The sequence below is a fragment of the Chrysemys picta genome, chromosome 2, assembly GCF_011386835.1.
Source record: "Chrysemys picta bellii isolate R12L10 chromosome 2, ASM1138683v2, whole genome shotgun sequence".
In the NCBI taxonomy this organism is placed as follows: Eukaryota; Metazoa; Chordata; order Testudines; family Emydidae; genus Chrysemys; species Chrysemys picta.
Window position 1 is genome coordinate 116,559,989 of NC_088792.1, and position 144,179 is coordinate 116,704,167.

Here is a 144,179-nt window from a genome sequence, read left to right on the forward strand (position 1 = left end):
GTGTGTCATCACAGAGGGGTCCCATTGGCGGCACAGAGGTGCCAGTAATGGGCCTAAATACTTCTGCCCTGGGGTTTAGAGCTGAGGAGGGGATCTCTCTCTTGGTTCAGCTGATTGAGACTGAAATCTTGTCTCCATTCCAGGATACACCATGGTTGAGTCTTCCTCCTCAGACTCACTCTCAGATGTGCTGAATAGGGGTAGGTTAGCTGCAGGGGGCCCGTTGTCCATGTTGGATGGCAGCTTTGCTCTGGCACTTTTGGTCCTGCCCGGTTGTCCTGTCATGGTCCATCTCATAAGGGGTGCCTACCAATTCCCCCCCAGGGAGCAAAAGGTTTCTATGCACCGTCTTTATTTGCCCTGGACCCACTTCAGGTTTGATCTTGTAGATTGGCAGATCTCCCAGCTTTTCCATCACCAGGTAAGGTACTGCCCTCCACCTGTCAGCTATCTTGTGTTTGCCAGCAATACCCAAATTTCACAGCAGGATTCTGTCCCCCGGCTGGAACTCCTGCAAATGCACCCTAGCATCATATTGATGTTTGTTGCGGTCTGAGTTCTTCCGAGCTGCAGACATAGCTAAGTGATAAGCATCCCACAGCTTTTCTCTTAGTCGGGATACATATTGCTGATGAGTTTCAAAGCTATCTCCATCCTCTGATACACCAAAGCACAAGTCTATGGATAATCTTGGTTCTCGCCCAAACATCAAGAGATATGGGGTGACTCCCATAGCATCGTTCTTTGTGGCGTTGTAGGCATGCACCAGAAATGTGAGATACTGGCTCCAGGTTGCCTTCTGCTCTGGTCGCAACATCCCCAACATATCTAACAGGGTTTGATTGAACCTCTCTGGTTGAGGATCATCTTGCGGGTGATAAGGCGCTGCCTTAGACTTTTTAATTCCTGCTATCTGTTAAGGGGCTTATTCCTTCACCCTCTCACTTCCCTGGTCCTTCTCGCATGAACAGAGAGCAACAATATCCGAAGTCTGAAGGTGCAAACAATTTGATGTTTATTGGGGTGAAGTTCCAGCAAGCATGATTCCAGTTTCCTTCCTCAGTGTCCCCCTTCCCAGCTCTGACACCATAGAGCCTGGCCTGTGTCCCTGTTCCCATTCCCCCCCTTAGCGAAACATGATTCCAATTCTCCCACCCCCATTCCCTGTTCCCATTCCCTACTTACTTCCTGATTGACTGCAGACTACATAGTAAAACTTGAGTTCTGCTTAGCTATACCTTAACCATCATTTTACTGAAATTTAACTAACCAATCCTAACGTATTGTAACATGATTATTTAACAAATTATATCCCACCACCTTAATTGGTTTACACTCAACAAAATTAATTATACAGCAGACTGAAACAATCCCAGAACCAGACAGAGATTATACAGACAAACAATAGGGAAGTGGAGACTACAGTGATGGGACAATACAGAAATGAGGATTTCACATCCCAGCTATTGATAAGTGAGTTCTTGGCAGACAGGATGCTATCAAACTAAGTTTCCTTTTACATCTTCTTCTAGGCTCTTCCCTTTCTCTGGAGGTGATAGGGATATCAGGACAGGATTCCTTATATTCCTAACAGCCCAATAGCACCTTATTTCAATGTGACTAGTTTGGAATGTGAGGAAGTGACCATACACTTCCCAGTTTATGGTTGCCTCTGCTGCTTAGCCAAAGGCCTTACTTAGCCTAAGATAGGGTTACCATTCGTCCGGATTTACCCGGACATGTCCTCCTTTTTGTTCTAAAAATACCGTCCGGGGGGAATTTGTAAAGCACTCAAAATGTCCGGGATTTCCCCCCTCCCCCGGCAGAGCAGAGCGAGCAGCTGGGAGGGCTGCAGGAAAGTCCTGGGCTGGACTCCGGAGCAGCTATAGAGGAGCCGGATCCGCCCTGCATTCTGAGCCGGCAGCTCTCCCCTGCAGCCCGGTCCAGCAGCACTGTGCAGGGCCAGGGACCGGGTTTTGTTGTGCTGGGGAGCGCAGCCACGTGTCTGGCTTGGCTCGCACAGAGCCCAACACCCTGTTCTGAGCAGCAGGGTAAGGGGGCCAGGGGGCAGGAGAAGGGGCAGGGAGGTTCTGGAGGGGGCAGTCAAGAAACGGGGGGGGGCTTTTTGGGGGGAGTGGAGAAAGTTTTGGGCAGTCAGGGTACAGGTAGGGGGTAGGGTCCTGGGGGGAAGTTGGGGGGGGTCTTAGGAGGGGGCAGTTAGGGGACAAGGAACAGGGAGTCTTAGGTAGGGGGTGGGGTTCTGGAGGGCAGTTAGGAGCAGGGGTCCCAGGAGGGGGCAGTCAGGGGACAAGGAGCGGGGGGGTGGGGGGCTGGGAGTTCTGGGGGGGAGCTGTCAGGGGGCAGGAGTGGGGAGAGGGATCGGAGCAGTCAGGGGACAGGGAGCAGAGGGGTTTAGATGGGTTGCGAGTTCTGGGGGGGGCTGTCAGGGGGTGGGGAGTGGTTGGATGGGGTGTGGGAGTCCCAGGGGTCTGTCTGGGGGTGGGGGTGGGGGTGTGGATAAGGGTTGGGGCAGTCAGGGGACAAGAGGCAGGGAGGCTTAGATAGGGAGTGGAGTCCTGGGGGGCAGTTAGGGGCAGGGGTCCCAGGAGGGGGCAGTCAGGGGACAAGGAACGGGGGGAGGGTTGGGGGTTCTGGGGGGGCGGGAAGTGGGAGGGACAGGGGCGGGGCTAGGGCGGGGCTCCTCCCGTCCTCTTTTTTGCTTGCTGAAATATGGTAACCCTACCTAAGAACAGGGCCTCAGACTGTCACAGTAAGAGAAGGCCCTGACACAGACAGACAGTGATTTTGATTCTTTCTTTTATACCTCTATAACTAGCTTAGTGATAAGAATACACCTAAATTCTTAAAGTATAGGCCTTTGCAGACAGGCCTGAATATCTATATCCTAACACCATCCTCAGCACCTCCTTCAGAAGGTGATTCTCAAAGTCCCGCCCCTGGTCAGAGTGTATCTGAGCCGGGAATCCATAAACTGAGAAATATTTCTCCCACAATACCCGAGCAACGGTGGTGGCCTTCTGATCATGTGTGGGATATGCCTGCGCATACCGCATAAAATGGTCAGTCACTACTAGAATGTTCCCGACATTCCTCGTCTACTTCTAAAGACAAGAAATCAATGCATACCAGCTCCAAAGGTTTGTTGCTGGTGATGTTCTTCAGATATGCAGCCCTCGTGGGCAGAGTTTTCCTCTGAACACATCGAGTGCATGTCTCATTTCCTGCGAACATCTTCAGCCATCCAGGGCCAATAGAACCTACTATGAATAAGTTCCAGGGTCCTATCCATCTCTAGATGTCCAAAGTCATCATGCAGGGCCCTCATGGCCAGGGCTCTGAACTCTTTTGGCAGCACTAGTTGTGCTTGTTGCTTTTGTAAAGGGTCCGTGGTCACTCAGTGTAGCACTCCCTGAATCAGTTTTAGTTTGGTCCATTCTCTCAATAGTATTTTACCCTCAGGGTTAGGTGGGACAACCGCAGCTGGACTTTGCCCCTCCCTTTTGGCAAGGGCAACGCATGGGCCTGGCATGCTTACAGATCTATAAACTATAAATGCCACTAATAAAAAGTAAAACTCACGAAATGTCCAGTGGATTCTATGAGATTAGGTGCAGTGCGACCACATGACCCCCTGCACCCAAACTCCTTCCCAGAGCTTGCACCCCTCACTCCAGCACCCCACACCCCTGCCCCAGGCTCAGCCCGGAGCCCCCTCCCACACTCCAGACCCCCGGCCACAGCTGAGAGCCTGCACCCCACACCCCTGCCCCAGGCTCAGCCCAGAGCCCCCTCCCACACTCCAAACCCCCTGGCCCCAGCCCAGAGCCTGCACCCCCTCCTGCACCCCAACCCCCAGTCCGGTGAAAGTGAATGAGGGTGGGTGAGAGCGAGTGACCAAGGGAGAAGAGAAATGGAGTGAGCAGGGTGGGGCCTTGGGGAAGGGACAGGGTAGATCCTGGATTGATCTTAAATTCAAAAAGTGATCTTGTGCATAAAATGGTTGGAGACCACTGCCATACAGGCTCGTGCATTTACGCTCCAGAGGTCCCAGGTTCAATCCTGCCAATTGGGTCTGTCGGGGTTACACGTGCAAATTCTGCACATGCAGATTTGACTTCAATGTCTACCTTCTCATTCCGAAGGCATAAACAAGTATTTGAATATCAAAATTACATCACTAGTGCACAGAATTGTACCTGTAGCTGACTGCAGACTCAAATTTGGGAGTCCATTTTTGAAAATCTGACTCACAAGGGATATAAGTACATCCATGCACTAGGCGTTTCTCATAACTAGCACTAGCAAGAATGCAGAAGGCCAGTTCTCTGCAGTTTTTATTATCTTAAGCTATATCTTTTTTGCATTATTCTTATTCTCTTCCCCTCCCCACCCCGATATGAAGAGATGGTATCCAAGAGGCTTTAACATGTCTGTGCAGGGCTGTCCCTAGACATTGTGGTGCCCTACACAGCCGGGGAGGCTGGCATCCCCAGGCCTCGGTGGGGTGGGGGTGGGGGGGTGCACCCCAGGTCTGTGGAAGGCAGGAGCAGGCTTGGGGCAGAGCGGGGAAACCGCCCTCCTGCACAAGCCAGCAGAGTGGGTTGGAGCCGGGTCACTCCACTTCCTGCCGCCTGGTGATTGCAGGACAGGCCCAACCCCGCATTCATGGGGCAGCGGGAAGTGGAGTGACCCGGCTCCAGCCCTCTCTGCTCTGCTGCCCTGGCTCCCAGCCTTGGGGGGCAGATTTGAACGGATAACCTGTAGAGGTGACAACTTACTGTATTGAGCAGCTACATTAAAATATTACTTAAACAGCCCCCCCCCCCAAGCACTCAATGGTGGTGCAGCTGGGAGCCGGTGTAGTAAACTGCTACCTGATGTAGCAAATGCCTACAGGTAGCAGTTTCTTGCACTATAGTGTATGCCATTACTATGGAGAGCACTTTAATACACTACACCAGCGGAGCGGGGCAGGCTGGGGCCGGGTCGCTCCACTTCCCACCGCCCGGTGAGTGCAGGGTGGCCAGACCCCTGCTGCAGTCCCCTGAGACGTAGCTCAGGAGAAGGGGTGGAGTGGGAGTGGGGGCGGAGGCAGAGCAGGGGTGGGAAAAGGCGGGGTGGAGCAGAGGCGGGGGGCTTTGGGGAAGGAGTGGAGTGGGGGCAGGGCTGGGACAGGGCAGGGGTGGGAAGAGGCAGGGAGGCGGCAGAACAGGGGCGGGAGCTTTGGGGAAGAGGCGGGGCGGGGGTAGCTTTCTTGGCCAGCTCAGCCGACCGGAGGATCAGGCTGGCCGCTGGAGCAGCACACATATGCATAGGGCACCAGGAAATTTGGAGCAAGTTGGTGACCCAAATTTCCTGGTGCCCTACGCAGCTGCATAGTTTGCTAATGGGTAAGGATGGCCCTGTGCCTGTGTATGCCTGGCATTCTGCAACTGTGTCAGAGCTTGTTTCCATGATCTGCAATGCTTCCATTAGTCCATACCTTCAAGTACCTCCCTAAGTCATATTTCTTCCAAAAGGTCCTAAGCCAGTAAAGTACTTCAGTAATACTATGTACTCAAGTGCTGGGCTCTGGATCAAAGCCTGAGTACTCAGTGCCTTGCAGGATCATGCCCAATAGATCTGAGTGAGCAGGTTTTTCTTTAGCAGTACACTGCATCTCAGGAAAGACATAAAGTGCCTTTTAGAGGGGATTGTTAATAGAGATGGACCTTTGTCTGGTAGATACCTGTAGTTTTTGGAGCTACAGGGCCAGGGTTCTTGTTGCACATCCCCAGCTTGTGGGGAGCATGGTAGTAGACTCTTCACAGATGTAATGGAAACTTGCTTGGAACTTTAAAGTTGATTTTAATCCCCTGCTGTAATTCCAGAAAAGAAAAATAATGTGTATTAAGTCTAATCAACAACTAGACTGGGGTTTTGAACTTTGAGACTTTAAAATGGCTTCTTACAATTTTTTTTTTAAGTGGCTCATTTTTCCGTGTGTCCCTCTTTCAGCTCTGCAAAGTCATATTATATCACAACATTCAAACCAAGGAAGAGTTTGGCATTCATTGTCAAGGCCAGGAATACTAAAGCATTTCAGAGATTAACACCACTTGAATACTAGATATGAGTTTCTGTGACTAGAGTCAAAGGAAAAAAAATCCAAGAATATTTTAACTGATCATCAAGCTGCCCCAGGCTACTTTTCAGAAGTGAAAGGCAATCTGGTAAAGTGACTCATCCTGCTCGTGCCCATTATGTGAGGGGATATAGGCACAGGTTCCATTTCCAGAGAGGGTAACAGTCAAGTGCCTTTGCCAGAGGCATTACAGGAAGTTTGTAGCATTGACATCACTGGGACCAGGAGTGCACCCATTGTACTTTGCCAACTGTAAAGTCAGACAAATAATGCTAGCCCAGCTTTATAAAGTGCTTCAAGGGCCAGAATGGAAAATGTTACATCCCGGCAAAGAATTTCCATTAGCCACAGTTTTAATGGGGGGGGGGGCAGATTAAACAGAGAGAAATTAAGTGACTTGACCGGGAATCAGTACTGTAAGGAATCAGATCCAAGTAAGGAGAAGCCCAAACAGACTAATAAAACCAATATGCTGTCTTTAAGAAACCCTTGGGGGAAGCAGAAGTCTTAAACGTTCATAAGGCCTTACCTTAGGGCCCTGGTTCAGAGCTCCCAACTTTAAAATCAACAGCTAAAGTCTCTGGGTCTAATCAGGCTACTGGAACCCAAGAGAGACAAGAGCCCACCACCTGTCTGGTTTCTAGCCCACTCTCTCCTGTTCAGTTTCCTTTTCTTGTTTAAATAGCCCAGCCCCCAGGGTTGGGCAAGGGGCTTCCTTGATTACATCCAGGCTGCTTTGTTGTAGACTCCAGCCAGTCCCTTAAAGGGGTAGTACACTCCTTCCTTCACAAGCACAAAAGTTGCTTTGAACATGAAGTCAAGATTCCTCTGACACATCAGGTGTAAAGCTGGCATGTCCACTCCTCTCCCCACCTCCACATAAAGGACATGGAGGAAATGCCCATGGGGCCCATGCCCAGGGCCCTGGTCAGTTGGGGGGCCCCAGAAAAATGGGCACCACAGCAGAAATCCACTGCAGGGTGGCGGAAACCCAAAGCCTGGCAGAAGCTGTGGAACAGGCAGGGGAAGCCCCAGCTTTCCAACCCTGGTGCCCAGCAGAAGTGCTGGGCAGGTGGGGCAGGGGAAGCCCCAGTGCCCCGACCCCAGTCCCTGGCAGAAGCACGAGGTGGTGGAGGAAGTCCCAGGACCTGACCCCCTGCTGTGGCCCCAGGACTGGAGGAGCTCTTGCTCCCCACTGTGGCCCCATGGCTGTGGCAGGGGGACAGAGTTTCTCTGGTCTTGGGGTGCGGTGGGGGGGCAGAAAGGAGTGAACAGGGGGGTGGGACTGCAGTGGGGGGGGCAGAATGGGGCAGGACCATGGGCAAAACTGGGGCAGGGGCCATGAGGGAAGGGGTGGAATGGGGTGGGGCTGTGGGTGGAACAGGGGTGGGGCCTCAGGCAGACGGAGTGGAATGGGAGGACAGTAGACGTAAAGGTTGGGGTGGGGTCACGGTTCTGGAGCCGAGGGCCCCCACTTTTTCTGGCCTTAGGGTTTCCAGGTGTCCAGTTTTCGACTGGAACACCCTGTCGAAAAGGGACCCTGGTGGCTCTCAGCACTGCTGACCAGGCCATTAAAAGTCTGGTTGGCGGCAAAGCAGGCTAAGGCAGGCTTCCTGCCTGCCCTGGTTCCGTGCAGCTCCCGGTAGTGGCTGACTTGTCCCTGCAGCCCCTAGGCGGAGGAGTGATCAAGGAAGCTCCATGCGCTGCCCCCGCCCCACCCCAGAGCCCACAATCCCAGCAGGAGCCGGCACCTCTGCCCACACTCCAACCTCCTGCCCCAGCCCTAAGCCCACTCCCGCATTCTGAACTCCTCAGCTACAGTCCGGAGTCCCCTTCTGCACCCAAATCCCTCATCCCTGGCCCCATCCCAGAGCCCACACCCCCAGCTGGAGTTGGCACCCCGTCCAGCACCCCAAACCCCTGCCCCAACCCAGTAAAAGTGTGTGAGGGTGGGAGAGAGTGAGCAACGGAGGGAGGGGGGGATGGAGTGGGAGGCGGGGCCTTGGATAAGGGGCGGGTCAGGGGGCAGGGCAAGGGTGTTCGGTTTTGTGCAATCAGAAAGTTAGCAACTCTATCTGGCCCATGGCCCCAGGAGACCTCAATCTGCCTCTGCAGGGAGGTGAAGTGCCAGGGAGAGGAGTACATGAAACTCCACATGATCTCTGCTGGACCACTGTGGCTAGCACAACATAGATGAGCCCTTAAGCTAGTCTAGGACGGGGGACAGAAATGTGGCTTAGAGCACTCACTGCAGCTGCGGAGCGGCTCTCCATCTTTACCTACACATGAAAAAGAAAGTTAAAGGGCCTATTGCCCAAAAGTGAGAAATTCCAAAATCAGAAAGTGTAATTTCACTGAAACCAGCACCAACCAACCAAAAAGACCAGGAGGCTGCTGAACATCAACAGTGTTCTTCCCATGCTGAAATATGGATTTCCTTATATTTGAAAAGAAAAAGGGATGAAGGCCTGGCTTCATTAAAATCAATGGGAGTTTTACCATTGGCTTCAGTGAAGCCAGGATTTCACCCAAGGTGTTTGCATATTATATGGGCAATATAAGATTATAAATGTACTTTAATATTTATTTTGTTGCTTTTAGTTGCTTGAGTTTTTATTAGGGCTGTCAAGCAATTCAAAAAATTAATCGTGATTAATCATGAGATTAAAAAATCTAATCACGATTAATCATGTGATTAACCGCACTGTTAAACAATAATAGAATACCATTTATTTAAATACTTTTGGATGTTTTCTATATTTTCAAATATGTTGATTTCAATTACAACACAGACTACAAAGTGTACCGTGCTCACTGTATATTATTATTTTTTATTACAAATATTTGCAGTATAAAAAAGATAAATAAAAGACATAGTATTTCAATTCACCTTGTACAAGTACTGCGGTGCAATCGCTTTATCATGAAAGCGCAATTTACAAATGTAGAATTATTATTATTATATAACTCCCTTCAGCTGAGTGAGCCCTTGTTTGCAAGGGAGGGTGGATTTTACCCTCCCTTGCAGCTTCAGCATGTGGCAGGGGAGGAGAGGCTGGTGCAGGGAGGCTGTGCTCGCCAGGCCCGTTCTCAGTGTTTCTCACTTTTTGTGCTGGTGGCCCCTTTTGCACTTAAAAAAAAAAGTGACTTCCCTGTTAGAAAAACTTGTGACCAACCCCTTTAGTCTGGGGGGGGGGCGAAAATCGGAGATTCAGCCCCACTCAGTGTTGGGGGGCTTCAGGGCTCGGGCCGTGGAGCTGTGGGCTGGGACTTCAGTCCCCAGCCACCGATGCCTCCCTCCCCACCCAGAGGTATGCAATTAACGCATTAAAAAAAATAACGCGTTAATTTTGTTTTCAGGTCATCGCAGGCATTCACTGCGATTGACAGCCCTAGTTTTTATTAATGATATCTTTGATAAGTAGCACATTGTTGTCACTCAGAATCATAGACATGTAGGGCTGCAAGGGACCTCGGGAGGTCACCTAGTCCAGCCCCCAGTGCTGAGGCAGGACCAAGTAAACCTAGACCATCCCTGACAGGTATTTATTGAACCTGTTGTTAAAAACCACCAATGATGGGGATTCCACAACCTCCCTTGGAAGCCTGTTCTAGAGCTTAACTACCCTGATAGTTAGACAGTTTTTCCTAATAATTAACCTCAATCTCTCTTGCTGCAGATTAAACCCATTTCTTCTTGCTCTACTTTCAATAAACATGGAGAACAATTGATCACCACCCTCTTTATAATAGCCCTTAACACATTGGAAGACTGTTGTCAGGTCCCCTCTCAGTCCTCTTTTCTCAAGACAACACACCCAGTTTTTTTAACCTTTCCAGAGAAGTTTAGAAGGTTTTCTAAACCTTTTATCATTTTAGTTGTTCTCCTCTGGACTCTCTCCAATTTGTTCACATTTTTCCTCAAGTGCGGTGCCCAGAACTGGACACAGTACTCCAGCTGGGGCCTCACCAGTGCTAACTTAGAGCAGAACAATTTCCTCCTGTGTCTTACATATGACATTCCTGCTAATACAGGCCAGAGTGTTATTAGCTTTTTTTGCAACTGCATCACATTATTGACTCTCATTCTATTTCTGATCCACTATAACTCCAAGTCCTTTTCTATAGTACTACTGCCTAATCAGTTTTCCCCATTTCACATTTGTAAAATATTTCAGATTGGGGATAGAAATTAATGATCACTTTATCATACTTTAATTTTAAAGAAACCATAGAGGAGGCTAGTAGATGTAGAAAGAGTGTCAGCACAGCCTTCAGGAAAGTGCAAAAACTGTCCCCAAGTTTAAGTGGCTTTCACATGCCCAGCTTTTCTCAAACTGAATAGACAATTTTTAGAGATGTGACTCAGTTAATTTTCATGCATTTGATCAAGAGGTTTGAGCAGAATCAGATACATTATACCTGCCTACATAACAGTAGCCACAATCTTCTCACCAGTAGTGTATGCAAAGTATACACTTTAAAATAACCAGAACAATGAAGCTGTGTTTCAGTAAATTACTTTTAATGCTGGAATGTTCTTGTAAATATTTATCAGAGATGGACTTGCTACAAAAACCAGTTTTTCCACTGTAGCACGATTACACCAAATTCATATAGTTTATTGCCAAAGTTCTCATCATAATGTGCTTTTGAAACATTTTTATAAAGGCATTTTAATTGAGCAAATTTACAGTTTAAAAATATAAGAAGGAAGCTAACACTGTTTGGAAAGTGCACACGGAATCTCCAAACAGAAGCTGTCCAGAGAATGACATTTTAAGGCACATTATTTTCCAACTTGTATTACATAAAATGATTAGATCATACATTTGTAAAATAGCATTTCATACAAGTATCTTCACAGCTCAGAGAGACAGAATACATCTTAATGCAGACTACACTCTTCCTATTTTTTTAACATTAGTAGGTTAATGGTTAATAGTGCAGCATAATAAACATAAAAAAATCCTCTCTGGAGCGCAATTTGTAGAAAAGATATCAAATATTTATGGATTCTATCTTTGTACAAAAAAGGAGGACATAGATACACACTCAATAAATAGCATCCGTGGAATTCCTCACAGACTACAAAATATATTTCTTTCTATGAGAGAACACATTCATAAGGGCCAGATTCTCAGCTGGTGTAGACCAGCAGCAGCTCCACTATGAGCTATGAGGATTTACCAGCTGAAAAGCTGGTCCTTACTGCCTGATTCTTCACTGCTTTGCCCTTTGGGAAGTCACTATGACCATACAAAATCCATCCCGGCTAGACAAGGTGCAAGGAATCAGACCTATTATTTATACTTTATGGTTTAAATATTTGCTTGAATTGTGAAGGTTACATTATGAAATTAAAGTGAAAAGAGCTAGGAAAATACAACTCATAATGCATAGAGCCACATCTGCAGCTGGTATACATTTGTGTAGCTGCATTGAAGTTAATGGCACTACACCAATTTATATCTGCTGAGGATCTTGCTCAATATCTGCACCAAATGGATATATTTTGCAACTCAAAAGTGCACAAGAAAGGTATGGAGCTGAAATGAGGCAGACTATAGACTCTTTGGGCCTATTTCTCCTCTCGTTTATATTGGTGTAAATCAGGAGTAAATCCATGGAAGTCAATGAAGTTACAGTAGAGTAAGGCCTGGTCTACACTTGAAAGTTTTTTCTGCATAGCAATGTCCATTAGGCATGTGAAAAAAATCTGTGTACACACAGTTACATCTGCAAAAAAAAAGCCCTGTTTTTGTAGCTTATTTTGTTCAGGGAACTCATATAAGCTGTTTGTCTGTACAGCTATAGCTATACCGGCCAACCTTCGTTAGTACACACAAGGAGAATTAGATCATTTTTGTATAAATGCCTTTCTGTGACTTCTGTTGATAAAATTCTGTTAACGTTTGTTTGTTTTTTAATATCACAGCAAACTATATTGGGGCTACAGCCTGCAACACACACCAAAGGTTACAAACTCCTATTTTTTTCAGTTACTGTTGCATTTGCATAGATGGTTTTGTTTACCCATCCTAACCGTGTGCTATATCAATTTGCTAGAACAGTATGTGACCACATGAATTTATAAGCCTACATATTCAAAAGTCCCCACACTTGCATAAGCACCAACAGGCAAATCAGGGTTTGCAGGTATGTGCTGACGTTTGCATGTGTACAGATTGTTTGTGAGCACTTTTGAATCTGTAAAAAGCAACAGAGGGTCCTGTGGCACCTTTAAGACTAACAGATGTATTGGAGCATAAGCTTTCGTGGGTGAATGCCCACTTCATCAGATGCCACAGATTCAGATTCTGTTACAGATTCAGACTAACACGGCTATCCCTCTGATACTTGACACCATGCAAGGCACTGCATTTAGCCGTATGGAAAAAAGTATTTCTGATGAAATGGGCATTCACCCACGAAAGCTTATGCTCCAATACTTCTGTTAGTCTTAAAGGTGCCACAGGACCCTCTGTTGCTTTTTATAGATTCAGACTAACACGGCTACCCCTCTGATATTTGAAAATGTAGCTTATAGTCCAGGCCTCCTTACAGTGTCAACGTGTGATGCTCCATTCCTTACTGCTACAACATAGCAAGGAAATTTGCACAAAAGTAATAGGCAAAGGATATTTTTCATAGAAACCAGATTCTGGAAATGGAATCTGACCTAGTATGTTGTTCATGCTTAGGCATTATGCTGGGATACGATAGAACAATTGCTGCCTTTCTGGGACTATGAAAAATACCCTAAAAATGTTGGGCCAGATTCACCAGAATGCCTTGGCTGCTTTGTGCCATTCCAGCAATGCAAACAGCCACCATCCTCGCTGACCGGGCCAGTTAGGTTACTCTTGCATCAGCAGAGCAGTGATAAGCAGCCAGAGCATATCGGTGAATGTGGCTCAAAAACATTCTGAATAAAGAACTGATTCTCCATTGCCTAGCATCTTGTGTAGTCACTTACACCTGGGCCCAATAGGTATAAAATGCTATGAAATCAAAATTCTCCACTTGATTAACTGGGGATAAGATTTTGTGGGTGTAATTGATTATTCTAGGTGCAAGGCATTGGAGAATCTGGCCCAAAGTGTTTTTCTCCTGCTGTATAATGGGTCAGTCTAACTGTGGCTTTCAAAAAGGATCCACATGTCTCATCATGGGGATGAGTAAAATTCCAGTAATCACTCCTATTAATAATACCCAGAACTATGGTTACAAAATATTTTCCCTGCACCAAAACAATAATAAAAATACATAACAATTTACTCAGTTCACAAAAAATTACATTGACATCAAATCATACATCTAGGTCCTAGACTTGCTATGGTTTCTAAGGACTTTATTCCAAGCAACATGTTATTCCCCTGGCTAGGTGGTCAATGTTGGGCTACAGGAGGACTGAAAGAAAGCAGAGAATTACTTGATGGTTTGTGTATAATGAGTTGGTAATTTGAATCCAGTCCCCATGGAGTAGGTTATTTATCTACCTAGTTTTCCATATAATGTCCATCCTCATGGTATCTGAGCATCACCACTAGCACAACTGTCATGCTTAGCTAAGAGGCCATAGACAGAAAAAAGGTACAGGGCCAGCATCTCTGCAAGCGGCCATTGATTTTATTTTTTGGGTGTCCAGTGTGTCTAAAGTTGGACACCCAAGCATGGAGGCACCCAGAATTAAAAGCCACTTTTGAAAAACTGGGCCATAGAATCTGAAGTAACATCTGAGTTCTAGCTATAGGGTTAAAACTTTAAAAAGTGCCTAAGTGATTTAGGAGACTAAGTCCCATTTTTATGACTGAATTATGCAGGTAGGGCCAGATTTTTAAAATAATTTAGGTGCCTAAAGATGCAGATAGATGCCTACTAGGATTTTTAAAAGCACCTGTGTGGCTAACTTGACTTCATGGGACTATGACTATTTACACCGGCTGAGAATCTGCCTCAAAGTCTCGGGATTGGGGCTATACTGAATATAATGTCACCACAGAGGAACCAATTGTATATGAAGCTGCTAAACTAAGCCTGGAGCCACCTGACATGCAGTGTTAGTTCAAGTCTTGCCTGGAAATATAAAGTCCTTAGAGCCTTTCACTTGTACTTCATTTTCATACAGGGACTAATACAACTTTCACTGGCTTCACTGTGGGTTGGATTAGGTTTGTAAGGAGAGGAGATCTGGTAGAATCTCAATGATCATCATTTAGCATAAAAATGGAAAATAAAAACTCAAATTCCGAACATCTACAAATATATACATACAGTATAGCCAAAGTGTCGGTATACAGTACTTAGAAATAGCAACATCCTGAGTCATCATGGCACCTAAGCAATGTGTCAAAGGACACAGAAGATGACAGTATTTGAGAAAATCACTGTTCCAAAAAAATATCCAGAGAGGGTTACGTATAAATAGGAAGATTTAACAGATATTTTGGAAGACACCTAAGTAGCCAAATAAATCACCTATGTCTTCACTTTTGTGTGACTGAGGCTATTTGAACAAGAGCAGCTTAATTAAGAATATAAATGAGATGTTTAGGACCATGTAAATTAGAATTCTATTCTATCTCTGTACATTCTTTAATTCCCAGCACCACTTAAAACAGATAACAAGATAACAAGGGTGAAATCCTGGCCCCATTGAACTCCACAGAAAAATTTCCATTCACTTCAGTGGGACCAAGATTTCATCCCAAGAATTTACAATAGAGAATCAAAATTCCACAATTAAATTAGCTTTTCGCAATGATACAAAAATTCAACAGTAGGACAATATTTCTTCTTCAGCTTTCACATTTAATAAAGAGGCACTAATCTATTTCAACCAGAATAGATTTAGCAAGCAAGAGATTTAACTATTGGCCTCATATATAAGAATTTCACGCAGCATGAATACTGATCTGCATTATTAATGTTACAGATGCAATGTATTGCCTTAATGATGTTTTATGGAAATATATGGCATAATAAAACTATTTTTAATTTGAAAAGCAACATCAAACAGTTTCCCTTTTGAAAAGATTCTCATTATAGCCACAGAATTTATCTTTGTAACAGTCTAGATGAAACAAGGAAGCATAGTTATCAATTTGATTCAACCACATAAGTCCCTTTAATGTGAATGAGGAATTACTGGTGTATGTCCAGCGGAAAAGTAGACCCCAGTGTTTTCTTTCTTGAAACGGTACTAGAAAAAGGCTCAATGCTTTGAGTTTCTCTCACTCTCTCTCTCTTTTTCCAAAGACTTTGTCCATTTTCGCTACATTTGTCTTCTCTTACGTAAGTCAAGGTTCAAAGCTGCGTTTCTTCTTGTTCCAGAGAATGTGGAGGGATGTGACAAGATGACGGAAGAGATGCTAACTTTTGAAGTTTGGGATGTTGCAAAGGTTTTGGTCTATGAAAAGAGCGTCGACTTTGTACACGCCTGGCTGCAGCAGATCTATAGTGGGCTTGTGGGTTAAGCAGCGTTTTCTTCTCTTGGTTCTCCTTAGGGTTAGATTCCTCTAGCCTCTCTTGCATATCTACAGAATTGTCTTGTTGTGAATTCACTGGCTCATAACTAGTTTCAGAACAATATCCTGAATTGACAGGTGGTTTGTTATTCGTATCTGAGACTGCTTTCCAATAGACTTCTGTTAGGTTTGGGTCATAAGAAGTCATGTGCTCTGAGATAGTAGAAAGAGTTGTATTTCCTCGGTTTTCCAGTGAAGAACAGCTTTGTGCCCAGGGCCTTTGAAGGCCAGATGGAATGAAGTGGAGGGGTTTCTCTGAAACAGAAGCATTTTGTTTTGCTTGGTCAGGTTTCCAAGGCAGCAGTTTCTCATTTGAGAAAGCGTATCCTGTCACTGCAGCACTATGGCTCGTGTCACCTACATTGGTAAAATTAAACACAGAAGTATGTAAACATTGATTTCTTGCACAAGCTTGATTTTCATTTGAAATATTGGTTTCAGATCAATCCCTTTGTGGTTGCTATTCTGCTGAAGGTCATGTATCTTTAGGAAGGTAAATCTGTTCTCAGAGCCAGTGGGTTAAACTCTGCCCTAACTCCCACCCTCTACAACCCTAGTGAAGCTAATGGAATTGCCCAGGGTGGAAGTCAAGAACAAATTTAGCCCAGTGTTTGTCAAGTACATCAGCCTGTTCCAAATTCTTAGCAGACAGTGCCATCCTGTGGCCATTTAAATGTATTTATTTGTATAAGCAATTTTGCCTTGGAGTATTGAATTGTAAGGGTCAGCTAAGGGATTCTTAAGAATTTGGGTTCCAATGCTACTTTTACATTGGAATGTTTTACAGTATAAGATGCATTTAAAGGGATCATTGCAAGGTCTTTACAATAAAGCTGAGGCTGCTTGGACCTTACTCTTTTTTAAACTTGTTTTAACCCGTATGACAAGTTACTTTTATCCAGCAAACTCACTCCCAATTTTAACCTTGAGGGAAACCACAGTCAAAGCGCAGTGACTGTAAATATACCCCACAAATTTATCTGCACAGGAAGCTGTTATGTACCATTGTATTATTCTATATATAGAATAAACGCAGTAACAATCAAGGCAATAGAATGGAATAAAGGACAAAGGTTAATAGAAGTTTAGCAAGTCATAAGAAACAGAAGTCAATATTGTGCAATATAGTAAATATTTCCAGTTAAAAAGAAAGTTTCAGATACTTTCAATGTGAACAAGTGATGTTAGTGTCAGAGATATGTTTAAATTCTGGGATAGCATTTATTATATGTTTAATCCACACAGTAGTTCCAGTACTATTTCATTCATCTAGCAGTAATTCCAAATGGCTATTTTTTTAAATAAGATTTATAATTGCAAATTGACTAAACACAATCTAAGACCAAAAGACAGCTCAACTCCACTCCACTGGTGAAAATGACACATCATACTTCTCTACCTGGAACTAGCTAAAGGCATCACAGCTCCTCATAAGATATGAGCCATGATAAAAGGGAAATATAACTTTCTCTTTTTATTCCATTTCAGATGACTACGAAACTCCATTGCGGTCAGATTTCTGCACTGCTCAGAGTCTAGGAAAATTTACGTTCTGTGTTTCCTTTGAACTCAGGTGGCTAACAATCACTTCAAAAGGCATGAAGCTAGAGTAAATGCACGTCAGTCAGGCTCTAAATATGTACATACATTTTTCAGGACAATATTAATAGGAGGGTGTTTCCTGCTCATTTGAAACAGCCATACCCTGAGCTGAATAAACCCTCAGCACTTTATTCGAATATGGTTCTCTCCTTCTCAACTGGAAGCACCCTCAAGTTATCTAAATAATTCAGTTGCTGGTGCAGAGATGACGCTAGGCATTGTCTTTGTAGTTAATTATTCCACCATAGATCATGCACTTGTTTATTGTGCTTTGTTGCTAAATCTCTGCATTGCCCTAGGTTTTGTGTTATAATGACTGAATCGTGACCTGAGCCATCTCATTTACAGCAATGTCTGTGCCAGTTATAGAAATATCTCAAACTGTGGGCTGATTTTCTGTTGGGGGACTAAAGTGAGACTAAAATATTCATTTCATATGTGACTGAATTCAGATTTGAACTGATAACCTATAGAGGTGACAACTTACTGTATTGAGCAACTACATTAAAATATTACTTAAAGTTTAAAAATAAGGTAAAGCTTTCCATAAATACCCAACTTAAAATTCAACTCAGAACCAAAAGGATGTATTCTTCACACAATTCACAGTCAACCTGTGGAACTCATTGCCAGGGGATGTTGTGAAAGCCAAAACTATAACTGGGTTCAAAAAATAATTAAGTAAGTTCATGGAGGATTGGTCCATCACTGGCTATTAGCTAAGATGGTTAGGGATGCAACCCCATGCTCTGAGTTTCCATAGCCTCTGACTGCCAGAAGCTGGGAGTGGACAACAGGGGATGGATCAGTCAATAACTGCCTGTTCTGTTCATTCCCTCTGAAACACTTGGCATTGGCCACTGTCCGAAGAGAGGATATTGGGCAAGGTGGACCATTGATACGACCCAATATGGCCATTCTTATGGAGAAATGAATGTCGGTGCTCTAATAAAAATCTGGGGTCTAACTTCCCCAAGGTGTTGCCCTTATGTAGTCATCTCCACCTATACAAAGTAGATGCAATGTTTATAGCAAGCTGTACCTGATTTTTAAACTTTATCTTAAGTAATATATTGCTGTGGCTATTAGTATTATTTATTAGTTGTGGCTAAATGCTCCATCCTCATTAGGCTAGGCACTGTACAAACACATAACAAAGACAACGCCTGCTTGAAGTTACTGGGGACAACAGTTTATCACTTTAGGAGATATTAGGTTAAATCTGAATTCAGTCTCATGTGAAGTGACTTCAGCGGGAGTTTCATCCCTGTAGCAGAGGGCAGAATTGGTCCCACAATATAAATAGTTTGATTAAGCTATACAACAGAGTAAAACCAGGAAAAACAAATAGTACATAACCTACAAGTGTGTGAAATGTTTTTGGTTTTACAATAGCACAAGAAATGTTGAAACACAAACAAAGGTCTGGTGTAGACCAGACAGCTGTGATGATTTACACCAGCAAGGGGTCTGGCCCTAAATATTTAAAGATAAGCAACTTTCATTAAAAATACCAGTTTCAAACTGGAGCCGAATAGCAGATGTTCAGATGCAGAAAAATCAGGGAAGAGAAAGATACTTGAAAAAGACAAAAAGAGATAAGGAAAGCTGTCAGGAGGCCAGAGCAGACAGAGAGATTGATTAAAAATAAAAATGAAGGTCAATTTTAAAATATTACATATGTGTTGTTTCTGGGAGGAAAGCTCTGGGTCGCTCCTCTGGCCCATCTGCTAGCAAAAAGGAATCTACAGACTTATTGCTGAGGCGAAACGGGGTGAGCCGTCTGAAGTTGTTTGGAGAATACGGTAACTGTACTCGGGCCCTTTGTGATGGTACTACAGAATCTTCATCAGATAACCATGGCGGGAACTTCATGTAGATACTTTGATCATCATCAGCTGAAAATGCTGGGTTATCAATTCCTACAAAAGTTTATGAGTGATAAATTCAGTTGGAAAATAAAATAACTGGCAGCAAATAGGATGTTTAGCCCAGGAATATGGCCATAATGAAATAAAACATAAACAAATATCATTTTTCAGCTTTCTGCTCACATGCCGGGTTACTGCTGGTCATTTTGCTATTTTAAAAGTCTCAGCTGATTAAAAAACAAATCAAACAAACCAACAAAAAACCTATCATTGGCAGTTATGGCTGAAGGCTCTGCTGACAGAAAAACCTAAATGCACAGTTTATCCAAACGAACTGATTTGATTTAAATCAATCATACCAAATGTGCTCAGTTCTAGTTTTTTTTAAATGTATCAGTTTAAAAATGAAACATATTTGAAAGATTGATACCAGGGCTAGACTGACCAGCTGTTTTGCATCACCCCAGTAATGCAAAGGAGATTCAAGCCTGGATTAACTAGCCCATTAAGACAGGTTTATGGCTTTTTGGCATCACTACAGAGCACAAAGCAGTCAGCGGATACTGGTGAATTTGGCTCCCCAGTCTCCGACAACTTATAGTGTAAACCCAGATAGTAAGAGGACGGGGGTCAGAGGTTGTTCCTCTGACAACACTGCAAATCAATAATCGCACTGAAGTCAGTGGATTTACAGTCGTGTAAAATGTGTGCAAGAGGAGAAACAGGCCAAAACAGTCAAAAGTACCTTTTTTGTATGTGTGGAAACAGGTAACGAAGCCCTTTTAAAACAAATATCAAATCTGCACGCGGTGAACCATAAAATAATATTTTAAAAATAACAATCTAGATCCAGTTTGAAACCTCATTCTTTTCTGGAGCATTATTAGCCACTTCATATGCACCCTAACACAGTATCCATTGGGGTGTGGTGTATTAGAACAGTTCTATCAGCATGAGTTTGGTTATATTCAAATGAATCCAATAGAAGCATTATACTACATCACACCTTCACATAGCTTGCACCTGCCACGTGTTACAGAAACCAAATTTATACTCGCTCATAAGCCGAATTTTTTTAGTAAAAAAGGGAAGCACCAGAGAAGGGGTTCGGCTTATGAACGGGTATAGAGAGGGAGGGGTGGGACACAGCCCCTCCCCCAACAGAGGGAGCAAGGAGAGGCAGCACAGCCAGTAGAGACAGAAGGGAAGAGGCGGGGCCAGAGTCTCTCTGCTTCTGGCCATGCCGCTCTCCTGCCAGCCTCCAAAGCAGCTGCAGCTCCGGGGCTGGCAGACTGCAGCCGTGCCGCTTGGCCCCGCCCGCCAGAGCAGGCTGTGGCCGTGCTGCCCAGCCCAGCCCGCTGGAACATGCTGCGGCCACGCTGCCCGGTCTGGCCCGCCCGAGCAGGCTGCGGCCGCGCTGCCCAGCCTGCTGGAGCAGCTCCAGCCAGGCCAGAGACATCCTCCCCTGGCCCTCTCCAGATAAGGTGGGAAGGGATGGGATGGGGAGAGTGTGGGGGTCCCAGGCTAGGGGTGGAGTCATGTGGGGGGTGGTCACAGGGGTTACTCCCCTGACCCCCAGCTTCTCCTCTCCCAAAACATTTCCCCACCAGTTGCTGTCCCGGCCCGTCAGGGTAAGCAACTGGTGCACCGGGACACTTTGTTTACTTAGATTTACCTCCGTGCCTGCGGACGCTCGAGGTAAACAAACCATTTCGGCCTGCCAGCGGCTTATCCTGATGGTCCGGGAGCCAAAGTTTGCTGACCCCTGAATTATAGGGTCGGCTTATGAACGGGTTATAAAAATTTTCCATTTTTACTTATCCATCTTGGGGGGGTTGGCTTATAAACAAACCGGCTTATGATCGAGTATATACGGTACTATGTTGTGAGTCCTACTGGACCGGGACTAGAGAGAGGGAAAATTAACACATTTTAAAACCTTAAACATTACCTAAAATAGCTTCTTCTAGACATAAACATGTCATGGTTTTAAAATCTGATGTCTTTGAACTTTCCAGGACTGGAAGCAAGAGCTGTGTGGCCCACTGGAAAGCTGGGAATCCCCAGTGATGGAAAGATCCTGCTTCTAGCTCTGCAGGGTCACTAGAATGATATTAGAACTTAAACTTACACTGGTCCAGGACTAACTATTGCCCGTTCTGGGCCCCAGGACACCGTAATTTTGGGAAGAGACATTCCACATCAAGAGGAAACGAAGAAAACATATTTGAGTCAAGTTGACGTATATATTCCTGACAAAGCAGAAATCAATTCAAAATGGCTGAACATTGGCTGACTGAAAATCAGGACAACTCTAGAATCATTTTTTCTGTGTCTAGAAGTGATTAGTCATTTCACAGCCAGGGTATGCAGTCATGACCACAACCTTTGTCAATATCATCAGTAGAAAGCTATTAACAAAAAATCTAATAAACTGCTTTGCAATTGAAGAAAATGCTGCATTTATGATCTATTTTCTTACCAGAGGTAGCATCTGTGCAATTCTGCTTGGTGACATTCGCTAAAAAGTCAACTCCTTTGTCCATATGCAGAGATTCATAATTTTCTTCTGGATCAGAAAATTCCACATCTGGAAGAAAATATAAAAAAATCAGTGTGCGCTAGAGATTCCTAAAAGATTTGACCCAAAGTGTTATTTGGTAGCTTCTTGATGCTAGTGTAGCTATCAAAGATTTATATAGTAAATCTTTAATGTAAATCTGGGTAAATGTATGTTTTGAAAGCAATCGTACCTTTATAACTAAATTCTGTACACATCTAATTTAACAGTTTATCAGGTCGCTAATATTTGATTCCTGGTTCACTCCTGCATCAGTATCTTGTGCTGTAATTATGTGAGTTTTTCCAAACTAAAGGGGATTGGGCTAGATGAGTACTTGGATAGGAGGGCTGCAGGAAAAGCTTACAAACTGCAGCAAGTGCTGATTCAGAAGGTGGCACTTTTCCTGCTTACCCAGTGCTGAAAGAAAGCCTGAGCATAGTGACAGGGGTCACTGTGCTGCTAGAGGTGCTCTCTTTCAAATGGGATACAAAATTGAGGTCCTGACAACTTGTGGTAATTAAAGATCCAATTGCATTTTCATAAAGGGATTAACATCGGTGTCCTGGATCGTTTCAAACTTGGTTAATTAATTCCTGCCAATCTACGCTCCCCCCTGTAGTGGCTATGATGTTCTTTCCCACCACTCAACGCAAACCACCATGTAGTGCTGCTGTGTGTGGTTAAACACCTGCTGTGTTTCCCCCCACAGGCAGTTCCATATCAGTGGCCGGTGAAATGATCCCTGTACATTAAATCCCTTATCAACCCCTCTATAGAAAATCCCTTAACACATGAGTGATGGAAGGCCTAATTAGTTAATGTTTGGGAAACACTTTAAGATCAAAGAAGCTATAGAAGTATAATTATTATTCAGCCAGTATATTGCTGCTGGCAGTAAAAATAAATGCTAATAAACTGATAGAGAGCAAATACCTGAGCTCAGAGTTTCTACCTCCCACACCCACGCTATTCCTTTCTGAAAGCTATGGGGAAAATTCTGACACTGCCCCTCCTCCCCCTACTTCCCAGCCCTCTTTAAAATCAGTGGGGTTGCATGGGTAACTGAGGGGAGAATTTAACTCAATGCCTTATAATAACTTGCCATGGCAGGTGGTATCAGACACAACTTATTGTGATTGACTCCAGCAAGTGCAACAGCACCTGCAAAGAGACAGCTGAAACTCAGATCTAAGGATCTTTTTCTTTAAATGCAAAATTAGAAGTGCAGGGTTTTTTCTTTCCTTCTTTTGCTAGGGACACTCCCAAGGCTAGTAGGCCCAAAGCTAGATTTGCTAAGCCAAATTCTGTGCTAGAGTCACTGGGGTTGCATTAGGGTAAAAGTCAGCACAATATTTGGCTATACTGTCTTTCCATTCATGTACATGTTATGCTGTCCTCCTGTTCCAGCCTGCTTGCTCTGCTTTCAGAGAAAGTACCGATATTTACAAGATGCCTGGGCAAGTCATGATGGGCGCATGTACATACCCATGGGATCACAAAGAAAGCCATTATCATAGTTAGCTGTGGCATGTCATGAGTCAGAAGCTGAGATTTTATCTATGTTGTGGCCTTCTTTATGGTGGCCTCCAATTATTTTTAGGATTTCAAGATTAAACATTGGTTTTGTTAATGTTAGTTAGTTATAAAGTATGTTAAATTTCAGCTTGTCACCAAGTTGTCTCTGAAAATATAGTTATTTTTTAAATGTTCACTACTTCCTTCCAAACACATCTGTTTTCAGCACGGAGAGGGGAAAATGTGACATGGGTAGTAGTACATTTGTTAATGTCAACTTAGTTTTTTTTTCCTGCCATGAAATTTCACAAGAACACTCTTCCTCCAACAAAATACAAGCTGATTAAAACAATTGGTTAACTACTGTTGTTTGACAGTGAAATTACCTTTTTCCTTCAAAGTAAAATCTTGCACTGGATTTTCCGAAGGTATTTTTCCATTTGGTATGGCATTACTATTTCTCTGAAAAAGTAAAACATTTCAAGTTACCTCAGACAGTGATAGCTATGCAGTACATTGTAGATACAGAGAGCCTGATTCCCCAGCTTTCTGCCAATCAAATGGAGTTCACCAACATAACACTGGAATAACGTAGTGGTGATCACGCCTAGATATTTTAAGCCTTTATTTTGTCTTTGCATAGAACTCCCATTGATGTTAGTGCAGACACACAACTCTATTAGTGGTATGTGGCCGAGTTTCCTACTCCTTTTGCAATTGGGCAGGTTGGATTTGTCCCTCCTTCCTCCATGCAGGAGAAGCTGGAGTTTCATCTCCTCAAACTATCAGCTCCCCTGAACTCCATGCAACTCCATGGAGACATAGGCGCCAACTTCCCCTCTTTCCCCAGGGTGCTCGACCCCCCCCCCCCCCCTGCGTCCCCCGCCCAGCCCCCACTCTACCCCTTCCATGAGGCCCTGCCCCTTCCCACCCCTTCCCAGCCCCCATTCCAACCCCTTCCCCAAGGTCCCCGCCCCAACTCCGCCCCCTCCCTGACAATATTCCAACTCCTTCCCCAAATCCCCGCCCCAGCCCTGCCTCTTCCCTGCCTCCTCCCCTGAGTGCACCATGCTCCCGCTCCTCCCCCGCCCCATTCCCAGAGCGTGCTATCGCTGCCAAACAGCTGTTTTCAAATATCAGAGGGGTAGCCATGTGGGAAACGCTGGGAGGCAGGCAGAGGAGTGGGAATGCGGCGCGCTCGGGGGAGGAGGCGGGGAAGAGGCAGGGCTGAGGTAGGGGGAAAGGGGAGCTTGGCTGCCGGTGGGTGCAGAGCACCCACTAATTGTGAGCACTTTTGAAAATGTAGCTCATAGTCCAGGCCTCCTTACAGTGCCACAGGACCCTCTGTTGCTTTTTACAGATTCAGACTAACATGGCTACCCCTCTGATATTTGAAAATGTAGCTTATAGTCCAGGCCTCCTTACAGTGTCAACGTGTGATGCTCCATTCCTTACTGCTACAACATAGCAAGGAAATTTGCACAGAAGTAATAGGCTAAGGATGTTTTTCATAGAAACCCATTAATTTTTCCCCGTGGGTGCTCCAGCCCCAGAGCACCCACGGGGTCGGTGCCTATGCAGACACGAGCCATCCCTTCTGGCACTGTGGTTGTTGGACCTGGAATCCCCTCACAACCAAAGGAAGGATCCCACAGTGCAGAGGGAAATGGTGGGTACGTTCCACAAGATTGGTGAGGATATAATGCCACCTTCAGTGCTGCCCCTCGACTCATCCCACATTTTGATCTCTCCCCTGGCTTGGGTCTTGATCGCCAGTACTCCCTCTGAGGAGCTTCCACAGGGAAGAGATTGATGCTGGGAGCCGAAACTACCCTATGCTTCCTCAGGAATGGATCCTCTAGAGTACCGGGCCTTTTGTCTGGGTAAATGGCCCTAAGCGCACGCCCCGTACCCTTTTTTGGCCCCGGTCTCTCTTGTGGCTTTTGTTGAGCTTTTTGGGCTGGTTTATTCCTAGTTTGGTACTCTTGAAAGACTCTAAGCGCTTCCTCATTGTCCGGTGGAAAATCTCCTTGTCTTGTTTTTCGTCTTCATTCTGAATGATCTCGTGCCGACTGTACAGATGTATGTGCTGTAGCCAGGAAGATAAGAGAACATTTATTTATATAGAAATGCAGACTGGGACCCAGCACCAAGGCAACTGCCAAAACCAATTGATTACAAAAAAACAATTAATTACAAGTCAACACACTAATAGGATTCCAGGTAGTTAATTATTTCCTTCTTACCTACAGGTATGGTAATTTGAAAAATATTGATTGAAAGTCATTCAGATTAATCACACTGGCTAGAATAGGTCTGGATTAAACAGCTCAGTCTTCCTAACGTTCACATGCTTCATTTCACCCTCACCCAGCCAGTTAGTTTTCAGACCAGCAACAACCAACCAGCAGAACACATCTGGGGCCCAATTCTGCAATCTTCTCTCACATGAGTAGTGCCATTGAAATCAATGGGACTACTTATATTATACGGACTGCTCACATGATTAAGGGTAGGCAGGATCAGAGCCCATCTTCAGTTAATGATTGATTTTGCAGATTAGTCCTTTTATTTTGAGTTTCCCAATAATTTTCTGCATTTTGTTTCTTCTGGCTGTCAAATGAAAACATGGTAATCGCTGCAACTGTGCTCTCACCTCTTGTCTGGGTTTGTAGAGGTACTGCTGCAGTGTGTGGTGAGTGACTGTATCCTCTGTATCTCGTATGCTTTTTCTCCTCTGCTCTAAGGCTTGCATATCCAGACAAACGGAGCTGGCTTTTTCTCTCCTAAAGCAGAATATTAAAATACATACAACGTTTTTCTAGATCACTAACTGGAGGGAAAAAAGTATGCACTGCAATATATTTAAACTTGAAGATAAGTGTGGATGGGATAAAAACAAGTAAACGTCATCATGGGTCAAGTGTAGTCTAGAGTGAGTGGGCACAAATCTGGGCAGATTCAGCAGTGACATCAATGGTGGTATAATTTGGTCAGGAAAAGCAGATAAATGACAAACCAGTGCAACTTGCAACAATTTAGCATTGATTGATCGTCTGCTTTATCTTATAAACTTATGCCTGTTTGCGTCTTTTCCTGTTACATCTCATCCTTATGCACCTGCAGGATGGAAGGTCTATCAATCTAGCTCAGTGGTTCCCACACAGTGGGGTCCCCAGACCTCTGGTCGGTCCGCTATGGGTTATGCGGGGGTCTGTTCCTTGGGACAGGGCCAGAACCTGCCGGAACAGCATTCTGGCACTTGTCCTCCATGGAAGACACCGTTTTTCTCAGACACTGTGCATGAGAGATCATGCTGGTAGGGGCGTTCTGGTCATACCAGTACTTGCCCATTCAGAAATACACGCTCCCTGTGAGGGTTTAATAGTACTTCTTCTGCCACAGATGTCACGACTCACAACACTCACAAGTAATACCCGCATTTAGGGGAAACAGAAATTCAGATAAAGATACGTGTATAGGGTTTCAGGACGCTACAGTGAAGCTGGGAATTAAGCCCCCGGAATCCTGAGACCACTGAACTAAACTGTGTGTGCGTGCATTTTTGGAGGTGACATAACTAACCGAACTAATAGAGTAATAATGACATGAAACTTATGTATAAACAATGAAAGGGGTCTGGGATATTTAGTCAGATGCCAAAGGGATCCTTGGCAGAAAAAAGTTTGGGAACCGCTGATCTAGGTCATTCATCCCCATGCTATTAGTCACACTCATTTTCTGTACCTGGGAAATACCAAATTCAGCAGTACTTGACCACTTACATCTGTGGTCAGACCAATTTGCATCTTATGAGTAGCAGATGCCACTGTTTATATCACAGTTAAATTTATCCCAATAAATTTTATGTGCCATTTGTTTCTCACAAATGTGTGTATTTTTCTTCCCTAAAGGGTGAAAAGGTGACTTGAGACTAAACCTCTGGAATTTGCCCAGCAGTGAATACTGTAGGCAAGACCCACGTACTCTGCAGAAAGTTGGACCAATATTGTGCTGTATAGCTCTATAGTTTTTGTGGCATGCCTGTGCACCAGATGGGAAATTTGGTGCCAACTCCAGAAATATTCAAATGAGGAGATTTTTTTTAATTAAATAAGCAAAAGGTAATACAATTGCCATCGTCTCTTTTGTGTTGTTTATGTTAGTATTGCACACTTTTTTTTTTTTTACTCTGCCTCTACGTTTTTCATATGCCACAGATATTTGTATTGACAATGCATAACTGCAGGGCAGAAGCTATCAGAGGGGAAGCTGGAGGTTTTGGCAGCTGGCAAGGGGACAGAAGAGGCCAAGTTTTACTATCCTTATTCAGACCAAGTACCCCTCGAGTAGATCCACTGAAATCAGTGGGTCTACTCAAGAAGTAAGGTCCTACTTGTGACAGATTTTGCAGCATCTTTGGGGACCAACGTATTAAATTTATGAAATATTTATGTCTGATTGTGTTCTGCTTCATGGGGGAGAGTTACCACAGCTCCTCCAGGAACTAGAAAACACTATGGGGTGATCACCCTGGGGATTGTAAACAACTCCAGAGAAACACCATCCCCTGGGGTGTTTGCATACACTGGTTCAAACTAGGTTTCCCAGAGACCCAAACAAAGAAAGGGCTTTGGGTATAAAAAGGCTGAGTTTGAACTAACACGGAGCCTTATTTTCATTCAGCAAACGGACACGATCATCTGTCCAGGGGAGGGGTGGGGCAAGCTTACTAGGGCTTTGGCTTACTAGGGTCCATGAGACTGATGGGTGACCTCTGGGAAGCTGTTAGCCTGCATATAGGAACTTCTATTGTTTTGATATGTTTTCCCTGTAATGCTTTTACCCTAACAATAAATGTATTTTGTTTTGTGAAGGCTGGTTGGTCACTGGTATACACAGTTGTAGCCCCTGGAGAAAGGTTAACCACAGGTGCTGGACTCCTGTCAGACCTGCTGGGGAAATCACACTGAAGTGCAGAAGACCATGAGCCTAAACCCCTCATCCAGAGTGAGAGACAAGCAGGTCTCCACCCATGAGATATGACGGCTGGGAGCCTGAAACCTTATGTGGGAGCCGTTGAATAAGAGTATATGTGCGTGTCAAAGATGCAGTTAAACTCTGAAACTGTGACACTGTTCAGTGAGAGTAACGGTGGAAGCATCTGGCCCAAGGTGTGGGAAGCAGTTTGGTATTAAGGGATAAGCACATTAACAGCTAGACACAATTAGCATTTTTTCAATGAAAAGTTTTGAATTGAAACATGGGATTTCAATATCAGTGATTTTTTGTGTGGAAACTTCATTTTCACCACTTTTTCCCCAAAATGAAAATTTTCAACAATTACGAAATTTTGCAAAAATGTCTGTTTTTAAATTGTAGGGAAAATACCACTTCCTCATTTAAAAAGAATCCTCCCCCTCCCCCATACTTTCTTCCACTAACTTTTTTCAGCAAATGTTCGTACCATTTTTCAACCTGCACTATTAGCAGCATGTTTCTGCGGGAGAGCATCCCCTGCCCACATAGCGCTGTCCACACCGGCGCTTTTGTTGGTGAAACTTATGTTTTTTTCACACCCCTGACTGACAAAAGTTTTGCCGACAAAAAGTGCTAGTGTAGACAACGCCTTAGTTTCACCAATAGCCGGCTCTTAAAAATATAGGGCCGGCTTTATTGGTACTTTGCAACTATGCACCCCCCTGCAATTCAAAGCAGCCATACATCTGGTTTAACTGGCAGGTTGTACCCAGTTTACAGCTGCTTTACATAATGGAAGTGGCACAAACTGCTGGAGCATTACCAGGGAATATGTCTCATAATTTAAAAAAAGAAAAAGAAATTTTACAACATTTAAATAATGAATTCTAAACAAGAATTCCATGGTAAAGGGTGGATTCTGTGGCTCTGGCATCATGTAACATACAAGGCTCTGGCTACAGGGAGGGATGCAAAACTGTATGAATGATAAGTCCCTGTTCTTACACACTGGAACTTTCTGAACAATTCACCCTTAGGGATAACATTTTCCTGCTTGGTCTCTGACCAAAGGAGATTTTAGTTTGGAAGGTTTGTGTAAAATCATTTAGCTGCTTCTGATTTCCACAAAGGTGAAAAAATGAGACTTCCCATTTTTTTAAAATACTGCCATTCATTTTTCTGCACATATGTGATACTCTCTATTCCCATTTTTCTGGTTATACGTGTAACTTTATATATTACTGTTCATGTCATAAAATGTATTCCATTAAACTCCCAGGAATGAGATAACCCTGAGGAAGGGTTCTCTTCTTTGAACCTGGTGAAATATGTAATGAGTATAATATGCTACTTTGACAGACTGACAATGTCTTGTAATATCCTGGAAAAACCTTACGGAATTAAGATAAACTTTACTGAATTAGGTTAAACCTTACTGAATTAGGGCTAATACCTTTGTAGGTCCATTGTATTAAAAATGCAATTCTGTATGTGTTATTGTCAAAGTATATGTACTCTCTAGTAGAAGGAGGAACATAGGTGCTGACTCCATGGGTGCTCCATGGCTGGAGCACCCACGGGGAAAAAATCATGGGTGCTGAGCACCCATTGGCAGCTCCCCTATCAGCTCCTCCCCTCCCCCCAGCGCCTCCCACCCATCGGTGGGCCCCGTGGATCAGCGCCTCCCCCTCCCTTCCCACACCTCCTGCCTGCTGCGATCAGCTGTTTCACGGCTTGCAGGAGGTGATGGGGGGGACAGAGGGAGGAGTGAGGATGCAGTGTGCTTGGGGGAGCAGGGCCGGCTTTAGCAAGAGCGGGGCCCGATTCCTGGGGGCGGGGCTTGCAGCAAGCCCCGCCCCCAGGACCCGAGCCGCGCCGCCGGGGGCCGGGGGGGCCCGAGCCGCGCCGCGCCGCCGGGGGGGCCCCGAGCCGAGCCGCACCGCAGGGGGGCCGGGGGGGACCCGAGCCCAGCCGCGCCGCGCCACAGGGGGGCCGGGGGGGACCCGAGCCGAGCCGCGCCGTGCCGCCGGGGGGTCCGGGGGGTCCCGAGCCGCGCCGCGCCGCCGGGGGAGGCCAGGGGGGCCCCGAGCCGCGCCGCCCGAGCCGAGCCGCGCCGCGCTGCCGGGGGGGGCCCCAAGCCGAGCCGCGCCGCCGGGGGGGCCGGGGGGGCCCCGAGCCAAGCCGCGCCGCAGGGGGGGGCCGGGGGGGCCCCGAGCCCAGCCGCGCCGCAGGGGGGCCGGGGGGGACCCGAGCCCAGCCGCGCCGCGCTGCAGGGGGGCCGGGGGGCCCCGAGCCCAGCCGCGCCGCGCCGCAGGGGGGCCGGGGGGCCCCGAGCCGAGCCGCGCTGCAGGGGGGCCGGGGGGCCCCGAGCCGCGCCGCCCGAGCCGAGCCGCGCCGCCGGGGGGGCAGGGGGGCACCCGAGCCCAGCCGCGCCGCGCCGCAGGGGGGCTGGGGGGGACCCGAGCCCAGCCGCGCCACAGGGGGGCCGGGGGGGACCCGAGCCCAGCCGCGCCACGCCACAGGGGGGCCGGGGGGGACCCGAGCCCAGCCGCGCCGCGCCGCAGGGGGGCCCCCGAGCCCAGCCGCGCCGCAGGGGGGCCGGGGGGCCCCGAGCCCAGCCGCGCCGCGCCGCAGGGGGGCCGGGGGGCCCCGAGCCGCACCGTGCCGCAGGGGGGCCGGGGGGCCCCGAGCCGCGCCGCGCCGCACCGCAGGGAGGCCGGGGGGGACCCGAGCCGCGCCGCGGGGGGGGACGGGGGGGCCTGAGCCGCGGGGACCGGGCCGGAGCCGGGCCACGGGGGCCGTGCCGGGGCCTGCGGGAACGGGCCGCGCCTCCCCGGAGCCCTTCTCCCGCCCCCACCCCAGCTTACCTCGTGCTGCCGGCCGGCCCGCCCCTGCTGCTTAGTCTCAGACTTCCCGCGAATCAGAGGAGGGGGCGGGGCGTGCAGGGCAGGGGAGGAGGGGGAAGTGAGCTGGGGGCGGGGTGAACAGCTGCAGCGCGGGGCCCTCTTGGCGCGGGGCCCAATTCAGCCGAATCGGCTGAATCGGCCTAAAGCCGGCCCTGTGGGGGAGGGGGCGGAACTGGGCGGGAAAAGGCAGGGTGAGGGTGGAGCGGGGGTGGGAAGAGGAGGGGCGGAGGTGGGTCTTTGGGACAGAGCCGGGGGTCGAGCACTCCCTGGCACTTTGGAAAGTCGGCACCTGTGAGGAAGATGCTAATGTACTTCCTTTGTTATCAGCCTTTGAAGCCACCTCCTGGAGAGGGGCGTATATACGAGTTCAAACTGGATTCTTCATGAACCAAGAAAGACAAAGAAAGGATTTTTGGATAAACAGTCTGGTTGTAAACTGTCTCAGGGCCTTCTTCCTGATCCAGCAAATGGACAGAACCCCTGGTCCATGGAGAGCCCCAGCCTTTTGGGAAGGAGTTGGAAGGACTAGGCCTGCTGAAGCCCCATAAGACAGGGGGGCTTGTTCTGAGCTGAAGCTGTGGTGAGCTTGTAACCTGCCGGAGTCCATGTTAGGGCTGGGGCGAGCCCTTATTAGCATGCGTGTAGCTTCTTTTATTGTTTTTAATATGTTTTCTCGGTAATGCTTTTTACCTGAAGAATAAAACAGGTTTGCATAGAAAGAACAGTGTGGGGTACCTGTCACTGTTGAAAATCACTCAGTTATCAGTCTCTGAAGAGAAAGCAACCAGGTCAGCATGGGAGCATTTTACGCCCATTTTGTACTGGGGTAAACACCATTTTTTGTATTTAATCATATATAACTCAAAAATGAAACAAAAACAGTCCCTAAAAAAGTTACTTACAGTAAACAGGAGACAGAGGCCTCTACAGTACTTGGTCGAGGAGTGCTGAAGTCCACATTGACCATGTTGTCAGTACTTGAAGAACGAATAAAAGCCAGGGAACCTCTACGCTCTCCCTGTTCACGAAAGAAATAAGGTGCATTACAGCTTAGCGGTAGGGCTTTCAGTCAAAGGGTATATGATGTTAACACAGGTATACCTAGGGCTAAATTGTATAATATAAAAAAACGATGGCATCATTTCTGAAGCTTCTGTAGGCAAATGACCCATAAATACAACTTTCCCCTAGTTCTTTTGTAACAGGAATAAGGTCTTTTATAACTGGAATAAGGTCTCTTTTTTCATGTGGTTTATTTCCCTGGGGCAAAAGTCAACCTTGTACAGGGGGCCAGCCCAAAGCCGCTTCACGTAAGTCACACTCTAAAGGCCCTCAGTGAATTCCCCTTTCCACTATATAAAGGGTTACTTCCAATACTGGGCAACATTTTTCATCTAAGACCTTGCTAGCCACCTGTAAACATCTACTTATCTAGATTCTTATATTGGCACCCATATCTGTGCTAACTGAACACCTTCCAAGATATGGCAGTAATCGTTCTTTCTTCCTTCCCAGAAGGGAGGCAAATGTTTGGTTAGTCATTAAATGTATGCATGCATGCACGAGGAACTAAAGCTAAATTGAAAAGGTGAGCTTTGCTTTCAGTTCTGTGTGGTGATACAAAAGTGAATTCCTGTGAAACTTTTGTCTCCCGTGTTCGCCAGTGCCCCCTGCTACTTGACATTTTCATTGTTCTTGTGGACTGTAGCTAGTGAGTGAAGTCATGCTCCCAGAAGGAGAAAAATTTCTCCGCTGGTGAGGGGCAATCCCACATACGGTTTTGAATTGCAGCACAGAGATCTTGGACTGGACTCTATGTTTTAATGAGCGGTGAACAGAACATCTGTGGAAAAATATTTCCCCCACTGACAGAAGTACATTATTCTTAAGATCAAAGCTAATGTATTGTGATGTTGTAAGCTATAGCTCTGTCATGACCATTTTACATGTCCATGCACAGCAAAGGAATCAAGAAAGCGTATACATGGTTGTAACAGGATGTGCTGAGCCAGAAGCTCACTCAACACCCTGTCACTCATAACCCTGCCAGTTTGTATTAATTGAGCTCTGATTGAAAAACAAGCAGTTGGCAGAGGAGGCCAAATAACTGAGTGGCAATACAGCTGAGAAGCTAATAGGGTGGAAGTATCCCCAGCAGCTAGGCAGACAGGAAGGAAGCCCTGGAGAGAGTAGGGTGCCTGAAGGAAGGAACAAGCAGGCAGGACTGGCTGCGGTTCGTACTACTAGTGTACCCTTCCCCAGAAAGCAAGTGGGGAATCTGGCTATTGATTGTAAATGTAATATATAATAGAGTGGTGGTTAAAAAGACCTGGAGTGGCTATGGTCAGCTACTGAGGCTGGAAAGGACACTTAGGAGACCTGTGACAATGGTGGAGAAAATCTATGTTCCATGCAGTACAATCACCTATGCATAATTTATAGTAATCTGTGTTCTAAGCAATTTAGAACCATTCCATGGCATTAGAAAAATCAATGTGACATCTGAAAATAGAAACACCTACATAAATATTACAGTAAAATGGAAATCAGATATTTAAGGTACCTGAATGTGAGGTTCATAATTATATTACTGCTAGAACTATTACTGATTGAAGCATGAAATGTTTTTAAATGACTCCCATGACACTTAAATGCATGAAATGGGGCTACAGATATTTCTGGTCACAGGTAGAAATGTCCTTCTGTGAACATTCCTCTGCAGTTATACTTCTGGAGGCCTTTCTGTGTGTGATAACTAGAACAAGACACTTTGACCTAAGCTCTCAGTCTAGATGTGGTTCTAGCTATTAGTTGAAGACTGCCTATGTGCCATGGATCAATGAAGCCTTCTTGCTCAATATCCAGACTAACGGGTTAGGCTGGGGAGAATAACAAGGAGATTTTCTGGCCTGCTGGTATCCAGAGATTGGTAGGAATTTGAGAGGCCAGCTGTTCTCAGACTGTGGTGTCTGGAGTCCTTCTTGGTGTTCCGCAGAATTAAACAATTAGAGAACCAACAAATAGGTGGTAGAGCAGGAAGAGTTGGTCCCAGAAAAGACTGTTGTCTTGTGACATGGCTCACAAAATGAAAAAGCTTGGGAACATTCCAAAAGATTTTGGATTTTGCCCATGAGTAACATTGAATTTGCTAGTGCAGCAAAAATGTTTCGTGTTTTGGTGTTAGTTTTTTGGGAGGCTAATGAACCAAAAAACAAAACAAAACAAAACCCCAGCTCTTTATCAAGTTTATAGTTCATTTGGCTACAAAAATAAGCTCCACCTTGAGGCTAGCCCCCAGATGCTCTCAGTCTGCAACTGCCATCTGCACTGCTTACTCTAACTCTAATTTCTGAACAAGCCATCACTGGAAAGCACACTATTGCTTCAGCCACAGCTTGTTTAATTATTCATAGGGAGCCAGATTCTGCCACCTTTACACATGCTGACTAGCACATGCTCACTTGCATAGCTCCCGTGAAACCATGGTACTACTCAACGCATGTGGAAGCAGAAGCCAAACTCCTAAATGATACCTACCAGAACAGAACAGTGACATATACAGGACCCAGTAGTACTGAGGAATTTAGAGGTCATACAATGAACCACAATCACATAAATAGGTAATTACGGGACACAATGCACTTCAAATATTATTTCACCGTAAAAGTAGATTTGCTTTTGATTCAGCTCTCCTAATACATGGAAGTTAAGAAATGCTGCAATATTTAAAACAAAGAAATATGATGTTACAGTGTGTAAGAAAAGATGTTTAAAAGTACCTCAGCCACATAGCTAATAGCATCCTTCAGGTTGAGCTCATGGAAAATATTAAGAATCTGGTCTCTTGATTTTTGAGCAGACCTTCTCATCAGTACTTTACTGAGGATTTTCCGATCAAAATTGGACCACCTAGTGATTTAAACAAACAATTTTAACAGCAGCAATCAATTTAAATGACAGTTCGTATTTTTAGTTTTGCTTGAACAGCTGTTCCTTTGAGTTAAGCATTTTTATACAGTAACTCCTTGCTTAACGTAGTTATGTTCCTGAAAAATGCGACTTTAAGCGAAATGATGTTAAGCTAATCCAATTTCCCCATAATAATTAATGTAAATGGGGGAGGTTCCAGGGAAATTTTTGTCACCAGACAAACGACTGTATACGTTTTAAACAGACAATTTAATACCGTACACAGCAATGATGATTGTGAAGCTTGGTTGAGGTGGTGAAGTCAGAGGGTGGAATATTTCCCAGGGAATGTCTTACTGCTAAATGATGAACTAGAACAGCTGAGCCCTCAAGGGTTAACACATTGTTGTTATTGTAGCCTCACACTCTACAAGGCAGCACAAATGGAGGGAGGGGAGACAGCATGGTAGACAGACACAGAGACACACACCTGTGTGTGAGAGAGATGCCCATTGCCCCTTTAAGTACACTGACCCCACTCTAAGTACATTGCCTTTTTAATTAGATCAGCAAGTTGAGACAGCCGCTGCTGCCAGAAATCTCGCTCCCATGTCCCCCCTGCTGTATGGAGATGGAGTAAGCAGAGGGCAGAAGCAGGGAGGAGGGGGACACTCTGACATTAGCACACCTCCCTCCCCCCCTGCACAGCAAGCAGAAGGCTTCCAGGAGAAGCTCCAAGGCAGAGGGCGGGAGCAGCACAAGGCAGTGGGGGGAGGGACAGCTGAACTGCTGGCAATTGATAGCCTGCTGGGCGACTGCTGCACAGGGAACTTAGGGGAGTGGGGAGCTGATGGGGGGCTGCCAGCCCACCCTGGTTCCAAGCCCCCACCAGCTAGCTCCAAGGGGCTGCTCTTTCTGCAAGGAATGGACAAAGCAGGCAGCTGCCAAACAACGTTATAAGGGAGCATGTTCCCTAATTGATCAGCAACGTAACAACAAAACAACGTTAACCAGGACAACTTTAAGTGAGGAGTTACTGTACACCTTATCGGATAATAAACACAGGGAAATATGTTTTGTTGCTTTATTTCTGTAAATAACAGTTACAGCACATTTGTAAAAGCCTTATATGGAGTTACACAATTCACAACTATCTTTTGAGAAGTGCAGCCACCAGGCACAGCTACTGCAGAACAACAGCAGTAAGAGGTTTGTGATTACAGTATACAAAATGGTTCCAGTTTCAAAATCAATAGGCCATGCCATACACCAGGGAATAATGCCATTTTATTTTTCTACTTCTGACTATTCGATTGTATCTTTAAGAGCCTTTAGGAACCCTCACAGTAAAAGTTAAAAAATCTCTTTCCTTCTACGTAAAAGAGTTTACCTTCAGGAATGGATGATTTTTTTACCCAATGTCTTGTAGGTTGGCCCCACTGAGAAGCCCCTGCATGCCCCAGTGAATTATTCTCAGATATTGAGGTGGTGCCTGTTCTCAGTAACTTTGAGATTGCATTTACTCAGGAGATCTTGGTCACCAAAGTGAACAGTCAGCCAAGTATCTAGGTTAGGTCAGGCCTTTCCTCCTTTTTCAGGGAGGCTCCCCTCCTATGTTGAAGTAGTCAGGCTCTGTCTGGCCTGTGACTTAAAAAAGCCTCAGCTTCATCACCATCACAACCAACACGCCACATCTGAGGAAATGTTCTCTTATTTCCTCATCGTCAGAAATTCATTCCCAATACCCAAACCCAGGACAGGATTCCTGGTTACCCAAGGGAAAATGGCTTCTCTATATGAGATCCCTCATAAAAACGTCATTGTATGAACAAACAGAAATCTCTCTTTACTCTGCTACGCTAAGGAGCGTTACCTATTATCTTAGGTGTACAAATGTCATCTATTATGGTGGAACAAACCATAATAGATGACATTTGTACAGATTCCAGAGTTTCCAGATTCCCTCAGAAGCTGGTTTGGATAACGTTCTGCTCAAACTTCTGGTCTCTCCAAGCTCTCTATTTCAGTCCTACTGCAGCAGTGCTAAACTGAACAGAGGGGAAAGAAAGAGTTTGCTTTAAGCCCATGGCTGAAAGGGTTTCCCATCCTCAAGTAGCACTATAAGAAACTACATTCCCAGGTTTAAATAGTCTTTTTCCTTTTATTCTCCTTCCCTGCTCTAGTTCTCAAAGTCTGCCCATCACCATGGTTTCTGAGCACTTTCATTATAATCCATTATATACAATTGAAATGAAATTGTGAAAATATTTGGAAGCCGACGAACCTATTGTCCAAGGAAGTAACATTTGTGTGTTTCAATTTGGAACAGATTAACATCCTTTCCCATACACACAAATATGGTTCCTAAAGTTGGTATCAGAGGGGCTAAAATTGTGTGTTCAGTTCAAATTCTGTGCAAATGGCCACCTCTCAAATAATTCTACACAGGCATAGATCCCTAGATATGGATGATGATATTAGCAAAGGCCTAATCCAGGCCTTAGTTGTGACACTGAAAAGGTTCCATTGGTGGGAGATGGACAGTCCCCAAAATCCACGGGGGATTATCAACTGGTTAAAGTGTTATAAACTGAAAAGACGTTGGTAACATCCCAGACCTTTCACTTGGACAGCCTCAAAGACTTAAAAGTCATAGTTTACAAAAGGGATTTTCTATCTAAAATAGACAAAATTGGTTCTCCAGGAAATGATTATTGAAGCAGAGGAGGGCAATGGTGTTTAATCTGTGAATTGCCCTTAGAGTCTTTCTCACAATGATGAAATCAATGAAAATAGCCAGTGTAGTTTCATTTTCCAAGATGAATGGAATGCAAAAAAATGTAAACAAACTGGATCAATGTTTAGAAGTATATTAGAATTTAAAAAAATCTTCCTGTTGAACATTCTAAATGGTTACTAACTGCACAGGTAATGCATATTTTTGCAACAATGTGGTTTTTATCTAGTGTGATTAATTCCAGAAATTCAGGGAGTGGGAAGTGAGGGGCGGAGCAGGGGAAAGGGACCAGTGTCACCCAAGCTGTCTCCATTCAGTTATTCCCTAAATACCCATTTCGCTCATCAAACAGATGTAAGCAAAGCTACCACTATGTTAATACATTCCCATTTCCTTAAATATCCCAGATCAGTAAAATAAGGACAGCTAACACCACTTACTTGTCTCGCAGATAATTATGTCCTATTTGTCCAGATATGTCTTCAACAGCAGAAAGAATGTGATCAAAAGCCTACGAAAAGGAACAGAAAATTAATATTGTGTGGAAGTTAAGGGAGTTGCTATAAAATAGCTTAATTCATATGGGGTCAGATTTGTTGTCTATCCAGAACAATGTTATGAATAGAATTACTGCCTGTTTACATGAGTGTGCTGAGATTAGCGTCTCATTTTCCTACGGAGCCAGGCCCTTATTCTCCTCTCATACCAGTTCTATCATAGTGCTATCCACTGACTACTCCTGATTTACCCAAATCTAAATAAGAGGAGAATCAGACCTCATTTTGTTAACACTGACTTTTATTGCTCCTTCATCCTAATCCCACTTTTGCATCTCCTTCCTTTTTGCTGTCAGAAGTGCATGAGCCATTTGTCTCTTCTAAATCAGCTGAAGGTTTCTTTCTTGTTGCTTCTAGCTCCTTGCCATACTCTTTGAGAATGAATATTTCTCTCCATGTAGTGTGAGTACCAATCCTCTTTTATTATGACTGTAAAACACTCAACACCTTGGGTAAATCTTTGTCCTCAGTTGTTCCTTATTTACACTGGTGTAACTCCACTCTGTGGAATTACTCTCACTCAGATTTACACCAGTGTAATTGAGAGCAGAATTTGACTTTACTCTTTCAATCTTTACTCTGAAAAGCTGACTGGTTTATTGGAAATCTACAGCATGACAGGTTTAGATTAGTGCACACTGTGACTGGTGCACTTGATAAGCATTACTACTGAATATAATATATGCATGATGCTCAGTATCACCTCACCAGATATATACAGCAGAGAGTTAGGGATGTACAGAATAAGGTATGATAAGTCAGGTACCTCGTTACCATTGGTTGGGAATGTATACTACACTATCTTGAGGGTGGTGCATTGAGTGCCCTTCCTAGGAGCTCCTGGAGGCATTGTGCTTCCCTGAGACAAAATCCCTACTGGAACTCACACTGTAGTGGAGCAGCATTGCACTCCATCTAAAGAAGGGCTATGGCTAATGCCATAACGTAGCCCTCAACTTGTTACTCACACACCAAAGGTACTTCACAAATACACAGCTGGAAGGTATTATTTTATGTGGCGGGAAACTCTGAAAGAACAAAATATATTGGGTACTTCTGGATGTTTTGTATTCTTTTCCTTCTTTGCCTTTGTTATGAGTGTTTTGTAAGCTTTCCTCTCATCTCTCTTGAAGACAAACACCATCTCAGCTGACAAGCAAGAGTGTGCTCAACATCAGATGTATTCAGCAGCATTGGAACTGGAGTCCACTGAAACTTAAGGATCCAGCAGGGGGCCACAGTGGTATACGCAGGACCAGACTAAGGTTTCCAAAGAGGCAGAGGTGGATGGGACACACCTGTCAGACTTGGCACTCTGTCTAAATGGAAAAATTTAAGGCCACATCAGGAGTTCTTGTTTTCACTAAATTTTTCAGACACAGGTAAGTACTGAGTTTGTGAGTTGAACTGTTAACATGCTTAATTGGTTACCTTTCCCTCGTGTATAACTTATCCACTGTTGCAATGAAAAATTGTTGCGAGTTACTAATTCACACTAGGTAACTTCTAGTTTTAAAACTATCAGAACGATGTAGACTTGACAGCATTCATTATTGGGTTCAATACCAGGGTAACTGGGTGACATTTATGGCCTGTGATATACAGGTCAGATTAGATGATCTAATGGTCCCTTCTGACCTTGAGCGCTATGAAAATATTCAGTACAGGAAGGAGTTATGTAAAAAGTGTATTAGGACCTTCTCCTAAAGGTGAATTTCAAGAGATCTGAAGATGAAGAGTCTTTAAAATTCTAGGACTGCAAAGGTGCAAGACATATGGGGTGTGAACAGCATTCAGTCTTGATTAGAAACCTGTCTGTGCTAATTTGTAAATTAGCACTTACACTGGACTATACACTACTGTTTATGTAATATGCAAGTTATGTGTTCTCATAATTGCTTACCCGGTAATTGTCCCTTAAACAGATAAACCAATATTAAGAGTTTAAGTTTTGTCTTTACAGTAAACTTATTTTCATATGCTTCAATCGACCTGCCCAAAATCAAGCCCCTATGTCCCAACCACTAATTCTTCCAGATGAAGGATAATGGGCACCATTGCCCCACAAGGCTGAGCAGGTTGTCTCCCATCCCCAGAGGGTTTAGGAAGTAAAAAACATAGCCAGTTGGGCATCCCGCCGAGCAATGCGAAGAGTGACCAGGAAACAACTGGGCAAGCCGGTTCATTATTTATAGAGCTGATAGAAATTATTTTGATCTTGAAATTAGTTTTTGTCAAAAGGGGAACTCGTTTCATGAAATTTCTTTCCTGGTTTTTGATCAGCTCTAGTCATTTCTATTGCAATCACAACCCCTCATGATATTGCTATTAAAATCTTACTCTGCCATGGAGTTTCTCATTCAGTTTGGGCTCTCTGTGCTCACTTCTCTTCACTTTTAGCCACTGTACCAAAGGCTTGATTGTCAAACCCTAGATAACAAGACATTAATAAAAATTTTAAAATCATCTTACAAAGAATATAAATCTACTCTCAATCTGTTCTGAAATGCTGACACATTAAGAACATTATAATCTATCTGAGCCAGATGCTTAGCTGGTGTCAATCACCTTAGTTCCACTTAAGTAAATGTTGATTTATTTATCCAAAAATTGTGATTTCATGTAGAATTATGTTTTTCCTATTCCTTTTTTATACCTTTTAAAAACATGCGTCAGAGTGCGTATGGTAAAGCAGTTTAATATTTGTAATTACCAGTAAAAAGACTGTTTCCCTTGGTTATTCAACTGAGGGGAAGGATACCCATTCAAATATTAACCTGAGCGCTATTAATACACTGCAGTTGTTAAGGCTGAACATTTTTTAGCACACAGCAAATTGTATTTTGTCCCCTGTGGTGCCACGTGAAAACATAAAATGGGATCTTTGCTACTAAAATTACAAAGCCAATTATGTTTTTGGCTCACTGAAACAGTACCTCACCTGCAGCTGAGAACTGCTTTAAATGGAGGGGCACGTCCATACCTTTTGGACCTCCTCCTCCTCTTTTTAAGAAGCAGAATCAATTAATTCAATTACCTGGAATATAACGGTAAAGAACACAACAATAATTGTTGTGCTGACAAATAGGTTTTTCTCTTTCACTTTTTTCTCATCCAGAAGTGCAACTAGAGCAAAAGCAACAGCTCCCCGTAGTCCACCATACGACATTACCACTTGGTCTATTATTTCCAGCTGGATCACTCTGTAGTGGTTTAGAACCCATGTCTGTATCACTACACCTATAAAAACAAAAGTCACAGGCTCACTGAAGTGTAACAGAAATGGATTAACCATCTTCCTTTAAAAACAAACTCTCTGTTACATTTATTACTCTCTTCCGTTCAGTAGGTTCTAAGGTCCTGCATCCTTGTGACCATCCCCCCCGCTTCCAACCAAAGGAAATGGATGCAGCTCTCTCCATCAATCAGCATCCCTGCTCTGAGTGTTGGCCAGACGGGTTAATTCAGGAGTGATATCCCTGCAGTGTGGGAACACTGGGTGAAATTCTGGCCCCACTGGGTATAGGGTGACCAGATGTCCCGATTTTGGGGCTTTTTTCTTATATGGGCACCTATCACCCCGCACCCCCTGTCCCGATATTTCACCCTTTCTATCCAGTCCCCCTAACTGGGTATGTCTACACAGCAAAGAAAAACCCGCAGCTGACTCAGGCTCACAGGGCTCGGGCTACGGGGCTGTTTCATTGCTGTGTAGACTTCAGGGCTCTGGCTGGAGCCTGAGCTCTGGGACCCTCCCACCCCTCCCATAACCACTGAAACTCCCAGTGACTTCAGTGGGGCCAAGATTTCAACCTATATCTCTTCAGGTCACCACTGCCACAATCCATAAGGACCCCATTTCACACCCCTTGATGGCAATCCAATGCACTACTATTATATCATCAGGCTGGCCTCCTGGGTGGTGCTACTTGAAACGTAACAGAGGAAGAAGAGTAGAGCAGAATTTCCAGTGCAGTAAGAAATGATTTATGACATTTTACTCTGTTATTTTCAAGAAGACAGTGATGTTATAATGGTGTTGATTTCGGGAGGCAATGTGATACTATTAACATGTCATACTGCAGATTTTTTGACTGCATACCATTGTGTCTCGGGGGCTAAACTGTGGCATTACACCAGCACTCTACATTGGGGTCCTTGTAGAGATGTATCCCTCTGCAAGAGCTTGGGGGGGACTTGCAGATCAAGAAGGTACAATGCCTCATGGAGCTTCCAGCTGTGCAGAGGAAGTGAGTGCTGCATCATCCCATACAGGGGTGCACTCACTGTGTGCTCCCTTCTGTGGTAGGGCAGCAGAGGAAGGCATCCCTCCCCTTCCGTGCACTTCTCCCCAGGAGTAGTCCCTGTGCTCAGGAGTGCAGATTGTGACCCATGCCTGGTGGTGGGAGGGATCTTTGTAAAGAAATTCAGGTCACCACTGCAGTTCCTCCAGGAGAACATGAGCTGTAATTATGTAAGGCCTGACATCACCATATCTCCAGTGTTTTTAATCAACCATCTAGTTTAATTATTTCACTGACACTTACTGTCATTGTTGATATTTTTAAATTTTATTTTGGCTATTGATGATGACTCTTACTGAGAGCCCCTGTGTATATTCCACCAATACAGCAACACCATTAGTTACCCAGGATTACGTCAAAAATGCTAACAGCCAAGGATGTAACGGTTTATTGAAGCGCCACACAACCCCGGTGGTTGCTGGGAGAGGTAGTTAATTAGACTACATCAATTTGCTATGCAGAATGCTATCTGGAAGGACATAGGGTTAGACCCTCCACTCATGCACCAGGAGGCTTCAACCAAAAAGGCAAGAGCAGCCATCTAACTATAGGGTTTTATTTGTATTTCCTTTGAACTCAGGTATTGGAGCCTTCACGAGCCAAGTTTTGTTTAATTCTTTTCTGGGTGTCTGTATGCAAATGTGAGTGTGTACATTCCGCTCAGGGGTGCTTTAGCATACTACATGGGTGTCTTTTTTTGCCACTTAACAAAGCAATGGTTAAATAGTACAGACTTGAATATAAGCTACACCCTAGTAAATTCATATTCATCATTTGGAGTTTGACATATTTGAAAGTGAATCATTTATATAGTGCCAATAAAATGACAGCTAATCCCTGCTACCAAATGGGTGCAGTAGCACTGCCTCTCATTCTTTGTTTCTCACCAGCCATTGGAAATCACTTGCACCGTATACCAGTGAATATGAGCTATAATTGTGTTGGGCGTTACATCACCATGTCTCAAGCTTGAAGCCAAGCATAAAATTAGCTTAATATAATCTCTTAATTATAGAATTAAAAGAGCTAAGGGAAGAGGGAGGAGTAAAGAGATGGTTGACAAAAAATGCAAGTCTTTTGTTTAGGAAGAAGTTCTAAGCATAAAGTCCATTCGATCTACAGATTTGCCAGTGCCAGCAAAATCCAGGAAATTAGTCCTTGGGTGACTCAGGTGTGCTACCTGACACAGCTTATTAAAACTGTCTATGATTTCAGCAAATGATGAAGCTTACTATAGAATCTATTCTCCTACCCACCATTAGTAGTAATAACTTCAACTGAGATTCCTGAGAACTAGGGGTGCATATCAAACAGCACAAGCCCCTAAATGCCATGATCCCGTATAGCATGAAAATACGTTTTGCATCAACATTGCAAAAATTGAATGACAGTTTTTCTTACCAATGACTCTGTACACTGAGATGAAGACCAAAGTCAATAGTATAAAAGCTGTGTTCCATGTCCAGATGTCTGGATTTACAGCTGAAATTCCCAGGAACATGAATATAATAGTCTCAGATCCACTTGCCAACATTTTCATGGTATACCTCACGGTGGTAGAAGACTGATCACAAATATTAGCCTTGACATATTTTTGACAGCAGACACCACAGAAAGTTATCCTGAAAAGAAACCCATCATTTCTTTGAATAATAATATTTGTTGCAACATATTTCTCTCTCTACTTTAGTTGCCAGACAGGGAAAAGAAGCTTCCAATTGTATTCTTGAAATAAATAAATGCATCTAAATGAATACTGTAGAGTTTGAACTATGAAGGAAAATATACCACAAACACCCACCCCCTAAGATAATGTTTAATTAGATCATAAAAAACTCCAGCTTCCTCTGCCTTTCAACTTTCCAGACTATTTCACAGTCAATACTTTAAAGCTTACATTAGATATAAACCTAAGTTGACATTTGCAGTAGGTTTTTCAGATCTTGAAAATACTGGTTATGGTGTTGCTCTGGTTGAGAGCCTGTGAAACAGTAGAGGCTAATAACAACTGAAAGTGAGTAGGCAAAACTGAGATGGACAGTATGCTCAGAACCAACATACAGCAGAGGGGAAAGATCACACTGGGATTCAGTACAGGGCAGGCAAATTTACTCTGCCTATCCTGACACCTAGTTAGCTGATTGCCGGGGAATTGGCCATATGGAAAAAGTTTAAAAGAATAATATAAAATTTGGCAGTTTAAAATCTGTAAGCGGAGAGCGCAGCATGTCAGAGCAATACTCTCCTTTGTCTCATGCTTGAGAAAATGTTTGTGTTAATCACAAATTCTGTGGCAGAATGAAAATTTGAATTTCTATGCAGTTATGATCAAAGCACTAGCATTCATATATGGGACCAACAAATAAGTACATTCTACAATAAGGACCCTCATGCTGCAAAGCGGACCCTGGAAACCTCACTCCTTTTCAAGGCTGTATTTTAGATCTGTAACCCATTGCTTACTTATGATCATGATTTTAAGAACAGGTCCTTGTTTTTTTATGTGTAGTATTCTCTAGTTTTCCTCTGTGATTTAAATCTGACATTTCATTGGCTTTAAAAACCACACTCCATCTCCAGCACTGCCAGAGAGAACAATAAAATAAAAGACTTACGCAAGGATGGCAGAAAGAGAAAGCATTTCTGCTGTGAGGTAGGACAGGTATGAGATCACAAACACAAATCCAGGTTCAATGATTCTGACATGCTTGGTGAAGCGAGTGACCAGCGAGAGCAGGAACGCAAAGACAATGCCAACAAATGTTCCACCCAGGCTCACCACAAAGAAAGACACTGAAACAAGGAAATGCAAATTATACTGATTTAAAAAGAAAATCAATACCTTCTAACTGGCTTAATTATTACTGGCACTCCTATCAAATGGTTAACGATGTTGGGGGATGGTACTAGAACCCCATCTTTCCGAGACATAATTCAGCTTCCTAAAAAAAAACCCCCTAAACACATATTTATCACTTTTGAATGCTTTGTATGTATATGGAATTCTCAACGTTTTCAGGGAAACACAGGGTTTTATTGTTAGAGGTTACCACAGTGAGATTGCTCAAAATCCAAGAGTTTTCCCCAAACAAATTTCCCCCTTACGCCATAAAGACAAATTTTCTCCAGACCACATACAAAATTATATGCCTGGGTCACCATTAACACAGTGGTACATAAAATGATACAGTGTTTCCCTATGCTTAGAATGCAAAAGAACTGCAACATCTTAGACAACATTGCTTGGTAACCATTGTCAAATCCTGATTACTTAAAACAGATGGGGAATATATATCTATATAACCCTTTAACTACAATACTGCGGCTACAAAAGCCCTCCTACTAGAGCAGGGGTTGGCAACCTATGGCATGCATGCCAAAGACGGCATGCAAGCCGATTTTTAATGGCACACTGCTGCCTGCCGGAGCAGCGTGCCATTAAAAATCCTGGCCAACCCTGCCCGGCCCGCTCATCTCCACCCCCCGCGGGGGCAGGGGGCAGAAGCATAGGCGTGTGCATGGGATGTGCCCAGACACACCCTAATGCAGGGCTGGGCAAATGGCCCCATTCTTCCAGCGCAGCATGCCGCCGGCTCCTCCCCCATCTTCCCCCCTCCCCTGGAGCCATGACGCCGCGCGCGCAGCGCTCTGAGGGGCGGGGCTGCCCGCTCCTGTGGGGCAGCATGCCTGGCTGTGCGCGGAGCAGAACATGCTGCTAGGAGCCTCATGATAAGGGGGCCAGGGCCGGGTGGGGGGGTTGGATAAGGGGTGGGGGCAGTCAGGGGACAGGGAGCAGGGGGGGTTGGATGGGGGTGGGATCCCAGGCGGGGTGATTAGGTGCAGGGGTCTCTGGAGGGGGCAGTCAGGAAGCAGGGGGGGTTGGATGGGGCATGGGAGTCCCGGGGTCTGCAGAGAAGATGCGGGGGCAGGGCCTTGGGGAAGGGGGGCTGGGTGGAATAGGGGCACAGACACCCCAGTCCCCTGCCCTGACCCCCCCTCACACACACCCAGCCCTCTGCCCTGAGCCCTGACCCCCCCGCACATACACCCAGCCCTTTGCCCTGACCCCCGCCACACACACACCCAGCCCTCTGCCCTGAGCCCCGCAGCCCCGCACACCCCCAGATCTGTGCCCTGAGCCCCGCAGCCCCCCCCCCGGCCCGTGCCCTGAGCCCTGTGCCCCGCACCCCCCCCAGACCCTTGCCCTGTACCCCCCTCATACACACCCAGCCCTCTGCTTGACTCCTTCACCCCCCCCCCCATGACCCCAGCCCTGACTCTGGCACCCTCACACATACCCAGTCCCCCCTGCCCTGACACCTGCACCCCCCTCACATGCCCCCAGCCCTCTGCCCTGACTCTTGCACCCCCCCACATACCTAGCCCCCCCACAACCCATACACCCCCCCACATCCTGACTCTTGCACCCCCCACATCCCCACCCCCACCCTGAGCACCAAATGGGAACTCCTGCACACACACACCCCATATTCTCACCTTCACCCCTCGCACCAAATGAGAGCTGCCCAGGTAAGTGCCCCACACCCTAACCTCCTGCCCCAACCCTGAGCCCCCTCCCTCATTTTAGCTCCTGGCCAGACCCTTCACCCCCAGCCCTGTGCTCAGTGCACTCCCACCCTCAGCTCAGTGCAAAGAGAGGAAGAGAATGGGACAGAACGAGGGAGAAGGTAGGTAACCACTGTATGTGGGCAGGGCCGGGACCCCAGACCGGCAACAGGCCAAGCGGGTCTGGCAGCCGGGATCCTGGCTGGCAGGAGCCAGCGGATGGAACCCCTGAGCAGCAGTGGGCTGAGCCGCACAGCCCACTGCTGGTCTGAGGTTCTGGCTGCCAGACCCTTGCCAGCTGGGGTTCCGGCTGCAGGCCCCGCTCAGCCCGCTGCCGGCCTAGGTGAACAGAACCCCAGACCAGCAGCGGGCTGAGTGGGCCAGCGGCGTAAGATCAACATTTTAATTTAATTTTAAATGAAGCTTCTTAAACATTTGGAAAACCTTGTTTATTTTACAATACAACACTAGTTTAGTTATATAATATATAGACTTATAGAGAGAGACCTTCTAAAAAACATTAAAATGTATTACCGGCACACAAAACCTTAAATTAAAGTGAATAAATGAAGACTCGGCACACCACTTCTGAAAGGTTGCCAACCCCATACTAGAGGAAAGGAGTGGGTTAGAGCCAGGGTCGTCCCTAACTATTTGGGTGCCCTATGCCTAGGCCTGCATAGGGCCCCAGGCCTCCCCCCCCCAGGGTCTGGGAGACAGAAGCTGTGGGGGCCACTTTTGGGGGGCCCACAGGCCCAGAGTGGCCCGGAGGATTAGCGGGGGGCTGGAAGCAGCCCACTCCGCATCCTTCACCCCGGCCCCAGCTGTGTCGCTCGGGGGAAGGATCTTGGGGAAAGGGATCCCCCACCAGTCACCAGCAGCGGCGGGAAGCAGAGCAGCCCGGCTCCAACCCGCTCTACTCCACCAGCTCCCAGCCATGGTGCTCTGATTCCCGCTGCCGGTGAGAGCCGGGGGCGATCCTTTCCCCAACCCGAGCGACATGGCTGGGGCCGGGGCAAGGGAAGCGGAGTGGGCTGGGACCGCCTCTCTCCGCTTCCTGCCGCCAGTGAGTGCGGGGAGCGATCCTTCCCCCAACCTCCGCACTCACCGGCAGTGGGAAGCGGAGTGGCATGGCTGGGAGCTGGCAGAGTAGAGTGGGCTGGGGCTGGGTTGCTCCACTTCCCGCCGCTGCCGGTGAGTGCAGGGTCGCTGGGGGAAGAGGTGGAATGGGGGTGGGCCGGGGATGGTTAAGGAGGAAGGGCAGTCAAGGTGTTAGGGCTGCCCCCACTTGCCCTGAGGGGAGTGGCCAACACAGACTGCAGTTTGCCCCAGAGCAAGGGACTAGACTGGTGACTGCAGCAGGCCATCAAGGTGAGTGGCTGAACTATAGACTGCCGGTTCCCCCAAAAGCGGGAGAGACAGTGGAGCGGGGCACAGCGAGCGAGACAGCACCGGAGGAGGGCGCCCTGTGGAAGGACTTGAGCTAATTCCAGAACGGCCAGCAGGAGGTGCTGCACTGGTGGGTCCCACACTGCTACAAAAGGCCATAGGCTGACAGGGTTACAATGATTTATTGTTGCAATCCTGCAGACTTTTATCAACGATTAACGTATAATTAAATTCTACGCACCAATGCCTTTTACGCAGTCCACCCCAGTCACGTTATCAGCTCCCATTGCAACGAAAGAGTCGAACACATTGTACAGCACCTAAAAAGAGAAGTAGCTTCTCTTAGCATTTGTTCCTGAATCAAGCCAATTCAAATCATCACATGTATGGGTCTGGTAAATCCTGAAATTTTGTTAGACTGAGGTAAAAAAAATCCATTTATTTTGAAGCAGCAAACTGTTTAGAGAATACATAATCAAATAGCAAGAGGCCAAAATATGATAAAAATGAAATCTGTAGAATATATCTATCTGAAAAACTGGCTGTTTTGTCTGCCAGTGTGTCCAAGGGTCTTCCATAGAGCCTATCACTGTAGCAGCAAAGTGATTGATGGAAGTTTTTTTAAAGAAGGCATGGATAGTAAAGAAAGATGAAGAAAAGTGAGAATCATGATAAATGGATTATAATTATAATTTTAGCACAGAGGGTGATTTGTGGGTTAAAAAAAATATTTTAGGTTTTCGGCATCCAAAAGGGAGTGGATAGGCAAAATAAAGCACCAAGAAATTAAAAGCAAAATAATTTGATTATCAAATCATCTCTTCGATATAGTGTTTATTTAATTAAAATGTACCCTGGAGCAAAGAGGAGAATTCTACTTTGGTAAGCACCAAATGGGTCTCTGGGCAAAAATTAAACACCGTGCTTTGGAAATTGAGGATAATATTTGGGGAATATTATTGCTACAGGAACAGGGCTAGTGAGGAGATGTTGCAGAAATAACTTGAGTTAGCTAGGCTGTATTATAAGTCTCTTATTCCTCTACATTGTAGTCTTCAGAGATATTTACAGATATCCAACTGCTGACCACAGTATTGCAACCCCAAGTATTCAAAAATCACGAGATTTTTAAAAACAATGCATTTTAAGTTCTGTTTATATGCTTTTTGGTTTCTGGGGCTTTACAAAGCACTGGGGTGACATTTTAAAACTTTTCCCTGAAACCATGAGGTCGAGAAACATTTTAAAAAATGAAAGTTGAGATTCCTTTGGGAGTCTCTGGATTCCCAGAGCTGAGGCTTTAAGAAAAATACCCCACATTGCAAGACTTGCAATAAAATCAGAAGCGCTGGTAACACTGCAACTTTTGTCATCTGATAAATGAATGTCACTGAGAAACAACATTGTCAGTAATGACCGTGGAAGCAATCAGATAAATAGCGATGAAAGTTGGAAAGGCCAAGATGACATAAACAAAGAAGGTATGTGAGAGGTGTACATAGATTAAGAGCATATGCAAAATTGGACAAAATGAATACAAGCAGTTCAAAGAACTAGCAAAGGATATCCCAAAACTTCGGGAAATAAATTTAGTAAAACATGATAGTCATGATGACTAGAAATGGCAAATAAAGTATTTGTACCAGAAACCTCATTTTAAGAGTTATATTTATCCAACCAGAGAATAGGAACATACTATGCGACCTGCATGCCCTCTTTACATTCAGATAATTAATACTTGCAACAAAATGTCTGCAAACAAGGAAGACAAACTAGTAGAACTTGTGTGTGGTAGCTGACACATGAGCAGATAGCCACAGACAATACGCTACTTTATTCCATGGTGGATATATTAGTTCAGAATAAACCCTCCAGAATTGGGGTGATTCTTGGATACGAAATCCTCTTACCACAGTTACAGCATCGTTCAGCAGAGATTCTCCAAAAACGATAATAAACAGAACTTCATTGACATGAACTTCTTCAAACACAGCCAGTACAGCCACAGGGTCCACTGCAGCTATCAGGCTGCCAAACAGAAGGAAGTCCAGCAGCCCAATGTCAAGCTGGCCTAGGAAAACAAAACAAAAACTTACAGATATGTAAAACCACCAGCAAGATGAATCTCCTTATGGTCCTGAAGCAACCAGTCCCAAATTAGTAGCACACTCTTTACATTACAGGCCAAATTCTGCTCTCACTTACTTAGAATCAGTTCAAGGGAGTTACACCTATGTAATTAAGTGCAGAATTTGTCCTCAAAGCACATTTCTGGACTCCTTATTCAGACAAAACTCCCACTGAAGCAAAAGTGAATTTTGTGTGAGTAAGCAGCCCACGGTTGGGCACCCTCAAGAAAATTGATTATGGTATCAGACTAACTCAACATTTATTTCAGTATTTTTGTTCTCATCTAGGAGATTAACTTCATTTAGTTCTTCTATAAAAGCACTTTAATTTCATGCTGAACAAAGGTTCCAGATTGATAGCCCTGGAAGCAGATAGCCTCTGAGTGTATCCACAGTACAGGGAACAGTAATGCAAGCATCTCAAACGGGAAGGTCGGCAGAATATAGGAGATCCTTAGAAATTACAAATACATGCATTTTAAAATGAAATGTTTAAAAATAATTTCCTCCTTCACTTACTTGCCAAGCTGTGAGCCCACAGTTTTATTGATGATGTCACTAGCACTTCATCCATGCAGGGAGCCAAGTCATGTTTGATGACTCACTGTTTAAAAAGCCAAGTCGCCTGCTAGCCTAGAGAGGCTGGAAATGTTGCCCAGGCAGGTGGACTGACAAGCAATTGGTTCCTTCCCTGCAGAGCAAGGAAGACCAAAGGAGCAGAGCAACCCTGGTCCTTCATAGGAGGTAAGGAGGTGGCCAAGAAGCAGAGGAGCCCCCTGAAGTGCTCCTCTTTCTCAAGAGGGGAGGGAGAGGCAGAGTGTGGAGTGGCAGAGCCAACTGCTCTTTGCAGATGGCAGGAGAGGAGCAGGAAAAAAGTGTGGCACACGCACTTTTCCTTAAAGAGGAAGGGAGAGGCGCAGAGAAGCTGACATTCCTACTAAGGGTCTCCTGGCACATCCCAGAACCCTGCAGCTCCAGAGAAGATGTACAAACGGGTATGGAGTCCCATTCATTTATCTGGGGCTCAGAATTCATTAATGGGCAGAGGAAGGCACCTGAATTAATTAATGGGAGTCGGGCAGGGGGCAGTATTTATTAACTACAGGGAGTTCAAACTTCGTGAAGGATGGGGGAAGTAGGGCAGAGCCCAGAATCCATTTATCGAAAGGGATGGTGGAGAGCCCCATTTTATTAATTGGTGTATGTGTGCACCAGAAGTTATTTGCTTGGGTGAGGGGGACAGAACTGACGTATTGATTTGGGAGTAATAGTTTGGTAATGAACATTGAAGAGCTGTGGCCTTGGTGTGGCATTGTTTGTAGCATGGCAGTATGGGCACACTTCCCCCAGGCTCATAGGCTCTCTCCTTCTGGTGAGTATGTGGGGAGGTAACTTTTCAAGTCCAGAGTACTTAGGGATTGGCAGGTAAGTGAACGAGGAACTGACTTTCAAATGTTTGTTATAAAATGCATGGAGCTATTCACCCAGGAGGAGGATCCAAAATTGGAGGCTGGGTAGAGGACCAGACACAACCCACCCCCATCTGGCAGCAGTAAATAAGATGGGAGAGGAATAGACACCATCTCTCCGTCCCATCACCAACAAGCAGGATAATATCATTTTCTGTAAAGCTGACAAGGATTACAGGAACAGAGACATTCCTGGTTTTCAGAACCACATAGCTACTCTATTTATTTATAAAACGGAGACAGTCATCTTCATTCACATTTATATAGAGTGGCGGTGAGCAAGGGCGGGGGGCAGGTCACAGTCAGGTGGGGGGGGGAGGGGGCTTGAGTGATTGGGAAGCAGGGTGGCATCAGTGGCAAAATATTTTCAGGCCTGGCAGAAAATTCTGAAGCTGGCCCTGCACCTGACTCCAAATAAAGATTCCGTAACATTCTTACCCTCCTTGCTGTGTTTAAGGAAGAGATAGTTCAATGGCAATAACTATGGATATCATGACACTGTAAGACAAATGCCTTTAAAATGAATTGGCTCACCTACATCTCTTATCTGTTTTATATGTTACCAATTATGATTGCTGCTACATTCTTTAAGAACTTCCAAAAGCTAGTGAGCAAATACTGATGGGAAGGTTAGGGTACATCTATAAATATTACAAAATAGTGTCAAGAGAGGTGGGATTGCTAAACCTGAGTTTTACTTAGGCTATTAAACCTACCACCCATACCCTCTAATGCAATGCGCTGCCCCTAAAAAATTATAGAACAATTTTCACTCTGGAAGTCACCTGGAAACTAAGACCTTGTCTACATTGCTAAACTTCATAACTGGAATTCATTAAGTGGGAATTCACTGTCCGTGTAGTTCCACCAGTAATAGCAACAGTGTGAGTGCTAGTTTTATGATTGGGGGGGGGAAACAGTCAGCATGACTTGGGATTGGTTTTCCTTTTTTCCCTTGTGAATGTGGAAGGGTGACAGTGAGCACTAGTTTAACATTTAAGTTATGTTTCTTCCAAATATACTTTTAAAGTAGCATTTCCTTTTCATTATTATTATTATTTTGCTCTTCTTGCCTGTTCTATACTTTTCTTCTGCAAATTGTACAAGTTCTAACTAAGGACACTGAATATCATATTTAACAGATATTTCCACTCATTTAAATTGAAATCTATGTAATCCAGTTTAGGTGAACTGCTCTCAGAGTGGGGAATAGATCAGAGTTAATCAATTACTAGTTCCATCTGTCAATGGAGTTGGAAGAAACATATAATCTGTTTGTTGCTTTCATCACAACTGTGTCTTCAATGATATAAATCCATACATTCAGTGATATTAAACTTTCATCTTTGTTTGCCTGAATAATAAAATTTGAAGTAAAAACAAACAAAATAACAATCCCGCAATACTCCCAGGCACCTACTCTCCAGAGGATGACATGAAAGGTAAAATCCCCAAACTGGCTCCAAGAACTAAGAAGAATCCCAGTACCCTTCTTCCCCCAGCAGCCAGAGTGGGAGAGTTGGGTTTCTCTGTAGGTACTGTACCCAGACTTCTCTCCCTTCTTATATATCAGCATGTGGCTATTAGATTTAATCCTTTGGTTAGCTGGTATCATGTAAGCTTTTCAAGTCCTACTTATCTCTGTTTGCAAGTGACATAGTTTGAATCAGGGACAAGCTTCTCTGGCCTTTTCCATAAATGCGATTAGAGCTGAAAAAGGATCTAATAGGTCATAATACATCATCCTGTCAGCTAAATATGGTACATACAGTGTATTATCTAGTTCTTTGTGCAGTCTCCTTTTAAATGTTTTAAGCAATCAGGCTCATCCATTTACAGATGACTGTGATGCATATGCTATTGCAGGCTGTAGGAGTGTCAAACCTATTCAACAGAAGGAGTGAGTCCCATTTTTAACTGTGATTTAAGGGTTGTGGAATACATTTATGACTATACAACCTACCCTCAGTCCACAGTGGAATTCCCATTGCTGTCAATGAGAGTTTGCACAAAGATAAAGGGGAAAATATGGCCTTTATATTGTAACTCGATTTTAGTTATTGAAGCTAGTTAAAATTTTGGAACATATTTGGGGGGAGGGGGTTGGGAGGAAGGATGCCGAAAATGGCCTTTTATTTAAAACAAACTTTTGTCTTAAGTGTTTTCTTTTCCCCAAAATTTTCCATATTTTTAACTGCATTTGCTGAACATTTATCCACATTTTTCATTAACAAAGTCATTTTTATAACATTTTCAAAACAAATTTTGATTAAAAATGTCAGGACTCTTTTTATTTAACTGGTCTGTTACAAGCCCTGCAAAATGGAAATAATTTTGACATTTCAAAATATTTAATGATTTGTAAAAAATTACTTGTTCTAGTTATCAATCGTATTTTTTATTTAGTCATCATCTTATTGTCCCATTCAGCATCACTCATTGGGAAAATATTCTGATAAGTAAGACTACAACCATTTCTGCACGTTTTTTCACTTCCTTACCCATCCTTCTTTTGCTTCCCCCCCCACACACACTTTCTTTGGGTGTCTCTTCTGTTCTTCACTCTGCATTTCCTTCCCTGCAGCAGCTCCCCATTCCCATCTTGGTGTGGACTTAAATCCCAACCCCTTCACCATCCCAGTACCTACAATGAGCACCAATTAAAAATTAATTATGACATTTAAAGTATCATCATTACGCTTTATAGATAGTTACACCTCATTGAGGGTAATAGAGGGCAACAGGGTAGTTCACAGCTCTTGAGTCATTGTTTCAAACTCAGAAAGACAACCCTGCCTGGGTGATGCTCTGATCTCATTGGAATCAAGCACAATCACGAGGGTTTAGAAGCTTTCTTGAAAAAGAGAAAAATAAGCGATGATTCTTTAGCATGTGAACATAGGCCATACAAGACACATAAATATATTAAGTGGGCCAGATCTGACCTATGGGCCAGAGGTCTGACAACACTGCTTGATATATATTCTATTTGTAGGCCTCCAGCCACTAAAGAGTAATCCTATCACAAATAATTACAGGACTGGATCAAGTCACATTCTATCCAGTACAGGTATAAGGTATCTCACATGCTAGCCAGTATGTTACAGCCACCCCCACAGCTATCTTCATGTGCAAAAATAAACCAATTTTGTTTACATGGGAGTGTAAGTCTACTGCAAAACAAGGTAAGGCAATCTCATCCATTTAACTTCACAATAATGCCTTTTTTTAAGCAGCAGCATTAAACCTTAGCACAAACACCCAGAACAATACTAGGCAAGTGAGAAATGGTCATCAGGCTTACAAATCCTAGCAACATGGCTGCCTAGCTTTACTGTAACCTCAGAAGCCAGTGTAAGCCTGTCAGAGTGCTAATCCAAGTTTTCAATAAATACATGGAACCAGATCCTTAGAGGCAACAAATTCCTTCCTTCCAGCTCTCCTTTGCAAGGAACATCTTTTTCTCAGAGGTTGCCAGATCACCATACAGACAATGGAAGTTTTCTTGTGTTCATTTGCCCTCTGCTTATCTCTGCTTCACAAAGTTAAGGCACTGAGGTGAGCAAAAGTACATTCTTCCAAACAATCAAAACTATGAACCTGTTCTTACAGAAGGACTTTCTTGCTGCAGAAAGCTATCACTTTTGGCACTCAGACACCATAGTGATAAGCACTAGAGACACACTAGATTAAATAAAATACAGAGAAATTAGACAAAACAGATCCTGACCAACTTTAAAAGCCTTGAAAGGTACACAGATTTCACATTTGATTAAAAATGGTAAGGCAAATTATATCTGAGCCAAATTAAAAAAACAACTCAAAATCTCAACCCAAAAGATTCAATCAATTGTGCCTATAAACTTAAAAAAAATGTAAACATCTAGCTACATAATTTGTGGTCCTACTCTGTTAGACCTCTAGGTACGATTTTCAAAGCAATGCAGGGAATGAAGCCACATGTTTTCCATTAAATTTAATGGAAAATAAGTAGCTAAATCCCAGGCACTACTTTAAAAATCAGACTCCAAAAATTACTGTTATTTCACCTGTAATGGATGGTGGGAGCAACCTTTGAGGCTATTTCTGACCCTTTATGTTTAATCATGGTCTGTTCCTTCATGGCAGATTTTTCCCTCTCTAGAATCAGAATTCACTTTAGAAGTTATTTAGTGGAGTAACAATATTGGGTCAGATTGCCTCTGTTTGCTCCTCTATGGGTGCATTTGGAAACCACCCGCACTACCCCTTTTGCACCTGAGCAGAAGGCTTCCAGAATCATGGTGCTTGAGTTCCATGAGTAATAGGTACTAGAAAGTCATAGTACAGGTAGATGTGCTACACACCCTGGAAGAGACATATCTGAACAGCAGTGCAGCCACGACTCCATTCCCCCTTGTGGTCTTCTGATTTGCTGGCGTTGAGTTGCTAGTGGTCCAAACCTGGTGCTACTACTACACCTCCCCCAAAAGATGTAACAGCTGTTGCTATGTATGCTTCTCATATCACCTCAGAGACATTACGCATTCATCAGTACTACATAGGCAGAATGCCTTCGTATTACAGGTCTTCAATCTTACTCTAGCACGGTGGTTTTTAGCTTTAAATGTTGAAACAATGACCTATTATATACATACACTTAGAGGGCCCTTGCTTAATTAATACTAGTGCTGAGTGGAGGACAATTCTGTTTCGCAGCAACTTTTGAGATTCGTTCTGCACTGGAACAAAATAAACCTCTTTTGGAATATTTCTGTTAACATAGAATTGTGTCAAAACGTGTGTTTTTTGGCTTGAAACTCGAGCTTTTCAGGTGTGTAGGTAAGTAGGGTGGTGTGTGTCTCCTGCAAGGTTGGAGAATCAGGTTCAAGTCCCTGCTCTGTCCACTCTGAAGTTTCATTTACCTGAAAATGTTCCAACCAGCTCTAGTTAATACTTGGTGTTTTTCTGTGGGAAAGAGTTATCTGTAATGCAACACTAATGTACCAGCCAGTACCCATTTTAATTAGCAATGACTCTTGAGAATCAGACTTACCCATTATTCCACTCAGGTAAACACCATAGAGAGACATGCCTGTTGTGGCAGCATTCCATACAGTCCCGATTACAGCATACAGAAGGATGGTACCAAGATTTCCAAAAAACAATTTGTTTGGCATGAAGTATCCAGCATCTAAGACAATGGGTGGCAACAGGTAGAAGAAAAATACATTTGGTGTAAGGGTGAAGGAGGCAATGTGGTCTGCAGCCCACACGATACCGCCCAGAAAGAGGCCAAGGACAATCAGCAGAGCGCTCTCTGGAACCACGCGGGTGACTTTGTGGGACAAGTGGAAAACTGCAAAGAAAGAGAAAAAATGTGAAAGAATCAAAATGCAAACATAATTTGGTTGATATTACAGCTGTTGTTAGTAGGGCTGGTTCTAGATAAGAAAGTGTTAGATAAGAAAGGAACTGAGAGGAGAGGAGAATGAGACCAGATCTCTGAGCTAGGATGGAACAAGATAAATGGGAGATACTAGAGATGTTTGGCAATGAAGTACTGTTAAGGGAATCTCAGCAATTCATTTTTGCAGGAGTTAATGTGAACCTTTGCTTCAGTTTGGCTTAACAGTGGATGTGCACCCCTGACTCACGGACTACTTGTGATCCTAACCCATGCTGAGTATAGCTGAGCTCATATATAGTTTTGCACTGAAAGACTGAATTTCACTTTCATCTGAAACTCAATCAAAACCACTGAGTTTCTCGTGATGTTAATATCAACCTATAACTCTGCTCAACTAGCACACAACTGGGCCCAAGATTGCTGAAAATTAGTCCAGAAAACAAACAGTCAGGACTCCATGTTTTAAGATGTATTGAAAAATCTTCCCTCATCACCTTGCAGAGGTACACAATGATTAGTGACATGATTGTAACAATGATAGCAGCCAGCCTATACCAGTGCTCCCACCATGGCTAACACCAGTGTAGATGCACTCGCACTAGTATAGGGTTACCATATTTTAATACTCCAAAAAGAGGACACTCCACAGGGCCCTGGCCCCGCCCCAACTCCGCCCCTTCCCCAAAGTCCCTGTCCCAACTCCGCCCCCTCCCCTAAACGCTCCACCCCCCTGCTCCTCCCCCTCCCCTGCTTCCTGCGAATCAAATGTTCACGGGAAGCCTGAAACAGGCAGGCAGCAGGTAAGCTGGGGTGGTGGTGGTGGGTGGCGGTTTCTTGACCCTGGCCAAGAGGCTCTGGCCCCGGCGTCTCCGGCGCGGCTCGGCTCGGGCCCTGGGGCGCCGGCCCGGCCGAGCAGCTCCGGCCCGCCCCAGCCCCGGCGGCTCCGGCCCCGGCCCTAGTGACTCCAGCTTGGCTCGGGCCCTGGGGCACCGGCCCCGGCCCCGGCCCTGGCCGAGCGGTGCCGGCCAGTGGCTGAGCATCCCCAGCCCCCGTCCCAGCGGCTCCAGCCTGGCTCGGCTCGGTCCCCGGTTCTGGTCGAGCGGCTCCGACCCAGCCCCGGCCCTGGCCAAGCAGCGCCGGCCAGCGGCAAGCACCGCTGGTCACAGCGGCTCCGGCCCCAGCGGCTCCAGCCCGGACCCAAGCCCCACGACCCCTCCCTATTTTCCCGGACATATCCGGCTTTTTGGAATTTCCTCCTGGATGGGGATTTGAGGACCAAAAATCCGGACATGTCTGGGAAAATCCGGACGTATGGTAACCCTATACTAGTGTAACAAAAGTTTCCAGGGTAGACCTGTGAAATAGACCAAGTTGTAACATTTTGCTTCTGGCTGTGTGAATGACCCCAAACCAGGTTAAAACTGGATTAAGGTGACAACACTGGGAGGAGGAGGCAAACTGCGTTTAATAAACATTTTGAAACACAGTCAGTTTTGAGGAGCATCTGGGCCATTAATTCTACAGCTGGAAAGTACCTTCCACAACCTGAGTAATCCAATAAAGAAAACCAGTGTCCCTCCCAGTTAGCATCTTCTCTTTGTTATGAAGGCTGCACTGCCTCAGATTGTTTTGGGTCCCTGAAAACCATTGTTCTGTTTACAAACCATGGCATTCAGGTTTTCAAAGGGTTTTTTTTTTTTTTTGGTGGTCATTCCCTCCATTCCTTGCATCTCCAGTCAGTAAATTATCAACCAATTTATCACATTAAGGAGAAAGGATTACAGTCTTTATCCCTGAAAATGAATTTTGCTGAGCCAGACTTACTTGTGTCAGGATTCCCTTTTGCTATGTTTTCAGACAGAGACACGACTGAGAAATGCCCGGAATTAAAAGTATGGAACAAGAATTTTGAAGACGTCTGAAAACCAGATATTGTGAAGTAGCCACTGGACTTCATGCTAAATCCTCACTATGCTATAGAATTCTAACAGGTATAATTAAGGAACAGTTTCCCCCCAATGAACAGAATGTTTTGTATCAGCTGAAACTTTCCTTTGCCTGTGGAAAGGTTTATCTCCAATTGCGCGCAGTTTTTGCTATGAACATTGACCCCCCTCTAAACGTGCGTCCTGGTGGCACATTGCTGCAGTGCCCCATGAGCACAGCAGTGAAAGAATCGGGCTCACGGAGCCATATTTCCCTCCAGGCTCTTAAAATAGTGATTAACTACTAGCCTATACCAGACCTGATTAGATGATTAGAGAAACAGAGTTGTCCTCATGCCTCACGTCACCCTCTAAAGTTTAATCAAGAAATGTCATACCATTTTAATAGCTCGCTATCCTGAAATATGTCCCCCTAACAATGCATCTGGATCTATTGCAACTTGAATTAATGGGAATACACTCATTTCATAGGGCCAGTCTGACAGCTTTACTCACACTGAGTAGCATCTTACCCCAGAAGTAGTCCACTGAAGCCAATGGGAACACTCACTGAATCAGGTGCTATCCACCATGAGTAAAGGTATGAGAATCTAGCTCTTAAACTGAATTAGAGATCCATGTGCTCTGACAACTAGCTTTTGTAAGCTGCAGCTCCTGTCTTTCATTCACCTATGTGATGAACTCCCAGCCAACAATTCTGGACAATAGTTTGCATTTGAATCTACAGGTAGGATGGAATTACAGCAGTTCTGCAGGTGCCAAGGAGGATGGGGTGCAGTTCCCCACAGACAAATAACTCTGTAAAGAATTAATAGTGAAATTTCTGCTTATTCTAATGGTGCACCTGTTGTAGCTATTCTGTAAACAGGTGGCTGGGGATAGCTAGGTAGCAGAGTAGGTTATTTTTTTCACCTCTGCACTCCTGGGTATAAATCTGAATTAGCCTGGTGATTTCAGTACATGGCCACTAGTATTTTTGCCAGTCCAAGACTTTTCAGAGAAGGTTGGACAACATGGTGGTAAAAAGGACAGCAGCCAGCTTATCCCAATACCCCCAGCACTTCTGTCTCTGTCCATGAATTGTGTTAACACCATTATTTCACCATATTCTGGTCTGCTGTGGAGGTTCTCACTCCCTATGTATTCTTGAACCAAAAAATGACCTGCCATCCACATGTACCACAATCCTTTGCAGCAGCCGAGAATTGTGGGATTTGGGTCAAAGGAGAAGCAATGGGTTGGTGTTGAGGGGGATTTCTGCCAGAGGCACTTCCCTCCTTCCTCTTATTTCTCCATCCTCCACCCACACCATGTTCAGCTCCACTTTGAGAGGCTGTGAAGCACAACCTGCTTACGTTGTTGCATGTATGTTATCCCAGGGCAGTGTCACGTTGTGTTAGAATGCGGTTTTGTTTTGTCTGATAATAATCATGTCTTGGATTATAACCTAGGATAGACCAGGCCTAAGTCTTCAGTACACAGAAACCCTTCACACACAATTCAGTTCACACACAAAGCAAACGCTGCAATCACTCAGCAGTAGCTCAACAATTGTGTTCAAGTATTGTGATGGATCGACAGATCTCTGTAGGTTAACTTGTGCTTAGTGTTAACCTCTGTGTTCTGTCACTTTCATGGACACTGTAACTCCGGCCTTGTCTACACTTGGAAAGGTTTGCCAGTAAGCTATACTGGTATAGCTTATACAATTTCCCCAAATAGAATAAGGTACACCAGCAAAAATACTTTTACAGATATTACTGTCTACACTAAGGCTTTTGCCAGAATCACTAAATTGGTTGGGGGAGGAGGGTTTCACACTCCTAGCTGACAGCTATGCTAACAAAACTTGTTAAAGTAAACCAGGCCTCAGTCACCCAAAACTGATGAAAAGTTACTTTTATAGTACACCTCTACCCCAATATAACGCTGTTCTTGGGAATAAAAAAATCTTACCACGTTATAGGTGAAACCACGTTATATTGAACTTGCTTTGAACCACCGGAGTGCGCAGCCCCGCCCCCCCGGAGCACTGCTTTACCGCGTTATATCCGAATTTGTGTTATATCAGGTTGCGTTATATCAGGGTAGAGGTGTATCTTCACATTTTAATATTAACACAAATTATAATCTTCTGTACAGATAATGTTGTATAAAGACTGCTTAAAACAAGTCCTAGTTTCCAGTATACTGTACAAATTGGAAAGGTCTCTCTCTGATGAAAGAAACAAAAATAGTAAATACTAGTTAGCAAATATTCCAAATGTTGCATGGATCTTTAGCCATGAGATTCACAATAAAGCTAATATCCTATGCACATCTTTGCACGTATACCCTTATGATTTTTAGAGAAGAATGAATAGCAACTCTTTAATCTTAGTAAGAAATTAGAAAAATAAATTACATGTAAAGTCACTGGCAGAATATCATAAATGAAACAAATTGTTTTGAAGTACCGCTTTAAATGCTAGCAGTGACCTATGATTTTGTGGAAAACCGATTTGTGTAACCTGGCTTTAGCAAGCTACAGTGCCTCACTGCTTTATCTATTTCTGTTCTCTGTCTTATAGCAATTGCAGAACTGTGTCAGGTTTGATTCTCTTTCTTCCCTCTCAAAGCATTGATCATTCTTAGGCCTTCTCTACATCGTAACTTCTGCCACACTGGGGAACCCAGGCCTGATCTAACTTTAAAATTAAGTTGACATAGATACAGCACTCAGGGGTGTGAAAAATCCACCTCTCTGAGTGCCACAGTTAAGCCAACCTAGTCCCTGCTGTAATTCTGCTAGGTCGACAGAAGAATTCTTCCATCAACCTAGCTGCTGCTGCTCAGGAAAGTAGACTACCTACATCAATGGAAATAACCCCTTTCATCACTGTGCATTCTACACTATGGCACTACAGCAGCAAAGCGGCAGTGCCACTGTAGCAACCATAATGTAAAAATGCCCCCAGTTCCACTATGATAGTGCCCTCTACATGGTGAAACTTGGCACTGAACTATGGGGCACAAAAATGCACATCATATTTTAAGAGTGCAGAGGAAGGGGCTCAAGAACTACAATATTGTAGCCAGGTCCCTAGCCCGGTAGACACCACAGTACACATGGCACTCTTGAGATTTCCTAGAATTTTAATGTTGATAATTTAGGCCCTATCTACATTTGCCTGGGAATGGTATTTGCTGAACTAGTTAAACATCCACTTTTCAACCAGTATGGGCTAAGTCAGCTTAAAGAGGGTTTGACCGGCTAGTGTTTAAACTGTACGTCAATGTGTGTTGAGCATCAGAGAAGAAGGGGCCTTTTAGAAAGAAAAGTCTACTGAGCATCTCACAAAGTAAATGTAGAGTTATTGCTTTCCTTACACCTCCTTTGGGATCTGAGGAAAGGGACTGTGAAATTTAAATTAGTTGACAAAAATCAAACAAACAGTGATAAGTTCTAGGTGGGTCCAGTTTCTCCAGGCTCATAAAGGAAAGTAAAATAATTTGAGAAAGAAGTTCTTAAGGATAATTTGACTAGTTATTTTTAAGCATACTTTAAGAATGCATTATACAGATGGAAACTTGTAAAGGAACTTAACATTTAACAAGCTGTTCACTGCTCTCTAAGATAGTTTGCAACGGTGTTGCAGCAAATCACTCAACAGGCAGATCTTTTGATTCTTTCCATTCACTGACTAAAATGAAAATTTTAAATGTTAACACGCTTTGGTTTAATGATATCTCAGAGGACTAGGTTACATGACAAAATAGCTAAAGAGGAGCTGACATGCAACTCCTGCCCATTTCAATCATTATTCTTCCTTAACATACAAATAAAAGTTTCTTTAAGGATAACCTTCCCAATGTAAGTTTTCATTCATAAATAACCTCTTTATCTAACCGAGCTGTATTTAATGAATACCAATGAATAATGTTTTCACTCATTAAACAAAAAAGTTTGGATGACTTGGTTCTATAATTATATCTATTGATTCTGGCTGAAGCCACTGGCAAAACTTCCATTAATTTCACTGGGTGCAGGGTCAAGCCCTAAATACTCTGAGATTAAGCTTTTCTTCAGATAGCATCTTTTACTTTCCTGGTAAGGCATTGATCAGGAAGTCTTGTATGAAATCCCCTAATATAGCTCAGCAATGCATAAGCTGTTATCTTATATCCATTGTATACAAGTTGGAAAGTTTTATTGATAGAAGTAAGATTTTTCTGTGTATAAAATCAAAAGTGATGTTTCTCCTTTTTTGCCTCTCCTAAAAATAACCGTAACAAGGTTTCCTCACTGCCAAAATACATACTGTAAGTCAAAATATTGCCATTTCACACCCTTTATAGCATCTTTAAAAAAATGTACAGAAAGAAATTCTTCTCCCTTGCACTCTCTTCAGGATGCATGTCATATTCTTTAAATTGTATGCCCTTCAGGACAAGTCCTCTCTTTTCTACATCTGTCCAGCACATAGCACAATGGGGCTCCGTTCCCAACTGGGGCCTCTCGGCCCTATATAAATATTTACCAATAATAATAATTTCAGCCATCTACGAAGGGCACGATGGAAAATATTCTGTTAGCAGTAGAGAGAAACAGACTGGTTTAGGTAAAATAAGAACTACCGGTAACTTAAAACCAAAACCTGGACCCAAATGAAAAATGACAAAGCATTTATTTTCATGTACCTTTCGACAAAAGCAAAAGTGCTGGGAATTGCACAAGAAAGTTGGTGGTTGCAAGATTTTTAGCCCAATTTTTTCAGACCCAGGTTTTAGGTAGTTCACATAAAGTTCGTATTAACATAAAAGGAATTTATGAACATTTTGAGATTCACCCCTTACTAACTGAGAGTGACTCATCTGAATTATTTATTGTATCCGCTGTTCTGTCAATCAGTCTAGAGATTCACTGACTGTGTGCAGTGAGTCTGTCTGTCCTGCTTTGACTTCCTTATTTTTACACAGGAACACAGGAATTACCATACTGGATCAGGCCTATTTAATTGGACATCCTGGGCCTGATCCTCTACTGCCTTGCAGCTTGTGTAATCATTCACAGTTTTGCAAAGTGAGTGCAAAATACTACCCGCATTAGTAATTCTTTACACAGTTGTACATTACTCCACAAGGTACAAGGTAGGGGAGAAATAGACCCTTTCCCTGTAACAGCGTCCAATAGTAGATGCTTCAGAGGAGGTGCAGAGAAATTCCATAAAGAAATATTCTGCCCACAAGCCTTCTTTCTAAATAGTAGTTAGAAGTTAAAAGCTAGTAGTTAGAAGCATTGAGGTTTATATTCTTTTTATTATCTTATCTAATATATTTGTGGCTGTTCTTATTAGCCATATACATCGGAAATCCTTCTTTGAAACCTGCTTAGCTCTTGGCCTCCGTGCTGTTTTGTGGCAGTGTCTTCCACAAATTTCATTTGGTCTTTTTTTTCTTAAAATCAGATTTGTTAATAAATCTCTAATGTACTATGACAGTGTAAATAGGAGCATTTGGTTTACCCTTTCTGTAATGTTCCATATAGCTCTATCATGTCTCCTATTAATCATCTCCTCTCTAAACTTTTCCAATCTTTTCATTCTCTTAAAGAGAGACAATAATCTGCCCATGCCTCTAATATTTTTTTGTTGTCAGACTCTGGAACTCTCAGTTTCTTAAAAATCTTTGAGAGACAGTGACCAAAAATTAACAGTTTTCCAACTCAGGCTGTACCACTGATTTATATAATGCCATTATTATTTTCAGTATTATTTTTGATCCGGTTAATTTTACATGCTAACTCTTTTGTTTGTTTGTTTTTTACCTGCCACTGTTCACTGACCAGATATTTTCATTGAGCTGTCAACATAGGATACTTTTTCCTGAGTCTCTAAAATTAATTTTAGCAATGAGCATTTCAGATTATTTCTTCAAACTTTTCATTTGTCTGAATTTCATCTGCCAGCATGCTGCTCATTCACCCAGCTTTATTAGGTCCCTTTGGAGTTCCTTACAGTCTTCTCTAGTCTTGGCTAATCTAAATAATTGTGTGTCATCTGCAAATTATGTACTTTCCTGCTCACCCTCTTGTTCAGATTATTAAGGAATATTTACTAAACAGCAATAAATCTAGTATCAACCATTTGAAGAAACCCACCATTCACCTGTGCCAGATTGAAAGTTACCCATTTACTCCCACACAGATTTCTGTTTCTCATAAAATTTCAAATCCATGAATGTATTTTACATCTCATCCCGTGGCTAATAACCTCTTATGACAGAATTTTTGAAAGTCCAAATACATTTATATCAGCCAGCGCTTCTTTATCCACTATTCTGTTGACATGCTCATAGAATTATAGTAGATGTGGTTTTCCTTTACAGAAGCCATGCTGGTCTGTCTCTATCGTACCCACTCTCTTTTTTATCCGCATTTCAAATAGTTTACTTGGTACTGAAGTAAGGCTTTCTGGGTAGTTCCCAGAATCACCCCTTAGCACCTGTTTTAGATAGGCATAATATTGGCTGCCCTCCAATCCTTTGGTATAGTAGTCATTTTTAACTGGTAATTTTGTTAGCACCTTCGTAGCTTCAATCTTAAATTCCTTTAGAAGTTTTAGATGTTTATCATTTGGTTCTAAGCATCAGCTACTATTTAGTTTATCAGTTTGTTCCAGCCCTAACTCTTCTGACATCTCTGATTATGCCTTATTTTAAATTCCTGGAAAAAAAGGTACCTACTCAACTTTCTTTGTGGTGAAGATTGATGCAGCTTCTCTACAGTAACGTTATTCTTCATGGCTCCCTTTATTCCCTGGTAGCCCAGCAGATCCAATGATTCTCTCACAGGCTTCCTTCTTCTGACATACTTAAATAATTTCTTATTTGTTTTTTTATCTTCTGAGCTATTTGCTTTCCTAAATCCCTTTTCACTCGTCTCATTTCCCACCCTACATGCAATGCGTCGTGTCCCTTCTATTGACTTCAGTTGGGATGGATCTCCAGTTTTTGAAGATTACCTGTTTGGCTTGATGGAATAACCTCCTGAACTTTCCTATTTAGCCATACTTTGGCCTGGGATCCTCAGAGGTATCCACAGTGATCTGTGGGTTGGTAGTAGGGTCTCCGCCAAGTATGGCATGTAGCCCTTTGTTACAGTGGTAAGTCTGTGGCTTAGCACTGGATCAGCTGTTGGCCTCCCTACCCATCTGATATGCTTGGTGCAGTTCTTTTGCTTTCATACGACACTGCAGCTGGTCCCTGTCATACCCCTTCTCCTGCATCCCCCATGCAATCTGCTCGTAGATGACCTCGTTTCTATGGCTGGTCCGTAGCTGTATTTGCACAGCCTCTTCTCCCCACAGAGCTGGGGGATCCAATATCTGTCTACTCCAAGCTGGAGTGTCTAGCCAGTGTGGGAAGCTACACACAACAATGGAGAGCTGCTAGGTGTGCTCACTTAACTGGAGAATCAGGAAAAAACATTTCAAAAATTTGTGGGGCTTTAAGGGGGGGTGGGGGAGGGCTTCCAGTCTCCATGACCTCCGGGCAGTGGAGTTCACAATTGTGACCAGAGCAATCAGTGTCAGGCATTGTGGGACGGCTGCTGGAGAACTGTTAGAGTTGACTTAAGTAACTCAGTATCAACACTCGTGCTGCACTGACCGCAATATGTAGACCATGACTCAGTGTCTCTGGGGAAGTGGTATTACTGTGTTGCTGTAACAGGGCATTTACATCACTGGGAGACACATGCTCAATAGGGCAACACAAGGCAGCTTATGTTGACCTAATTTTGCAGTGTAGACCAGGCCTTAGAGCAGATATGATTTGTGTTCTATAAATATACCAAGAAGGTAAACAAAAGGGAGGGGAACAGCTATTTAAGCTAACAGACAGTGTTGGCACAAGAACAAATAGGTATAAAATGGCCAGGAATAAATTTTAGGCTAGAAATTAGAAGGTTCTAACCATCAGAGGAGTGAGGTTCTGGAACAGCCTTCCAATAGCAGCAGTGAGGGCAAACAAGCTAACTACTTTTAAAATGATGTTTGATAAGTTTATGAACAGGATTGGATGATGGGGTTGCCTGCCATAACAGGGGACTGGAATCAGTGACCACAAGGTTCCTTCAGCATCATGTCTTACATTCCTGTGGATCTCAGAATTTTCAATTTGCACTTTTGACATTAGGACCTTTCTGACTAGCTCCTTCATTATTTAAAAATCCTTTCTTCTGTAGCTTAATGTCACAGTGCTAGTGTTTGGTGCAGTCCCTCCTCCCAGGATGTCTAATTAATTCTGTTGTGGTTACCATTATAGCTCAACTATAGTTATGCCTTGAACCAACTTATACGCGGTATTCTTAGGACTAAGTCAAGAACAGCTTCTCCTCTTGTGTGCCTTAGAATTAGTTTCAAAAAAGCAAAGATTTAAGGTCTTGAGAAACTGCTTCTATAAATTGTGTCCTCAGGAGACATTCGAGCAGTTTATATGTGGGTAGTTGAAGTTATTATTACTTTATTAGATTTAGTTGCCTCTTTAATCTTTCTCAGCATTGTGCACTCAATATCATTTTTCCTGATCAGGAGGCTGGTAGTATAATCCCACTGGTAGCTTTGGATTCTTATAACTTGTATCTTATGAATTTTTATGAACTGAATCTATATCCAGATTTTACTCTATAGGCCTCTCAATTCAAATTCTTTTTCATTTAGATTCAATGCAATCTTTTGGTGCTACTTCCCCACCTCTATGAACTCATTTGACCTTCCTGTTTGCTTATAGCCAATATCCTTGAAGAAAAATCATGTTGCTGATTCATCCTAATCAATAGTATTTAAGCAATAACTAAACTCCTGCATCAATCAATAGGTTACACTCTTACTAAAAGTAATAAAACATGAAAAGTTTAGATTCGAGTCTCTTTGGGACAGAAATTGTGCTGTCTTATGTTTTTCTACAGCAGCCAATACAATGGGATCCTAATTTTGATTTTGGTCGTTGGATACTACCATAATATAAATTACAATAAATAGTAATACTATCAGTGTTAAATCTTGAGGACCTCTACCTTAGCACTCACGGGGTTTATGGCAGTTAGATATGAAGTCCTTTATAGTAGACTCGTTTATATAAGCTGGTTAGAGTTTGGTTTTATCCAGCTTATCAGGGCTTTATTCTTTGCCACACGCTTTTGATCATGATTTAAAATGCATACAGCATTGTAATGAGCTCATTACATTGAAGATTTGGGTCACTGTTCTCTGTGGGTGACAAATTAACAAAATACATTAGCAATTAAAAATGTGACTAAACATTTTAGGATCAGCAGGTCAAGGTCCCCATTTGATAGGTCTTGAAGGCCATGTGTGCATTTTACCCTCAAGTCAAATGCCAATGGATTGTGTGACCAGGCAACCATTACCCCTAAGAATGTTCAAGGTTATAATGAGGTTTAAGCAGTCTGGGACAGATTCTGTCACTGTTACAGTGAGTAGTTCTTCACTGAACGAGTTGTCCTGTTGTAATGATATACCAGAGTAAAGGCATGTCTACACAACATCGCTACACCAGCACAGCAACGGTGATGCAGTTGTGCTGCTATAGTGCTGTAGTGTAGATGCTGCCTGCATTTGCAGAAGGGTTTTTTCTGTTGCTATAAGTAACCCACCTCTCAAAGAGATGGTAGCTAGAGGTGATGGAAAATTTCTTCTGTCAACCTCACCTCGGCTACACCAGGGGTTAGGTTGACCTAATCAAGGCACTATGGGCACAACATTTTTCACAGCCCTGAGCGATATAGCTAGGTCAGTCTAATTTTTAAGTGTAGACCAGGCTGGCGTATAGCAGAATCTGGCCATCATGGAGCAGACCAGAGGTGTTCAAGAAATAAAGAAAGCAAGAATTTGGAAATGAAAGCAAAACACACATTAGAAACCCCTTGAAAGGTGGCAGAAGATGGGTTACAGGACAGCGGGGGAAACTAGCAACCAGTTATAAGTTCCAAAACAAAGGTGTTAGGAATGTAGCCAAATCTTTTTGCTCAATATATAATATTTGTCCTCAACAATAGTGTTTAAGCAACAACTAGAGAGTTAATATAAGCTTACTGTATTCAGGAAGCTCCTGGAATAAAAAAACTAAAGCTAAATAGCATTATGTGCTACTGCTCCTTTGTGGTGCCAGAGGATAATAAAAGCCTTTGGTTTTATTACAAACCTTTCTAATTAATGTTAAAAGGTCTGCAATAACGATGCATTATTAGTGGTAATAGCATCAGCAGCAAGGCTGTTTTAAACTAAAATGATTGCCTGAGGTCTCCATAAAAATGCATCAGCTGATCTTACAATACAAATTAAAATGGCATTCAGGAACATTAAGACAAAGTGGAATTTATTCTCTGTTAAAGTTATACGTAGCAACCCCTTTGGCTTTAAATTATCATTGGAACTAATTTGCACATTGAGCTGAATCACTTTAAATAGCGAATTTTTAGCTTTATTTTAAATAAACACATTCAACTACATTTAAATAATATTAAAGGGGCCAACTAAAATAAAGAAATGCAAAGAAATTCTGAGTTAACCCACTCCATTCTGCATGCATTTTAGAAAGGTGTCTGACGTCCCACCCCACATATGCTTTAACTTAGAAATGTCCTTGCTTTTGTTCATTTAAATAAGGAATTGCATGGAAACCAGTTACTAGGTCAAGTACAGAAGCAGCTTTTCTAATGTAAAGACACATTGTATAATCTAATAAAGAATCCCAAAAGCCCTACTGCACAGTGCAGAAAATCCTGCCACCCTGGGCACTCCGCATATCACAACTCTGTGCGGAACCTCCCTGTTCTTCCTCAAACCATGGGTCTTGCAGGGCAGCGTGAGGATCTGCTGCTATTCAGGTCCACTGCCCACTGTGAGTGAGGGCGCAGGAGCAGCAGGGGCTACAGAAGCCTAAGGGCTGCAGAAGCCGCCACCAATTGACCCTAATGCTGCTCCAAGGCATGGGATGGGGCAGCATTTCTAGATATTCCAGCCTCAGTGTAACTCTCTGGAGATAAACCCAGCTCCTCTGTTGGTGCTGGGGAAGATTTGGTCAGCCACGAGTACTAGGTTAACGTAATAACTAAAGATTAAGTTATTTAATAATATTAACAGTACTTTAGTTTGCAAATCACCTCAACTCCTGGCAAAAGAGCTCAAGGACCTGCACAGTAATTCATATGAAGGCATGGAAAGCATAATACCAATAAGAGAAAACTGCCTTCTAAACCATGAGCCAAATTCATATACCAGTTTTACAACAGTTTAATTCCATTGACTATAATGGAGTTATTCCTGATTTACAGCCATGATAGTGAAATCAGCATCAGGCTTGTCAAGTTTAGCTGTGGGAGCACAAGAAACCGACCAACATCAAGTGGCTATTGCTCAAAATTAAAAGCAAACCCTTGCATTTTAAAAGAGTTCAGATAACTTTCCCCACAGTTATTCTTTCATTTTCACACATCTCCAGACTTCCTAGATCTGATGTGAAGCAGACACTGCAAGAGCAGTTGTTCCCATGCTATTTCTGACCCAAGCAGAAGAAGAAAATACTGCAAGAAAGCCTGCTCTCATGAGATAACCAACTCAGTTTTGCAGATGCAAGAGGTTTGAAAGGTGTAGCAACAGTTCCGATAAGCATGTAAACTTTTGCGTGCTCTTTCAAGCCAACCCTCTAACTCACCCAAATTATTTTGATTACTCTAATATAAGAGATTTAAAGAAAACTTGTGTGCCTAGTTTCTACCTAAAGTGAGTGCTAGCAAGAATATTACAAGCCTTCAAAATGCTGAGAGACCGTTATAACGAAGGTGTTGCCTGACATGGAGAGGGTCCGATTTTAATCAGATGAATAGGTTTTCAAATGACCATTTCAGAAACCTAAGCTGGTGTTCACACATGGTGTGAAACTGATCTGCTTTTGATGGTTGAGATGAAACTATCTCATTATGTTAAAACTGTTTTAGGCCCCGCACTCCCCTCTACCACATATTGTGCAGAGTGACAAACAAAATACCCCCCAAACACATAAGGCGCAACTCTTTGTAGGCCACTCGTACATGGCTCCAGCGACCATGGAAATCGCTCCATGCAAAGGCTGGTATTTCACAGCTCTGTCAAGAGGTGGGGAACAGGCCTTATTAGGATGGGTAGAAATCCTCCTTGTAGTTAATGCTGGTGGACAGTTCGGTTATTCACCCACTATGCCTTATATCATCTCCTCTTGGAGGGGACAGAGCACAGGCATATGGGAGAAGGGCATTACTTAATAGCAGCATAGCTCCCTTAGCAGCTGCAATGCAAGGGAGGAGGGAGCAGGCCAGCAGCTGAGCAAAGGAGAGGATGATATGCAGCAATGACCTGGAAAACATGGAGCTAGTCTCTGCATACCCTGAAGATCTGCTGCCCTGACTGGCTTTACTGCATCCTCCCTCTTGAAGAAGAGATGCCGCTTGAATGCTGCAAATTCTCATTCAGTGATCTAGTTGCATGTTTTACTTTCCGGCAGGCTGAAGCAGGGCAGTGTGTGGCCCACTTAACATTGCTCTTCTAATTTCTTGTTCCAAATATGTCTGAGACAATGCTATTCTTGAACGCCCTTGAACATTGTTGTTACTTATGGGTGTTCTTATGAAGTAATTTATTAACTTAACTCTTACATCTCCTTCATTGTCTTACACAGAAAGGTGAAGAACACAGAAACAATAACCGGAAGAACAGTAAGTTATGCAATGGCATTATGTTGCAAAATTTGGTACACGCCATAGAAATAGCTATGGGGTCAGAAGGTGGCTATTTACTTTGGCTTGGTCTACACTTCGAAGTTAGGTTGACAAAGCTGCTTCAAACCACACCCCTTCCAACATAGCTATGCTGACTTAATCCCCAGTGTAGACACAGCTATGTCAACGGAAGAATACTTCCATTGACCTTGCTACCGTCACTTGGGGAGGTGGTGATCTTATCCCTATGGAAAAACCCTTTCTCTCAGTGTAGGCTGCAGCTAGACTACAGGTTACACTGACATATATATATATGCAGGTATAATCTCTGTAGTGTAGACACAGCCTTGGAGCTCTGGTACTTATCATTTCCTAGTGTATATATCTGGGAGATGAGAAAGGTTAACTTTGCAAAGTACACAATAGGAAGTAAACAAGGAGATAAAACTTAAGTTTATCTGCCAGCATGAAGAAAAAGAGAAAAACTAACTAAAGCTGGATTTGAAGCTGCTTACAACTCAAACCCTCTAGCTCTGGCTAGTTTCGAGAAAGAGATATCAATTCAGAGTAGGGTAACCATCTGTTTCAGTGAAATGAAAGACAAATCTTATCTTAATTAAGAGACAGCGCCTCACAATGCTTTATGCATGGTACAAAAATCATTACGCAGTACAAAGTCGTACAATATTAGAACATAATGATACTTTGCTGAAATATAGGAAAATTGGATTCTGTATTGATATGGGATGAGGCACATCCCTTAAAATAGAGGGGTTGTGTGTTCAGCCTATTTCAGAGAAATACAGGGATTTCATTTTAACTTATACAAATTAAGATAAAGGATTTTTTTAGTTTGTAGTAGTAAGGATTTGGTATGATCCTTCTACTACAAACAACAACTTGAATTTGCAGAAGTTCTATTACAGAAAGGGGCTGAATCTTCCTTTACTTGCACCAAAATAGCGTTACTCTGCTAACGGCAGCTGACTAACTTACACCAAGGGAAATCAGGAGTGAGAAGAAGACAGGTCTGAAAAGTTTAGAATTGGTCTTAGTTCTAAATTCAGTGCTGTAGCGTTTTCACACACAGGTAAATGCCAAAATGAGTTTTGAAAAATTTGGAAATAATCATAGTCCAAAATAGGAAGACCTCATGATGGCACTCGAGAAAGCATTAAGACTGAGAACACAATTGAAGACAATGCTTTTGAGAGAGGGAAACCACACATTGAGAGGCTCAATGGGTGCTTGTTATAGTGTGTGAATCCAGGCTCAGGCAACATTTATGCTTTGGTACCTAGGCACAGCAGAGGCTCAAAGTTCAGAGGCAGCCTTATCTCAGGTTGTTTTTAATCCTTAGTTCTAAAACACACATAAATAAAAGGAAGCTTCAGGCTTCCGCCAGCTGCTCTGGCATCCTTGTGCCCTCATGATGACACTCCAGAAAGCATTAAGAATGAGAACACACCTGAAGACCATGCTTTTGAGAGAGGGAAACCGCACATTTTATTTTGAAGAAAAGACTGAAGAATTAAAATGGCTTAACTCAGCTCTTATGTGCTCAAAATGAACAGCTTTGGGTCAGAAAGAAAGCTATAGCTTTTCACTTAATTACCTTTTTCTACTGTACAAGAATTCAAGGTATGAAAACAAGGTGTACTTATATTTCTGAAAGGCTTGGGAACACAAGGGTTGCGAGCAGGGTTCATTTATTGTGTAGTAATGAAAACCAAGAGGTATGGCAAACGTGGGCAGCCCTCTTCTAGGACTAATACATGCAAGAACTGAAAAGTAACACCCTCTTCCAGCAGGCCACGGTGTACCCATCTGAACACAGAAGTATAGCATGGTTGAAAGATGATTCACTTAACTGCAGGTAGCATATATTTAACTATTGCCAAGTTCATTTAGATGTCCACTAGCCTGTTTTGGAGTTTGCCATGTTATTTTAAGTATTTTTAATAAAGTATTGGAAAGACTGTAGGCCTTTCTCCAGGTGTCGCTATCATTCCATGTACAGGAAAGCAGTGCGATCAATGCTTTCTAACCAGCCTTTTATACTGTGTCACCAATAGAGCTTCCTGCACACCAGGGAACAAGAATCAGGATCTGTTAAGTGGCAGTGTATCCTATGACCACAAAGACAACTGGGGTGGCTGGCTAGCTGCCACCTTTCTGGTTTTATAGGAAATCTCTCATACTTGTTGTCTTGAAAAGTCTTGGGTTACATAAGGCTATGCCTTTACTTAAATGCTGCAGCTGAGCCACGCCGCTGTAGTGCTTCAGAGCAGACACTTAACTACAGCGACAGGAAGGGTTCTCCTATCACTGTAGTAAATCCACCTCCCCAAGAGGTGGTAGCTAGTTCAACAGAAGAATTTTACCATCAACTTAGAGCTGTCTACATGGGGGTAGGTCTCTCAGGGGTGTGGGTTTTTCTCACCTCCGAGAGACGTCGTTATGCTGATGTAACTTTTCAGAGTAGACCAGCCCTTAGTGTGCTGCATTAAAAGCTTTTTGACAGAATACACAGAGGAAATTAAAACAAATAACCCACTGCAAATTCAGCTCCTGGCAAAAAAGGAGATACCTCAAAGTTGCTCTTGGTGTTGTTTTTGCTCTTGTGATGTGATCTTGCGTGTTCACAAAACTGTACAAAAAGCAATGAGTAATATAATCCCCTAAAATATCAAACTAAAATAAGGCTGCAGGTGATGGTCAGGGAAAGCAGCTTCCTGATTTAAAGCAATCCTTAGCATAGCATTAGAGGGAATGAGAGATGTTGACTGCTTGTGTGGTCCAGTGTCCATCCTGCTGCTGCTGCTGCAGAGGAGAATAGCCCATTGCAGGCAGAGGCAAAATGCCAGGCACACTTTCCTGCTCCTTTCAAAAAGTAGCAGCAAGCACTCCTGGCTAGCACACGTGTCATAGTACAACATAGAAGCTTGGCCACTGTCCATGCCCCTTTGAGGCCAGGGTGTGCAAGTGGGCGTAGAAACTGGCCAGCCTTCTTAACGCCTTACGGTGTACAAGGTAGAAATCCTGCAATGCTGCTGCATGCTAATAATTCATAATTCATAGTTGTATTTACAGATGTCACCCAGAGATTTATGATAAGGTCCCTTTAGTAAACTATAGAAATGTTAATGACTGAGGCCAACATGTACCTCTTCTCTATTAGCAAATTAAGAGCATAAATTAAGAAATACATCTTTTAGTGAAAAAAATGACATGTATTTTCAAGGATCCTGAGTTTAAGGACGTTAGGATTGAAATACTGCTCTCCACTCTCTTTTTCTTCTCTCTGATATACCAATAGAACAATTTTTTTATTGCAGTGTATATGTTTCATCACATTTACAAGAGAACACATCCTTTCCTATAACCCTTCTTTCCCTCTCCCTCCCACCCACCCCACCTTCTTTCCTGTTGATCAATAAATCCAAATGAATGCAACTGGTTTTATTTGATTTTGCAGTATTTGATGCATCTGAAGACCCAGTATTTGAAAGATGGTGCATGTCACTTAAACAGTCATGTCAGTCTATAAATCGATTGGTCAGGTTTTTTATAACACCTGTCATGGTAGTAATGAAGCATTGCATAAATGTACATTGAAATAAACACACATTCTTCATGATCTCTTTCCAAGGGAGCATAGGCGAGCTGTGCACAGAGCATTACAAGCAATAACTTCCCAAAATAAGAGAGAGTGCTACAAATTAGTCCCACTTTTACAAAAACCCATCCCTCACTAATAATCATCTAGCACAGCTAATTTAAACAGATAACCATTGACTAAAAGTCTATACCATACACACCAACCATCGACTTCAACACAATAGCAATTCAGCAGCTAGAAACATCCATTTCCAATTGCTCCACCTGGACAGAGTTAAAAGTTGTATGTTCTGTTGCAAAGTGGAGGGAGGGAAGGAGATGAGGTAATGAGAAGATGAAACCATGGCCATTGGCTGCAAGGATCACCATGACTGTACTGGTGGAGCGTTCATCCAAATAACCCCAAATGACTTTTAAACAATTTTTTGATGAAATTATATTACAAATGGGGAAATTGAGACAGAAGGATGGCGTGCCAAGTCATTCGTCAAGTCAATGGGAGAGTTGGGGCTTACACCCAGCTCTCCTGACTCCCAGTCCCTTAATTTACCATTGTGCTAATTCCTCATAACTAAGGCTTAAGAAATTTACCCAACACTCCTTCCAGAATCACGCATGCCTCTGCTGCTCAGGTATCCATTGCTCCTTCCTGCCACCCATCAGCCCCAGAGATGACACTGGAGCAGTCTCTCTGCTGACTTAGGTCTGGTCACTACACACAGAATGTTAAGTATTCCATGTAAGGGGTATGATTTTTAATGATATAGTTACACAAGTGTGGATGCAGTTATACCAATATAAAATTGCTGTGGATGCAGTTAAACCAGTAGTATCAGTGTAGCTTATTCCCCTTCCCATATAGGAATAGCCAGACTGATACAAAGCACCTTTATACCATCGAACTGTGTCCAAACTAGGGGACTGTACTGCTTTAACTACACTGGTATAGTTAAAGTGAGACAACTTTTCTGCTAAGACAAGGCCTAAGGAAGACAGCACTGCATTGATTTACAGTTGGTTTACATTTGGAAGATTTTCTTCACAAACAATGCAGTGTGGCCAACTCCTCAGATTTTATGTGAGTCTCGTGATGCTTGGTTTCTCAAAGCCCCAGCTTTCAGAGTCAAGTGATTACACAAGAATCTCACTTTTCATTTTTTTTAAATGTGCAATCCAGAAGGTGCAGAGAAAACATGACCAAAGTACAATCTAAAGGCTCAGAAGCTAGCAGGCAAAAAGAACAATCCACCCCTTCAAAAACATTGCTTTAATTATGATTTTGAGGCCTGACTCATGATTTTTGAACACTTGGGGTTGGAATACTGCATAAGGACTAGTGTTTTTTTCCTTTGGTAAATGAATGTGGAATTTGATGGCATTCAAGGAAATATTTCTGGCCCAGTGGATTTTTCAAGCCTTGTTTATAATCATCATAGTGTAACCAACCATCTCTTGTCCACATGGCCTCAAACTGTAATGGCAGCAGTGAATAGAAATTGGATAGCATCAGTAGGTGTGGCAACCCAACAAAACCCTGGAGGATAGCACTGTGGGAACTTCAACTGTTAGACCCACCTACTTCAAAACTGGCTGATGACATTTGCCCTTCAAAAAGTTATCCAGTTTTCCTTCTCCTTGAATGTTTTTTAAATATTCGGGCCTTAATTAAAAATGTTTCCACTTGATGTCTTGCATTCCATCTTAGCTTGTCCTTGAGAGATCACAGTTTCAGTATTTATGACTTTACAATGCGTTTACCTTGCAGACAACTGTAGTATCAAGTCACAGCTTTCACTGGGATGAACATTTTACAAGTAGGACTACAAAGTGATTTGAAATAGTAAAGAAACAGTTTAATAGATAGCCATGGCTTTGCTATTTGTGAAGATCATTTTTACTGAGTCTCCTTTAAGTACAGAGCCTCTTGGTATCTCTAGAAAGAATGAGAGTCCTGATGTAGCACAGTCTTTTGGTACACTGTTTGCTTTCACAACAGCAAAGAGATGGGGAAAAGTCCACAGACCAACACTAGTTCTGCTGTAAGAGGTAAAGGAATACTCAATACTCAAAGAATATTCCTCTGAGAAACTAAAGCCTAGCACTTCAGCATAGGATAGAAAGGAATTTCCAGAGATTACAGAAAAGCGAGGCAATCATTTACCAAGGCACCAGCAGCTCCTATTTCAGTGCAGGTGAAACAATGGTAGAAATAGGAGTAAAGAATGTTAATTTGAATCCAGGCATTCAATTAAATAACTTCTTATAATGAAACCCACTGGCTTTTGTCATTCTTGGTTCCTTTGCAGTTTTGGTGACATGGGTCTAAAGCATCGGATTCAAGGAACAGGAGCTAGGAACTCAAATACCCACTTCCTCTACTAAACAAATCTCAAACATAAATCACAAGATGAACCAACGAAAGAAAAACTCATGGATTCCTGTAACTCCATCTCTCAAAAGCAAGGCTACCAACGTGATATCTGAAGAAAAGTTACTGAAGTTCTGTGGTTTGCAGCACTACCGTGCCAGAGACCTGTGGTCAACTTGTGCATCTGCAGATTACTCTAAATAATAAGTGGCTTCAGTTCTGAAGATGGTAAATTTATGGTTCCAGTAATCCCAGAACTACAGTATTAAAAAAAGGATTCCATTGTTCCACAAAGGACACAAATCACTTTATATACAGGAACCGGAAAGTAACTCATGGCAGAGATTCTGTTTTAGGTATGCATGCTTGAATTGTATTCAGTTCAGAGCAGTCCTTTAAATGCCATTGTTTCCTTATGTAATTCGCACAAGTTACTATTGTGCATCTGCTGTGTTATCTGTTGGATGTAATCTGAATCTTGTAGAGCTACACTGCCTTGATATTCTGCTCCTTACTGTAAATAATTAAGACTTGCAATTTGCAAGGCTGGTGTGTACAGAGGGAGGAGGAAAGGGGGAAAAAGGAAGGAGAATTGTCTTAGTGCATCCTCCTGAATGTATTAAATTAGTCAGATGGAAACAAAATGTGATCACGGGCATCCATTTACAGTATGTAAATTTAACACAGGTCTTGTGTACACAGTTCTTCGAACTGGAAACACTGACCTGTTACTCTAGGGTTCAGAAAGTTTGGTTCAAATACAGAACATGTCATGTCCAACGATAATTCTTTAAATGCCAAAGGTTTATTACATTTAGGCCAAACCAAATACTCTAAATACCAATGCAAATAATTATTACTGTGTACAATGATAAAATAGTACAATAAGCTGTGTGAAACTAGCAGTGACTTACCAAACTGAAGAAAAAAACCTCAAGTTTAAGTATTTCTAGATAACCACATGGCTATTGTTAGAGAGATGATATGGAGGAACCTGCCTGAGCGAAACCTCACTTACGGCCTCATTTACAGCAGGGATGAGCAACCCCAGATCTTGTTAAGGTCAATGGGAGCTGCAGGGACTCGTCACTTTTGGAGGGAAAAATAGACCACCAGATTTGTTCCTCTTTAGCCTCTTCCCAGATTTTAGTGTTGGTTGGGAGATGGAACAATTCAGCCCAACAGGAACAAAGTCACACCCTACCTGCTACAATGCAAAGCATATTCCTTCTTAGCACTTTCATAGAGAGTGCTTTACAAACATGAAACAACCTCTGGGCTAACATAGCTGTAACAAAGTCTATACTGTAGCTTTTCCCCTTGCAGCATCTGGCAGTATCCTCTTCACAGCAGTCTCTCCCCCTTTTTAACTTACACACCCCAAACAATAAAATGGTTCTGCTAATATGTCCTCCTTTTTTATTTTTCAGCATTTCTTCCCGATGATGACACTTCACTGAGAAGGAAGAGAATGGTCATCACAGGTATTCTCTTGTATTTGTTTTTTTTTTCAGTTTACTAAATCACTTTAGTTAACTAATTCACCAGTGTCACTAAAACTAATTGTCTCTATGTGTCTAAATGCCACAATGCCAAGAAGAGAAACTTGGAGTGAAAAGTTTTGTTTTGTTTTGACTATTTACATTGATGGGAGGAGTAATGTCTCCTGTGACCAAGATATTGCCCGGGGGGTTTAAACTGGAGTTAGAGCTGTTGGACTCTTGCATTTTAGAGCTTCTTCCCTAACCCATCTCTTGACATATTTGAAATTCTCCACAGGAACACAGGTGTTAACAGTTTTAACCACTCTGTCTAAGAATACCTTCCTCTGCATTTTTCCCATCACTCACAGTAGGTCTAGACAACATGATAGTAAAAACATCAGTGGCTGGTCCATTTTGCTAGTACTGAAAGAGCTGCAACACACTGGGAGATCTCTCTAAACTCCCACGTGTAGATAGGACCCTAAGTGTTTACAGGACTGGGGCATTAAGTGGGGAAGCTAAGAAGCTGGGGAAATCAAACTTGATAAAGACTTCCTTAATAAATTCCCCTCCCTATTTTTAACAGAATTCTAGACTCCAAAGTTAACTTGGAATTTTTTTACATGCATAATAATTAAAGATGTAGTTTAAGGTCAAATGGGTTCCATTTGCAGAAGCTGGTTGAATTCAGACATGCTTTGCTGGAGACAGAGCTGGCTGACACATCCAAAAAATTAGACGCAGCCAGTTGGGAAGGGCATGGGGCCAGAGCATCTGAGAGATGCATTGATTTGATAACACATCACCCAGGCAGCCTTCTCCAGTGAGCTCCTATGAATGAATCCCCAAGGGAGGGCTGTGGTAGGCCAGGAGGTGAATCCACATCTTGGATGTAGCTACCCCTGTGAATGAACTTTTGCATATGCAGGGACAAATTACGTTTCTAATATAGAGTTAAAATAGCATGTAGATGATGTGATGCTCCTATAGGGACAAGAATGAGGCTTGACCAGAGGTTTACAGTAACTCCTCACTTAATGTCCTCCCACTTAACGTTGTTTCAAAGTTACATCGCTGCTCAATTAGGGAACATGCTCGTTTAAAGTTGCGCAATGCTCCCTTATAACGTCATTTGTCTGCCTGCGCTGTCCACTGCTTGTAAGATTCTGTGGAAGAGCAGCGACTTTACAAGGGAGCATTTCACACGTTCCTCTTCTCCACCTACTCCCCCTCCCTCCCGCGCTTCCCCCACCACCAAACAGCTGTTTGATGCTGCTTAGGAGTTTCTGAGAGGGAGCAGGAGGAGCGGGTAAGCGCTGCATCTCTGCTCCTCCCCCTCCCTCCCAGAAAGTCCTAAGCGCTGCGAAACAGCTGTTTGGTGGCAGGGAAGCACTGGGAGGGAGGGGGAGGAGTGGGGAAGCGCCGTGTCTCCGCTCCTCCCTCTCCCTCCCAGAAAGTGCTAAGCATGAAGCACTGGGAGAGAGGGGGAGAAGCGGGGAAGCGCTGCATCTCTGCTCCTCACCCTCCCTCCCAGAAAGTCCTAAGCGCCGCCAAACAGCTGTTTGGCGGCGCTTAGGACTTTGGGGTGGGGGGGAAGGAGAGGGGATGCGGCGTGCTCTGGAGAGGAGGTGGCGTGGCGGTAGGAAGAGGTGGGCCTGGAGTGGAGCGGGGCCGGGAAGAGGCGGACCTGGAGCATCCCCAGCAAAGTCCGAGCCTGTTCTTCTCCGGGGAAGCTGGCGCTGCTGCTGCAAAGGTGCTTCCTAGCGCCCTTGCCTGCAGTGGGCTGTGCCTGTGTGAGGTAAGCCAGGGGCACTTCCCAGCCACAGTACAGTACAGTACTGTACAGTATTTAACGTCTTTTGTCTTCCCCCAAAAAATATCCTTGAAACCTAACCCCCCGCATTTACATTAAATCTTATGGGAAAATTGGATTCGTTTAACATCGTTTCACTTAAAGTTGCATTTTTCAGGAACATAACCACAATGTTAAGTGAGGAGTTACTGTATATGCTTCCCCCCAACACCCCACAACTCTTTGTAGGGTCTCAGAAAAGACATCCCTAAACAGTCTTTAAAACACTGGTGTTACCTTAGTTAGGTGAAATAATGAACGAAGAACCCATGCTCCCCTCACAAAGACATCTTTTTTCCTTACTCCTCCTCTGCTGATAGGTGCTGAATGTCCCAGGCTCAGTCAGCCGGACGGCCACAGCTGTGACGATGGCTAATGCTGTATCTTGTCCCCAGAGGGAGTCGTTCTTTAATGGCAAAAAGCCTTAGTGTAGATGTGATTACATTGGCTGTCACTGGTATGTAAGAGTGCTGTCACTGGTATGTAGTTTATTTTGCTCAGTGAATCAGTATAAGTATACCAGCAAAAGCACTTTTTTGCTGGTATAAGCTGCATCGATGCTGGGAGCGTTTGCCAACATAGCAATACTGGCAAACCTTTTCTAGTGTAGATCTGGCCTGAGTTGGCCTGCAAATTGCAATATCAATGTGCAAGATTGCAGAGGTGAAAGTGGTAACTTGTCTTGTTTGTGGTTAAGGTAAGCCATGCAATCAACTGCATTGTCATTGGCTATGTCTTCATCACAAAAAAGGTAGGGGGATTTTTACCATGGGATTTTTACTGCAGGATAACGAACATACATTAGCTATTCTGCTGTCAAATTCTAGTGAAGATGAGGCATTGTAGTTTTTACCTTGAAGTAAACCATGGGCAGGAGAATAGTATTGACCTCACCTCGTATGGTAAAAACAACCAAACCTTGTCTCCACTAGGATTTTACTGCAAGATAGCTAATGCACGTTAGTTATCCTGCAGTAAAAACATACCTTTCTTTGGTGGTGATGACATAACAGTCACTGTTAGAGTGACAGCAGAAAAGAAATTGGCAATACAATCTCTGCATTGAAACAAAGAGATTTGCTTCCATTTTTCTCCTGAGCTTATTGTCTTTTCCCTGTACCCACTCCCTTGGATGAATTTTTGGTCTCTTTCCTACTTCTGGCTTTTTTGTAATATTCTTCTCTCCCATTGTGTGACTTCTATTCTCATTCCCTGCCCTTTAAAGGGGTGGGGAAGATTGTGTGCTTATTTTGTTTCTTTATGATATCAAAGAGACCTGGAAGGTGTGTTTTTAAAAAAACCCACACAAACAAAAATGATGCGTGAGGTGGGGGTAGTGAGTGTCCCTTCTTGTCTTTCACTTTAAGCCTGGCCTACGCTTAAACATTTTTCAGACATAACTATGTCAATTAAGGGTATGAAAAAAATTCACACGCCTACTCAGCATAACTCAGAAATCCTAACGTAGAAGCTGTCATGCAGCTAAAAAAGTCCTTGTGCTGATATAAGCTGCATCTCCACTAGGAGGGCTTGCCAGCATAGCTATAATGGCAAACCCTTTCTAGTATAGACGTGGTCTTACTCATGTGTTTAACTTTTCACATGTAAAGAATTTATTGGCCTCCCTGCCTAAGGATATTGATAAGCGAGCCTTTCATGAGAAGAAATAAATCCCATAGGCCAAAGGATAACACCATGTATCCTAGAACAGGTAACAGGAACCTTTTAAAGGAATAGAACCCAATCTAATTAAATTTGATATATGAGATAGCACACTCAGCTGTGTCACATAGTTCCCACCTTACTGTTCCCAGCCACTACCAATCCAAGGAAAAATGTGTGCACGGTGGGAACCAGTGAAGGAGGCCAGACAAGTGCTGACACTGTCCCCATACCTGCAATCATACCAACTTGGGCAGGAGGGAGAAGTATCCTTGATGCAGAAAAAAAGAAAATGGGGAAAGTGGATCCTTCCCCAGAAAACTGAAATACCACATACAATTTTCTGCATTTTTGAAGACTACCCCATTTCAGATAGAAAAACTGTATGCAATGATATGTAAGCTTACTTGGTAATACCCTGAAAGTTCTTCACTAGAGTAACTTATCAGTGGCACATTATGTTCTGCAAACAAATATGAATCACAATAGCCAGGTCCTAAATGCACTCACATACTTGCAGGTCAGATGCACAAAATATATGTAAAGCCAGTGTCATTACTGGTGGGGAAAATAAAACGGATGGTTACTTCCACATGCGAAGGGAGACTTAGCTTACTTGCCCACCTTCCATTCATTAACTTCCAAGAATCCTCCTCCTACAAAATCATGTCATTTGATTGTATTTATATAGAGATACAGAAGGATTTAATCCTCACCATACCTGCAGATCTCATCAGAAGAGTAACTATGGAGTCACTAGCACCACTTTAATAAAATCAAACTTATTGGTGCATATTTTGGAGTAATATTTTGGCATCACATAGCTGATCAAGCAATTTTAAAAATATTTTATGGGACAGATTCTCTGCTGTGCTTTCTACTGGGTACAGCAGATGAGACTGTTAAGGCTCCCCCTTTCTCTGCCCAGCCCCAGCCCCAAACTGGTTACAGCAGCCCCTAGGGACCATCTGCCATCTATGGATTGCTGGAGTATATTTTACTCCAGCCACTTCTACCCACCCCCAAAATGCCTCTCCCATCCCCTGACATGGCCACTGCACCAGGGGCCATAGGGAGGGAGGTATAAGAGCCAGCTCCATGTCTGCTCAAGAATCCACCATTCAGAGGTATCCTCAGCCAGGAGGCTGAGGTTAATCTGTGCTACCTTGGCACTAAGAAAGAAGCAGAGCAAGACAGAAAGTCTGTCTCTTGCATTTTGTCTTCTTCCTTTTTCCTTCTATGCCTACCTGTGGGAGTTCCCCCTTAGTCTTTTTCTCCCGCTCCCCTCCTTAAATCCTGCTCAACAACATTCATTTCCTTTTTACCTCCCTTTTTCCAGCATCCCGTTTAGTCAGGGCTGCAGCTGATCTGACTGAAACAAACTTCACCTTGACTGGTCCGTTAGAATATGTGCTAACTGCTTATGCTAAACAATCTGTGCCACCTTGCATTTAGCTGTCACACTCTTGAGTACGTTTCCCAGACCTTAAGAAGAGCTCTGTGTGGCTCGAAAGCTTGTCTCTCTCACCAGCAGAAATTGGACTAATATTACCTCACCCATCTTGTCTCCTTGAAAAAAAACTACTCCCGTTTGAGCCAGATCAGACACCCTCGCTCTGTCAGCACCAATCAGCAGTGGTCATTTCTGCATTTCACTCATCTGATTGGTGGCTGGTGGGAGCAGCTAAGTCAGCTCAAGACATGCTACTGGTGTTTTACAGTATGCAGTTATTGCTCAGTGCCCCTCCAGAGACCAGCTCAAGTGAAACACAGTTACAAAAATGGGCAGAGAGGAGAAGGGAAGTATCTGGGGTCACTGTCCACCAGCAATGGTCACTGAATCTGTGTAGCAATGAAGAGAGCTCCAATAATTTAAAAACTGAGCCAGATGTAGTTTCTGAATTATTTGCCTCTGCCTTAAAATAATACTGGAACAAATCCAAGGACACCAAAGACTTAATGGACACCATTATGCAGCACAACACTGTCTACTCAGGACTTCATGGTGAAAGCTGAAATAGAACTCATCATGCTTCAAAAGTTCCTTACCACTATGCTAAAGGAGAATCCTCACTAGCTGTTAGCTGTATAGAGCTTATGACATTCAGCTGTACAGCACTGATTCCATTCAGTAGAGAGCAGTGGTACACATACACAGAAGCCAATTCATAACAACACAAACCACAAACCCTAAAATACTTTACAAGGAGAGTATCCCCAAAAGGAGGCTCAAATTGGCAATCAGTGTATTTTCGTAATTTCTTAATTTATCTGCTGCCAGTGGCACTACTCTTTTGCCTATACCCCTTTCTCCAATCACCAATTTTGTTTTTTCAGAGTCAAAAAGTATCCAAGGCTACTGAATAACAGTCACTGTGCAGTTTTTATGTCTCTTCAAATTGACATAACTTGTCAATGAAAGTCAACCAAATCAAAACTCTACATTTTATAGATCATTTAGGTATCTTGTTCATTAGGAGATTATACTTTCCAAGCACATTTTCTTGTTATGTTTCATAACTTTATTCTCACAGAGATCTTAAATTTACACATACACTTTCAGGTAGATAAAGCCCCAAGGTTAAGTTTTGTTTTAAAAAGTTATACTGAAACTGGCATTCATATACGTCATTCATTTTTAAAATATTAATGGAAACAATTTTGTTTGGATTTAAATGCTGTTTGCAACCCAAACATTGCTGCATTGTGAGAATGTGTCCCCAACCAAAAGTAAAAGAGACTAGTCTGTTTACAATTTCCAATCTGAGTGACCTGCAACCTACATTGAAAGTGAACAATGAATTAAATTTGTAAACATATTTAATGTTAATAATCGAAAGTATTATTAATTATTACTATTATTAACACAAGTAAGGAAATTCATCTATAAAATGTGGTGGACTTTCAATCGGCCAATAGCATTTGCATTCGGTTTCTTTTTGGAGGTGAATCATCCCTGTAAGATGTTTAACAATACAGCAAAATTGGAGATCTAGTTTGAGGTACATTCACCTTCACAGATAATAGCATCAAACTATTAACATCAATTTCGGCTAACTAGCAAACAAAGATAAAATTGCTTAGACCTTAGTAATAATAATATGGAAAGATATAAACTCTTGCACTTTTAGAAATGTCACACAGATCAGAAAACAATAGCTCTTGATTAGTTAAAACATACAAATTGACCCATATTCCACATAAACGATTGCACTTTCGCATTCTCCTCCAGGTAACACCACACTGAATTACAATAGCAGAGGACACTAATGCTCCAGATAAGTGGGTTTGCAATATTTGTTTAAAGTTTCATTATACAACATTGCTGCCAGTTATAATAAGAGGTGGAAGGCATATCATAAGCAAGTGCGGTCGTTTTATAGATAACCAAATTTGATTTCCTATTCCGTACTTGGTTTAGTTTTGTAACACTTTCCCCGGGACCAATGACAATAAGACTGCGTTCATAAACCATCAGATACAAACGCTATGGTCCTAGCCAATGAGAATGAACTAGTGAGTTATCCACAGGTACAGCCGAAACCCCACTGCTGAACGCTGTGGATGGCACTGTTCAGAAACGAAGCTGGCAAAGAATACAGTAAAACAGCCCCCCTGGGTATAGAAAAGGGAACAAGGCAGGCGATAACGAGCCTCTTTTACTTAAAGTGGGGCGATCAGACAGGGCAGATGTACATAGAGCTCTGGACTCACCGATTTTGGCCAGACTGGCCACAAGTATCCAGAGCGCAATGATGTAGGGCTCCTGCACATGATGCCATTTGAAAGAGACGATCTGAAAGAAGTGAGGTCCGCTGACCGCTGTATGGTCCCCCGAGCTCTTCTCCTGTGCCAGGGCTGCTGGAAGAACCAGAAGCCTCTCGGCTAAGGGCACCGGTCTCATCTCCAAGCTCATCTGCACAACGCACCGAACTGCCCTGGCTGGGAGCGCCAGGCGCTCTGCAATGCCTTTGCCCCTCGGTCCTTGCCCCTGGCAGGGATGGCTCCGCGCGTGCAGGCGCCGTGATCCCACTGCCCACGAGCGGGCTGCTGCTGCTGCTGCCTCCCTCTGGGGGCCGGCAGGGGTCGGGACTCGCCAAGCGCCGCGCGCGATACACACGGGCAGATGCTGCAGCTCGGGTCCCGCTGCCCGCCGGCAGCTGCCTTTATGGGGCAGTCCCCGAGCCGCCAGAGGCGGAGCTACGCTCCCCTCTCCCGCAGAGGAGGCTGCTGCAGACGGCGGAGCCGGGCCGGAGGGAGTAGCGCCGCCGGGGATCTCTGCGGAGCCAGGACTCTACCCGGGCAGCGCTGAGCACGTGGGGTCTGAGCCTGGGGGCTGCCGGCACCTGCACGCCAGGGATGCAGGCACTGGGGCCTGGGTGGGGTGGGCACCGGGGCTGGGGACCGGGGCGCGCCCGCCCGGAGCGACTGTAACTTGGAGCCGGAGCAGGGGGGGCAAGAGGCCAGGGAGCCCCCGCTCCGGGGACATAATCTTGCCCTCTGAAGAACTTGGGGGATCGTTCCCTAAGGGCCAATCACAGCCCTCAGAGACATCCCTCCCCCCCACACACACCCCACCGCCTGCCGGGGAGGGGCCCCGCTGGCTTCGCTCAGTGACGCCCCGATTCAGCGGGACCAGAATCTGGCTCATTAAAACCTGCTGCGTCCCAGAGCAGCCTTGCGCGGCTCTCCCCAGCACGCACCGGCCTGTCGGCCCAGATCTGTCCAGGGCTCGGGGTTTTGTTTAACTCTCCTTGCTGCTTTCTTTCCTGTACTTTTTTATGGTTACAAGGTGAAGCGCCCTTTGGGATTCCCGCCCCCCCCCCCCCGATAACCTTTGCTTGAGCGCCTCACTCGGTTGCATTTCAGAGCCCGGACTGTGCGTACTGTGTTGGGCAGCCGGAGCCAGGATAACCATCACGCTGCTGTCAAAGGGATTGCAACCAAAGCAGCGTGTGTTCTGAACAAACAGATCTCTGTGCACCACCTCCCCACGCTCCGGCCGCGCCGCCCAGCGATGCACTGTGAAGCAATTGAAATATTTGGGTGCAACATGGGCAGGGCGCTAGTTCTATGGCACGGGGTGGAAAAATACTGCTAGTCCATTTGCTTAATATGATGCAGCAGGTCTGTGCTCCCAGTTCAAAACTAGCGAGATAAACAGCAGGAAGGAAATGCCCAGGAGATAAGAAGTGAGATGATTCAAAGGGCTTAAACTGGGACATTGAGGAAAATATGGAAAACCCCAGCAAGATGCTATATAAATCACTGAATTGATTATTTAAAATCATAAATGTTTAAGTACAAGTGGTGCTATTTTTTTTTAGTTTGCTGATAATTTAAGGGTGTCTCCTCTTAATGAACTAATAACCTTATTTTAAGCTACTCAACTTGGAGACCAAAGGCCACTAAGATTGATTTAGCCTGTATTTCCTCAAACAGAAGGCATGCTCAGATTAGCATTCTACCTTCTACCTTTTTGCTGCCCAGGACCTCACCCCAAACGAGAAATTTCATTTTGTATTAAATATAGTCCTACAAATTTCTCCTCACCTCTCCATTAAATAGCTGAGTGAGGTAGCTATGGGGATTCTCCACAGCTGGACCATTCTGAAGCTGCAAATGAGAGTAAGGCTGTGTCTACACTGTGCCCCTTAAAGCTGCTCTTTGTCGGCAGGAGAGAGCTCTCCTGAGGATGGGTGGTAGGGCTTTGTCAGTGGGAGAGTATCTCTCACAGACATAGCACTGTCCACACCGGTGCTTTTTGTCAGTAAAACTTTTGTTGGTCGGGGGTGTTTTTTTCACACCCCTGACCGACAAAAGTTTTACCAACGAAAGTGAGGTGTAGACATAGTCTAAGACTGAAGTTTATCTGATGTGCCTTTGCTCAAGGATGTGCTAGTGGAAGATGTAGCCAGCAGCAACTTGAAAATGTCCATTTCTCTGAGAGATGTTTTTTAGACCAAGTCCAGCAGGGAGTTGCTCTGAATGGCCCCAACCACTCAGAGCATAGGGATTTTTTTGTGCTATGGGATGTTTGAGAGGTAACCATACAGCTGGAAGTCAGTATCTGTACAGGATATGTGTAATCTAATTAGCAGAAAAACCATTTCATCTGAGTATAAGTATAATACAAATTAGAACCTTCCATTCTGGGACATGTATTTCATGGTAAAGGGGTGTGGCATAAGTATTGTTTGCAAAAGGACTTTGACTCCTTAAAATGCACCCACACAAGGAATTTTCCTTGTCAATAAGACATTGGCCTTTGTAACAAAAGGAGAGGGCTGTTCAAATTCTTAGAGCAGTGTTTTCAAACTGTGGGTCGCAATCCAGTATTGGGTCACGGAATGTAAGGCACTAGGTCATGGCAGCTCTGGTCAGCACCGCCGACCGAGCCATTAAGAATCCCATCAGCGGTGCTGCCTGGCTAAGACAGGCTAGTCCCTACCTGTTCTCACACTGCGCTGTGCCCCAGAAGTGGCCAGAAGCAGGTCCGGCTCCTAGGCTGGGGGGCCACAGGGCTCTGCACGCTGTCCCTGCACCGAGCACCGTCTCAGTACTCCCATTGGCCGGTTCCTGGCCAATGGTAGCTGGGGGGGCAGTGCCTGTGGGTGAGAACCACGCAGAGACACTTGTGCGCTTCCCCGTAGGAGCCGGACCTGCTGCTGGCCACTTCCGGGGCGCAGCGTGGTCCGCAGTGCCAGGACAGGCAGGAAGCCTGCCTTAGCACCCCCGCTGCACCGCTGACCGGGAGCCGCCCAAGGTAAGCCCACACCCCAATTCTCTGCCCCAGCCCTGAGCCCCCCCCAAACCCAGACCCCCCCTTGCACCCCAAACTCCTCATCCCTGGCCCCACCCCAGAGCCTGCACCCCCAGGCCAGAGCCGTGACCCCCTCCCACACCCCTACCCCAGCCCAGAGCTCCTTCCCACACCCTGAACCCCTCATTCCTGGCCCCACCCTGCAGCCCTCACCCCCACACTCCAACCCTCTGCCCCAGCCCCGAGCCCCTCCCACACCCTAGACTGATTCCCAGCTCTGTTGGGTCACGGGCATCAACCATTTTCTTCAACTGAGTTGCCAGAAAAAAAAGTTTGAAAACCACTGACTTAGAGCACAGTACTGGCACTGACTCACTGTGTGACTTTGGGAATGTCACAACATCTAAACCCTGTCTACACTCAGCTATGTCTACATTTAAACTGGTACACTGGTACAGCTGTGCCACTGTAGCACTTCAGTGTAGCCACTCACTACAGCAATGGGAGGGGTTCTCCCATTACTGTAATTACTCCATCTCCCGGAGAGCTTGCAGCTAAGTCGACAGAAGAATTCTTCCATCCACCTAATGTTCTCTACACTAGGGCTTAGGTCTGCTAACCTATGTTGCTCCAGGATGTGGATTTTTCACAGCCCTGAGACACCTATCTGGGTCGGCTTAACTTTTTAGTGTAGACCTATCCTAAGCAAATTTTTTCACAGCTTTCCCAGTTGCTAACATCAGTTCATCATTACCAGTATTAGCAACATCTACACCTAAAAGTTAGGTTGCCCTAGCTACATTGCTCATCCCTGAGAGACACCATTAAGCCAGCCTGAGTCCCAGCGTAGACAGCACTAGGTCGATAGATGAATTCTTCCATCACCTAAACTACTGCTCAGAGGGGCGGATAACTACAGTGACAGACAAAACCCTTGCATCACTGTAGCATGTCTATATGCTACGATGGCACAGCTGCAGTGCTGTAGCTGTGCCACTGTAGCATAAACATAGACTAAAAAACCTGCCACCATTGTTTTAAGCATCCTGGCTTGCTGTGAGCAGCATTAGATGACATGGTGCTTAGAACAGTGGCAGCAGACATTGGGTAATCCACAGGAGGGGTCCCAGTGGGGTTAATACTGGCAGAGCTGAAACAGTGTTAGCAGGCAGGAAAATGATTTGAAATATTCCTGTCCTGTAGACAGGGCCCATGTTTATCTGTTTATAACATGGGTATAGTACTTAGCTACCTTAAAGGGATGCTGTGAGAATTAGAATTTGTCAGGGTCTTTGAACGCCTTGGTGTAAAGTGCTAGAGAAGTACATATTGTTACTGTTTTTTTATGCTTTAATTGCCAGCTCATGAAAGATTCACAAAACAAGGTTTACAGCATTGTTAAAATGCTTACACAACACAATAGCTGACAACACCAAGGGCAGGGGCTAGGTGTGTTTGTGATAGAGCTGTCCCATCATTGTAACTATTCTGCTAAGCCGAGGGATATTAAAATATAAAAGATTGCTGCTCTTGGAAGTGCACAGAGTGCAGGATTCTTGTGCATTTCATTAGCATACTTGCCAGCCAGAATGGAGCAGGCAGGGTAGAGGAATTACCCCAATAAGTATGTAGGCAGGGGCGGCAGATTTATAGAAATTTTGGTGGTGCCCAGAACGCCCAGAGCCCACCCCCCCCAAACTCTGCCCCCCCTCACCTACCTAAGACTCTGGGAGGGAGTTTGGGTACAGACTCTGGCCTGGGGGTGGGGTGCAGGCTCTGGACGGGAGTTTGGGGATGGGGGGGGGGGTGTGGAGGGTGGGGGTGCAGGCTCTGGAAGAGAGTTTGGGAGTGGGAGGGGGTGTGTGGGAAAAGGGTGGGGGTGCGGGCTGTGGAAGCGGGGGATGGGGCACGGCGTTTACCTGGGGCTCCTAGGCAGTGTGGGCCGGGGGCCTCTCTGCGCTGCTACCCCCAGGAACTGCCCCCGCAGCTTCCTATTGGCCGTAGGGGCGCTTGGGGTGGAAGCAGCACGCGTAGACACAGTCCCACCCCGCCCAGGGGCCACAGGGAGGGGTCGGCAGCCACATGGAGCAAGCAGGCAGGAAGCCGCTCAGCTCCATTGCACTGCTGGTGGGGGGCGGGGGCTCCAGCCCGTTTTAAATCACCCGGGGGATGCGTGAGGGGAAGCGCCCAGGGGCTGAAGGTGGGGCCAAGGGAGAGACATGGCTGGAGCCAGGCCCCGGGCCAGGAATATTCCTGTTGCCCCGGCACCACGGGCCCATAGAACTTGCCGCTTATGCATGTAGGTACCTACCGCACATGTAAACCTGATAAATCAATGTTTCAATGTATATGTCTTATGTGTGCACACAAGTACACAATAGCTATACGAAACACATAAAGAGAACATTAATGTTGCATGGTTAAACACGTAAGTCATGAAATATCAGAGTTAACCTTACACGTGTATCCCTGTGGGACCCTTTGGGCAAGGCTCTCTCTGGCTAGTGTCATGTAACATGCTTTGTTCTCAGTAATTAGTAACATGCATTTCAGTACCATCTTTGCCATAAAATAACTTACCACACAAGATCTGATATTAAATGAGTCTGCAAGATTAGAAACAAGAGCTGGAAAATTGCTCAGGCCTCAGAGAGAGAAATTGCAATTAATAACATTTTATATTTATATTCCCAAATAAACTTTAAGATGAGTTAAGGGTAAAAGTGTGTTTCAGTGGAGTCCCAATCATCATAATCAAATTCTCAGTCTACTGAGGACCATTGTGCCAGGCAGAGTAACCACAGCTGATGGCGTCACACCAGGCGTCGTGTGGTGAAATTTCCACATTTGGCTCAGTCCTGCGAATCCAAAAATCTCTGTGGCGGTCCCGTGGGCAGTGCCCCGTAAGGGTCAGGGTGTGCACCTCTTTGTGCCTTGGAATCTAGACAATGTTCCAAATTAAAAACAAAAAACAAAACCTCCCACACTTTAAAGAGTTTGGAAATGAACTATTAAAGACTCCTGCAGCAATATAAGCCTTCATCATTCACCATTACCACTCTACACCCAGTAACTTGCACTTTACACCCACTTTACACCCAGTAACTTAAATTTACACTCCTGTTTTGTACTGTAATGGAAATACAGTGATTTTATATCATGCTTATCAAATACACAGTAAAAATTTCAAAAGAAATATAGTTCCAGAGTACATTAAGTTATGTCAAAGTTCTTATGATATTATATGTAGTGGCTTAGAAGAATAGAATTGGAATGACTTGTTTGATGTTCTGAAACCTTAGTGTGGGATAGCTATATAGAAGTGAATATAAAGCATGCAGATTTGTAGTTTACGTTATATTGTGCAACAATCTAAACCTGATGTGCTAAAATCTCTGCAGATGTACATTGGCACAGCTCCATTGGTTGCATCAGTTTACACTTGCAGAGAATTTGACACAGTTTGTTTGCAATGAGTAATGTGGCAGTATGTTAATGGTACAGTACTTAACCTTAATTATAGCAGAGCTATTGCTCTACTCTAATATCGGAAATGACTTCCTTCAATGAAAATGGGATTTTATAATCTAGTAATCCATTATTTTGACCTTTGCTATATATTTCTGCAAGGTTTAGAGAGCAAAATTAAGATTGGGTGAGTGGTGAGAGTCAAGTGGGGAGATAGTGGGAGATGGAGGATATAGCAGTGGGAAACTGACTGGATTCCTTACCTGTACATTTCAAGACATTAATAGTTTTTTAAAATAAAGCTATGGGGGAGTTTTAGCTGGACTCCACTGGAACACACTTCTAACCTTTACCCTTTTTTAACAAATCAAAGGTTTTGTGGTTGGTCATTTCTGTGCAGTGTTTTGTTTGTTTGTTTTTTGTAAATGAACAACAACAATTTAAGTCAGGTTGGCATCAAAGTGGCGGGGGGCTGCTCTGACTTACCATATGAGCCTCCCTACTGGGGATTCCCCTCCTACAGAAGGAATTATACACATGAGGTATCCAGGGCATGGGGAAGAAGGAAGGGAGGCTGTTGTTGACACCAAATTCTTTAAGTGCTTCAAGTTTTATATTTAAAAAAAAAAAAACAGGTTTACAAAGAGAAACCGTGTATGAAGGACTCATCCCTCCCTAGCCTCCCATCCACATTATTATTACTGGTAGTGGTGGTATTGTAGAGCTCCAGTCGTGGTCCAGGACCCCATTGTACTAGGTGTTGTACAAACACAGAACAAAAAGATGGTCTCTGCCCCAAAGAGCTTACAGTCTGAGTCTCTCTTTTGTCTTCCCTGCCCTCCGGTACATGTTGTATGATACCCTGCATCCTGCACCTGTCCTCCCCAGGTCACCTATAGCACATTTCACACTCTCCCAGTTCCTGGCATCCCCTTCCATGCCACTCCTCTATCTTTCCACATTCTCTGCAGCCCCTCAGTCCCTCTTTATGTTCTACAAGTCTCCTGTGATTTATATTCCTGCTCCTCTTGCCTCCCCCAAGGCCCCTCCCATTCTGAGATCACTGGGGACAGACGTATGCCGCAGCCACGCCTCCATTTGCGCCCCCCCCCCCATTTCATCTTCATTCCAGTCCTCCACATCCTCCCATGCCTCCCTCCATACCTCTGCCAAATGCCTACCTTTCTGCTTTTCCCCATAGGCTCCTGCCGCCTCCCATGCTTCCCCGCTGTATCTGGTGCAGGTTAACAGCAGCAGCACAGCCTGGAGACAACAGCAAGTCAGTTTAGATTTATAACAGTTTAAAAATTAATTGTAAGTGTTGCTGCGTATGAAAGAGCTGTGTAGGCGTGTGGCTGAACCCATAGCCACAGGCTTCAGAATAAAATTGCAAACATGGGGGAAAATAAATACTGCAACTTGCCACTGAAATGTCCCCATGGTTCTGTGCAGGTACCTTGCCACACTGGCCCAATGTATAAGAAGTCAGGCCCAGTGTGTTCTTAAGCTCGGCCAGAAAAAGGAGTAAACAGCAAATGAACAATGACTTTCTTTATCCATGGGAAAAACAAACAGCCCTTAACTTACAAAGGCAATTAATGGGTGTAGTTTCAGTGTAAGCAAGATGATCAATGCCCAGCTACTCCTGCTTCTATTCCTGCCCTGGATGCTTCCTGATTTTGCTTCCTGGCTGGGCAGTCAAAGGGAGTTTTCTCTTCCCCTTAGGGACCCACCCCTGACTTCTTTATATCATTGCTCTATTAAGTCCCTAGTTAGTCCCTTCTGTGCCAGCCTTAGCATGGAGTATGTTATACCCCACCATGAGATCTTTATATTATTATACATCTTTGTAATTTCCCATTACACTCCCCACAAAAAATGACAAGGTACTTCTCAGCAAGACCAACAAAATAAGCTTGAGCTTGTAGGCCAAGATGTTTTGGAGAGACAGTGAACCCCAAAACATAAAGTATTTTTCAAAATAATCCTGCAGGGATTTTTTTGAAAACACCATAACTTTAAAACCCCTTTCCTGTTGGTTTCCCCCCAAAGTTTCCACACCCTAAGATGAGATGTAGCTTGTGAAGTTTCAAAGGAAGTGATTTCTTTTCTGGGAAGGTAGATGAAAAGTGATCATTAAGACCTTGACCCTGCAAACACTCAGGCACATGCTTAACTTTTCTACCACATTGAAATCGGCAGGGCTGCTCACAATTGTAAAGCTAAGCATGTCCTTATGTGCAGGATCGGGACCTACGCTTGTCAGAAGAAGCTATATCGCCTCAACTAAGGAATGGACACTGATTCGCCATAAAATAGAAATGAACTAATGTGGATGTGTACTGCTGCCCTCTACTGGACAGTAGCAGTGCAAATGTGGGATTGCTATTATATGCTGATTCAATAGCTGACAGATTCCTCTTTAGGAGGTTGGGAGGATCTTAGTTCCATCCTGCTATCACCATGAAGTTCCAAAGGCTACGGGCTGCAGCATAGGTATCTGGAATATATACTCACATGACATTACTAACCTAACCCATTAGCAAGCCTCCCAACAATGAAGGAAAATAAACAATCTCAGGTTTCCAAGGGGTTATAATAACCAAGTATGAGAAAACGGATTCTTAAAGTCAGCAAAATAGCTTGACAGTATCCTTTTTAATAATTAACTTCAACAATCTGGTTTGTCAGGACACACTTCAGTCCTAGGAAGCCAGGCCAGGTCAGAGCTACTATTAAAAATGAAAGCTACAGAACTTTTATCTTTTTTGGAACCAAAATAACAGCAAGAGAAGAAAAGCAGTGATTATATCAGAGTAATTTTACAGTGAAAATGAGGCTGAAACTGATTAGAACATTAGTGCCCTACAGCAGTACAAATGAACTCAATACCAATATGAGCGGAGACTGTGTTTTGTTAATATCTTTTAGAGTGGTAGCCGTGTTAGTCTGTATCAGCAAGAACAATGAGGAAATTTGTTAGTCTCTAAGGTGCCACAAGTTTTAGTTAACATCTTGTATTCTAATCTGCTGTCTCAAATTCAGTTATATTTTTGGGGAGGTAAAAAGATAACCCCCACAAATTCCAGAGAACAGCTATTCATTTAATCTGGTAAATCAAAATAAGAACCCACCTACACAGTAAGTAAGCCACTTTGAAACCCTTTCCAAGCTTTAATGGCTGGAACCTGCCTTCAAGGCACAGCTCAGCAGCACGGGGAGGAAGTGAGATACACGGGCTCAGTGGGAGCTCCTGGAGGGGTGCCTGAGGTACAGTAGAAACAGTGTCTCTGGGAGGGAGTGGTGGGAGACAGAACAGTGCTCTGCACCCTTTTAAAGTGTGTAGTTTGAGTTCCCAAGCATATGGAGTCAGCTCTGTTGGCCAGGGGGCGGGGGGCAAGGTCATGGTCAAGTGTCAAGGGGATGATTGCACTCCTGTAGGCACTAGCTCTGAGCAATCCTTGCCCCCTTGCACACTCATGAATGGTAAGACATGATCTGTCTCTAGGATGTCATCAATAATTATATCCTGTACAAATAAACCCCTTAGGCATCCAATTTTGCTTTCCCTTAAAACTCAAATAAAATACACAGAAATGCAGAGAATGTTTGAAAGAGACCTATCATGATCTATTAGCAATGGCCATGCTCATTTGCAAACTAAACACTGACAGTACAGACCATAGCAGTGTCTACGTGTGAGGTTGAATTTCATATTTTTAACAGGCCTAAAGTGTGGTTATCTCATGGAAATCATCTCTGTCCCTCCGGCTCTATTGCATATGCAAGACAGAGTGAATGGGCTGGTTTCCCATTGCACACACTTTGAAGGAACATGGAATGCTCTCTCAGTAAGCCACAAACTAATAAAATCAAGCAGAATTTCCTGCAGCTTAGTTATTTGTGAATAATATGATAACAGTTGATGTTGAAGCTGAAAAACCACTCCTTGTCTGCAATAGAAAACAGTTGGTTTAGGGGCTTTTGCCAATAAACTGGCCTGAGTGGTCAAATAGCAAGGGATAGAAGAACTATTTGACACCTCTGCCATTTCTGGCCCTCTACATACAGGGCGATCCACTATGTTTATGTTTACACATAGCTTAAATTTTGTTGTAGCTAAATCAGGTTATGTAACAATTTGGTGACCCAGTATGGGATTTAGGACATGCTAAATAATGTGATCTTGTGTGAAATTTTTCATATTTGTGAAAATGTTTGGGTTTTGATTTGAGTTTAATCTCGGTATTCGTTCTGTTACCCTAACGGGCTGAGTCTACCCAGTGTGATTTGGAGGATCAACAAAACCCATTTTGACTCTCTTTCTTCACAGGCTGTGTTTAGCTCGGTCAGCTATTAAAAAACAAACCAAACCAAATACATTGTACATGTTAGACATTTCTGGGCCAGAGCTCTCTCATGCTAGTTTTACACCGCTGGAATTCCATGGATTTCACTCCTGATTTTACATCAACGTAACTTAAAATCAAATCTGCTAATGTTGTGTCTTTGTGACTCATTGCTGAGTGTGTCTTACAGGGCCCCCACAGTACTGATTCACAGAGGGGAGTGGTTACAGCCCCCCAGCTAGAGAACCATGGCTCCTTAGCTCAAGCTGTAGTAGTACTTGCTTTTAGCCCTGGAGTCCCTGGTTCAGACCTGGTGTGTCAGTGAACAGGCCGGTTGTCACATCTATACTAGAGACAATCAAAACTTTTCCATTAAAACTGTTTTCCAATGGAAAATTAGGGTTTCAATTAAATGAAATTTTTGGTGAAATCTGCTTTCCATGGAGAATTAAATTTTTTAAACAATGCTGAAAATCAAAATATTTTGGCCAAAAACTGAAATATTTTCATTTGAAAGTTCTGCAACAGTGTTCGTGGGAGTTATAGTTTGATTACCTCCTGTCCCCATTCTTCTTTATGGACCATTGTCCCAAGCTGACATCTCCTGTGAAGCATCATAGGAGAGGTAGTGAAACCAGCAAGCCTGGCCTGTAGAGGAGAATTGGAGCATGCGACAAACATTGCAGCATTTTGAAATTGAAATATTTTGGCTGAAATATTTCTTTTTGGCATTGATGTTTCAATATTTAAATTTCTTCTCAAAAATAAAAACCTTCCATGGAAAATTTAGATTTTTTTCATTTTCACCATTTTTTCTGCAAATAAATCTCTTCTTCCAACCAGCTCCAGTCTACATTCATGAATTGTAGCTAAAAACTCTTATGTGGGGATTCTTCTGCACCATGGTTAGCCCTCATGGGACCTCTAGTGTAGACAAGGTGTTTCTAGTCTCATGGCTTGTCTATATTACCATTCCTACCTTTGCTAGCACCAGTGGAGCTGCTTTGGCGATAGGCTGTTTCTTGAAAATTGCCAGTGTAGATGGAACAGAGGAAGCATAAAAATTTGTTAATTCTGTACTCTGCTAGTTTCATCTAGATTTTTGGTAAATCTGTTGCAAATAAATCACCTGGTCTGTCTCTACTTTGCTGTATTCTTTTATAATCAGTCATCCTCTCTTATAATCATTATGTCTGAAAATAATTTGCACTATCAACAATTCTGTTTATTTTTAATGAAAAGTTTGCAAAACAAATCTAATTGACAACTTACATGTTTTCTGCATGTTAGACTATGGTATAGACCTTGATGATAAAATAAAGTTTGCAATAAGATGTTGCAGGATTCTATTCTCATTTTTTGTTATGCCCTGTTAAGTGTCTTCACAAAGCATTTTACTCACATATTTGATGGTACGCAATAAGCAGCAGGCCTAATGTGTTTCATGAATTTCTCCTACAATGCTTAAAATTCCTCAGAAATGAACAGAGGACCATTATTCTAAACAGTCTCTTCAGGGAATCTATAAGCAGCAAGCATATATTCCCCAATGCCTCAATTGTCTTTATCAGCAAGAGTGTTTGTCCATATGTCTCACTTCTGGCAACCTGAAAAAGCATCAGCCGTCATTAAAGAGCATTGTGTATTCTTTTTCTCAGTGACAGCTCAACAAGCAAAGTCTTTGAAACATTTTACTGCTCAGTTTTCTGAAAATATATGATCCAAATTCTTCCTCCTCCTTTATGAAACTAGAAACTTTTGAGATTTGTACAACTGGCCATTTTACCTTTCTTTTGTTGTTTCTTCCTTTTTTGTTTGATATCTTCACCTTCCCCCTCAGCTTCCATCCTCCTTGCCAGAATTCTTTGTTATGTTTGAAGACACTATGAACAACCCTATACTTTCAGGCTAGATGACTTTAATTACAAGAAGGAACAAAAGCAAAGTCTCTGAGTGAACACAGCATGCAGTTCCTCTGTATTGGCCTGCATCTCAACTGGAAATAAAATTCATAAATGGTATCTGCCTCCAACAGACAAAAGAAGCTGAAATGTAAAGGTGCAACAGTATAGAAACAGTGACATGGCAACATACACCTCAAATATTATCTTTATGGATTTTGTAAAAATTTTTTACCAAGAACAAGGTAGTGGAAAGCTTTTTAAAGTCAGGGCAGAAATTCAGATATATTTTCTCAGTCTGTTTTGGTCCTTAGAGGCAACAGATCATTCCCTTAGAAAATCTAGGCTTACATCTCCATTGCCTTGTACTTTGTGTAGTCATTTTCAGCTATGCAAAGTGGGCGTAAAACATTACCATTGGAACTTGGTACCACTGTGTACTCCCTTTGCAAATCTGGGTGTAAATGACTATACATGCTATAAGGCAGTAGAGAATCAAGCCCCCATTCTACTACACCATGTTTGATAGGCACCTCTGTTCATTCCTTCTACTCCATCTCACCCAATTGGAAAACATCAGTCTTTAAGAACTGCAGCTGTCACTTGGCCCATTGGTGCTGTGAAAAAAGATCACTTGCTGTTATCAAAGATAACATTAGCATCAAAATACTGTTCTGAACATTCTGTATGCTTCATATTTTTCCTCCTTTAATTAAACTGAAACGTTCCCTATTTACATAAAGGGCTACGTTGCCATTTTATTGTTCTTTTTAACTGGAAAACTTCACAGTGCATCTTCATTTTCTCTGGACTCTTTCTTGGTTTAGAATCCTAGCCTTGTTGCCCTATCACTTAGTTACGTTTCCCAGATACAAAGAGAAAATATGTACAACTACACTCAGGTGACTTTGCTTCAGATTAAGGAAAAGCAACAAAGAACAAAAAGAAAGCAAACAAAACAAATATAAAATTTCCAGGGGTGAGGGTGAGGGTGAGAGAGAGAGAGAGAGAGAGAGAAAACAGAGTGAATCATTCTGAATCACCCTGCATCTGAAATGAAACAAAAACTGGCATTTGCCCCTATATCAGGTAAGGAGCTCCTCTACATTTAAAGGTGCTGTACACAGAAAGCAGACTCTGCCCCTTTGTTTTAAGGGCATTGTAGAGAGGGTTCATCAGGGCTCGTCCTTCTCCGGGGTGGCGGGAACCACACCGCCTCCCTTGTCCCTGCACTGGCCCTTGGGGAATCAGTCAGGTCACAGGAGTCCTGGCTCAAGCCATCCAGCAGGGGCTGAGCAAACACAAGTAACAGTTAGCAGGTAACAGGCCCAGGCCCTGGGTCAGGGCGGGGTAGCAGTGAGTAACAGCTCAGGCCCTTGGGCAGGGGCTGAGCAAACACAGGTACCCGTTAGCAGGCCCAGGCCTAGGCCCTGGGCCAGGGTGGGGCAGCAGTGAATCACAGCTCAGGTCCTTGGGCAGGGGCTAAGCAAACACAGGTAGCAGTTAGAAGGTAACAAGCCCAGGCCCTGGGTCCGGGCGGGGCAGCAGTGAATCACAGCTCAGGTCCTTGGGCAGGGGCTAAGCAAACACAGGTAGCAGTTAGAAGGTAACAAGCCCAGGCCCTGGGTCCGGGCGGGGCAGCAGTGAATCACAGCTCAGGTCCTTGGGCAGGGGCTGAGCAAACACAGGTACCCGTTAGCAGGCTCAGGCCCTGGGTCAGGGCGGGGCAGCAGTGAGTTCAAGACTCAGGCAGGGGCTGAGCAGAAGTTTATATAGTCAACAGGCCCTGGGTTGGGCAGGGCAGCAATGAGTCTAAGGCTCAGACCCTCAGGCAGGGGCTGAGCAAACACAGATAAATAGCACACCTAGGCTTCGGGCTCCAAGTGGCCTGGGAGAGGGGGAGACGCAGGACCTCCCACTCCACTGCATCCCAGCCGGGGCCCTAGCAGTGGACAAAGGCCTGCTGCTGTGTCAGTGGGGATCAGAGGCATCTGGCCTCTCCAGCAACTGCCTTTCGAGTGAGCTCTGGGGGGCAGGCTTGGAGTGCTCTGGCTCCGCCCACTCTGGTGTCCGGTGGAGCTCATCCATCTCCAGGGCGGCGGTGAACCACACCGCCTTCCTACAGGCAATGACTAATAAGAATTTAGTATCTTAATGAATCCTCTGTCCCCTGGAAAACTGAAGACAGGTTCCTTTCTTTACAGATTTCCTTGCCTAGTATTTGAGATTCTCATTAAGCCTCTCAGTTACTAGGAGTTCAACATTTTATAAAGGGGGTCACAGAGCCCCGAGAAAACCAAAGTCCCCACAAAATGCAAGGGGTTAGAAGCGGTAAGTACAGTGATGCAAGTAGAAATCATTTCTTGCCAGTATTGCACTCATGGGAGGACCAGAAGTGGGGGACACGTGATCTCCTCACATGACCCTCCATGTAATTTCTCCCCGCCCTGCCCCTATCCCGGGGCTCCCACACTCTCCCCATCCCCTCCGACACTCCCCTTTGTATATACAAACATCAACATGCTTAACTACTCAGTTTTCCCCCACCTATGTAGTATTCTGTCTGTTTATATGGAAGATGGGAGTTGGGTGAGGAGCCATTTCAGCATATGTATGACTTATTAAAAAGCCAAATTTTAAGTAGAACTGTATCCTAAACTGCTCTATGGTATTGTGCCCAAACATTGCATTTCAATGGGGGATTCAGCTTCCTTTATAGGAACAGACTCCTGAAACTCTTACCAGTCCACAAAAGCGATCCATAATCATGCAAATAGTCCCATTGTCTTCAATGGGATTGATCAAATGATTAAGGGTTTACAGGATTAGGTTCCAAGTTTGTAAATTGTTCTGGATGAAACTGACAATGCCTGAGCTGTCAGATCAGAAGGAGCTTCATTCGAATAAAGGTGGGCAGATGTGTGATAAGTCTTAGCTCCTTTGCTAAGATAAGGAACATATTTTCAGAACAGTTCTTGGCAGATTCCTGAGGCAGGTGGTTTAAGGCCATCAGTGTCTGGCATTATAATCTTCACTTATAGTTCTCTCACCCACAAAGCTGGAAAATGAGGTATTTGTTTTGCTGCTCCAGTGCCAGTTAACAAAATGCATGTCAGACTAGTTTGGCTGCAAAGAAGAATTCTAGATACATTGAGGACAACACCTGATTCCTGTAAGTCTGCAGAAGTGGGCTGACATCAGAATCCAAACATCCTCTGGTCAGTGCAAGCAGAGACATTCCTCTAATAATTTGGACTTGATGTGATGCAGTATGGATGTCATGGATAATTCAGACCAATGTGGGGAGAAAGAATCAAAAACACTGCTTAAACACTGTCCATCCCCTCCACCGCTCCCCTCTTGAGGACTCCTGACCGATGTAACAGCACAATACATATACTAACAAACTTAAACAAAGCCTTTGTTTAAGTTTGTTAGCATATGTATTGTGCTGTTAAAGCCATTTAAAGAATGAATGCCCTCCCTAGCCGCATTCTGCTCCTTTAAAGAGCAGATCGCAGCCCCTCCCACAGCCCCTCCGGAGGGGAGGGGGGCTAGCTCCAAGTCTTTCTCGTACCCTGTACCTGCTAAAAATCTCTTGCCGGTACTGCATACTGGTGGGTATCGCCCTACTTGCACTTCTGGGTAAGTAGAGGTGGTTCTATATTCACTACAGAAAAAGGCATATCTCCAACTGAGGCTTTTTATGGATGCAGGGAACCCGGCGTGGTGACTATAGCATAGTTCGTTTTTAGCTAAGAGTCTCCCATCTACAGATCAGTATGGAAAACCTATGCTTAAATTCTGAAATTAATATGGTATTCCATGACTATCATGTATTTCTAGGTGAACTTGTGGGTAGATCTATGGCAATAGAACATCCTGTTCCACATATACGATTGCTACATTGCGCAATTAAATACATTTTAATGGTGCTCAAAGAAATGCATTCGTACCATTATTTTGCTTTCTCATCAATTTTCCCCCCTTGCTTTAATTTCCTAAATAATACCAATGACATTTAATGCAACAAACTATGCTGATGTAAAGTTATTGATGAAGTTTTAAATACACTAAAATACGGCAATTAGCTTATGGTGCCAAGAGCCATCACTCAGCCATATTGTACATGCAGATTAAGACACATATGTAATGCCATATAAAGTACAATAAACCACAGTTCTGTGTACAGGAAGGCCAATTAGCAGTTAATGTGAGAAATTTGAATTTTCTGACTTATTGCATGTATTTAAAGCCTCTACAATGACATTGTATTGCCATCATATTTTTGCATTAAGTACACGTACATATGTCAGTCTGACAAACATAGTGTAGAGTACCAACGATATATCATCTAGTATAGAGCATGTGTCCATGTGCATACAAGCCATGTGTCACAGATCTAATTCTTTGGATAAATCAGAAATCATGCTCAGGTTCAATGGTGACATTTTTCAGATTCAAAGGTGAAAGTTCAACTCCCTGTATTTGCTAAGAGAAGGGATTACATCACAATGCCTGGACCATATCACCTTGAGAGTGTGCAATATAATCATGAAGGTATTGAAAAGCAGACTTATCAAAATGTGTGCATTACAGTATAAGCTTATATATGTGCTGGGAATGGTATGCTCTAATGATGCTTATTAATTGGATCCATATACTGTATAATGATACTGTACTTTAAAACCTTTAGATTGCTCACTTATCTAGGGATCAAACAATGGGGGGGGGGTTCAGCTGGCTACCTTTGTAGAACAGCACCCCCCAAAGGGACTGGGACTAGCATATCCCATTCATTTAGATAGCTACTCCTCATGCTTAGGCATGAGTTAAGGACCCTAGAAAATCTCTTGTATGGAGTCCCTGAAGAGGAATTAAGAGAGCTGAATATTTGGACTGTGTAGAAACCCTACAAGCCAACATTGAAAACATTCACACTTTTGCTCGGGAAATTTTGAGAGTAGCCTCTGACAAAGTGAAAAGGCAGTATGAGGTCACGTCATATGGGGAAATTTTTAAAAGACAGGACCTGGTCTGCCTCCACAATCCTAGAAGAAAGAAAGGTAAGAGCCCTAAACTGTACAAACCTTGAGACTGAGGGAAAGCCTACACAGTACTGACCCAAATCAACAAAGTGGTGTACAGGATTCAGTTGGGTCCCAGGGCTAAACCCACAGTTATCCATAATGGCTCTCTATGATGGTATCAGGGGGACAGAATTTCAGCTTGGCTGCCAACTGAATCAGAGAATGTCGCTGTGGACGTTGAGGCTGGAAAAGTTGTTACAGAGGTGAGACTCCCATTCGAACAAAATGGGCAGGGTTTGCCTCAGCCAGCAAATTCCACAGAAACAATAGGCGTTTCTCAGGGGCTGACTGTAGGGAAACCCAGGGAGAGAAAAGCCACAAAGAGTTTGGGTGGGAATAAAATGCTTGTAGGTTGGTGATTTTAAGCTATTCTGACAGAAATATTTTATACATATGTAAATAGTTAACTGTGTATTATTTATAATTTATTAAATTATTTCTTTTCTTTTTGTTTGGATGGGTTGTTTGCTTGGTGTCATCATTTTAGGCCTCATCAGGAGGATGAATGAAGCTGACGTAGGGGGTGTTATGAGCTAGGCAAAACCTTGTTATGAGTTCAGTTAAAAGCTCATTGAAATTGGTAGGTGTGAATTCACTCTTCAATTAACTTAACTATAAGCATAAATCCCACCTAAAACAAAAGGTGTGTGTGACCCTGCCCAGGAGCTTTTGGCTGAGTATTGTTTTGGGTAGGGTTAGGGGTGAGGAAAGAGAGATCTCAGACAAACTGAGGTCAGACAAGAACAGATGGAGTGAGAGCGACAGATAGCCCGAAGGAGCAACTGAAAATGGGCAACACATACAGGACAGCTTCGTGACAGGAAATAGAGAATCCAGCAATGGGAGAGAAAGTAAAGCAATCGAGAGTCCATGTGTTATTAATATACAGAAATCTATTGAGCACGTAGATGTTATAGTGATGAGAACTATGCAAATATCTAAAATAGTCAGAATGTGTAAGTAAGTAATAGGGAAGCCAAGCGCTAAACCACCAGCTTTTTGAATGTAACATAGGGGAATAAATTGCTAGACTGCAGCAGTACAATGGGAATAGATTTTTGAAAAGTATATTTTGTGCAATTAAAAAAAAAATCAATGGAATTGAGGTTGCTCAGCATCTTAAGGGATTGGACGCCGTATGAACAAGATTCAGTGAAGTACAAGGCTGGAGCTTTCTGAAAGACACCCATAATTAAAGAGCAAAAAAATGCAGGTCTTCTGACCAGAGCACTCAAGAATACATAACATTGTTGGGAACAATCCAGTATTGGTGAAGGATGGGCAAGATCACTGCCGTTCCCATCTCTAATTTCTCTGATTCTGTGATTAAATCATTATGCTAAAAATGGTTTTCAAAAATATTTTTACACATTTATTTATGTGGGCCATAATGTGCCACTTTCTCCATTGATCCATTTTATGTATTTAGGAAACAATTTCAAAAGCTTAATTTCCTATAAGATAGGAACATAGGAATTGAGATAGTGGATCAGACCCATGGTCCTTAGATGCTACAGAGGAAGATGCAAGAAACCCCACAGTAAGCAGATGTAAGATAAATTAACCTCAATTAAGTTCTTATTCTAATCTCTAATCATGAGATATTGGTTTAAACCCTGAAGCATGAGGATTTATCTTCCTTCTAGCACTCTTGTTAGTATTAACTAATATGACTTATCTGTATTAGCACATATAGATTACTATTAACTAATATACTTATCTATATAAATGACCAATCTCTCTTTGAATCTTGGTAATTGACATCCTGTGGCATTGAGTTCCATAGTCTAATTATACATTGTGTGGAAGAAATAGTTCCTTTTATTTGCTTTGAATTTGCCACCTTTGAATGTCATTGACTAGCCCCTTGTTCTTGTGTTATGAGAGCCAGGAAGCACAAACCTTAGTGTATGCTCTAGAAAGGAGAGAGATTATTTTATATACTTTTATCACATCCCCTCTTATTCATCTCCTTCCTAAGGTAAACTATCCCAATCTTTCCACTCTCTCCCTATGAGAGTTTCTCCATGCCCCTAATTATTCTTCTCACTTTTCTCTAAAGGTTCTCTAATTCTGCAATAGCCTTTTTGAGATGGGGTAAGCAGTGCTGCATAGAGTATTCTAGATGAGGCTGCATTCATTCAATGGCCTTATAATACTCTACATACTATTCATCATGCCATTTCTTATGCATCCTAGCATCATTTGCTTTTGCTTTTTTACTATTGAGCTGTCCACTGTGATGCTCCATTTCCTTTCTACAATGATAGAATTCATTTAAAAGCCAGTGAGGGGTATGAGAGTTCCAATTTTTCCCCCTCCCTCCAATGTGCATTACTTTACATTCATCAACACTGAACTTCCTGCCATCACGTTGCGTATTCACTTAGTTTGGTTAAGTCAGTCCCCATGAAGTTCCTCACTGTCTTCTCTCGGTTTGATTAACCTCAATAACTATGTAACTTACAAAATTTGAAGAAGACTTAAAATGTTAAGTGTCTTTAACAAAAAAGTGATGTACAAAATAAAATCTCAGATTTTAAGGTGTTAAAGTAGGGCCTGGTTCCAACTGATTCAATGGGTTTTGACTCAGATCCTTAATCATTTGCAACCAAGAAACCATTTCAGCTAAAGGTTTGGGTTTTCAGAGTAATATTTTCAAAAAACAAAAATATCTCAGCAGTTTTTCTGTTATATAAAAATGATTTGTATTTTCATTGTAAATGGCATGTTTGTTATCTTATTTTAAAGATCAACCAACATGTTGCTTTATCTTGCAAGCTGATAACACTGCAACAAATTCTAATCATGGTAAGCTAACAAATGCAACAAGAAAGCCACTTCCAAGAGTTTTTCTTCCATAAAGCCAGAAGTAACTTTTCACATATCAAATACAAGGCAAAACATAAACTCAGTCATTCCTTTCCCATTTGGGGGTCTTTGTAAATTGTATTGGTTTAAGAAACTGAATACAGTGACTAACTCTCCAAAGATATTAAAGGGTGATGGGGAATGCACACTTGGCAAAGAGATCACCTTACTTGTAGGAAACATTTTTTGCCTCCTACATATTATGATTTAGTAATCACATTGTTATCTGGCATATTTGAAATGTTCTAGCAACAGCATCAGGATTCCATTCAGAAGCGTATTATAAAGCTTATTCTGAAAAGGTGTTTGTTGGCTAGACTGAACCGCTACATCTTTTTTCTGAAAATGACCCTTATTAATGTTATTTAGTGCAGAAAAGATGCATACTTTCCAATGTGGCCATTTAAATATTTGTCACGGCACTGTTGTTTTTAATTAATACAGGTTGATATTTCATGGCAAAAAACAAATAGTTGTTTTATATCTGGGGAGGTAGAAAGGAGCATATTTAATGGGTGGCCAATATTTTGGCTGAGTCAGATCTTAAAGGTGACCTAAAAAAAGTTAGCTTTTGCCTTCTCCCCCCCCACACTCTCCACCTTCTTCCTTTTAATGAACAAAGAGGACCTGAAAGAGGTATTTTTCCCTGTTAGTTTTCACATCAGAAATTCAAATTTTGTCTACCCTGAAACATTCTAGGTTGACTAGGGATTAGAACAAATTTAATTATGACATCTCAAGAAACTGACAGCTGAAGAAATGAAAAGGGAAGGGATCTGATTTAGTCTTTAAAATATTTGGGTTTAATACCACTGCCTAATGAAAACTTTGTAGAAAGGGTTTCTTTGTTAAAGATCAGAACTCCCCACCCCAGTCCCCCAACCTTAAATGAAGTTTTGAGTGCTAGTAAAACCCAAACCAGGACAGATCAGATTTGACATATCTAATATTTTAAAGATATAAACAGCAATCAGAAGAGAAAAAAAAACCCACATACAACATAAACACCATAGACAATTTCCAGGCCTTCTTTATACATCATAAAGAATTTTGTAAAATAGAATTCACCTAATTTTAAAAAGATGCTTTTCAGATTACTTTCAAATTCCAGAGAAACTGACTAGCAAAGAATGAAACAAAGGAAAAAAAGGGGGCTTCATGTTAAATTTGTGTTAGGAAGATGTTTCCCATTTTCTTTTTAATTTAAAAAATAAAATACTGTGTTTGTACTCATCATATTGATGTGTTTGTAGCAGCTCCTTACACTGTTGTTATTCTTACTCAATACACATCTGCTCAGGCTCATGCTGTATTCACTTTTTCTATTTGCTAACTGTATTTTCAGAGAGATGGGACCGTATACGGTGACAGGAATTTCAAATTCAAGATGTAGCCAGTTGTTTATAGCAGAGTACTAGCACATTATTTAAAACACTCACTAGGGACAGATGAAACAAGATATTCCTCACAATGAGCAGACAGCACTGCCCACCGAGAAACCTGGCAAACCCACCTGATTCACAGGCCTGGGAGAAGAGAGAACCTTTTAGGACAAGACCTAACAGACAGATGAGTGGGGGGAAAGAATTCCAGAGTTGAGGGCCCTCCTGTGAGAACACCTAACCACCACGTCCCAAAGAGAGAAATCTGTGGATGGTCAGCTCAAGCCCCTGACCTGATCTCACTTGTTGTCACAGCTCACTGGGGGGAGAAGTAGATTGCCACAACTCTAAATTGCACTTTATTATTATTTGTATCAAAGCAGTGCCCAGTTAGTTCAGGGCGCCATTGTGCTAGGGGACATTCAAACATATAAAATTAAGAATGGTCTGTGTTCCAAAGAATTTATAATCTCAAGCCATGTCTACACACAAACTTGCACTGGTTTAGTTAAGCCATTGCAAATCCCTCTGTGGATACTCTGTGGTTTAAGAATGGCTTATTATGCTTTAGCTTAAGTTTGTTCCCAACCGTTCAAACTAGACTGAACAAATCCAGTTTTAAAGAAAAATAATGGTGTCCAGCCTGGTGTTTGCACCAATTTAATGACATCAGTTCAAAAAACAATTTAAGTTAAACTGGTGCAACTTTACCATGTACACAAACCCTAAGGTAAGGCTAGATGCAATGAGTAGGTGAAAACAAATAGGGAAGAAAGGATGGCGTAACAGTAGTATATACATGTTTTGCATAGACTAGCTGTGTACCCCTGGAAGCAAATAGGGAGCCAGTGCAGTTGTCAGAGAAGAGATCTAATATGTTCTCCATGGCCAAAACTGCCAAGTATGAGAGCAGCCACATTCTGCATCAGCTGTAGCATCTGGGTTGTCTTCACGGGTAGCTCCATCGAGAGCGCATTGCAGTGACTCAATCTAGAAGTCATGAACGTATGGACCATAGTGGCAGTCCAGCTCCAGGAAGTCACATAGGATTTTGACACATGTAATTGATTAATTAAACTAAACAGTTCTTGGGTTTATTTTGTCCCCAGTACTACCAGCTTCTGCTGAATGCCAGTGTTCTGTAAATTGCACCTCACTTCCTCTTTGGTGGACACAAACTAAAACCATCTGTTCAAAGCCAAGAAATATCAATGCCCTGTTCTCTTCCCACCTTTCCTTTATTCTAAAGGGCTTACAATATTGCTTACTCTACATTTACAGTACTGAACTTCCTTTCTTTTCTCTTCACTTAAAAAGAAAATCTCTTTTAATAGAAACTAGTGACTGGCCCGGGCCAGATCCTGAAAACACTACCAGGAGTATAGCTTCACGCTGTGAGAACTCCTACTGACTTCAATAGATAGAAAGCACTCAGGTAGTTCCTAAATATTTGAAGGATTGGGCCATTGGGTTGCTGCTGTAGTCAAAGCTGGCTCTGACAGAACAACTTTTCCCACCGAGACCTGAGTTACAGCCCTTGAAGATTTTTGCCTCTTTCAAGATTTTGTAGAAATTTTAGTAGCATTCATCCTCAGGCATCCTCACTGTGTTTGTAGTGTGTGGCCTGATACAGCTTATTCAATGCTACATCCTTGTAGATGATACAATGTTTCTCTCCTGACTCTGTGGGGGTGAAAATAATAGAGAAAGATGGTCCAGGTGAATTATCATCATTGTCTCAATTTCATCGTTTAAAAATTGTGACCATATTCTGATATTGCTGTCTTGTTAGCTATGAGATGTCAGTCCCTAAAGGGGGGATCCTGCAGCAGAGCTAATATGTAATTGTAGTCAGGCTGAGTGGCCCCCCTCCCCATAGGAGATCAAGGGACCATTACACTCCCCTGGGAGGGCGGAGTCTAGATCGCCCCACCCCCTTGCCGGAAGTACCAGGGCGTGGCCGGAAGTATAAAAGGCCAGCCCTGGAGCACAGTTGGGGCAGAGCCTGCAGAGGAGGAGGACGCTCTGCCTGTTCTGCAGCGTCCCAGAGGGGAACCTATGCGTGGCTGGTCTCGATCCCCAGACGCCAACGAGGACTGGCCCAGAGTACCTGCCACCGTGTACCCCAAGGAGCTGGAAGAGGCCTGGAGGTCACAGGTACCAACCCTCGGGGAGGCAGGAAGTGGCCCAGGGGCAGCCATGAAGCAGCTTGCTGCTGAACCAGGTGTGGCTCAGTCGGCGTGTTGCGGGCCCTAGGCTGGGACGCGGTGGAGTAGGGTGTGCCCACGTCCCCCTGCCACCCCATCCCGGGGTGGCTGACTCCCTACACTGTGCTGGGAAGCACTAGCCCTGAAGAAGGAGCCTCCCTTATCAGCTCCCTTATAGACTGTTTGTTTGCTGGCTGCCTGAGCCCTGACCAGGCTAAAGCCAGCCCTGATAGATTGTTTTGTTGCTGGGTGCCTGAGCCTCCTCAAGCCCTGGCCCCCAGTTCTGTTATAGACTCGGTTTAAGGGGCTGGCAGCTTGAGCCGCCCAAACCCAGGCCAAAGCCTGACGGTGACTATTGGTGGTTCAGCCCTATTGTGGGCTACTGATGGCCCACGCGGAAGGACTTAGGTCATGCGTCACCGACCGACTACGCTGAGCAAGGCCGTAGCTTTGATGGAGGACTTTCTGGTGGCTGAGATCCCTGTAGGACCAGAGCCCCGTCCTCCAACCGCCATGCCAGTCCATTCTCATGAAGAGAAGACCCGGGGCCAGAGAAGCGAGCCCTGACCTGACCTAAGACCCACGGATGGCTGGGAAGTTGGCCCGGCCCGATGAATGCCCCAGAGAGAGTGGGGGCCACCGATATATGCCCTCATGGAAGGGAGAGTCCAGGCCACAGAGGCGCCCGCCCCCTCACCTTATGCGTCGGACCAGCCCTGAAGCCCTGAACTTGGCCCCTGTTTCACCTGTGGCCACTTTGGACACCTTCATTGAAAGTGCCCAATGATGGACCGCAATTTCAGGCAGGCATGCCTGGGGGAGGCCCGGGCCTGTAAGCAACCCTCAGGTAAGCTGACTATCCCCATTACGGTGAATGGGGGCCCCATCTCTGCGCTCATTGATTCGGCGTGTGGGCAGACACTTGTCCACCAGGGTCTCACCCCCCCTCCCACCCGAACCATCACTAGGAGTCATTCCGCTCCAGTGTATCCACGGGGATGTGCGACCTTACCCCAAGACCCCGGTAACCTTGACTGTAAAAGGGGTAACCTGGATCCTGATGGTTGGGCTAGCCCTGAAGTTGGCATTGTGACGGTACCTCCCATAAGGCTTATGGAAATATGCTTAGAATGTGTTTTATGCTACATATGCCATGTAACATATCTCAGAGGTTATGATCTATTGAATCTATTAATCCTATTTGTATGCATGTATCATTTTTGTATTCGAAGTTATGAATATTGGCTGCATACTTGTTTGATTCTAAGTAGGCTGTAGTGAAGCAGCTGGTCAGCTCCCTGAGAAAAGACTATTCTTAGTAAGTGCCCAATCTGGAAACACTTAAGCCAACAATGAACTTGGAGACACCAATACACATCTGGCCTTTCCCAGGAATGTGGCTTGGCTGGTAAGGAACTCAGTCATGAATGGACATGTGACTTGCCCAGGTGACTCCAAAACTCCATCTTGGAGCTGGACTTTGCATAGGAGAGGGGAGGGGGTCTCCACCCACAAAAAGAAAGTCTATTTAAGCCCATGGGAGACCCCTCCATTTTGGTCTTCAGCTGGCTAAAGAGGGAGCCTCTCCACCCTCCAGGATACTTGAAAGAAACTGGAACAAAGGACAGTAACTACAGGGGGTGTGAGTGATTGCTGGACCCAGGCTAAAAGGAGATTAGTCTGTAAAAGGAAGCATTCTGGAACTGGTGAGGATCTTATCTGTATTCAGTTTGATTAGATATAGATTTGCGCATTTTATTTTATTTTGCTTGGTGATTTACTTTGTTCTGTCTGTTACTACTTGGAACCACTTAAATCCTACTTTCTGTATTTAATAAAATCACTTTTTACTTATTAATTGACCCAGAGTATGTATTAATACCGGGGGGAGCAAACAGCCGTGCATATCTCTCTATCAGTGTTATAGAGGGCGAACAATTTGAGTTTACCCTGCATAAGCTTTATACAGGGTAAAACGGATTTATTTGGGTTTACACCCCATTGGGAGTTGGGCCTCTGAGTGTTAAAGACAAGCACACTTCTGTGAGCTGCTTTCAGGTAAACCTGCAGCTTTGGGGCAAGTAATTCAGACCCTGGGTCTTTGTTGGAGCAGACAGGAGTATCTGGCTCAATGAGACAGGGTGTTGGGGTCCCGAGGTGGCAGGGAAAGCAGGGGTCAGAAGTAGTCTCGGCACGTCAGGTGGCAACTCCCAGGGGGTTTCTGTGATCCAACCCGTCACAGGCGTACCCAGTCATCCTGGGCCGAGACTGGAAGGGCTTCGTGGGGCTCCTGCTAGCAATGTCCGATAGGGCCTTGCCTGCAGGGACCGCCCTTGAAGGTGAACCCATAGGGGAAGCTGACCAAACCCTGGAGGACCCCAACGGGGAGGACAAATCTGTTGGCCTCCCAAACCCCGACATCCCGGAAGGAAGGGGACCCGATCAGAAAGAGGCCCCAACATTGGGGGCGGACTTCTGTCGTAACCAACGGGAGGACCCCTCCCTTAGGTGGGCATATGACCAATTGGTGAGGGTTAATGCGATCCTAACCATGCCCCGCCAGGCCACCACATACCCCCATTTTGGCTGGTGGGGGATCGCCTGTACCGGATCACCCGCGAACCCCAGACCGAAGAAACTCGGGCGCAACTCATGGTTCCCCGATGCCACCGACGTGCAGTTCTGCAGCTGGCCCATGATGTCCCCGCAGCTGGCCACCTGGGCCACAAGAAAACCCTGGCCCGGATCCTGGCCTGATTCTCCTGGCCAGGAGTACATAGGGAGGTCAGAGACTTTTGCGATTCTTGCTCAGAGTGTCAACGAGCAGCGCCGAAGGGAGTACCGAAAGCCCCTCTTGTTCCGTTGCCCGTCAGAGGCTCTCCTTTCAAGAGGATGGCCATGGATCTCATGGGGCCCCTGCCCAAGAGTGTTGCGGGGTTCCAGTATATCGTAGTGGTCCTGGACTATGCCACTCGATTCCCAGAAGCCATTCCACTTCGAAGCATCACAGCCCAGATGATTGCCGCCGAACTCCTGAAAATCTTTGCCTGGGTAGTCCTTCCCCGGGAAATCCTGACAGACCCAGGCATCAATTTTACATCCTAGCTCCTGCACTAAATTTGTGACCTCCTGGGGATAAAGAAATTACAAACCTCCATCTACCACCCCCAGACAGACGGACTAGTGGAACGCTTCAACCGCACGTTGAAGCATATGTTGCGGAAGTTCCCCCAAAAGATATTCGCCAGTGGCACCAGCTGATCCTCCACCATCCCTCCCCTCCCCCCGTTACTGGCCCTCCGGGAGGTGCCTCAATCTTCGACCAAGTTCTCCCCTTTGAGTTGCTCTATGGCCAACAGCCAAAAGGACTACTCGACCTCATGCAGGAAAACTGGGAGCAGATGCTGTCCCCCTCACACAACCTCCTCCAGTACGTCCTGCAGCTCCAGGAACAACTGACCCGGGTGGGGGACTTGGCAAGGGAAAACCTACAGAGAGCCCAAAAGGCCCAAGAGAAGACATATAATCAGGGATCCCGCAGGAGGACCTTTGTGCCAGGTGAGAGGGAATTGCTTCTACTCCCATCAGAGGAGTCGAAGCTGCTAGCACAATGGCAGGGGCCTTATGAGGTTATTCATCAGGTTGGGCCAGTCACCTATGAAGTGTTCCAACTTGACCGAAAGAAAAAAAGCAAATATATCATGTCAACTTGTTAAAGGCCTTGAGGGAGTGGGAGGGGCTCTTGATCACACTGTACCCCCCCTGAGCCCGACCTAGGACCTGAACTATTGGTTCCCACCGAACCAGAAGAGCTACAACTGAAGCAGGCCAAAGGGCTGGTAAAGTCCTTCCCTAAAACGTTAACAGGAAGACCCGGACAAACCACACTGGTGCAACATAAGATATGACCAACCCAGGGGAGGTTATATGAGAGACCACCAGGCCACTGCCACACCACATGCGTGAAATAGCGGAAAAGGAGGTGCAGCCCATGCTAGAGTTGGGGGTAATGGAGAAATCGGAGAGTGACTGGTGCAGCCTCATCATCTTGGTCCCAAAACTGGATGAGATGGTCTGTTTCTGCATCGACTTTAGGAGGGTCAATAACATTTCAAAATTTGCTGCCTACCCAATGCCATGGATTGACAAGATACTAGACCACCTTGGAGACGCTCAGTACATCAGTACTCTGGACCTTACAAAGAGGTACTGGCAAATCCCCCTAAGTCCAAGCGCTCGGGAGAAGACCGCCTTTGCTACCCCCACTGGGTTGTATCAATTCACCTGAATGCTTTTTGGGCTTTATGGGGCACCTGCTACCTTCCAGAGGTTGATGGATTGGGTCCTACAGCCACACAAAGCCTAAGTGGATGCATATCTTGACAACATAGTGATTTACAGCCATGGTTGGGAGGACCACTTCAACCAGGTCGCCGCCATCCTACGGGCCCTGTGGGATGCCGGGCTAACGGCCAACCCCAAGAAATGCAAAATTGGCTGGCAAGAGACCACCTACTTGGGATACACCCTCGGGCAAGGGCAAGTGTGACCTTTGGTGGGGAAGGTCCAGGCACTACAGGTCTATCAGGCCCCCACTACGAAGAGACAGGTGCGGCAATTCCTGGGGCTAGCAGGCTACTACCACCACTTTGTCCCCAGGTTTGCCTCGATCGCAGCCCCACTGACAGAGCTCCTGAGGAAGGACAGCCCTTGGCTCATGCAGTGGACAAACGAATGCCAACAGGCCTTCCAAACCCTCAAGGACTGGCTGTGCGAAGAGCCAGCACTCTTCAGCACTGACTTTGATAGGGAGTTCCTGCTGCAGATCGACGCGTCAGAGGTAGGCCTGGGGGTCCTTTCACAAGATGTAAATGGGGAAGAACACTCTATATTATATATCAGTCATAAGCTGCTCCCCCGAGAGCGAAATTATGTGGTTATTGAGAAGGAAGCGTTGGCTGTCAAGTGGGCGGTGGACGCCTTACGGTATTATCTCGTAGGCGGCCCCTTCATACTACTAACTGACCATGCACCTCTGAAGTGGCTACAAACAGCAAAAGAGACAAATTCCCGGATTATGCGTTGGTATCTAACCCTGCAGCCCTATGCCTTCACTGTTCGGCATCGAGCAGGTAAGGACCATATCAATGCGGAAGTGACACTGATCAATAATAGGAATAGCTGGAAAACAAACTTATTTCATTACTACAGAGCTTTAATCCGTTGACACTTCCCACCTCTTCCAAGTTACAATATTGCAGCTATATAGGTACAACTTGTTATTGTCAGTGCTTAACAATGAAATAGCAGTAGTACTTATTACATAGTTAACAGGGATTAAATTCTCATAGAGCATTGCTCTTCACTATTTCTGAAGTGGGGGCCACTTTGGCAAAAAATCTTCAATGTGAGAGCCACATGGGGTGGGGCTGAGGGGTTCGGTGTGTGGGAGGTGGCCCAGGGTAGGGCAGAGGGTGGGGTACAGGGGTGAGGGCTCTGGCTGGGGGTGAGGGCTCTAGGGTGGAACTGGAGATGAGGGGTTCAGGGTGCAGAAGGTGGGTCAGGGCTGGGGCAAGAGGACTCCCCCGGGCCCTCTCCCTACCGGCAGGCAGCACGGGAGCTCCAGTGCTGGGGGAGAGGCCCACAGCAGCCCTGCAAGCCCCAACTTGCTCCCCTCCTCAGTTCCCACCCACCTCCTACCTCTTGTCTCCAGGTCCCTGCTGTGTGGCTCTTTAGAGCTGCTGCACAGCTATTTATAGCCTGCTGCACGCAGCTTAGAGGGAACTTAGGGAGCCGCACTTAAGGTTGAATAAATGTCACTTCATTTATCTTGTTGGGCAATACAGTTCACAATGGGATGCTATTGTTCTCCACTCTGCTCAATGGACCACGCTGAACATCTCTGTGTAATCCTTAAACACTTTTTTTCTTGAAAGGACTTTGATTGCCAGAAAGGCCAGTCTATCAGGGCTGGCTCACAGGCCTTGCAATGAAGAACACTTTCATAGAGTATTTCCCGGAGCCCACCACCCCTTGCCCCTCCCCATTCTCTACAGGACGCACCGGGGCTCGGGGCTTCAGCCCTGCAGGAGGTGCCGGGGCTCGGGGTGTCTCCCTAAGGTAGCACAAGGCTGGCCATTGAGGTCAGAGAAAGCCATTACTACAGGTGTCCCATCTTTCAGAGGACCCCAGATTACTTCACAGCTCTGGGGGTAGGGGGAGCAAAGCCTCCCAGGCTACTACTGACAGCAGCAGGAGTGCTGAAAGCTCCCTCCCAGCTGGTGCCTACCAGCACCTCTGCTGAGCAAGTAGGGTTACCAATTCAGGTTCTGACACTGACTCCCTCTGTTGCTATCGTCAAATCACATGACGTTTCTGCTTTGGTTTTCCCCATCTGTAAAATGCTTGCTTACTTGACAGGGAATGGTGTGATGATTAAATAGCTAATGTTTGTAAAGCACTAGATATGTGCTTCAAATCACCCAAAAGTGGACACAGCCCTCCAGTGTCTGGGGGCCTGGCAGCAACCAGACCTCCAGCTTATTTGAACAAATATACCTTGGAAAACTCCATAAAACACTGGCAACTATGCATAGGTCCAGGCCTCAGCAAAAGCAATCGGGCTGCACTTCTGCAGCAGACAGCTGATGGGAAGGGGAACTAGGGCTGGTTGAAAGTTTTCAATCAAAACTGGTTTTTGTTGGAAAATTGGGGTTTTGACATTGAAAATTTGCATGAGAAATGTCTGCATTGCACAGAATGTTTCTATTTTTAAAAAATTTAAAAAAATCAAACAGCCAAAAACTGAAATATTTTGACACAGATATAACCACAGTGCCTTATGGGAGTTGTTGTTTGGTTATCTCATGTCTCAATACTCTGGCCTCCCCAGCCAGACTTCAAATCCCATGATGCATCACAGCCAGAAACTCCCATGATGCACTGCCTTCCCTCAGGAAGGGGCAGAGACCATAGTGCATCATAGGAGAATATAGGAGTCTATAGAGGAGAATTGGAGCAAGAGGCACCTCTGCTGCATTTCCAAACTAAACTATTACAATTTTTGGCTCAACTATTTGGATTTTCCTCAATTCTTTGCAGAAAAGTCAATATTTTCCATGGGAAAAGAAACCCATTTTCCAACCAGCTCTAAACTAGACATTCTACCTTCCCCCTTTATATATATTTTTTTAATGTAAAATGAATCAGTTAGGTTTGGGATGTCTCTCCAAGCACCATATTTCTGCATATCCCCCTCAGGCAGTATCTGTGTGCAGTGAAGAGATCACAGTGCCTGGGATTCAGCTCTGGTGATATCACATTGGTTTGTAGGCCTGCACAAATATGCAAAGGTCAGCTTTGGGGTAGAGGGGGAAAGCTCTTGCTTCCTCTCCCCCTCCTCTTGGCACACTTTCATGGAGCTGGCCACCATTGATCCCAATGGTTAAGGATAAGATTTTGTCATGGAGGTCACAGATTCTCTGACTTTCATAGACCTCCATGATATTTTCTGCTTCAGCTTCAGCCCCAGGCCCCAGGGTGGCAGGGCTGGCACAGTCAGCCGGCGGGGGCCCTGGAGCTCCGAGCTGCTGGTCATGTGCCCCATCGGAGCCCTGGAGCTGTCAGCTGCCATGGGGTGGGTGCTGGACCCCCACCCCTGCAGCAGAGCTCAGGCTTTCATCCCTCCCCAGCAGGGCTCGGCCTTCAGTCATCCCTCCATTAGCTCCCCCCCACTATTTTTAGTAAAAGTCACAGACAGTTACAGGCTTCCATGAATTTTTGTTGATTGCCCATGACCTGTCCGTGACTTTTACTAAAAATAACCATGACAAAAATCTTAACCTTACTCACGGCTCACGATTGAATTTATGCTCCTCTTGTTCTACTCTTCTCTTTATGTCACTACAAATAGGCCTGGCACTGATCAATATGCGATTGTAAATATAAGGCAGAGTAATGATGGACAAGAATTGCTTGGTTGGAAGGAAAGAGCGTTGCCGAATATGCTGTCATCACCTTAAGCAGCAGAGCTACTTCTCCCCAGTGGAGTAGGGCTGCAGATCAAGAGCAATCGTTGCTGCTACCAGCTGGTTTATAGCTAGATGCTTGGACTAAGGCAGCACCAGCACTAGTACTGCCGGCACAGGTGGAGGGAGTTCTCTAGTTTGCTAGGCACAATTACCACCTCTGTTTGCTTTGTTTGTTGTGGAAATTCTCTATTACAGGTCTAGTCTGACTCTCCTGTTACTTACAGTAGTTTTACCCCAGTGTAACTCCATTGGCTTCAGTGGACTTTGGTTCACACAAATATAAGTGAGAGGAGAATTGGGACCCTAAATTTGGGAGTCACAGTCATTGATACCAGATTTTTCACTAACTACCTCATTATCATCCTCCCTCTCCAGTTCTCTGCCCACTCCACATGCTTGTCCATATTTCAACAGATGTTTTCCGAGCAATAGAAGGGTATCTCTCTGGGTGGTGTTAGCTAAGGCGTCTATTATTCTCACTGAGCCCTTAAGCTTTGTTGGCTGACTATTGCTTCCTGGAATTTGTTTGACGTGTAGGTGCCTGAGGATCCTTTATGACAGTTTTAACTGGAAACCAAGATACTTCCTTCAGCTCACCACATGCTCAGTGGAGGATGGCAAACATTTTGTTTTGGATTTCTTGTGTGGTTTTATTCAAAAACACCCTGGCCTCATCTACAATAGATTTTTTTTTAATTCCCTATTATTGCCACCAACATAGTTCCAATGGCAGGACTGGGCCTGGGAGTTCACCATATAATTTGATCTTTTTAGACAGGCGGATACTAGTGAAAAGGAAATTCTCAGTGTCACAGTGTAGAACAGCTGTAGGCAAGAGTAATACAAAGGGTCTGAGTGGTATTGCAACAAGGTGTGTGTGTATGTGTGTGTGGTGGGGGAGAGTACAACCTAAGGAGCAGGACAAGAAAAGGCAGAGCTTCTGGGGTCATGTGAAATTGCAAAGGTGAAAGTTATCTGGGGCATGGGGTGGGGAGAGAGAATGCAAACTGGGAATTAGAATAAAACAACACTTTTTGTGTGTCTGACTCTGAGAGCATGGAGGTCATGCTAGCATGCACCCCCGCCCCTTTGGTCAGAAGTGGCACTGCAGTTGAGCCCTGCCTCACTTCTCTTCACCTGGGTTATAAAGAAGCCCAGACAGACTTTTTTAAATCAAAGATCACCCCCCTTCCATTTATTAATGACACCCATAAGCACAAGTAGCAGCTAACTCTGATACACCCAGAGATATTTGCCACCTTGGGTTTAGTCCAACTAGCCATGTCTGAATCTTTCTTTCAGAAAACTCTTCTTTCCTGAGCTCGAAAACAGTTTCTGGTCCACAAAGCTTCCTGGTTCCTTTTCAGGGTTACCACTTTACAGTCCTTCCTGAAGCAGGAATCCCCAGCTTTCCTCTTTGGAAGTGGAATGTATTAGTTAGTTCCACCCTTTCTCCTCACCTGGAGCTGAGCTGTGGATTAGCCAGCTGTGGGGCCTTTCCCAGCTTCTCCCCATCTGGCTCTTTCCTTAATTAGCCTTCGGGCTTCTCATCAGTCCAGACTTTCTCTGCTGGTATCTGCTAGATCAATGGTTCTCAACCTTTCTGGGCTCAGGACACACTTGTAAATGTTTATGGCCTGTCGTAGGGGTAAAGGTCCTCTGGGATGGTTTCAGTCAGATCCTGCCCCAGGGGGAGGGTTGGGTCCTGTCCGGCACTTACCTCACAGTGGTGGCTCCTGAAGCCCCTGTGCTGTGGGGTAGGCTGGGCTTGGCTCTCTGCTCCGGGCATTGCAACCTCTGGGGTTGCAAAGCCGCTCAAGTTCTCCCCCCCTCTGCCCCCCACTGGACCAAATTTGTGTGAGCGAAGTTGTGATCTGGCTCATGGGGTTGCAGTGCATCTCACTCCGATTTGGCCTACCCAGACTCCCGTCATCATGATGGCTGGGCCAAACCTGAGTGGTGCTGGGACCCCAGAGGTTGCAGTGCCTAGAGCAGGGAGGCAAGCCCAGCCAGCCCTGTAGGACAGGAGCTGCCATGCGACCCCTTGAAATATTCTGGCAACCTAATTTTGGTTCCCAACCCAAAGGCTGAGAAACCCTGTCCTAGGGTATGTCTACAATTAGACTCCCACAGCTGGCTCAGGCCAGCTGACTCGGGCTAAAGGTCTGTTTAACTGTCATGTAGATATTTGGGATCAGGCTGCATCCGAGTTCTGGGACCCTCCCACTTCACAGGGTCCTAGAGCCCAGGCTCCAGCCCAAGCCTGAATGTCTACACTGCAATTAAACAACCACTTAGTCCAAGCCTCATGAGCCCGAGTCAGCTGGCACCGGCCAACCGCAGGTGTCTAATTGCAATGTATGCATACCCCTAGTGCAGTGGTCACCCACCAGTAGATTGTCATCGACTGGTCAATCACAGAGCCTCTGCCAGTCGATTGCAGTCTCCGGTCGCTAAAAGTCAAGTGGCACAGCAGGGCTAAGGCAGGCGCCCTGCCTGCCCTGGCTCCACGCTGCTCCCGGAAGCAGCCAGCACGTTCCTGTGTGGGGATGGGGGGCACGGGGTCTCCACCCACTGCTCCTGCCTGCACGCACTGCCCCCGTAGCTCCCATTGGCCAGGAACAGGGAACTGTGGCCAATGGGAGCTGCAGGGGCGATGACTGCAGGGAGGGGCAGCATGCGGAGCCATGTGCCCCCATCCAGGGACTGCACAGATGTGCCAGCAGCTTCCGGGAGCAGCGCGGGGCTGGGGCAGGCAGGGAGCCTTCCTTAGTCCCACTGTGCTGCCGCCTGGGAGCTGCCTGAGGTAAGTGCCGCCCAGCGAGAGCCCGCACCCCAATCCCCAGCCCTCTCCTGGAGCCAGCACCCTATACCACCTCTTGCACCCTGAACCCCTTCCTGCAACCCAACCCCCCGCCCAGGGCCGGCTCTAGGCACCAGCAAAACAAGCTGGTGCTTGGGGCGGCACATTTCTAGGGGCGTCATTCTGGCGCGGGCCATGCCGCCCCTAAAAATGTGCCCTGGCCGCCCTAACTCACCTCCGCTGCTGCCGCTCGCACGCCGCTCGGGATCTCCCCCTCCCTCCCAGGTTTGAGAGCCTGGGAGGGAGGGGGAGACCCTGGGTGGCCGCGGCGCGCGAAACAGCTGATTCGCGCGCCGCTGCTCCCCCTCCCTCCCAGGTTTGAGAGCCTCGGAGGGAGGGAGAGACCCCAGTGGCCGCGGCGCACGCGCTGCTTCTCCCTCTCCCTCCCTCCCTCCTAGGCTTGAGAGCCTGTGGGGAGGAGGCAGGGCTGGGGATTTGGGGAAGGGGCGGAGTTGAAGTGGGGCCGGGGATGGGGTAAGAAAAAAAACAGGGGGGGGGGGGCGGCTAAATTGTTTTTGCTTGGGGCAGCAAAAATCCTAGAGCCGGCCCTGCCCTCGCCCCAGCCCTGAGCTCCCTCCCAGAGCCCACACCTCAACCCCCCTCCTACACCTCAAACTCCTGCCCCAGCCCACAGCTCCCTCCTGCACCCAAACTCCCTCCCAGAGCTCACACCGCTCACCCCCTCCCACAATCAGAATCCCTCAGCCCCAGAGCCCGCACCCCAACCCCGTGCCCCAGCCCAGTGAAAGTAAGTGCAGGTGGAGGAGAGCGAGCGACAGAGGGAGGGGGGAATGGAGTGAGCGGGGGGAGGGCTTGGGAAAGGGGCGGGATAGATCCTGGGTTGCACTTAAATTCAAAGCGTGATTTTGTGCTTTAAAAGGTTGGAGACCACTGCCCTAGTGTCTGCTCTTCTGTGAGAAAGGAGGCAGTCTTTATGCTGGTCCTCTTCTCCCAGCTCATCCCCAATTGGTTGGGTGAGAGGAGAACCTTGCCCTGCTCTTTCTACAAGGCTCTTGGCTCTGGGCCCTTAAAACAAAAGTGATGGGGTTTCCCCTTGACCACTTCTTCCTCCCCGGACCGCTTCCTCTCTCCCAGGTCCTTGTATATATAAGCAAACCTTTCAGCTCTGAAAGAGACATGCCATGGGATGAGGTGGGCTGGCTATTAGGCCCCACAACCCTTAAGGAAGGGACTACCCCATCTCACCCTCCTTCTCAGTTACTCACACCAGAGGGTGGGTAAGGGGTGCTTTCACAGCACAAACAATACAAAGTGCTGTCGCCTGTCTACTCTTTTCATTTTTATCTGTTGATTTTTCATTTTGAGGCTCAGTTCCCTCATTCCAAACCTGTGGTGCATTCTTGCTTTTCCAGAGGCAGACTATGCCCCTATGCAGATTCCCAATTCTCTCTAGGGTCTTGGCACTTTTATTCCTCTTACTCGTCTGAGGCTCCAGTTTATTAAGGCAATGTTTTATAATATAATATATGGAGATATACCTATCTCATAGAGCTGGAAGGGACCCTGAAAGGTCATCGAGTCCAGCCCCCTGCCTTCAATAGCAGGACCAAGTACTGATTTTGCCCCAGATCCTTAAGTGGCCCCCTCAAGTATTGAACTCACAACCCTGGGTTTAGCAGGCCAATGCTCAAACCACTGAGCTATCCCATTTTTTTTCTTAAATCATAAATAAAACAACCTACCATGGGAGTAATGGGAGCATTCTAATCTGACTGCAGGTTTTAGGAAAATGACTGAAAATAAAGTCATTGGACTCAGTTAAGGTCAGATGGCTCAAAGCATACTGGGCTTGGCCCTCCATTTACAGTGAGGCCCCTTTAAACTTACTCTGGCAGTGTAAAGGAGCCTTAAAATAGGTATGCCCACTGTGTGTGTCTGCAATTAGAGGGGGCACCCCATTCTGAGGTAAACTTTACAACTACGAGTTTCATATTGTTAAAATGTATAAGCATCAAACAAACAAACAGGAATTCCAAGCAGCACTCTTCCCAGCCAAGCTATCCAGCTTAAAAATAACTGGGAGCCAGACAAGGAATCACACTATATCCTGTGAAATAACATGCAACTGTCAGCCACAATTTGGTAGATACATGGAAAATACTCGTATCTGATACACCAGATGATTCAGTGTACTATCCATACAGAGAACAAAATTGCAGACAAGTCAAACAGTCGTAGTACAGATCTGGAATTTTAAGTAATTCCTAGCCCAGTCCCTGTGATTACTTTAATAGAGATTTATGAAGCTGAAGTATCTGTGGCAGATTCCCTGGAAGTACGTGTGTAAGGGTTTATGCCCCTCGTTTCAGGGTAAAATGGCCTAGTGGCCAGAGTCCACAGAATTGCCCCTGGTTACAGCGCAGAGTGGCCGACGGCCCCAACGACAATGTAGGACCTTGCCACTGGCTCAGAGTGGGGGTCCTACTAAAACACGCTGAGGCTTACTGGGGGCAAGGTACCAGTCCGTCTCACACACACACACACACACACACACACACACACACACACACACCCCGGGTCGCTTCCTACCGGCTTGAGAGTTGGGGTCTCGCACGAAACACTAGGTTCTCCATGGGTCTCCGGGTCTGTCGCCTCCTCGGGCTCCTCCCGCAGCAGGGCTTCGTGCTGGCCAGGAGACGCTTCAGTTCCCCGCACTTCAAGGGTGGTGGCTGGTCCTCCGCAGGAACTTCCCGGGTAGGTCCTTCCCCTGCGGCCGTCAGCCCAGACTGAGCTGAGTTCCCTCCTTTTATACTCCCAGAGCACTTGGAGCATGTCTAGTACGAACGGGGTGGGACTTCCTTTGTCAGAGCTACTGGTCTGACGCTGCTGGTGCTAGTGCAGGGTGGGGCTGCCCCGTCACACACCCTCCCCGTCAAGAGGGATTCCCCAGGTTGGGCTGCCTCCTCCTCCCCCGTCTAGAAAAGAAATCTGCGTTAGCGTGGGCCTTACCCGGGCGATGAAATACGAGGAAGTCGTAGGGTTGGAGGGAGAGGTACCAGTGCAGAATCCGGGGGTTCGTGTCCTTCATACTATGTATCCACCGTAGGGCGGCATGGTCTGTGATCAACCTGAAGTTATTCCCCAACAGATAAAGTAGGGCGTCGATGGCCCATCTCACCGCCAGGGCCTCTTTCTCTATTGTGGAATAACGTTGTTCCCGGGGGATAAGTTTACAGCTCAAATACAGTATCTGGTGTTCTTCCCCATCCAATTCCTGGGAGAGTACGGCCCCCCAGGCCTACTTCCGAGGCATCTGTCTGAAGTATAAATTCCTTTGAGAAGTCTGGGTGTCACAGGACTGGTTCTTGCACAAGTCGTTCTTTCAGAGTTTCGAAGGCTTCATTGCACTTTTCCGACCACTGCACTTGTCGAGGCTGCGAGTTCTTTGTCAGGTCCGACGGGGGGGACGGCTATGGATGCAAAGTCGTGCACGAAGCAGCAGTAATATCCGACTAGGCCCAAAAACTGGCGCACCTGCTTCTTCGTCTTGGGGACAGGTACCTCTCTGAGGGCTTGCACTTTGCTGATTAGGGGTGTCAGTTCCCACCCCCCTATGGTACATCCAAGGTAGGTTACCGCCTCTTGCCCGAGGTGGCATTTCGCCAGGTTGGCTGTAAGGCCAGCTGCTCTGAGGGCCTGCAACACCCCAGCCAGATAGCATAGGTGGTCCCCCCAGTTGTTGCTATAGATTACGATGTCATCTGTATATGCCGCCGCATACTGGTCATGGGGTTATAAGACCTTGTTCACCAACCGCTGGAACGTAGCCACAGCTCCGTGTAGCCCGAACGGCATCGTTATAAATTGGAAGAGGCCGAATGGCATTGAGAAGGCAGTCTTCTCCCAGGTGTTTGGTGTGAGGGGGATCTGCCAGTATCCCTTGGTTAGGTTTAAGGTTGACAAGTACCTCGCTCCCCCGAGTCGCTCCAGCAGTTCGTCCACCCACGGCATTGGATATGCATCAAAGCAGGAGATGGCATTGACCTTTCGGAAGTCGATACAAAAACAGGTAGTCCCGTCGGGCTTTGGGACTAAGACGATGGGGCTGGCCACTCGTTTTTTGATTCCTCCATGACCCCCATCTCCAGCATTGTCTCCAGCTCCCTTCGGACCGTGTCCCACATTTTCCGGGGCAACGGCTAGTGGTGGTCTCTTACCTTCTGACCGGGAGTGGTTGTGATATGATGACTCATCAGGCCAGTTCATCCTGGGTGGGTGGATAAGACATCGGGAAACTCCCCTATCAGTTGCTGTATTTGCTCTCACTGTACGGGGGTGAGGCCCGCCCCAACGTCACCGGCCTTGGGTCTGGGGGGTCCCCTATTAGGGGCCCGAGTTCTGATTCTGGGGTGGACTGGCTGATGAGCAGGGCTTCCCTGGGCTTCCAGGCCTTCAGAAGATTCACATGGTAGATGCACGTCTCCCTCCGTCACCCCGGTATCCGGACCTCGTAGTCTACTGGTCCAATCCTCCAGATTACCTCGTAGGGTCCCTGCCATTTGGCTAGCAGTTTCGATTCGGCCGAGAGCAACAAAAGCAACACCCGATCCCTGGGGCCGAAACTCCGTCCCCTGGTTCCTTGGTTATAGAGGTGTTCTTGGTTCGCTTGGGCCTGCATCAGGTTCTCCCGGGCAAAAGCACCTAGCGTTCGTAGCCGTTCTCGGAGTTGCAACACGTATTGGATAGTCCCGAGGACTCGGGTCTCCTGGGCTTCCCACTCCTCCTTCAGGAGGTCCAGGATCCCCCGGGGCTGCCTGCCGTACAAGAGTTCAAAGGGTGAGAACCCCATCGATGCCTGGGGTACCTCCCTGATGGCGAACAGCAGGGCTGGCAACAGAGTATCCCAATGCGTAGGGTCCTCCTCCATGAACTTCCTTAATATGGATTTTAGCGTACCATTGAAACGTTCCACCAGGCAGTCTGTCTGGGGAAGGTAGACTGACGTCCAGAGTGTTCGTATATGGAGGAGGCGGCACAATTCAGCTATCAGCTTAGAGGACACGTTCGTGCCGTGGTCCATCAGGATTTCCGCCGGTATCCTGACCCTAGCAGAAGTCTTCACTAGTTCGGTAGCGATCGCTAGCACTGTCGCCGTCCGCAGGGGCACGGCTTCAGGGTAACGTGTCACTTAATCCACTACCATCAGGATGAAGTGGTTCTCCGTCTTACTTCTTTCAAGGGGGCCGGACCATCCCAATCCGTTCAAAGGGTATGCCGACGACTGACTTAGGAATCAGGGGTTCCCGGGCCACACCTTTTGGTCCCGCCAGCTGGCATTCCGGGCAAGATGCGCAGTAGTCCCGCACCTCCCGGTGTATGCCAGGCCAGAAGAACTGGAGAGCTATCCTCTGGAGGGTCTTTTCCCGTCCCAGGTGCCCAGCCCAGGGGTTAGCATGGGCTAGTCGGAGGAGGCTTTGTCGCAGCCTCCGAGGGACCAATAGCTGACGGAATGTCTCCTGGGTCTGCGGTTCCTGCACTACCCGATACAGGCGATCCTGCCATATCTCAAAGCTTGGGCCCTGGGGGGGGTGTCCTGGGATCGAACCTTCATCAGGACCCGGGCTGGTGGCCTGTTCCCAGGCTCTACTTAGGGTCGGGTCCTCTCTCTGTTCTTGCACAAAGTCCACATCCCTCTCCAGTTCCATTTGAGCATCCTCGACTGATGGGCCTTAGAGGGGGATTGGTCGCGGGGGTCTCCCTCGGCGCCGATGTCCCTTCTCCGGGGTCGTCCTGTGGCGTGCGTCCAAGCAGCCCTACTCGTGGGGGCCTAAGCCCATCCGTTCATGGGTCGGACGGTTGGTACCTCCGGAGAATCTCCCCAAAGTCTGGCCAGTCTCATCCCAATACTACTGGGTAGGCTAATCTGGGGGCCACACCCACACGGAGGCCCCCCTCCCAGCGGCAGACTTCTATCTTCACCCAGGCAGAGGGGTAAGGACAGATGTCCCCATGTACACATTGTAAGTGGATCTGGATGCCAGAGAGTTTGAGGTCAGGGACCAGCCCCTCCCGTATGAGGGTCTGTCTGCACCCCGAGTCCACGAGGGCGTTTGTGAGGATCCCCTCAACCCGGACGGGGACCATGAGCTTTCCCAGTCCCCTCTTCCAGGCCCTTTTTCCGGCAACCCAGGCTTGTCCATAATTGCAGTCCTGCCGAAAATGCCCCTCTTGTCCGCACTCCCAGCACCCCTCTCAGGCCTCGGCGGGTCCTGGGCCTCCACCCAGTGGGCTCCCTCTCTCTCATGGGAGCGGGAGCCTGTGGGTCAATACCCGGGCAGCCCTGTGTCTGGGATCTGGGCTGGGGAGCTTCGGGGTCGCGGGGAGGGTGCTGGACTCTAGGGATTTCCTTTGCCTGGCTCGCCCCTTTGACTGGAACTTCTTGTTGCCCGGGGTGCTGCCTCGGCCCCCTCGGCGGACAAGTAGTCCTCCATCAAGGCCACCGCCGCTGAGAGGGTTGCCGGTCAATGTCGGCCCCAGGCCCTTCCTCCCAGGGGCAGGATCTGGGTGAACTGCTCAAGCACCACCATCTCCGCTACCTGGGGTCCGGTTAAGTCAGGGGTCTTAAACTCAAATGACCACAAGGGCCACATGAGGACTAGTACATAGGCCCTAGGGCCACATTTACTGACACCTCCCCACCGCCACCCTCGGCCCCGCCCCCACTCCACCCCTTCCATGAGGCCCTGCCCCTGCCCCGCCTCTTCCCACCCCTTCCCTGCCCCCATTCCAACCCCTTCCCTGAAATCCCCACCCCAACTCCACCCCCTCCCTGCCCCCAGGGAGTGCAGGAGGGGTGTGGAGTGTGGCGGGGGCTCAGGGCAGAGAGTTGGGGTGTGGGGTGCAGGAGGGGTGAGGGGTGGGTCAGGGGGTTAGGGTGCAGGGTGTGGCAGGGGGCTCAGGGCAGGGGGTTGGAGTGCAGGAGTAGTGCGGGTGCAGCAGGGGGTTCAGGGCAGAGGGCCAGGGAACCTGGGGAAGGAGGGGCGCAGGGGTGTGTGTGGCTGTTGCTTCAGGCACCGCCCCAGCAGCTCCCGTTGGCCGGGAACAGGGAAGTTCCTCCCCCAGGTTCCGTCAGTTTCCCGGAGCGGCACAGGGGCCGGGCAGGCAGGCAGGGAGCCTGTCCTGCCCCTGGTGCACGTTGGGCTGGAGCCGCTCTAGGTAAATGCTGGGGGAGGGCGGGGGGACCACGAGGAGCTCGCAGGCTGCAGAAAATAACCCTGTGGGCTGCGTGTTTGAGACCCCTGGGTTAAGCCTTCCGGGTTCAACCACTTCCAACAATGGTCCCATATCCGTTGGGCCACCACCCGGGGCCGGGCTTCAGGGGGGTATTGTTCTTTGAGGAGGCATTGGCGATAGGTTTCCGGGCTAATACCGGTGTGGTCCAGTATGGCTGCCTTCACCCGGGGATATTCCAGGGTCTCCCGTGGGTCGAGGCTACGGCAGGCGGCCTGGGCCTGTCCCATCAGATAGGGGGCTAGTAAGGTGGCCCAGTGCTCAGGGGGCCATCTGGCGGCAGTCGCCACCCGTTCAAAGGTCATCCTCTGGCCCCATCTTAGTGAGGCGTACCGGCAACTCCCCTAAATTCTCCCTGGGTCCAGCCCCAGCAGGTATGGTGGCTGCGGCTCCCGCCAGGCGTAATAGTGTGGCCATCTGCTGAACCAGGCGTTCTTGTTGCGCCTGCTGTTGGACCACCAATTCCCGGAGGAGCTGCTGCTGGTGCTCTTGATGCTGGGTTATCAGCAGCTGCTGCTGGCTGGCCATCTGCTGCATCATCTGCACCTGTTGCTGTTGGGCCGCCTGCTCTTGCTGCCGTTCCAGCATCCACTTTAGGAGCTTCTCTATCTCCATCTTGGGGTTTAATGGGGTTCCTACGGTTCAACCTCATTCTCACAGACCTTTCAGCAGGCCTGGATCATTGCCCACATTCTCCACCATGTGTGAGGGCTTATGCCCCTGGTTACAGGGCAGCACGGCCTAGTGGCCAGAGTCCATAGAGTTGCCCCTGGTTACAGGGCAGCACGGACCAATGGCCAGAGTCTATAGGATCGCCTCTGGTGGCAGGGCAGAGTGGCCCAATGGCCAGAGTCTATAGGATCACCCCTGGTTATAGGGCAGAGCAGCCGATGGCCCCAACGATGATGTAGGACCTTGCCACTGGCTCAACCGGGGGGGGGGGTATACCAAAACACGCTGAGGCTTACCGGGGGCAAGGTACCAGTCCGTCACCCTCCCCCCCGGGTTGCTTCCTACCGGCTTGAGAGTTGGGGTCTCCCACGAATCTCTAGGTTCTCCATGGGTCTCAGGGTCTGTCGCCTCCTCGGGCTCCTCCCACAGCAGGGTTTCGTGCTGGCCAGGAGACGCTTCAGTTCCCCGCAACTTCAAGGGTGGTGGCTGGTCCTCCGCAGGAGCTTCCCGGGTAGGTCCTTCCCCTGCGGCCGCCAGCCCAGACTGAGCTGAGTTCCCTCCTTGTATACTCCCAGAGCACTTGGAGCATGCCCAGTACGAACGGGGCGGGACTTCCTCCATCAGAGCTACTGATCTGATGCTGCTGGGGCTAGTGCCGGGCGGGGCTGTCCCATCACAATGTGTAGTCATGTAATAATAAAGATAGTCTATTCTGGCAATGAAGGTGGCAGATTTTTTTGCTCTTAAATCACGTTCAATTGTTAGGAAGGCTCTTGTGGGATGGGTCACCCGTAAGCAAGTTATTTCTGTGTTGTATGCAGAGATAACATCCCATCCTAAGGAGCAGTGTAACAGACAATTAATAGCCTCCATTTGTTGGGCTCTTATTGACACTTTGGCCAATCTGCACAAACTACTTCAAGGCATATTCCCTCCCCCCCCCCCCCCCCCCGCCATCAACTTTTGTTATCATCTTTTTGCATTTGTGGAGAGACTGTCAATGATATTTGCAAATAGGTGATATTCCATTGGTTAATAACTAGTTTGACATCAAAGTGAAACAGACCAGAAGAGTAAAGAGTGGGAAATTTTCCAGTATCTGCCTTAGTAGACTACTTTACATTGCATGGATGGGTTCATGGCACAGCTTTCACTCACTTGGATTATCACTTACTATTGTACATAATGTTTTAACACTTCATTACTGTTTGTTTTTCTTTCAGAACTAGGGAATATTGATATTTCCATTGATTATTCCCCTGGAGGCATGGATGTATGGCCAGTGTACCATTTACTAGGGAGACCAAAGTGCCATTTCACAGTTTATGACTTTTTCCTAGGAATCTCTCTGACAGTAGTATGCATGAATGGGAGAGGTAATTACCATCTCCAGGAAGCTATATGGCATCTTCTCTTACATTAGTCATATTGGTTTGCTTTCTAAAATGTACTCACAGCTACTGCTTTGAAAGTAGATCTACATTAATACAAAATGTGCTCTATTTGAAAAGCTATTCACCAAGATAAAACAAACAGCATCTGACACCCCTGCACCCTACGTCCTCAAGAAAAAGCCTGGGGAAAAGAGATCTCTCATACATTGCACCCTATAGGCTAACAACTTCAGACCAGTGGGGAAATGCAAATTGCAGAATCAAGGGCTCTCTCCCTCAACACAGTTGTTCTGTAGTGACTTTTAGCTGAAGAGCTCCAACTGATTACAACTGCTGTTGAAGATAAGAAGAAAGGCACTTTCTCACATTACCTCAAACCATTCTGGGTTCTACAGAATAGATCAAAATCCCCTAACAGAATGGCACCCAGAAGCAAACCACTGCAGTTGTCAGAGATCAGACTGAATATGTTCCCTACAGCTAAGGCTGCCACGCAAGTCAGCAACCAGCCACATTCTGCATTAACAGCAAATCACATTGCAGTGATCCAGTTTAAAAGCCACAAAGATCATAGTAGCAAGGAGAGCAGGTAAGATGTCAGAATATTGAATAACCTATGTAATGAATAGCACTATTAGAATATATTCATAATATTACAGAATAGTATTAGAGTAGGGATAGAGCTGGTCAAATACTGCAAGAAACGAAAACAGTCAGACAAGTAACAGCATGGGATAATGTATCTGACAAATTCTTGTTGGCCAGCATTAGTGGCAAGACTCATATCTTAGAGAAAAATCAGAAAAGTCTAGACATCAAAGCCACCTGTAAATCTAGAAGAAAAGCAGGAGTCCAAAAGCAGCCTCAAATCAAGACTTCTTTGATAGAGGTGAAATCCTCTAAATAACAGGATGAAGATACACTCTGCTTTACCCTCAAGAACCTTCCCCCCCCCCCCCCCCATCTTGGTCAGGTTAATATTCAGCTAGTTTGTCTTTGTCCAAGCCCAAATCTCAGCCAGACCGTGGGAAAACAGAGACGGTGATGAAAATGTGCTATAAAAGTGCATGATGTCGGCATATTGATGATACCACAAGCTCAGAGCATCTCAGCGTTGCACCCAGTTGCTTTAAATACATGTTGAACAAAAGAAATAATAAACCACAGCCAGGGGGAACCCAAATCCGAGATATTGTGGGGCAGATGAGCAATTGACCCAAACCACCATCTGGGACCATGAGAAGAGGGAAGGACCTCTGGAAAATGAAACCCTCTTCTCCAGGTAGGTGCCATGGCTGATTGCATATACTTAAGGCCACAAATACAGGTTTGGATCTGCTGTTGAAGCTAGATTGTGCCTTTGGGCACAGTCCCAAGCAAAGGTTGGTGTGTAAACTCCTCCACTCCAGCAGCAGTCCTGGGAGGCACTGTGATGCAGAGATATGCCTTTGAGGAGCAATTCACATCTTGCTTCCCCATTGCTCCACAGGGTGAATAATTTATTGGTCCAGTTTATACCAGCAGCAAATTATCATCCTACACACACATTATCTCAGCTCTGCTGGCTGCCATGATGGGGGTGTGGAGTAGGTAAAGCCAAGGTTCTGTCTCCTCTCCATTTCTTCTCTGCTCTGGGGATGGTGATGGAACAGCAAGTGTACACCACCCACTTATTTTTGCATGCTGGGTAGGCTACCAAAGAAGTGTAATGGAGAATTCCTTTATGCCACTGCATAGATATACAGTCCAGTAGCTTTATATGAAGTTGTGGGGAAACATCCCCTTAGACCACAATCATCAGGTCATTTCATATGCTTCTGCCTTTTAGTAATTCTTTTGTAGTGTTGTGTGAGAGTGATCATTTCATCTACAACACTGGGAACAGGCAGCTATTGCAAAGTAACAAAACCTCACTCATGGTAGGAGACTGAGGACTCTGAGAATAGAATGAAATAGCTTGGGGACTTATCGACTTGTTGCAACGAAGAGAACCTGGGCCAGGAACAGAGCTCAAAACTATATTTAAATCTGATTTCTAGCACAGGTTTGCTGGTATAGCTCCATCTACCAAGATTAAATCGTGTTCAAAGAACATGTTCTAGTTTAGCTGATTGACATAAACTAGGCTCATGGACTAGGTCTTTTCCAACATGACCGATGTAACCAATTTTGGGCAACAGAATCTGATTCCAGCATGTAAAGCCTGCCACTTTGAAACACATCCTAATTGGAGGTCTCTATAAGTCGCAGCTCTTACATGCACTCTGGGTGAAATCCTGGCCTCACTGAAGTTAATGGAGTTTTGCCACTGATTTTAACAATGGAGAAGGAGAATTTCACCATCTATGTCTGGCTTGGTTTAGTGTACCCTTTTTTCTTTTCTTCTTTTCTTTTTTTCCATTGGCTAATTGTGGGTTGAGCTCCTTCCCCCATAAAATTCAGGTTATTGACTCATTGTTACAGAGGCATACAAAGCTTTTAATTCCATATGAAGATTATAATGTTTTGCTTGGATTATAAATGTTTTGCTTGGATTATAAATGTTTTGCTTGCTTTTTAGCAGATAACCTTCCTTGTTCTTGTTACCATTCTTAATTTTTTGTTCACGTCTTTGCTATGTACAGTATTCAGGTGCTTGACAAGAACGCCAGTTTGATAAAGCAACTTGGTTTGGAAGATTTCCTTTTTCCTAAATTAACTTTTTAATAAAAACAGGTGGAATGGTGATCATTTTTTAGCTGAAATAGTTAGAACACAAGAGTGCTTCGTATGTTGTTGTAAGTGACAACCATGGGTGGCGCGTGAACTGCCGGCTAAGGGAGGCTAACCCCCAGCCCCGCCCCTTCTGCCTGAGGCCCAGCCCCTTCCGCACACACACCCCGCCAGAGCCCCCCCACCACAGCTGCCAGCCCCCTGCCCCAGGCTAGGCCCCCAGCCCCAGAGTGCCAGGAGGGCAGGCATCGCAGCCCCAACCCTGCAGGGCCATGAGGGCAGGTGGCGCTGCCCCAGCCCGAGCCAGGACCACCGCACAGTGGGACTGGAGCCACAGAGCCTGAAGCAGGGGCCTGAGGGTGGAGCTTTGGCAGGGCCAGGCCATGCCTGGCTGTTTGAGGAGGCACAGCCTCCCCCAGCCTATGATACCTACCTGCCCTTGGTAACAACCTCTGATTGTACATGAGAATCGCTGTCCCATTTTGTGAATCTGACAGATGTTTAATGGCTTTGGTCCCAGACCCCCAAAGGTATTGAGGGACCTAACTATTTTTCAGGTATTAATCTGACTATGCTAAATTGTGCCTTTAGGACCAGCTCTGAGTGAGAGATGTTGTGTAAGCAATTGTCTAATGTTTTTTTACATTAGAAATTCAGGTCTTGTCTAGCATGGAAGACTCAATGGTGACAGGGAAGTTAGAGAAATTATGATATTGTAATAGCAAAGAAAGTGAAAAGTGTCCAGTTAAGTGGGGAAGTGTTTTGTAGTCAGACTGTTTACAATTTTGGAGTTTTTAACTTTGTTTTTCTTAACATCTGTTTAATGACCAATGAAGATTATGGAGAAAGGAGATCCTTGTTAATTATTTTCAATACCTCACGTGTTCTAACATAAGGGCCAAATTCTCTAATGTGCCTCTTGTTTCTGCTCACACAGCATTTCTGGTAATTCCTCTACCGGAGTGTGGAGTTTGCTCATAGAAAGAGGTTGGGTATTCCATAGAGTAAACCTACAAATCCTCCATAAACAAACAACAACAAAGTGTTGAGGGTCGGATCTTCTTAAAGGATTTCAGCTCATTCTTTTGGGCTTGGACAGATACTTTTCCTCTCTTTTCTGGTTGAACTTGCCACAGGAGTTTTAAACTGAAACTTTTCAGGGAAGGGAAATTGTCTTAGATTTGTCTCTAAAATGTGATGCTTCCTTAAGGTTTCAGTGGAAATAATGAAAGTTATTAATATCTGGGCATATGCATACTAACAAGAATCACGTTCATTTCCACCATTTTTCACCAGTAGATGGCACCAATGGATGTACAGTATACTTTACTGTAAACATCATACACAGATGGTAATACAGGCTTTTAGCTAATTAACTCTTTAGCCAAAATATTTCAGCAGCATTGTGTTACTTTCCTCTGGAAGTACAACTACAGTAAAAACTAGCTAATTAATAATAACAAGTAGGGTCTATATTGCAAGCAACCGAATTTTGTCAATTAGCACGTAATGGAGCACACACAAGAATCCAGGATAGTGCATCATAAAAATGTAGCATGTTAACTTAGGTTTCAGAGTAGCAGCCAGGTTAGTCTATATCCGCAAAAAGAACAGGAGTACTTGTGGCACATTAGAGACTAACAAATTTATTTGAGCATAAACTTTCGTGGGCTACAGCCCACGACTTTGGATGCATAAAATGGAACAGACCTACGGGTGGCAATTTTGCAACAGAAAAGCTTCAAAACCAGACTCCAATGAGAAACTGCTGAGCTGGAATTGATATGCAAACTAGATACAATCAATTTAGGATTGAATAGAGACTGGGAATGGCTGAGCCATTACAAACATTGAATCTATCTCCCCTTGTAAGTATTCTCATACTTCTTATCAAACTGTCTGTACTGGGCTATCTTGATTATCACGTCAAAAGTTTTTTTCTGTTACTTAATTGGCCTCTCAGAGTTGGTAAGACAACTCCCACCTGTTCATGCTCTCTGTATGTGTGTATATATATCTTCTCAATATATGTTCTATTCTATGCATCCGAAGAAATGGGCTGTAGCCCACGAAAGCTTATGCTCAAATAAATTGGTTAGTCTCTAAGGTGCCACAAGTACTCTTGTTCATGTTAAGTTAGGCCTTGTTGACGCAAGAGTTGTAGTGATTTCATTATATTGGCATAGTTATAAGAGTGTGGGGCTGGGTTTTTTATTGATCTAGTTATACCAGTACAACTAGTAGTGCAGACTCAGGCCTGGTCTACACTAGGAGGTGGAATCGATCTAAGTTACGCAACTTCAGCTACGTGAATAACGTAGCTGAAGTCAACATACTTAGATCGACTTACCATAGTGTCTTCACTGCAGTGAGTCAACTGCTGCCGCTCCCCCGTTGACTCTGCCTGTGCCTCTCGCCGAGCTGGAGTACAGGAGTCGACGGGAGAGCGCTTGGGGGTTGATTTATCGAATCTAGACTAGACGCGATAAATCAACCCCTGCTGGATCGATCGCTGCCCGCCGATCTGCTGGGTAGTGAAGACATACCCTCAGTCACACTGGTATAAATGCACTTATAGCTGTATAGCTTGTTACCCTTTGGGAAGGGGAATAAGCTGTATCAGTATAAGGCACTTTTATACCAGTAGAACTGAGCCCATGTGAGGGGTTGTAATAGTGTAACTATATCAATAAAAAACACCACACCCCCTACCCCACAAAACTGTATCAGGAAAAAATCTGTGTGCATCCCAGGCCTTATTTTAATAACAGTTGGTTAGCATTCATTCTTTATGGCAATAGACCATAGTATGCAGGTAAGTGTTTGTAATACACTTTAGACGTGGGACACCTTCACCCCAGCATTCTGCTGTAAAATCTTTACTATTAGATAGGGAGAAACCAACAGTGTTTTTGTGCTGGCTACGTGGGTAGATGAGAGGAATGACTATGAAAGGTGGTACTGTAAATGGAGGATCAAGATCAAACAAATATTCAATACAAAGAAACATAGTTCAATACAAACATTGGGTCTGCTTGGTTTTTAAATGAACACATAAGAGGGGGCATTTGGGGATGCATTGAAGCAGTCTGGCTCCTTAAAAATGTTTTTAAAAAAGACCTTGCCAAGCATTCATAAACAAAGGGCTCAACTGTGCCTGTTTCCTGCACGAGGAGCCTCCCCAACCCTTGAGTATCTGCAGAGGGTTCAGGCCTCATGGCAGCCTCTCTCCTTCCTTAAGTGTCAGGTAGCTTGAGTCTAGTGCAGCTGCCTTATGATAGATTCTCAATACAAGGAGCAGGGCCGGCCTTGTGGGTGGGTGATGTGGATGACTGCCCAGGGTGCCGTAGTTAACATGTTCAGTGATGCTTTTAAAGGCTTAAAGATGCTCCATTTCAACTTGCACTCCCATAGCTGATATAAAGGAACTATTCCTTCAGCAATTCCAGCACAGCAGAATTTCGAGGCCTGGTTTATTCTACACAAGTAGGTTGATGCAAAGCAGCTTACGTCAACCTAGCTGTGGATGTGTCTACACTTAAATTTCGCTCCCATCATTGTAAATATCATGCTATGCTGACTTAACCCCACCTCCTCGCGTGGCATAGAGTCACGCTCGATGTAGTTAGGTCAACGCAGTGTCTATGCTGACACTGCGTTGGTTACATCAACTGTTACTGGCCTCCAGGAGCTGTCCCACAAAGCCCCACAGTGACTGCTCTGGTCACCATTGTGAACTTGGCTGCCAAGGGGCCAGGTGGACAGGAAGTTGCCCCTCTCCTTTAAAGCCCCTTGAATTTTAAAAATTCCTTTCCTGTTTGCCTGGCTTGCCGAGGACATTTAGCAGCAGTTGGTTGTTGTATGCAGCTGACCATGGTGGCTACATGCTGTAGATGCACTCCTGCCTGGAGTACACAGGAGTTGTGGGATCTCCTGGGCCTCTGAGGAGAAGAGGCTGTGCAAGCACAGCTCTGATCAAGCCATAGAAAGTGGACATCTAAGAGCAGATTGCTCAGGGCATGCAGGAGAAGGGCTATTAGATGGGCCAGCAGCAGTGACACAGGAAAGCCAAGGAGCTGTGGCAGGCATACCAAAAGGTGAGAGAAGCCAACAATCGATCTGGTGTGGAGCTGCCATCCTGCTGCTTTTACAAAGAGCTGCATGGCATCCTCAGTGGAGATCCCCCCTTCCCAAGAGCCCCGTGGATACTTCAGAGGAGTCTGAGTCACAAGCCCCTGCCATGGACGGGGGGAGGAGGAGGTGGATGATGAAGGAGGAGGAGGATTATGGGGGAGAGTCGACCAGGAGATCCAGCTGCACAGTGAGCCAGGACATGGTTTTGACTCCAGCACGGTCCAACCAGTTGAGCATAGGAGCAAGCCCAATGCAGGGGAAGGAACCTCTGGAAAGGATGCAGTTTGCTTTGAAATTACAGGGATGGAACCCCCAAAGTGGTCCCTGCTGGACACATCTATTGATTTACTCTTTTTTACTGGTGCTAGAAGAGTAATGAAACAACCCAGAGAGGCAGAGTTGCTATTTGCTTTTCATTGTGCACCAGGACATCCCGTGAATTCTCCATAGAGATCTCAATCAATCTTTCATGGAGGTACTCTGCAATCCTCTGCCGAAGGTTTTTGGGGAGGGCTGCCTTATTTCTCCCACCCTGGCAGGACACTTTCCCACGTCGCTCAGCGATTACTTCAGCAGGCACCATTGCAGTACATAGGCGAGCAGCCTACGGGCCTGGGTGGCATTGGGACGCCAGCAGCAATGTGCCTGTGTCTGCCTTTGTTGCCCCCAGGAATGAGATATCAGCTAAAATCACCACCGCCTGTGGAAAATGGTGCCAGTATTCAGTCCCATTGCCCTATGCATAGCCTTATGCCTGTGAACTATCCCAGTGTAGCTGTGTCTATAGTAGGGGCTTCTGCAGGGACAGCTTTATCGATCAGGGATCGTCACACCCCTGACTGACATGGCTAGGCTGGCAGAAATCAGAAGTGTAGATATAACCTAAGATCTGGTCTACACACAGTTTTTGTACGAGTATACCTATTTCAGTTAGGGGCGCAATATAGTTATACCATATACTTACAGGAATAAGCTATACGTAAAAACACCTTCATACTGGGATAACTGTGCCCACACTAGGGTTGGGGAGGGGTACTAGTTTAACTATACCCATCTAGTCTCATAGCTTGAGTTACACATTTGCTTGAATGAGGCCAGATTCAGATCTCGATTACGCTGAGTGTAAATCTGGAAAAAAGCTACTGAAAGTGAGCAGAATTACTCTGGATTTACATCAGTATAACATTCCACCTAAAACCTATGTCAATACAGCAGCTCTGGACAACGTGGATCGCTTCTGCTATCTTGGCTCAGTTCTTACCAGCTCACTTAACTGTGATAGGGCAGTTGAAGCTAAAATCGGCAAAGCTTCCGTTACCTTTGGCAAACTTACCTCATGTGTTTGGAACAACAAGTTGCTAACCCTGAACACAAAGGTGTCTGTTTATCAGGCTTGTGTCCTTAGTACCCTCCTTTACGGTTGTGAAAGCTGGGTTACGTATTCCAAGCAGAGTGAAGATAGAACAGTTTCCACCTCTGCTACCTTGTAAAAATCCTTGGAATTACTTGGGACCAACGGATCACCAATAACAAGATTCTTCAGAGAGCCAGCCTACGGCCTATGCAGCCTACGCTGAATGTTTGCAGGCTTCACTGGTTGGGACACATGGAGCACATGCCTCAAAACAGTCTGCTGAAGGCTGTGCTCTATGGCCGACTTAAGAACTGCCTGCCATGCAGAGAAAGGCCAAAGCGCCGATACAGCAACAAGATCAAGCAAGGCCTCAAGAAATTCAGCATTCCCACTGACAAATCCAGCCCCAAATCATTCAGTTTGGAGAAGCAGTGTTAAGACTGGGGCAGTCACCATGGAGAGCCACCAGAGAGCCCAGGCTGAGGCTCACAGCTGAGCCTGAAAGCAGAGTGTGCTTCAACCTTCAGGTGGCAAGTGGACCTGTAGCCACTGTGGGAAGGTTTGCCGCTCGCGCATCAGGTTCTTTTCCCATTCCATTGCTAAGCACCACTGATGGATTGACTTGGCCATGCCTCCTTTTATCTGTCAAGATGTTGGACGGCCATATAGCATATACAACAGCATAAATGAAATTAGACTCTGGCGCATCATCTCCACTGTCATGCTGAAATAAATATTTGTGTTGCACAGTTTCAGATACAGAGAGACTATACATAAATCTAAGGGGGGTGGGGGTGGCAGAGAATGCAAAAGTGTGCTAGATTTGAATCTGATTTGTAGCCACGTGGAAGACACAAGTTACAGCATTCCACGCTGCGAATGAAAAAGTGCAGAAGTGTGACTGAGTGAACAGACTCAGAGTAAGAAGGCCACTAGCAAAGAGGATGGTCCTAACACATGGTCCGATAGGATGGTGAAATTAGGTTTCAATATTCAAAAAGTTATTTGCTTTCCCCCTACCCCCCCAAAAAAAGAAAGGAAAACCACATTGTATTCTTTATTAGTAAACCAAGAACTCTTACAACAACTTATTCAGTACTAAGCACCCCTATTCAATCCCTAACAATGAAGATTTTAAAACAGTTCAAGTGCAATCCCTCTGAAATGATTTTTTTTTTTTTTTTTGCACGCAGAAGAATGCTTGTGGCTCTCAGATAAACTGTGGGAGTTCAGCAGCAATAAGACTTTGTCCCTCCTGTCGATATCATGCAAGTTTATTTCTCTAGACTCAGAAAATAGCAATCTGCCATCTAGTGGAGGACTAATGTTTAGCATTTCTTAAATCTACCATTAGACAGGGACCTCCTTTCCCTTTACAAGACTATTATTATTGTTATTATTATTGTAGCACCTAGAAGTCCTAGTCATACAGTACATTACAACTCATCATCATGTAACTTAAAAGATGTGCTACTCTGTATCCTAAGTTAGAACCTGTGTCTATAAACATGATTTGCGACATGTGCTTCAAAATTAAAATTAAACCACCCCATTGTTACAAGTTCTGACTGACAAATTAGCATGGCAGACTAAGTTATCTTTTAAAGTCAAGTGTTTCCCCACATATCATCCACTCCTGCCATCATAAATCTCCAGCCAAGCTCACCCATTATAATACACTGTAATTTACTATTCAGTTTAAAAAAACAAAACAAACAAGATGCATGAGATACAGAAACAATCCAGTTAATTAATAATATGCTTCCATCTTTGTCTGTATTAGACCATAAGCCCTTTGGGGCAAAGACCTTGGTTGAGATTTTCAAAGCTGACTAGGATATTTAAATACACATCTTCCACTAAAATTACAGTGCTGAGCAACTTTGAAAATGAGGCCCCCTTAATAATCATCAGACGTACCTCTTAAATACACTTTTCACCAGCTGATCTCAAAGCACTTTATTAAACAAAGTCAGTATCATTATCCCTATTGGAAAACCAAGGCACAGAGCAGGGACTGCTCAAGGTCATACAGCAGACCAATGGCAAAGCCAGGACTAGAACCTAGGTCTCCAGACTTGCAGTACAACACTCTATTCATTAGCCAAACTGCCTCTAAAGTAGCTCAAATTGTGCATCCCAAAAAAATGGAGGCGCCCAAATTCATAGTCACTTTTGAGAATTGAGGCCATTAGGTTTTTGAAGGACATTTTTAAACAATAGAATGTAAATGTTGACCTTAAATCATGTGCCAATATCCCTTTAAATAAAAACAACCATGCTAATTTAATCTCTAGTATAAAACACAAAGAGGGAAATAAATAAATATTTGCCATAGAGCAGAGTACAAAGTGATAAGCAAAAAATACAGTATGTTTCCAAGATGTTAGTACACTGGAGAGAATGCCATCTTGAGGAGCTCTCAGATCATTTTATCCGGCTCCATCAGTAAAAAGCTGTGTTTTAAAAGTGAAAGGGGTTTATGTTTTTGAAAGAAGTACAAGAGTTTGGTCAGCTGCACTGAACCAGAGCTACCAGAAAACCTATGTGTAAAGACTGCAGGTTCTATGGACAACTGGAAAAAGCTGAACTTTCAACCTTGCTGTCAAAATATAGTGACTGATAGACAAACAGGGCAATTGTGAAGATCTGAAAAGGAGAATTCCAAAAGATAATTTTTTTAAAAGGTCACCAATTGACTAAGCAGCAGTTCTGCAGAAAAGGACCTGGAGATTACAATGAACAAGAAGCTAGATATGAGTCAGCAGTGTGCCCTTGTTGCCAAGAAGGCCAATGGCATATTGGGCTGTATTAGTAGGAGCATTGCCAGCAGATCGAGGGAAGTGATTATTCCCCTCTATTCACCACTGGTGAGGCCACACCTGGAGTATTGCATCCAGTTTTGGTCCCCCCACTACAGAAGGGATGTGGATAAATTGGAGAGAGTCCAGCAGAGGGCAACAAAAATGATTAGGGGGCTGGGGCACATGACTTACAAGGAGTGGCTAAGGGAACTGGGGTTATTTAGTCTGCAGAAGAGAAGAGTGAGGAGGGATTTGATAGCTGCCTTCAACTACCTGAAGGGGAGTTCCAAAGAGGATGGAGTTTGGTAGCAGATGACAGAACAAGAAGCAATGGTTTCAAGTTGCAGTGCAGGAGGTCTAGGTTGGATATTAGGAAACACTATTTCACTAGGAGGGTGGTGAAGCACTGGAATAGGTTACCTCAGGAGGTGGTGGAATCTCCATCCTTAGAGGGTTTTAAGGCCCAGCTTGACAAAGCCTCGGCTGGGATGATTTAGTTGGTGTTGGTCCTGCTTTGAGCAGGGGATTGGACTAGATGACCTCCTGAGGTCTCGTCCAACCCTAATATTGATTCTATGTCGTGAGTTTACGTGAAGTAAACATGGAAAAAAAGAGTTATCCCCAGCAAACCAGATAATGCATGGTGTTTAATTGAAAAAGTGCCAGACAAACTCCACTGTGCTGTAAAAAGGGATGATTTAACTCTAGCACAACTGAATGTCAGGTCAAGAAAGAGGGAGAAATGTTTGTGAGTGTCTCCATTTGGGGAGAGGAAGTATTTCTGTGGAATCCTACTAGGTGTTTTCTGCTCTAGATTTACTACAGACAATCTAATGTTACTTACATTGCTAGTGGTTCTTTGTTATTTGTTTCTACATTACTTTTGCATTTTTGCTTTTGTTAACATCCATACATCTTAATTATTGTTTTAAGGCTATTCTCTTGTTTGACCATCTTGCTTAATGAATGCCTGACCGCGAATGGGTGAAAGCCAGAGCAGGTATGCATTAGCACACATCCATTTCAAAGCTTTCATCACCAGCTCTTTACGTCTCAAGACTCCACCTTGTGACAATCCAGGGAGGTCATACTGAAAACCAGAGTAAGAATCAGAGATGGGCTAGCATAGTCCAGTGTGTGGACTTGCAAATTAAGAATTCAAATACATTTTAAGGTAGGTCTAATCTGGGTCTAAACTACTAGACAATGTACCCGTAAGAAAGAAGACTTTTTTCATCCTGGAATGAGAACTTCCTGAAATATATGACTCAGTAAAGATTCAATGCAGTAAGAAAGAGTCTGATTAAGTTAAGATTACAGTTTGTTCTAAGCATACACCAGTATTTATCAGTAGCTGTTGCCACATCCTCTGTCTAATGCCTCCATACCAGAGTTGGTTGGAACATTTTTGATTAAATGAAATTTTGAAACACTTCGTAGAGATGTATCAGTGTCAACAAAGGGTTCTTTGGTCCAAGGCTCTCAGGTAACTTCTGACCAGAGAAAGAGAAACACATCAAATTGAATAGCTCAGATTTTCAATCTGAAAACAGCTGTTTCAACAGAATATCCTTTCACAAAAATGTTCAGAATGTTTTGTTTTTGTTCCAGTGCAGAACAAAACCAAATTTTGAAACTATTAAAGTTGTTGTTAAATGGATTTGTCATCCTCTGGCCAGCTCTATT

The 144,179-nt window shown here is 45.0% G+C and overlaps 1 protein-coding gene across 2 annotated transcripts; it reads right to left on the reverse strand.

The window, feature by feature from the left end:
• Nucleotides 1-10,649: 10,649 nt before the first annotated feature.
• On the reverse strand, nt 10,650-88,013 carry SLC9A3 (solute carrier family 9 member A3). Of its 2 annotated transcripts, XM_024106185.3 has the most exons (17): nt 86,963-88,012; nt 57,208-57,510; nt 50,485-50,645; nt 48,816-48,894; nt 45,235-45,412; nt 44,021-44,241; nt 41,353-41,555; nt 40,656-40,745; nt 38,199-38,269; nt 34,892-35,021; nt 32,015-32,130; nt 25,883-26,012; nt 25,139-25,315; nt 23,613-23,688; nt 21,631-21,738; nt 18,956-19,199; nt 10,650-16,032 (listed from the first exon to the last, which is right to left on the reverse strand). In XM_024106185.3, the coding sequence occupies exons 1-17, from the start codon at nt 87,162-87,164 to the stop codon at nt 16,029-16,031; spliced, it is 2,493 nt and encodes an 830-aa protein (XP_023961953.2). In that variant the 5' UTR covers nt 87,165-88,012; the 3' UTR covers nt 10,650-16,028. The 2 variants fall into 2 exon arrangements, with proteins under 2 accessions (XP_023961953.2, XP_023961952.2); XM_024106184.3 differs by lacking the exon at nt 10,650-16,032 and having other exon boundaries at nt 18,952-19,199; nt 86,963-88,013.
• Between the last annotated feature and the right edge of the window lie 56,166 nt (nt 88,014-144,179).

Coding starts and splice junctions, on each gene's coding strand:
- SLC9A3 (XM_024106185.3), bottom strand. CDS start 87,164: ATGAGCTTGGAGATGAGACCGGTGCCCTTAGCCGAGAGGCTTCTGGTT. Junction 48,895..50,484: donor TGAACGATGCTGTAACTGTG/GTAAGAGGATTT, acceptor TTCTCTTTTTAG/GTGCTGTACAATGTGTTCGA. Junction 19,200..21,630: donor TTGCACAGATGCTACCTCTG/GTAAGAAAATAG, acceptor AAACTTTTGTAG/GAATTGATAACCCAGCATTT.